Here is a 144,179-nt window from a genome sequence, read left to right on the forward strand (position 1 = left end):
CAGGAGAGTACATCTCACAAACAGCAATCCAAAAACACCGACATTGTCATGGTTGGCAATGTTAGATTTGTTATGCAGGAGGCCATTCAGTCCATTCTGACTTTGCTAGCCTAATGCAAGAGCAATCCAAAACAAATCCCACCACCCTTTTTTCTCTCCATATTTTCCTGTGCTTCAAATGTTTATTTACCATAAAGAGGAGGAGAGATGTAACAGAGGTCGCCAATTCATGATGATCTCTTTTACACTTTGGCAAAGTTAACATCCATCCAATCATTTCTAGTAAGTGCTTATACCCCAAGAAGTTATGTTTAACTAACAATAAAAATACAATATTAAAAGCTTTTAACTTTCCTTAAAGGAACATGTTAGACTGCTATCTGAAGGTTCCAAGGCTAGTTACAGCTACATTTTTAAAATCAGAACATTCTTTGTCATGAATGTATTAACTAGCTTTATTATATGTTCCTGTCACTGTAGAGGGAATTGCCAGGGTTTGAAAATAAAGAGAGGGATGGAAATAATAATGAACTTTACTCATTTTAAATAAATTGCAATGAGAATCCCATATTTGAAATGTTACTATAATGCACTGTGGTGGTGTGTAATACAAACTGATGGCCTGTGAGTTTTAGAGCTGCAGTATCAGGTTACTTCCCCCATTGAAGGTGGGCAAAGGTAATGTCCTCGCCCATTTGGCTGCAAACAATATACATCAAAAACTAATGGGTGGATTTCAGCAAAACTTGGTACACAAGGTACAGCCCAAGGAAGAACTGATTTGTTTTTTGGCGAAGATGCCAACCTGGATCCTGGAATTTTCTAAAGGATCCACTAACATTGGGAGATAGGGCAAATTGATTTTAAAAAATTAATCTTGAATATAGTTTATTTGGAATATTTTTGATTGTTTCAGAAAGTTGTGGATTGTCTCAGCTACTATGGTGCAATTTGTCACAGCTATCAAAACGTGCGCAGAGTTTTCAGAGCAGTTTGTTGGATGTAGATTAGCCTGAAGCCTTCACAGTGAGATGGAAGCTTTTAATAAAAATATTTATTTTTTTTCTAAATTTTGTAGTTACAGACATCAACCATAAAGGGAAGCGCCTTATGGAAGAGCTGTGTAATTGTAACAATTTTGAGTTAACACATCATGGCAGAGGTATGCATTCACTGAGTGCCCAGTTGACTTGTTATGTAACATAACTATTTTCAGTTTACTTACCCACACATAGGTATTATTTAGTATTGCCGAAATAGCTACTAAATTTAGGCATTGAAAATTTCAAAGCCGAGGTAGATAGACTTTTGTTAGGCAAGGGGCATGGAACAAAGGCAGGTAGATGGAGTGAAGATATAAATCAGTCATGATCTTATTGAACAGCGGAAGAGGTTCGAGGGGTTCAATGGTGTAATCCTGTTCTTAAGTAACTAATAGCAAAGACCATGCCGCCTATATTCAGAGCAGATGACATCCATATGTTAAAATCAAATTAAAAAATCCCTAGACTGGAGGCAGTCAGAAAGGAAGGCATTTCTGGGAATATAAAATTCAAGCGCTGATCTATAGTCCTGTTGTGTGCTTTACTTAATTTTGAATTATGCCAGTATATAATTCTTAGTACCAGAAGGAAATAAATCTCAACAGGTTTAAAAGAATTGAGTTAAAATTAATATTTGTAATAATAGTAGCAAAATGTTCAATGTATTGGTTTGATTTTTTTCTATTTTAACTTCTGAAATCCACAATTTGCCATTATTTTCTTGGTTCAAATCTAACCCTTCAAGTAGAAATAGTTTTTGGCTTGAAAGGCAGAATTACGGTAAGCTCTAAGATATCACAAAATGTACAAAAATAAAGTGTCAAAAATCAAAATCTTCTGGGAGTGTCTTTGATCTCCCCAAAAATAAATCACCCTTTCAATACTCATGTCCCACTTCAGTAATTTCTAAATTTACAATTGTTGCAAACTACAAATATTAGAGCTCAACTGGATATAACAGAGGCACTGTGTCAAGTAGACAGGATTTTCTACAATGATATGGAGAATATGGAGCAGTAAAGCTGTCACTGAAAACTCAAAATTTGTACTCGTGCCTTATGACATCTAAATAGCCAGATAAATTTATTATACAGTCAGTCGTCCATAGTATGCAGGTCTGTAGCACCATAAAAACATAGTTCCTTAGTCTTGATATTTAAAATCTCATGACTGTGGAATCTAAACAGCATTGTGGAGTTAATTTCAATTTCTAGGCTTCTTTATAGAGAAATTAAAGTTGGCTGGCATTGATTCAAAAGTTATCAGCTTGGTCAGCTTGTAGATGTTTTGAATGCAGCAATTGTTTGTCTCCACTGAACTTTGCAGCTATCTCTTTCTTTAAACAGAAATACTTTTGTTTCCAACAATGCAGAAGATCTCTAATATCCCGTCTTTTTTGTTCGTTCAGCCTTCCCACATTATATCTAACACTCTACAACATTCCCTCTCTCTTAAATGAGGCTTGGCATGCAATGGGAAACTAGAAAAATCAATGCATCCAAAACCCAATTTGCACTGATCTGGTACATTGACACACTATGCTTTCATGCATCATGTTTTCAGGTAGTAAGAAATGCAAGCATCTGTACACTAAGTTGAAATGTCTCTGCTACTTGCCTAGCCTGTGGTGCCCTTAAGACATGGTCACTGTTCTGACAGTTAGCCAGTGATGAGATCATTAAAAATGAGCCAAATTGTTATATACGATGGAGGGCAATAACAATTGGAAGTGTTTGTTCAGAGAACCAATGAACAAAAGAGTGTCTGTATCTATTGCATGGGTGCCTTTTATAAACAATAGGAATTTACCCCCCCAATTGTCCTTTCCACAGTCACTGAAACTCTTACATTAGCTGACTTTATGTTTTCTTGCAATTACATTTCAAAAAGTGCTCATTCTGGTATTCAGCAACATATTCACAATCCCCTTCCCAGTTTAAGATGAACTTTGCCCTGTCCCTGTGTTGAACCCCACATCAAACCAAGAAGCCCAGGGGTCTTCAAAATAACCTATTACCTTCTATTATCAGCTGCTTGAAATTGGTACAGGTCACTTACCTTCAGATTTTTTGGTCCCTCCGTGTCCTACGATATCCTCAACTTGGGTCAATGCCTCCAAAGACCTCATGAAGGCCATTCACAATTAATAAAACCTACTTGTAATGAAGCAGGTGGATTACAATTCTTGCACAATTTGCTGTCATTTAAAAAAAGACACCCCTCATTTATGACACAAATTCTATCCGTCCAATACATTGTTACAAACATTCTAGCCAATCACAATCCATGGATATATGTACAAGATACACCCCTTGTCAATTTGTTAATATTTCAGTGCTCAATCAAAAAAAATTTAGCCAAGTTGTATCCATAAAATTGCCTCCTGTAACTCTGACCTTGCCTCTTGCAAAGGGAGCTTAATCCATCAGTCGCGGCTTCTGATCATTCTGGACCCAGCAAACACCAATCCCAAACTTGGTAAATCTGTCCCCTAGGTAGAATGATCAGTTTCCCCAGGTCTAGTATTATTTTCTTTTTAAAAAAAGGAGTGGTCATTCTCCTTCTTTTCCCAAGTCCGTTTGTCCACTCATCCATTCAAATTTGTTCCCTTGAAAACTGACCATGGAGAGAGAGAGTTTGTCGGACCATGACCCAGAACTGTGGCCAGGCTCCTTCCCTTCTCTCTTCGTGCTTTTCCTGGGGCCCACATCATTCTTAATTTTTTTGTTTTGCTTTTCTTGTCACCAATGCTACAAGGTTACTGAAGCATAAAGGGTGTGGAGGCAGAAAAAGTAAAGTATTACACAAATAAACAGGAGAGAGATACAAGAAAGATAGGGGTGAATGGAGAAACATTCATAGAAAAATAGACGGAAAAGAGAAAAATGGAAGAGATGTCGAGGAAATAAGAAGACGGTAAGGGGAAAAAGTGGAGGAAAGTTAAAAGTGGTTTGTGTGTCTGTCTCTGGTTTGAACAAGCTCCTGACTATTTTAACAATGCTGTAACCCAGGGCATAGCAAGGGAACGAAGGACACTGCTGGGGAACGAAGGGAAAATGTTCAGTGGCGGCACCCAAGGAGAAAGGTTCTCCTCTGGCCCTGTAGACTCTTTGGGAGGGGGAGTCACAGAGAGAGAGACAAAGAGAGAGAATGGTGGGGAGATTAAGATAGGATTTTGTCCTAAACAGACTATTAAATAGGGATAGGGAGAGCTTGTTGAGAGGGGAGGGTGCAGGAAGGTAATGACACCTTATTTCAGACACTGGTTCTGTGGTTAAGAGTAGGTGGGTTGCTTGCTATTGTAATTGGTTAGTTTACCTTCTAAACCATAAAAGTTGCTGACTTTCTAGGAGCAACAGAAGAGATCGACTAATATGTTTAAAAGCCATTTAAATCAATTTATCAAAGGAAATGTCTGTCAGGAATTTCCTCTTGTGCTGAGAGATTTGATGGAAATCCCCTATGTATGTGTAAACGAGGCTCCTGACAAAATTGCAGTGGCAAAGCAAGAGAAGCCAAAGAAATTCCTGACCTTAGGGTTAAAATTAGAGTTAGAAAATATTATCACTTTAGTTCTTGCTTTCCATATTTTGCTTCATTTCAGGGTTCCCTCCCCCACCTTAATATTTCAGTAAAATTACAGCTTCTCAAATAATAGTTTCACAACATAAATGGAAATAGTAAAATAGTGGTTGACAAACTGAGGCATAATTGCTGAGTTTCTATTTCACACACAGAATTGTCTTTTTACAATAACTTTGTACTTTCAATACAAGCACTTTTGCATCCAATTCACTTGTCCACAGCTCATCTTTTTCATTGTATAACCTTGTTGAAATTACAAAATTTTAAATTCCTGATTACCAAACTTCCATTTGCTAAATTCAGTAGTTATAACAGGGTTGCATCCAGATTTCTTCCCAATGACTGCTGCTAGGCATTAACAATGCCACCATTTCTTTGCTTGAGCTTCATATTTCAATTGCGTTGAGCCCAAGAACGTCAATTATTTAATATCGCACTTTTAACATACAAAAACATCCCATATCGCTTCACAGAATTATCAATCATAATTGGACAAAATCAATATCAGGCCAGAGACAGCTGTTAAGAGGGTGACTAAAGTTTGGTCAGGTGGTCTTTGAAAAGAGAGGAGGTACAGAGACACGGTTGGGGGGGGGGGGGGGGGGAGAATTCCAGAGTTTATGGCCTTAACAACTGAAGGCACGGCCAACAACATTGAGGCAAAGCAATTTTGAGATGCACAAGACCAGAGTTTAAGGCAGGCAAGCTCTTAGAGGAGCTCTTGGTGGAGAAGGTAATAGAAATAGGGCAGGATGCTGCCACAGATGGATTTGAACATGAGGAGGAGGAAAGCCAACTAGGAACATATGTAGGTCAGAGAGCACAGGAGCATGGAAGGCCAAAGACAGCATTGGAATAGTGAGCCTGAAATAGTGAACCTGGAGGTGACAAAGGCATGGATGATGGTTTTGACAGAAGCTGGGCTAAGGCAGAGGCAAAGATGGGCAATGCTATGGAGGTGGACTTCTTGATGAAGAAGAAATGGGTTGGACTTAGCTTAGATTCAAACAGGATCAAGTTGTGAACTGTACATATTTAAATCTACCCATCCTGTGATGTCCGCACAGGATTGGTAACATCTCCCCAAGGAGGATCTGCACCACTGAATATTATTGTTGAGAGAATTTTGATCTTGTCGAAGACCTGTGCAATGACTCGCACATTTGGAACACTAGACATTACTTCGGTTTGTAGAGGAGAAAGCCTTCAATTTTATATTCATTCCATGGAGTAATATCTTCCTTCAAAACTAAATGATGTGATGTGATCCCATTGTGTAGGACAAATACTCGACCTTATGTACACACTCTAATGTTAAATTGCCTTAGGTGATTTCTGGATTAACTAATATGTCTCTCATTTTAGTCCACCGGCTGGCATTATGCAAATTTTGTCGATCTCTGATGATCAATTGAACATGCAGACCAATACAAGCTTTAAGTAAATTTGAGCTCTCATTCCTCATCTGCTCTAGCCCACATCAAAATCTCAATGATTTCATTTATTTTCATGCTGTAAAGAAAATGATAGGATACCATGATCATTTTGACATGTACTTAAACTTTGAGGCTTGGGATTTCTGAACCATTATCTTCAACACTCCAGTCTCTAATTTGTTCACCTGTGTGTGTGTGTGTGGTCAATTCAAAGGAAATAGATCCACAATCAGTGGTTAATTGGCACATTTACTGATAAATAATTAGGCATGGGGAACTAGGGAAGATTTAAAAAATTAAGCTGTTGGCTTCCTGTACAGCCCGAAAACAAAGATTTTGCTCTCTGACCATGGAAGGTTTGCGAAGAAGCAAAATCTAACCAGGGAATAATCTCTCCTTTGAATTTATGGCTGTCCAGATTCAGAGAACTTTTAAGGTCAGAAGAGTACTGTTTGCTGCTAAAAGGGACGCTCTGGCATAATGTTATATTTTGCTATGAAAAGTACTACAGAAGTAAGGTGAGATTTATTCTAAAGGTTACTTTGTTCACTTATCTGTAAAGTATTAATTAGCCCAACACTCAAGTATTGGGATGTATATTTAGCAGCGAGATTACTGTTTTTGATCACATATAAAAGCAGATTTGTTATTTTGGCTCTAGATCACGCTATTGTAGGATGCGATATTGAACAATAAAAGTAAACATGATCATAATGCATAATACACTTGTATATAAAAACTAGTTTCGGTTGAATGGAGACATGATCTGCTTATGGGAAACTGCCTTTTGTCCTGAGCCTAAAAGCCAAGTTTTAAGTGTTGGGACAGTTCAAATGGTAGCATTTATACAGATGAATCTAGCAATTAATAATCATCACTTCTTTAGCTATTTCACTTTCAAGTCATCACGTCTCTATCTCATTTACAACATAACATTACCACTTAGGGTTGCCAGCTGTGATTAAATGCATTCTTGGCGGTTTCATTACATAACTTGCCCTCACTCCAGCATTAATCAGTCAACATATCCATCTTTGTGACACACAGACTTCCTACAACATTTGGAAAGCAAAAAAACTCATTACCCAATTGGATGATGCTCAACTGTCAGACAAACAGGCTCCATCCCACACCACCCCCCACCCCCCCACCCAACCACCAAACATATCTGGTAAAGAGAAATGTTCATAGAAAATGACCAAAAAATCCAATGTCCTGGAGATTCACCTTTAATTCCTGGAGACTCCAGGCCAATCCTGGAGGGTTGGCAACTTAGTACCACCTCTTAATTCTTACTTCCTCCCTCACTCAATTCAATATTCTCAGCCTCGTTCTGACCCCTCCTTAAACATATGCACTCCTTCACATCATTATCTTGTTCCTTCATCAACTGTAGCCTTTCCAACTCTTTGATGTGCTTGCTTCACAGTGCCCCTTAGTGACCTTCAAATAATAGCACTTCCCACTTTTTTCATACTATTGACTCTAGTATCTCCTCAGCCTCCCATCACCATACTACCCTCCCTTGCACCAATTTTCTTGTGTTTTGTGTACTTGAGGGAGTAAAACCATTACAACTTCCCTACCCCCCACAACACATTTTCGACATAGTTCGAGACCTTTACATCAGCCCTCACTTTCAAAACCAGCAATGTAGACAGCAGCATCAGAGCCAGTCCACAATGCAACACTGCTAAAGTTTTGAACAACCACTGAGAACAGAAAACATTAAATTGTTCTTATATTTTATAATGAAACAACCCTCCCAAAATATTCACTTTAAAAAATTATCCATGTAACAGAGATCCTGAGCCTAAAAGGTCTTTTGCCTTTCCCAAGTGCAGAGGAAGGAAGGGGAAGGGAGAGGGGATATATTTAGTTATAATGCTCCAGCCTTCATGAGGTGTGGAACAGGTTTAATGTGTCAACGGGTCTTTTCCCGCCCACTAATTTTGTATGTTCAGAAATAGAAACTTTGAAAATAGCAAGTGCTGTACTCTCTGGATATGTTAATATTTGGGAATTCAGTTTGGAAATTGGGACAGGATTGAAACTATGAGTAAAATTCCAACAGCTGGGGGTTAGCTGGGTCTTTTGGATGGGAGAGCAAGCCATCTGTCCTATTGATGCCTTCATAGTTTGTTCCACATACAGGAGATAGATACACTTCCTTTCTGCTGTAGCTGGAAGGAGTGTAGAAGTAACACAGCAGTGCCAGTACCCTCCCTCCTCCAGAAATTAATCTGCAAAGCTAAAACCTCGCCAAGAGCTGGCACCTTCTGTTCACTGGTGTAACCCCATTTCAAATTGGAAACCAAACTGCAAGAATTTCTAAGCCATTCATTGCATTCAATTAAAAAAGCTTGAATTTCACAAATTTGATCACCGTTAAATTTAAAAAAGCTTGAATTTCATAAGTTTGATCACCTTTAAAAGAAAAAAAACACTTGGCCAATCCAGAAATTACCTATACAAAACAAAATATTGTGCAAAAGTTTTATAATTCAGGTATCACTTTCACTGGCAAACCACATTCAACATTTGAACAATTTGAAACTTGAAATGGGAGAAACATGATTCTCTTGTAAATTAAGTACAGATGTTTCTTAAAAAATAATTAACGATAGAAAACTCGGATGGCCTTAAGTTATAAAAACATTTATGGTACAAATTAAGTTTGCCTGTGTGCAATCCACTGTTTTATTTCAGCAACATTTTAAAGATATATAAATAAAAAAAGTCATCAACAGAAAATCTTTTATTTATTTTTCCTGAATTCTTAAACAGAGGCCGTTAACATCAGAACAGACCATCTCACGAGGCCAAAACATTTACCAAGTTTGGCAAAATACTTGACATAGCTTTGAGGTGATAGTATGTCCTTCAGCAGCACCAACCAAATACATGGACTGTTCTGAGGATCTCATTTTCAAAGTACAAGCCAGTGTCTGATGAGGAAAAGGCACTTAAGTTCAGTGAAAATCTGGAATTATTACATTGATCTTTTGACAACGGCTATGAAGCAAATCAATTTTTTCCTCTTTTTTGCCCTGCCCCTCCTTAAGCTTCTAACAAAGTGAAGGATTAACTGCAAAAAGCATAGTTGTAAAATCAAAAATGGAGAGACAGTTTATATACGTGTATACATGTATCTATATAAAAAAGCTCAAATACATTTGGTAATTTACCACATCATGCGGACAGCCCTTAACCATTGAACACAGCATCAGTCAGAAACCAATATATTTTAAGACTGCAAAATAAAGCAAGCAAGGACTTAGAAACATAAATATTTTCAAGCTTATACCAAACAACCTTCATTTTACAAAAGATGTAATTTACAATGAAAGTGGGTCATTATGATAATTAGGATTTCTACTTTTCTGAACTGGAAAGCCAAGTCAGGCAAGCCTAGAGTGGAGCCACATAAAACTTGAGAAAGTGCTATTCATCAAGTGCTGCACCAAAGAAACTAATGATTTCACACCACTGTGAAAAAAGCAAGTGCAGATTTGGCCAAGAGATAATTTCTTTAACACTCTTTCCATAATTTCTGTACAAGAAAACAAAAAGCAACAAAAAAAAAACCAAAACTGATGCGTTTTCAGTAAGGTAATAAAAATGCTTTCATTCTGATGGCTTTGTGTAGTAGAGCACAGCCCATTAAAAATCAACATCTTTCACGTGCCAAGCTATTTGTATTCAGTACAATGTAAATCAAGTGTAAGACTAACCATACAAAAGACAAAAAATCAAAACCATGCATCCTATTCAGCTGAAAGAGGTTCAAGAGCAATCCCCTACTTTTTATATTCCAGAATAGCTTGTTAATATATGCAAATCATATCTTTTATACTTCCCATCAGGATGAGAGATGGGGAGAGAGTAAATTTAGCAGGTAGTCAGTTACTGATCATTTAGAGGTTTTAAGCATACATGATAAATACTCTTGTAGTAAACACCACCTGAGGCAGAAAATAGCTGGCTTGTTAGATGGATCTTGAAAGGGCTTCACTGTGTTACATATATGTTGTTTAACAGATTAAGAACACTATTATTGACAATGTCGGCACATTCTTTCATTGTAAACCCCAAATTAAATGGGACTACACACATTCATCTTTTTCCACCCCCACCTCCCAAAAAGGCATATGACACAACAGCACAAATAGTAAATACAACAGACACATTTTCCCAACAAGCTAATGCAGTGTTATGAGTAATTATGAAACCTACTGTATGTTTTAGTGAGTTTGCAAACACATGCCTCAACAATTTTCCAATTACACCATTATGGATTTTGAGGTGGTGCTGCCACATTCCCTGGATCCTGCCGAGGTGGTTCTGGTGGAGCATGCCAGCTGGTTTCCTTGTACACGAACCATGCATTTCCACACCACAGGATCAGGTTGAGGAAACCAAACACCTGCAAAGGAGAAACAAAATATATAAAATTTCATCAAATGAAGTGGTGCAGAATGGGCTATAAGTCAGCCTTAAGGATGCTTAAAAGCTTTTTCTTTGAAAGAAAAAGATGCTTTGCAAGCCACCAGGAGTCATGGGAGAAGAATTAATGACTATGTAGTCCTCAGGTGGAGTTCAAAAGAACAAAAGAAAACTCCAGTAGCCTCTAGATCTCAGGATACCAAAGAAGAAAGTCCAAAGTCCTGCCAACACTGAGGAATCTACATGACCCTGCATGCTGGGAATCTCATCTTCCACAAGTTAGGCTTCAAGCATTCTCTTTGTCAGAAGGCCAAGAGCCCCAAACCTTGGATATAGTTGAACAAGATGAAGCACTACTTCCCTCCCCCAGTGCCTGGCGCCTATGGCACCACACCTCTCCCAGGCAGAGAGATGGAGGGCTTGTGACTTCAGGAGAAATACAATTCCTATAGATTGTATCCATGGTTAATTCTGGATGACACAGAGTGGTGTCTCTTCCTCAGCTTGTGCCAACTAGTGTTGACTGACATGAAGTACAAATGGTGAGGGGGTTACAACTTGCTTTCAGCTGGCAACGAACCTCCTGTTCCCAGCGTCAACAGGATTTTTGTTCCATATCGATACATTCATGGAATATGGGTATCACTCGCAAGGCAATCATTTGTTGAAAATCCCTAATTGTGCTTAAGGTGGTGGTGAGCCACCACCTTGAACTGCTGCAGTCCATGTTGTGTAGGTACACCCTGGTGCTGTTAGGAAGGGAGTTCCAGGATTTTGACCCAGAGATGATAAAATCACAATAGTGTGGGGCTTGGTGGGGAATTTACAGGTGGTGGTCCCATGGGTTTCTGCCCTTGTCCTTCTAGGCAGTAGAGGTTGCAGGTTTGGAAGGTACTGGCAAAAGGAACCTGAGCAAGTTTCCACAGTGCATCTTGCAGATGGTACACAATACTGCCACCATGTGTAGGTGGTGGACAGGGTGCACGTTTAAGATGGTGGATGGAATACCAATCAAGCGGGCTGTTTTGTCCTGAATGGTGTCAAACTTAGTGTTGAGGGAAAATAACAGAAATACCTGGAAAAACTCAGCAGGTCTGGCAGCATCAGCAGAGAAGAACAAAGTTGACGTTTTGAGTCCTCATGACCCTTCAACAGAACTAAGTAAAAATAGGAGAGGGGTGAAATATAAGCTGGTTTAAGGTGGGTGGGGTGGTTGTAGGGACAAGCAAGTAGTGATAGGAGCAGGTAACCAAAAGATGTCACAGACAAAAGAACAAAGAGGTGTTGAAGGTGGTGATATTATCTAAAAGAATGTGCTAATTAAGAGTGGATAGCAGGACACACAAGGTACAGATAGCTCTAGTGGGGGTGGAGTGAAATAAGACTAAAAGGGCATAAAAGGTATAGATTTAAAAATAATGGAAATAGGTGGGAAAAGAAAAATCTATATAAATTATTGGAAAAAACAAAAGGGAGGAGGAAGAAGCTGAAAGGGGGTGGGGATGGAGCAGGGAGTTCAAGATCTAAAGTTGTTGAATTCAATATTCAGTCCTGAAGGCTGTAAAGTGCCTAGTCGGAAGAAGAGGTGCTGTTCCTCCAGTTTACGTTGAGCTTCACTGGAACAATGCAGCAAGCCAAGGACAGACATGTGAGCATGAGAGCAGGGTGGAGTGTTAAAATGGCAAGCGACAGGGAGGTCTGGGTCATTCTTGCGGACAGACCGAAGGTGTTCTGCAAAGTGGTTGCCCAGTCTGCGTTTGGTCTCTCCAATGTAGAGGAAACCGCATTGGGAGCAACGAATGCAGTAGACTAAGTTGGGGGAAATGCAAGTGAAATGCTGCTTCACTTGAAAGGAGTGTTTGGGCCCTTGGACGGTGAGGAGAGAGGAAATGAATGGGGTGTTGCATATTTTGCGTATGCATGGGGAGGTGCCGTAGGTGGGGGTTGAGGAGTAGGGGGTGATGGAGGAGTGGACCAGGGTATCCTGGAGGGAACGATCCCTACGGAATGCCGCCAGGGGGGTGAAGGGAAGATGTGTTTGGTGGTGGTATCATGTTGCCGGAAATGGTGGAGGATGATCCTTTGAATGCAGAGGTTGGTGGGGTAATAAGTGAGGACAACGGGGACCCTATCATGTTTCTGAGAGGGAGAAGGCGTGAGGGTGGATGCGCGGGAGATGGGCCGGACATGGTTGAGGGCCCTGTCAACGACCGTGGGTGGAAAACCTTGGTTAAGGAAGGAGGAAGACATGTCAGAGGAACTGTTTTTGAAGGTAACATCATCAGAACAGATGCGACAGAGGCGAAGGAACTGAGAGAATGGGATGGAGTCCTTACTGGAAGGGGGTGTGAGGAGCTGCAGTCGAGGTATCTGTGGGAGTCGGTAGGCTTGTAATGGATATTGGTGGACAGTCTATCACCAGAAATTGAGACAGAGAGGTCAAGGAAGGGAAGGGAAGGGAAGTGTCAGAGATGGACCATGTGAAAATGATGGAGGGGTGGAGATTGGAAGCAAAATTAATAAATTTTTCCAGGTCCCGACGAGAGCATGAAGCAGTACCGAAGTAATCATCGATGTACCAGAGAGAGTTGTGGGAGGGGGCCGGAGTAGGACTGGAACAAGGAATGTTCCACATATCCCATAAAGAGACAGGCATAGCTGGGGCCCATGCAGGTACCCATAGCCACACCTTTTATTTGGAGGAAGTGAGAGGAGTTAAAGGAGAAATTGTTCAGCGTGAGAACAAGTTCAGCCAGACAGAGGAGAGTAGTGATGGATGGGGATTGTTCGGGCCTCTGTTCGAGGAAGAACCTGAGAGCCCTCAGACCATCCTGGTGGGGGATGGAGGTGTATAGGGATTGGATGTCCATGGTGAAGAGGAGGCAGTTGGGGCCAGGGAACTGGAAGTTGTTGATGTGACGTAAGGTGTCAGAGGAATCACGGATGTAGGTGGGAAGGGAATGGACAAGGGAAAGAAAGAAGGGAGTCAAGATAACGAGAAATGAGTTCCGTGGGGCAGGAACAAGCTGACACGAGCGGTCTGCCGGGACAGTCCTGTTTGTGGATTTTGGATAGGAGGTAGAAGCGGGCCATCCCCGTGACACCCTGGTCCACTCCTCCATCACCCCCTACTCCTCAACGCCCACCTACGGCACCTCCCCATGCACACGTAAAATATGCAACACCTGCCCCTTCACTTCCTCTCTCCTCACCGTCCAAGGGCCCAAACACTCCTTTCAAGTGAAGCAGCATTTCATTTGCATTTCCCCCAACTTAGTCTACTGCATTCGTTGCTCCCAATGCGGTTTCCTCTACATTGGAAAGACCAAACGCAGACTGGGCGACCGCTTTGCAGAACACCTTCGGTCTGTCCGCAAGAATGACCCAGACCTCCCTGTCGATTACCACTTTAACACTCCACCCTGCTCTCTTGTCCACATGTCTGTCCTTGGCTTGCTGCATTGTTCCAGTGAAGCTCAACGCAAACTGGAGGAACAGCACCTCATGTTCCGACTAGGCACTTTACAGCCTTCCGGACTGAATATTGAGTTCAACAACTTCAGATCTTGAACTCCCTCCTCCATCCCCACCCCCTTTCCGTTTCTTCCCCCTCCCTTTTGTTTTTTTCCAATAATTTATATAGATTTTTCTTTTCCCACCTATTTCCATTATTTTTAAATCTATACCTTTTATGCCCTGTTAGTCTTATTTCACCCCACCCCCCCCCCCCACTAGAGCTATCTGTACCTTGTGTTTCCTGCTATCCATTCTTAATTAGCACATTCTTTTAGATATCACCACCTTCAACACCTCTTTGTTCTTTTGTCTGTGAAATCTGCTCCTATCACTACTTGCTTGTCCCTACAACCACCCCACCCACCTTAAACCAGCTTATATTTCACCCCTCTCCTATTTTTACTTAGTTCTGTTGAAGGGTCATGAGGAGGCGAAACGTTATCTTTGTTCTTCTCCGCCAATGCTGCCAGACCTGCTGAGCTTTTCCAGGTATTTCTGTTTTTTGTTTTGGATTTCCAGCATCCACAGTTTTTTGTTTTTATCTTAGTGTTGAGGGAGCTGCACTCATCCAGGCAAGAGTATTCCATCACACTCCTGCCTTGTACCATGTAGATGATGGACAGGCTTTGGGAAGTCAGGAGGTGAGTTACTCGCCACAGGACTCTCAGCCTCTGACCTGCTCTTGTAGCTATACTATTTATGTGGCTTCTCCAGTTTAGTTGCTGGTCAGTGGTAAACTCCAGTACATTGATCGTTTGGTGGTAGGGGATTCAACTATGATAATAACATTTAATGTCAAGCAGAGATGGTCATTGCCTGGTACTCATATGACACGAATGTTACTTGCCATTCATCAGCCCAAGCCTGAATGTTGTCGAGCTCTTGTGGCATGCAAACATTGACTGTTTCAGTATCTGAGGAATTAAGTGATACTGAACACTATAATCAATAACACCCCCAGTTGACCTAATGATGGAAGGATGGTCATTGATGCAGTGAAGATGGTTGGGCCTAGGGCACTGCCCTGAGGAACTCTTGTGATGATATCCTGGGGTTGAGATAATTGGCTTCCAACAATCACAATCATCCTACATGCTAGATAGGACTTTAACCCATGGAGATTTTCACCCACTGATTCCCAATAATTTCAATTTTATGACTGAAGCCAGACACAGCCAAATGCTGCTTCGATGTCAAGAGCAGTCACTCTCGTCTTAACTCTAGACTTCAGATTTTTTGTCCATGTTTTAACAAAGGCGGCAATGAGGCCAGGAGCCAAGTGATTCTGGCGGAACCCAACCTCAGCTCAACGAGCAGGTTATTGCTATGTAAGTACCAAGTGATAGCACTGTTGATGTCATCTCCACTTTGCTGATGATCGAGTGTAGACTGATGGATCAGTAATTGGATAGATTGGATTTGACTTTTTTTTTTGTGGACTGCCCAGATGTGCGCTGCCCACAAAAAAAAGACAAATCCAATCTGGCTAACCTTCCTCTATCAGGTAGATGCCAACCACGTTAATTGTACAGGGACAGCTTGTTCGAGGTCACAAGGCTTCAGTAGTTTGGTTAGGTTGTTGTCAGGAATCTCAGCCTTTGCTGTATCCAGTGCCTTCAGCCATTTCTTGATATTATATGAACCAAATTAGCTGAAGACTGGCATGTGTGATGTAGGGGATCTCAGGAGGTTGAGAAGATTCATCCACTCAGCACTCCTGGCTGAAGATGGTTGCAAAATGCTCGATTTTTGCAATCCCCATCATTGAGGGTAGGTATGTTCATGAAAACACCTCCTGCTCCTCAGTTGTTTAATCGTCCATCATTGACAACTGGATGTGGTAAGACTGCAAAGCTTTGATCTGATCTTGGCTCTGCATATCGTAAGCTGCTTCTGTTGTTCATTGTTTGTAATCCTGAGTTGTTGCTTCACCAGGTTGGTATCTCTTTTTTAAAAATTATATATATGACTGCCTCGTGGCACTCCTTGCACACTGTCCTCCACTCCTCATTGAACCAGAGTTGGGGCTTTGGCTTAATGATGAGGGTGTGGGATATGCCGGGCCATGGAGTTATAGTTGAACATAATTTTAATGCTCTTCATGGCTCACAGATCATCATGAACGCCCAGTTTTGAACTACTAGATCTGATCAGAATTTATCCTATTTAACATGGTGGTACAGCCACACAACTCAATCGAGGGTGTCCTTGGTGTGAATACGGGCTTTAACTCCACAAGGACTGTGCAGTGGTCATTCCTACCAATACTGTCATGGACAGATGAATTGACATCAAGTAGGTTTTGCCCTCATGTAGATTCTCTCAGTGTCTATCAAAGGCCAAATGTGGTAGCTATGTCCTTCAGGACTCTGCAAGCTCAGTCAGTAGTGGTGCTACTGAGTCACTCTTGTTGATTAAAATTGAAGTTTCCTACACTGAGTACATTCTGTTCCCTTACTACAACTCAGTGCTTCTTCCAAGTAGTGTGTGTTCAACATGGAGCAACAATGATTCATCAGCTAAGGGAAGCATTAAGTGGTAATCAGCAAGTTTCCTTGTCCATGTTTGACCTGATGCCATGAGATGTCTTCACATAAGTGCCAGGTAATGACAATGCCAAAACAAGGGAGAATCTAATCATCTCCCCTTGACATTCAATGGCATTACCATCGCTGAATCTCAGAATATCAACATCCTGGGGGTTACCGTTGACCAGAAACTGAACTGGACCAGCCATATAAATACTGTGGCTACACGGGCAGGGGTCAGAAGGTGGCAATTCTGCAGTGAATAACTCACCTCCTGACTCCCCAAAGCCTGTCCACCATCTACAAGGCGCAAGCCAGGAGTGTGATGGAATACTCTCCACTTGACTGGCTGAGTTCAGCTCCAGCTACACCTGAAGTTCGACACCATCCAAAACAAAGCAGCCTGCTTGATTAGCACCCCATCTACAAACATTTATTCCCTCCACCAGTGACGCACAGTAGCGGCAGTGTGTACCATTATCAAGATGCACTGCAGGAACTCACTAAGCCTCCTTAAACAGCACCTTCCAAACCCACGACCACTACCATCTAGAAGGACAAAGATAGCAGGTGTACATGAACACCTTTATCTTCAAGTTCCCTCCAAGACACATACCAAGGTGACTTGCAACAATATTACCATTCCTTCACTGTCACTATTTGGTAGCCAAACAGTTACTTTATGGGAGAAGTAACCTAGCGGTTATATTACTGGACTAGGAATCCAATAATGATCCAGCGACGAGGGCTAGGTCACTGGGTCAAAATCCTGGAACTCCCTAACAGCACTGTGGGGGTACCTACACCACACAGACTGCAGTGGCTCAAGGTGGCTCACCAACACCTTCAAGGGCAAGTAGGAATGGCAACTAACGCTGACCTTGCCAGCAATGTTCACATATCATGAAAGGATTAAAAAGAATTTGTGGGTTGGAGACAAAATTAAGGAGATCCAGGCCCACTCTTCCCCTAGCTGTATAGCCCTGCACTCCACATCTGGTGATTTGTCCTGCTGATGGGCCAAGTCATTCTTGGGGATGGAGGAGTTTGGAACATTGGCTGAAAGCTAGGATTCAGTGCGTATAATTATGTGTGGCTGTTTCTGTCCCAACTTTGGCACCTGTCCCTGGATGCTGTTAGAGGACTTGGCAAGGTGGACTGGGCAGAGTGTACCTTTGTTGTGTCTGGTGTCTTGGCTGATGCCAGGTGGTCCATCTGGCTTTATTGTCATTAGACATTTTTGTAGTGGCTTGATAAGCCAGTTTGGAGGGCAGTTAAAAGTGAACCACAATGCTGAGAGTGTTGAGCCAGACCAGATAAAGACAGCAGATTTCCTTTCCTAAAGGACATTAGTGAGCCAGATGGATTTTTACAACAATCCGATAATTTGATGATCACTGTTACTGAGATAAGGTTTTTATTTTTGATGTATTTAATTAATTGAATTTAAACCCCATAGCCGCTATATTGGGACTTAGCCCTCGTCTCCGGATCATTATTGGATTACTAGTCCAGTAATATAACTGCTAGGTTACTTCTCCCATAAATCAACTGTTTGGCTACCAACTAGCAGTAATGCCTCTTATATGAATGTGGTGAAGGTCTGCAGCCCTGTTAGGAGTGGGATCTGCTCTTGCAATGGATCTAGTTCTTCCACAGTGCTTCCAGGCCCTGAAAATGTCATGGTGCAAAACTATATACTAATTTGTCACAAGGCCAAAACACATGATATGCTGGAGGCATCTTCTGTGAGGAATAGTTACAGCAGAATCCCACAGCCCTCAGGGTGCAGAGCCAGACATATCCAATAGGATTTGAAAATAGTATTTTTGAAGTTTTCAGATTGAAAGGCACACCCAAAGATTTTTAAGTGCACAATAGGAGCAACACAACAAACCGGTATTACAAACAAGTGAAGGGACATCACATACAAAGTGCTCCCCGCAAAAAAAATCATCCCAAAATGCTTCTTCTTCCACTACCCCCTCCAACCCCATGCACGCACCGATAATTTTCTTAGCCTACTGCATCATTTAAGCCTTAACACAATGTCGAATTTAAATGCATTGACATTCAACCAATTACTGCGGAGAAATAATTTAACCAGAAGATAGACAGAGATAGAGGACTAAATAAAGCCAAGTGCACATACCACAGAAACATTCAAGCTTCCCATGCCAGACACGCCTGCTGAAGAACATTCAGCCAATCCAATGCAAACTGCAACACTTTTTATGATGGTTTCTGGATTTGTAGAGTATTTGAGATCAGTTAGGCCTTTCCCCCAAGCTGAAGAGGAGACCAACCACAAGAAGGCAAAAATAACCGTCACAACGAAGTCCTGGAAAATAATGAGGAAATAAAAGTACAATTCAAAACACTGAAAAAACATTGACCTCAAACTTTCCACGATGTGGTTTATTCAAAGAAGAGACATGATGAAACAGTGTGTCAGTGTTCTCATCTTAAATAAATGCAGCTTTCACAAAAATAATAAAAGACAAAAGGAGATGAACCCATTGAAGATACCCTGGATCATTTCTGGGACTTAATTTCTGCTCATGAAGGATGGCACCAGAACTGAGAGGTTATACATAATAGGAAAGATTGAAGAGGCTGAGGCTTTTTTCTCCAGATAAAGGCAACTGAGGGGTGACCTGATAGGAGATCTGTAAAATGATGAAAAGATTAGATAGGGGATTATGTTGAGAAAATGTTCTAATTGTGGGAGGCACAAAATCTAAGGACCATAAATATAATATAGTCACTAAGAAATCCATTAGGCACTTGAGGGAAAAAACCCTCTTCACCAAAGGAGTGGTTAGAATATGGAAACCGCTACCACAGGGCATGGTTGAGGCCAACATAGGGGAGGTTTAATGAGAGAGAAAGAAATAAATATTAAACGTTAGGCTGACACATGAAGTAGAGGGGGCTTGGAAGGAGGCTGAGTGGCACAAAGAATTTTCAGCATAGAAACAGGCAATGCAATAATGAACAAATAAAGATTTTAGCCCATTTGATAAACTTAATCTAGGTCAACCAGTAACTAACTGGCAGCTATAGACTGAAATTAAAGACTGAGTTTGCTACAACACTTTCATTACCATAAGAAAACCACAGGAAATCCCAGAACATGTGTATTTGCAAAACAGAGAACCACAATTAAATCAAACAGATGAGACCTTTCTCAGTCTAGCTTTAATTAGTGGTCCAGGGAAAAGTGAGGGATGCAGGAAAGGAAAGTACTGATAAACACAAAACCTTTTCTCACTATCAATCTAGTAGCCAAACGGCACATTATAAACCAGTTTGCAGCCCAAAAGTGATCAATTCTTACTGCCTGAGCCATAGTGACCATACAAACTTATTGAAATATTCTTTTGTGTGCATCATTTAAATCTGTTGGACTTGGTCATTCATAATTAATTCCTGGTTGATCCCATATGTATGCAAGAATAAACAGTTTAAAAAGTCAACAACTGGGGAAGGGAAAGGATACTGTGCCAGTCTAAGCTTTTGGGAAACGATAATGGGGTATTGAATGTTTGGTGGCTGATCAAAAATAAAATCAGACACATTTGTTGCTTGCCTTACACAGTTCAAGCCTCAGTGCAGGCAACTTTTGGGAAAACAAGTCCACAGTAGTTCCACACATGGCTTGAAAACTTTGTTTCATCCCCTTCAGTTCACTTTCTTTTCCCCCTCTCTCTTCACAAAACAGAGTCAACTTTGGTTCAACTTTCGATTGGTCAAAATACCACACCAAGCCATGCGGCCGATTATTCTACTGCCCTACTGTTGAAAGGATTTTATACAGTAAGTGGGAGACGCATTAGGCAAGATAGATCAGCCAACTTGCAAATTGAATTTATATAGTGCCTTTAATGTAGTAAAGTGCTGCTTTCAGTAGCATTAAGGAAAAGTGACCAAAGGTTTGGTTGGAGAGATAAATTTTAAGGAGAGCTTTAAAGGAAAAGTGAGTTAGAGGCGGAATGCTTTACAGAGGGACTTCTAGAGCTTAGCACCTGGGCAGTTGAAGACATGGCTGCCAATGACGGAGCCAAGCAGTGATGGCTTAACTACTAGTAACTTGGGGTCAGGGTGTGGATAAATTCAAGATCCCTCAAGAATTTAGCCATAGCTGCAAATGGGGAAAGAGTTAAGTTTCCAGCCCTCACTACCAAAACCTAGACATCTTGGGGGGAAAAAAGGATAGCGAATTTGTACTATTAATTTCACCCATACCTTTACCAAATAATACATCTGAATTAAGAAATAGTCATATTATAAACCACTTCATACAGGCCAAAATAAGCACTTTTCATCTCTACCCTGCACCATACAGCAATTAAGAGATTTCTGCAACTACTGACATTGTCAATGATCACATACAGACAAATGCAACTTGCTCCAGCAGTGTCATTTCATATTTGAGACCCAGCAATCGAAGCAACATTCTAGTTGAAAACTGCAGCAATCTCCCTCCCAGATGGGATACAGAAGTAACGAGTATCACCAGGGAAATGGAACATCAACACTGCACATAAAAGGTGGTGGAAAAAGACCCCCACATGCTGGAAATCAAACAAACAAAAATAGAAAAAATGCTGCACTCAGCTGGTCAGACAGCAGATGCGGCAAACATATAGGAGTTAACTTTTGGGATGTGGATCCTTAGACAAAGCTTGAGGTCATTACAAACAAACAGTGTTTAAAGAGGGACAAACAAAAGGGAAGAAGGTGAGAAATATAACACACGCCCACAGAACGAAATGTAAACTGTTTAAGTGGACACAGGAGATGGTGAAATGGAATAAAATTATATTATATAGGCACAATATAGGCATATTGAGAGAATTTAAAAAAATATACCAAGACATTTATAAAGTCAGAGTGTGTGAATAATTTGAGGTAGTCAGCAGTTGGAAATGGAAACATGAGAAACTAACATTGTGAAGAGTACTCCAGCAGCCCAGAAAAATACATCAGGGAAAGCAAGTCGAGGGAAGGGAGCAGAACAATGTGCCCCACGCTGACGTCACAGTGTACCACAGGTGTGAGCCATCAATTTCACACAAGATCACAGCTTTTGGTTGTCACATCATTTAAGTCATTTTCGTGAGCAATGTTTCAAATAAAATAACATGCTCCACACAACCAGCCACAAGTTGATTGATACACACTGCCACAGGTAAAAGTTGCTTCATCAGAAAACATGGTGACCACCTTGTTTGCTTTGATAACACTGCAAGCAGAGTTACTGCTTCTTCCTTCTCTCCTCACCCTTAGTATAATTATGATTAAATTCTCCCCTTCACCTCCTCCACTCCAGTTCCTGTTACAAACACTTTTTATGAAAAGGATTCCTGGGACACGAGGCACTGGAGGCTACGTACACTGGTAGTAAATTAAAGCACACTGTTTCACAGCTGTGAGCACCAAATCACACTGACATACAACTGGTACAATGTCTCAGCCTACTGAGCAGCTTCCCTTCTACAACGCTATTTTTGCTGGCTTCCAGAGAGCCACACATATGAACAAGTAATTTAGGAACACCTCATGAGCATAGCCTGGAAAAATACCACATGGAAGCAGATCAACCAACAATGCCTCAGCTACTTGGAAGATTTTAGTAGAACAAATTCAGTAATTACATAATAGATCCCATGAGATAGATTAGCATATCCTGAAAAGACACAACTTACCACAATTCAAATTCATCCTTTTATTTGTGCAGCAGGAAATAAAATGACAAGCCATTTTAAAACTTAAGAACCTTTCTACCCATTTGATTCAATCATGAATGGGAATAGTAATTTAAATCTGTGAAAACGACAGGCATTAAAACAAACAGTTTTTTAAAACTATATAACAATGGAAGATGTTCATCACCAACATATTTGAAATATAAAATATCCCCTGGATAAACACTTGGAAGGAAAATATGTCTCAGGCTATTAGGAAATTTCAGGTAGTGTATAAAAGAGATTAGTAGGGGTGAGGCTCCCCAACAACAAAAATTTAGAAATAATAAGTCAACTTTAACCTTTGAATCTTGTTCACTAAATATCACACTGCACCATGAATACTACATTATGCATTGTAATCAAACTATTCAAATTTTTTAATGGCACTTGCTATATAAGAGACTCATCTTGACAAGCTCTTCAAAGTCAGATTACTTCTTGAAATGGGATTTTTCTTCTTAAATTGAATATATTTTGATCTCATTGAATGGTTGAGCAGACTCAATGGGTTGAATGGCCTACTTCTGCTCCTGCATCTTATGGTCTTATATTTAAATTGAGTGAAACATACAGCAAGCCCACTATACAGAGCTAATTAATGGCTGACAGCACGTAATTGCACCTTACTATTCATGGCAACAGAGAATGACAGAGTCATATTGAATTTCATGTCAATATGACAAGTGGGTAAAGAGAAGACAGCTACAAGTTTCTTTTAATAGAAGGTCCACCCCTTCCAGCCCCAATCACAATATTTTTGTCCCTCCTCAGTTAGCACTGACATCTGTGCTGTAAGGTTCTGGAATATAGCTGCCAAGGCAGAGGTCTGAAACCACTGGAATACTCATTTCAACATCAGCAATTAAATCTCCCTAATGCTGTGAAAATTTAGATCCCTGCTTGATCACAACACGAAGTTTATAGACACCATACTCCCAAGTGCCCACTTACAGGGAGGGGTCAGACCGTTGGCAGGTTATGGTACATCTTGGCTCATTCCACGTATATAATTTGGGGAAAGGCATAATGAATAAGAGTCGAACAAAAAAAGCCACAAATCATCTACAAGTGCGTATAGGTAGTCAAACAGACCACCAAATATACAACACTCTGCTGACATACAGTAAACCGTTTATTTCTGTGTCAAAGCCTATTATGGAATATCGATTGAAATTAGGACTGAGCTCTGACACTAAACAAGCTCTTGATGTGCCATAAGACAGACAAATGCATAATAGAGATTTCTCAACATCACAATATGCTGTGAAGTATTTGCCCCTCCCCCTCTTTATTGATTTGCCTGATGGTTTATAGATGGTAAGGACTAAAAGCATTCTAATCTGTGTCAAAAACTACAACTCGATCACCTTCTAACTGTTATAATGATGTGTACAGTCACCCACTTGCTAGTTTCATGAAAATATTCCCTCAAGTTACTTACAATCATTGGCCCACGGCTGCCGTCACGGTAGACATGGAGGTACCCAATGTACAGAACAAGGGCGGCCATACAGTAGAGAAAGGCTAACACTCCAATTGCAACAAAAAACTCAGCAGAGGATGATAAATCTCCAACTAGGTAGGTATCTTCAGTTTGATTGCAGGTATTCTTGGAGACAATCAAAATATTGTTCAACCTGGAAAATATCAAATCCAGTAATTACTTTTAGACAGGAGTTATGCTAGTTTGTTCCCGCATATCAAAATTTCTCCTCAAAAACACTGAGCTGTGTAGTCATCCTCCACAGTAAATGTGAAAGCTAGGCTTGTCCAACCCATGGCCCAAGAGCTGAAGTCCCCTCTATATGGCCCCTGGACGACTGTTAAAAATTCCTGTAAGAGGGATTAGTGAGTTTGAACATTTCTGCAGGGGACTGCCCCGTCAATCACAGCCTGCTTCTCTCCCACGTTTGCTGTTGATAGGCTCACCCGGCTAGCCACAGAGTTTGTGAAGAAAGAGAGCCTTTAGAGTGTGCGAGGCCTCTGCTCAACACGTGGCTCCAGCCGCTCCCACCGCCCCCCAGGTTGTCCATGGTTCACTCCGTGTGCCCTCAGCCATCCCCTCGGCAGGCACCTGCTTGTGGACACCGCTAGGCCTCAAGCCTTGCTCCAGGTCTCTTCCGCTCTCATCGAGAGAGGGAGGGAGGCTGAGGGTGTGCGCGTGTGCCTGGGTCTGACTTGCTCCCAGTCTCAGGGTTCTTATTCACACTCACCCCCACAGACAAACAGGCATTCTCACAGGGAGTGAGTGACACCCTGAGAATAGGAGTGAGCTGGACACACACACACTCACCCTTTCACACTCTAATGGTTGTCTTTATTTATTACTTATTTCTTTCAATTATCAATTTAGTGTTGTGACTTTTTTTGCTCAGCAAGTTGTTTCTTTTCACACATCAGGCTTTTTTTTGAAATTCACGTAATTAATGTTGTGTCAAACCTCATCTTTCCAAAATTTGGTCATCGCCATCACCCCCCACCCCAAGCGAGAGAAAAATTGAAATATGGCACTGCACGCAAAAAGGTTGGACAAGCCTGGTGAAAGCCATTGTTAATACCATAACTGTTCTGCAACACTCAACAACAAAATGCTGTTACTAATGGGACCAGACTACCATGTTTCTTCCCTGTCTACATAGAAACATAGAAACTAGGAGTAGGCCATTCGGCCCTTTGAGCCTGCTCCGTCATTCATTATGATCATGGCTGATCATCCAACTCAATAGCCCGCTCCCGCTTTCTCCCCATACCTTTTGATCCCTTTCGCCCCATCTCCCGTGATAGGCTGTTCCACTTATTTGCCCAGCCAGCATATAGAGGAAGGGTCTTGTCCTGGGACAGGATTGGTGGTTGTTTTTTTTTTAATGAACAATAAACTCGACTGCAAAGTGCAACAGACTCAAACTTTCTCTTAAAATTTATGGAAGCTTCCATTTAATTGGAGCATTGGGACATAGAATGACAGCTAAAAGACATGGAAAGTTGACAAATTGAACTTGTTCATTAAACAGCAAAACAATGAAGCTAATTTAGGAAATGCAAAGTCATGTTTTGCACCAGTTCAAAGTTACAATACAAAACTAATAGTATTAACAGTGTCAAGTGAAATTTTATTTCTAACAACAAAGCCCAAAATACTAACCTAAATGGGTATTGGAATATTGCAGTAAATCGATGGGTGACATTAGTGTTCTTGCATTTCATATCCAATGCAGTTCTGCCACTGAATCCACCACATGTTGCAAATCCAAAAATTGCAAATATCTGCATTAAAAAAAATCCATTAAATGATGACAGGTTTTGTCTGCAACATTTTTTAAAATAAAGAGTGATTCTTTGTTGGTTGTTCAAATTATAATCCTCTGGTTAGCTTTTAAACGAGAGTATGTGTGTCATTTACAACTTGGAGTGTTGCTGGTAGCCCAAGAAGAACCCATCCACACCCAACACGAGGAACATGCCGAAAAGTGTGCTGAGGGCATAGTCTTAGCTCAGTAAATTTTTTTGTTGAATAGTCAAGATTTCCAATCATCACTGTCTTCAAATATGGGTAATTGGCAAACATTTTGATCATTCCAGCAAACAAAATTCAATTCCTCCTGAATTAATGCAACTCTGTCAGTCAAACCATTAGTAAGCAGAATGACACTTTCACTAACTACAATGAAAATAAGCTTGTTTTACACAAGCTAGTTATTGCAGTTTTTGGCATGCTTTGTCTCTCAAGACCATTGCTACTATGTACACCAGTGCATCGACTCTGAAATCTGAGCATCAGTCAGAATGGAGCTGTAGTACCATTGAACACAGAGAAGGACAGGCATCAAAAATGTTTGTGCACAAGAGTGGCACAAAGGACTAAAAAAAAAATCAGAAAATATGGCAGAATCTTTATGTCAGAATATTTCTCAGAAGGGTCCAATCATCATTTGTTCTATCCTTTGCAAGTCTATCTAGGTCATAGAAATATAGAAAATAGGAGTAGGAGGTCATTCAGTGCTTCGAGCCTGTTTTGCCACTACGATCATGCCTGATCCTCTATCTCAATGCCATACTCCTGCTCTCTCGCCATACCCCTTGCTGCCTTTAGAATCTAGAAATCTAATTCTTTCTTAAATATGGCCTAGCCCGTAGCCCGACACTGACTCCTTGTTTTGGCCCCGACAAGAGGAAACATCATCCCTGCATCCAGTCTGTCCCACCCTGTCAGAATTTTATATGTTTCAATGAAATCCTCTCTCATTCTACTAAACTCCAGTGAATAAAGGTCTTGTTGACCTAATCTCTCTTCATACGACAATCCTGCCATCCCAGTAATCAATCTGGTGAACCTTCGCTGCATTCCCTCTCTGGTAAGTATATCTTTTCTTAGGTAAGGAGGCCAAATCCGCACAGAATAATCCAGGTATGGTCTCACCAAGGCCCTGTACCGCTGCAGTAAGACATCCCTGCTTCTGTACTCAAGTCCTTTCGTAAGAAAGCAAATGGTATGTTGGCATTCATTAACTGCTTGCTGCACTTGCATGCTTGCTTGCTTTCAGTGATGTAAAGCAGTACCTAGCACAATTTTCCCAGCCCAGCCACCTCCCTCTTCACATCCTGATAAATGGTTTTATCCTTATTCAGATGACAGCAATGGAGTGACACTCCAGTGAGATGGGAAGAAATGCCCGATGCACCCCCACAAACACCCCTCCAAAACTCTCCTCCCCCTCCAAGTTATTTTCATTTTCAAATGCCAAATGTTACAAAATATGCTCCAGGAGATAAAACTTTGTATTTTATGAACTATTAACCACACCCCACTCAAAAAAACCCCACACACAATTGATTGGCTGCTAAAATAAAGTTGTGAAAACCTCACCAACGGTCTACGCAAACACTCTCACCAACAATCTCTAAAATACCAGACACTGTTAGTTCCTTGAGGGCAGAAAATACAGTCCTCACCACTTAGGTCAATGTTAACATGGTTTGCCCAACCAAAACATTTTGAAAAACACAAAAACTTACTTTGCACTTTTCTCTCCTAATTGCTCACAGTTACATCAGAATCTCATCACTCTGCTTGCTGCATTTCAAAGAGGTATAATCAGCTGATTGAAAATGTTTGACGATCCAACTTTGCCCAAAGTCAGCGGAACCTTTTAAATGGGCAAGTACCCAAAACATTGGGTGTACTCAAATTGTTATAAGCCTTGCCTTTATTTATTTTTTTATTCATTCATGAGATGTGGGCATCACTGGCTGGGCCAGCATTTATTGACCATTTCTAGTTGCCCTTGAGAAGGTGGTGATGAGCTACCTCTTTGAACCGCTGCGGTCCATGTTGTATAGGTATACCCACATTGCTTTAGGGAGGGAATTCCAGGATTTTGACCCAGCGACAGTGAAGGAACGGCGATATATTTCCAAGGCAGGATGGTGAGTGACTTGGAGGGGAACTTCCAGGTGGTGGTGTTCCCATCTATCTGCTGCTCCTGTCCTTCCAGATTGTAGTGGTGGTGGGTTTGGAAAGTGCTGTTGAAGGAGCCTTGGTGAATACCTGCAGTGCATCTTGTGGATAGTACATACTACTGCTACTGTGCATCGGTAGTGGAGGGAGTGAATGTTTGTGGATGTGGTGCCAATCAAGTGGGCAGCTTTGTCCTGGACAGTGTCAAGCTTCTTGAGTGTTGTTGGAGCTGTGCGCATCCAGGCAAGTGGGGGGTATCCATCACTCTCTTGACTTGTGCCTTGTAGGTGGTGAATAGGCTTTGGGGAGTCAGGTGGAGTGTTACTCATCACACGATTCCTAGCCTCTGGCCTGCTCTTGTAGCCACAGTATTTATATGGCTAGTCCAGTTCAGTTTCTGGTCAATGGTGACCCCAGGACGTTGACAGTGGGGGACTCAGTGATGGTAATGCCATTGAACATCAAGGGGCGATGGTTGGATTCTCTCTTGTTGGAGATGGTCATTGCCTGACACTTGTGTAATGCGAATGTTATTTGCCACTTGTCAGCCCAAGCCTGGATATTGTCCAGGTCTTGCTGCATTTGGACTTGGACTGCTTCAGTGTCTGAAGAGTCGTGAATGGTGCTGAACATGGTGCAATCATCAGTGAACATCCCCACTTCTGACCTTATGATGGAAGGAAGGTCATTGATGAAGCAGCTGAAGATGGTTGGGCCGAGGATACTACCCTGAGGAACTCCTGCAGTGATGTCCTGGAGCTGAGATGACTGACCTCCAACAACCACAACCATCTTCCTTTGTGCTAGGTATGACTCCAACCAGCGGAGAGTTTTCCCCCCGATTTCCATTGACTCCAGTTTTGCTAGGGCTCCTTGATGCCACACGGTCAAATGCGGCCTTGATGTCAAGGGCAGTCACTCTCACCTCACCTCGGGAGTCAGCTCTTTTGTCCATGTTTAAACTAAGGCTGTAATGAGTGGCCCTGGCAGAACCCAAATTGGGCACCAGTGAGCAGGTTATTGCTAAGCAAGTGCTGCTTGATAGCACTGTTGATGACCCCTTTCATTACTTTACTGATAGTGGAGAGTAGACTGATTGGGCTGTAATTGGCGGGTTGGATTTGTCCTGCTTTCTGGGTACAGTACATACCTGGGCAATTTTCCACATAGCTGGGTAGATGCCAGTGTTGTAGCTTGGCTAGGGGCACAGCAAGTTCTGAAGCATGTCTACTGCCAGAATATTGTCAGGGCCCATAGCCTTTGCAGAATCTAGTGCCTTTAGCCATTTCTTGATATTACATGGAGTGAATCGAATTGGCTGAAGACTGTGATGCTGGGGACCTCCGGAGGAGATTGAGATAGATCATCTACTCGGCACTTCTGGCTGAACATTGTTGCAAATGCTTCAGCTTTATCTTTTGCACTGATGTGCTGGGCTCCTCCATCACTGAGGATGGGGATATTTGTGGAACCTCCTCCTCCAGTGAGTTGGTTAATTATCCACCATCATTCACAACTGGATGTGGCAGGACTGCAGAACTTAGATCTGATCCGTTGGTCATGGGATCGCTTAGCCCTGTCTATCATTTGCTGCTTATGCCGTTTGGCATGCGAGTAGTCCTATTTTATAGCTTCACCAGGTTGACACCTCATTTTTAGGTATGCCTGGTGCTGCTCCTGGCATGCTCTCCTGCACTCTTCATTGAACCAGGGTTGATCTCATTTTGATGGTAATGCTAGAGTGGGGGATGCCAGGCTATGAGGTTACAGATTGTGTTCGAGTACAATTCTGCTGATGGACGCTTCATGGACGCCCAGTCTTGAGTTGCTAGATCTGTTCGAAATCTATCCCATTTAGCACAGTGGTAGTGCCACATAGCACGATGGAGTGTACCCTCAATGTGAAGGTGAGACTTCGTCTCCACAATGACTGTGCGGTGGTCACTCCTACCGATACTGAGTGGACAGATGCATCTGCAGCAGGCAGATTGGTGAGGATGAGGTCAAGTATGTATTTTCCTCACCACCTGTTGCAGACCCAGTCTAGCAGCTATGGACTCGGTAAGTAACACTGCTGGATATTGAAGTCCCCCACCCAGAGTACATTCTTTGCCCTTGCCACCATCAGCAGTTTGACCTGATGAGGCTTTGTGGGGTCCGGAGTTGATGTTGAGGACTCCCAGTGCAACTCACTCCTGACTGTATACCACTGTGCCACCACCTCTGCTGGATGGTGATGGTAGAGAGTCTGGGACATTATCTCTAAGGTATGATTCCGTGAGGATGACTATGTCAGGCTTGACTGGTCTGTAAGACAGCTCTCCCAATTTTGGTACTAGCCCCCAGATGTTACAAAGGAGGACTTTGCAGGGTTGACAGGGCTGCGATTGCTGTTTCTGGTGCCTAAGTCAATACCGGGCGGTCCGTTCAGTTTCATTCCTTTTTTGTGGCCTTTGCTTTGTAGCGGTTGTTATAGCTGAGTGGCTTACTCGGCCATTTCAGAGGGCATTTAAGAATCAACCACATTGCTGTGGGTCTGGAGTCACATATAGGCCAGACTAAAGGACATTAGTGAATCAGGTGGGTTTTAACAACAATCGACAATGGTATCATGGACTTTTAATTCCAGGTTTTTAAACTCCACCATCACCCGTGGCGGGATTCGAACCGGAGTCCCCAGAGCATTACCCTGGGTCTCTGGATTACTAGTCCAGCGACAATAGCACTACACTATCACTTCTCCAACTTCTACTGCAATGGCAAAGTGAACTCTCTCCCCCAAAAAGTTGCGGCAAGGTCATTCCAAAACTGAAATTGATGGATTTTTGTTTGGGATGGGTAAAGAGGCTTTACCAAAAAAAGGACTTACATTTATAGAGCACTTTCCATGACCATTGGACCTTACAGCCAATGAACTAATTTTGATGCATTTTCATTGTTGTAATGTAGGAAACACGGCAGCCAATATGCACAAAGCAGAAGGGAGTGCACTACCAACTGAGCCACAGCTGATACTACCACGTGGTGAAAATACTGTACTTAAAACTTGAGGCAAGAAGAAAAGGCCTCTCTTATGGTACAAGAGATTAGAATAATTAAATTGTACAGCCACAATAAAGTTTTTCCTCGAATTTTATTGTCCGACACAGCTAGTGGGTTTTAATCACTAAGGCAGGAGTAAACCTTTCTATAGCCAAGGGTAATGTGTGACATTAGTGTGACAGTTCATGTTAATATTTTAAAGGTAACTTTTAGTTCTGAGAAAATTGATGTTTAGCTGTAAAAAATGGGATAAATGCAACTAAAACAGCTTGAAGTCTTTTACACTTGCAAAGTTTGGGGGCCTTGGTGTCTGAAGGGGTTAACAGCTGGAAAGGCAAGATCCTAAAACAGCAGGTGGGCTTACTTAGCTGGAGACAGGATGTCTACGCTGCTTGCAAAGAAGTGCAGTGTAGAGAGATGTTTTGTTTTGAGAGTTAAGAGTGAAATTAGTTTAAAAGCATCCAGTGAACCCTGAAAGGCTATTTTATCATGCAGACGGGTGGAGCTTAAGAAGGTTCTCTGGTTTCGATCTATCCGAGTGTTCTGCAGCAGGGGCAGACGCTCCATACTGAGAAGATGCTGATGTGAGCAAGCTCCAGACAGTTAGGGCTCAGAAAAGCTCTGGGAGCTGTTCGGTGCAGCAGAGAGTTGCAGTTTGGACCTAGTATGGTTTGCAGCTCACAGAGAACCCTGGAAGTTGTTTGGTTCAGTCAGGGGTCAGGAGAAGTCCTGGGGAGCTGAGAAGATGGCGGATAGTCACTGATTCAGTGCAGGCAGTTAGGGCTCAGAGAAGCCTTGGGAGCCATTTATAGTTCCGTGTAGCAAGGAGATTGGAATTCGGAGAAACCAAGGGGCAGTGCCAGCTTAGTGAAGCTAGCGGTCTGTGAAAGAGTTGGAGGTGTGCCAGTAAGTGGAGGCAGAATTGCAGCTTTGTGAATCCATCAGAGCACAGTCTCAGAAGAAGAGATTGAAACATCAGGTGAGCAGTTCCTTGAGGCAGTCAGAGGTGTATAGCTTTTGAGGAAGTTCAGAGGCTAGATCTTTGAAAGTGAAGAGTTGAAAATCCCTCATGAGGGAGACAGAGTTTTAACAAGATTTTGAGATTCACAGTGATCACTGATGTCTGGGTGGGTTGCTGAGAAATCAGAGGGATCAGTCTTGGTCACTTGCCACTTAATGTGCTGCAAGCAATGGAGGCTATTTTAAAAATATTTTTGGGGAATATTATGTTATTCTGTGAAGAGGGCTGTGTGTGTCTGTGTGTATGATTTAATTAAGCTGGGCAGAGAGTAATGGGAGACAGGGGGGTCTAGAACAAGGGGTCACAGTCTCAGGATACAGGGTAGGCCATTTAGGACTGAGGTGAGGAGAAATCTCTCCAGAGGATGGTGAACCTGTGGAATTCTCTACCATAGGAGGCTGTGGGGAACAAGTCACTGAATATAGTTAAGTGAAGGAAATGGGTAAGATTTCTTGACTCTAAAGGCATCAAGGGGTATGGGGAGAGAGCGGGGGTATGGTGTTGAGATAGAGGGTCAGCCATGATGATACTGAAAGGCAGAGTAGGCTCGATGGACTGACTGATCTACTCTGCTCCTATTTTCAATGTTTCTAGGTTGTCTGGGCAGTTTTAAACATAAAAAGGAGAGGTGTTAGGTCTGAGGTACAAGTGAATAGGTTAGATCTAACATTTGCATTTTTAGATAAGTGGAGAATTTGTTTGAATGTCAAAGGGAAGTCAAAGGTAGCAAGATGTTCACATCTTGTAGGAGTTCCATAGGTAAACAGAAGTGGTGATATTATATCTTATTGACCTGAAAGCAAAAACAAAATAGATTCAAAGATTTTATATTTGGAAGGATTTGAGTTTCAAAGAGAATGAGAACAATGAAACCCAAGATGAAAGGGGATAAAAGATATTTTAAAGTTACTGCAGTTGTGCGCAAGAGCTGGAGCTGAGTTGGGAGCTGTTAGCTTTGGGCTGGGAGAAGATGCTGTTTGAATCAATCATCCAGTCAAGCCAGAGAAGTCTAGGGCTGCAAAAAAGCAGCTTTGTTCTGAAGCTTGGATTTCTACAGCAGAGTAGGAGAGAGTTCAGGGGTCATGTGGCATGTCTGTACTAAAGCTATAGCAGTTTGTTTTGGGTAATATTACTGGATTTTTATAGTTAAACATCTATAAAGGAGTGTTGCCTGGAAGACATTTACTTGTGACTCTGACTAAGGAGAGTGTCTTTTTGAGGGAATGCTTTGTAAGATTAAGTTTAACTCTGCAACTGTAATCTTGAGCGTTTAAATTTTCTCTTATTCTTGTTAGTAAAACTTTTGCTTTTAATTTTTAAAATCCCAGAGATCAGTACACCCTCTTCTTGTTTTCAGAATACAAAAAAAGGGTTATGGCCCATTAAGTCAAGGCTCCCTCTGGGATTTGGTTTGCACAGCAATTAACATCGGCTGTGGTCAGAACAGTGGTGTGGTATGTTTGACCACAGTTCGCCTGTTAATTCATATTTGCCTCATGTTAATTATGAATGTTAGCGCATAAGCTACGTATTGTAAATTACTTTACTTTTCTGACTTTGTATAGTAAAATTTTTTTTTTTAAAACCGTGGATTCTTGTGGCTTTATTCTCTTAATGGGAACTGGGATTACAAATTTTGTCTACTTTAACCTGATTGTAACAAGTGGCAATTCAAAAAATAAAACTTCTGATACCCAAGTTAATACAGTCACATCATGATAATGCAGAAACCTTTCTGCACCAAAAGGAATTGCTCAATTCAAATTATTGGGTAATTTAATGTAAATAATACAGCAATGTGAGAATTCAGTGACAAAAGTGTTAAATTATCATAACTTAAATGGAGGAGGCTGTAATCATAACATACCAGGGTGAGGCGGTGGCGTAGTGGTATTGCCACTGGACTCGTAATCAAGAGACCCAAGGCAATGCTCTGGAGACCTGGGTTTGAATCCCACCATGGCAAATGGTGAAGTCAGAATTCATAGAGTCATAGAGGTCTACAGCACAGAAAAAGGTCCTTAGGCCCACTGAGTCTGCGCCGGTCAAACAAGTACCTAATTATTCTAATCCCATTTTCCAGTACCAGGCCCATAGCCTTGTATGCATCGCAAGTGCGCATCCAAATGCTTCCTAAATGTTGCGAGAGTTTCTGCCTCTATCACCTTTTCAGGCAGTAAGTTCCAGATTCCCACCATCCTCTGGGTGAAAAAAATCTGCCCCTCATCCCCTCTAAACCTCCTGCCCCTTACCTTAAATCTATGCCCCCTGGTTATTGATCCTTCCACCAAGGGGAAAAGTTCCTTCCTGTCTACCCTATCTATGCCCCTCATAATTTTATACACCTCAATCATGTCCCCCCTCAATCTCCCCTGCTCCAGGGAAAATAACCCCAGTCTATCCAATCTCTTCTCATAACTAAAACTTTCCAGCCCTGGCAACATCCTTGTAAATCTCATCTGCAATCTCTCCAGTGCAATCACATCCTTCCTATAATGTGGATTCCAGAACTGCACACAATATTCTAGAGCTGTGGCCTAACCAGCGTTTTACACAGTTCCAGCATAACCTCCCTCAAATTCAAAGTGTGACCAAAGTCAAATTTCAGATCAGAATTAATTCAGTTCAACAGAAATCTGGAATTAAAAGACTAATGAAGACCATGAAACTATTGTTGATTGTTGCAAAATCCCATCTGGTTCACTAATGTCCTTGAGGGAAGGAAATCTGTTGTCCTTACCTGGTCTGGCCTACATGTGACTCTAGACCCAAAGCAATGTGGTTAACTCTTAAATGCCCTCTGAAGCAGCCTAGCAAGCCAATTAGTTATAGCAAACCGCCATGAAGTTTAAAAGGATTGAAACTGGATGGGCCAGCCAGCATCAAAAACAACAATGGCAAACTCAGCCCTGTTGACCTCGCAAAGTCTTTCTTACTAGCATCTGGGGGCCAGTGCCAAAATTGGGAGAGCTGTCTCACAGACTAGTTAACCAACAGCCTGACATTGTCTGTAAGGTATGATTCCCTGAGTGTGACTATGTCCCAGACACCATCTTCACCACCCTTCGGTATGTCCTGTCGCACCAGCAGGACAAGACCAGAAGAGGTGGCGGCACCGTGGAAGGAGAGTTGCCCTGGGAGTCCTTAACTTCGACTCCGGAACCCATGAAATCTCATGGCATCAGGTCAAACATGGACAAGGAAACCTCCTGCTGATTACCATGTACCAGCACCCACCTTCCCCCCATCCTTAGCTGATGAATCAGCTCTCCACCATGTTGAACACCGCTTGGAGGGGAGCACAAAAGGTGGCAAGGGCACAGAATGTGCCCCTGGCACAGTAACAAGGTGGCCGAGTCCTAAAGGACATAGCTGCTAGGCTGGGTCTGGAGAGGGGAAACATACTCTTCCTCACAAACCTGCCTGCCACAGATGCATCTGTCCATGACAGCATTGGTCGGAGTAACCACTGTACAGTCGCTGTGGAGACAAGGTCCCGTCTTCACATTGAGGGTACCTCTCCATCGTGTAGTGTGGCACTACCATCATGCTAACTGGGATATATTTCAAACAGATTTAGCAACTCAAGACTGAGCATTCATGAGGCGTTGTGGGCTATCAGCAGCAGGACTGTACTCAACCACAATCCATAACTTCATGGCCCAGCATATCCCCCACTCTACCATTAGCATTAAGCCAGGGGATCAACCTGGTTGAATGAAGAGTGCACAAGGGCATGCAAGAACAGCACCAGGTATACCTATAAATGTAGTGTCACTCTGGTGACAGGACTACTTGCATACCAAATAGCATAAGCAGCAAGCGATAGAGAGAGCTAAGCGATTCCACAACCAACGGAGCAGATCCAAACTCTGCAGTCCTGCCACATCTAGTCATGAATGGTGGTGGACGATTAAACAACTCACTGGAGGAGGCGGCTCCACACACATCCCCATCCTCAATGATGGGGGAGCCCAACACATCAGTGCAAATGCTTCAGTCTTACCTTTTGCAACTATCTTCAGCCATTGTCGAGTGGCATCTTGGCCTCCTCCTGAGATTCCCAGCATCACAGGTGCCAGTCCCAGTCAAATCGATTCACTCCATGTGATATAAAGAAATGGTTGAAGGCACTGGATCCTGCCAAGGCTATATGCCCTGACAATATTCCAGCAATAGTACTGAAGATTTGTACTCCAGAACTTGCCGCGCCCCTAGCCAAGCTATTCCATGGCAGCTACAACACTGGCATCTACCTGGCAATGTGGAAAACTGCCCAGGATGTCCCGTACACAAAAAGTAGGGTAAATCCAACCCAGCCAATTACTGCCCCATCAGTCTACTCTCGATCATGGTGCTATCGAGTGGCACTTATTCAGCAATAACCTGCTCCGTGACGCTCAGTTTGGGTTCCGCCAGGGCCACTCAGCTCCTGACCTCATTACAGCCTTGGTTCAAACATGGACAAAAGAGCAGTACTCCAGATGTGAGGTGAGAGTGGCTGCCCTTGACATCAAGGTAGCTTTTGACCAACTGTGGCATCAAGGAGCCCTAGCAAAACTGGGATCAAAGGCAATCAGTGGGAAAATTCTCCACTGGTGGAGTCATACCCATCACAAAGGAAGATGGTTGTGGTTGTTGGAGGTCAATCATCGCAGTTCCAGGACATCACTGCAAGAGTTCCTCAGGGTCGTGGGTCATGTCTTAGGCCAAACCATCTTCAGCTGCTTCTTAAAGACCTTCCTTCCATAAGGTCAGAAGTGGGGATGTTCGTTAATGATTGCACAATGTTCAGCACCATTCACGACTCCCTCAGATACTGAAGCAGTCCATGTCCAAATGCAGCAGGAACTGAACAATATCCAAGCTTGGGCTGACAAGGAACATTCACGCCACAAAAGTGCCAGGCAATGACCATCTCCAACAAGAGAGATTCTAACCATCGCCCCTTGATGTTCAATGGCATTACCGTCACTGAATCCCCCACTATCAATACACTGAGCATTACCATTGACCAGAAACTGAACTGGACTAGCCATATAAATACTGTGGCTACAAGAGCAGGTCAGAGGCTAGGAATCCTGCAGTGAGTAACTCACCTCCTGACTCCCCAAAGTCTGTCCACCATCTACAAGGCACAAGTGATGGAATATTTTCCACTTGCCTGGATCAGTATAGCTCCAACAACACTCAAGAAGCTCAACACCTACCAGGACAAAGCAGTCCGCTTGACTAACACCCCATTCACTTCCTCCACCACTGACGCACAGTGGCAGCAGTGTGCGCCATCTACAACATGCACTGGAAGAACTCACCAAGCCTCCTTAGACAGTATCTTCCAAACCCACGAGCACTGCCATCTAGAAGGAACAAAAACAAAAACAGCTGGAAAAACTCAGCAGGTCTAACAGCATCTGCAAAGAGGAAGACAGTTAACGTTTCGAGTCCGTATGACTCTTCATCAGAACTTTCTCGAAACATTAACTGTCTTCCTCTCTGCAGATGCTGTCAGACCTGCTGAGTTTTTCCAGCTATTTTTGTTTTTGTTTTAGATTTCCAGCATCCCCAGTGTTTTGCTTTTATCTTGCCATCTAGAAGGACAAGGGGAGCAGACACATGGGAACACCATCACCTGGAAGTTCCCCTCCAAGCCACTCAACATTCTGACTTGGAAATATAATTGCTGTTCCTTCACTGTCACTGGATCTAAATCCTGGAACTCCCTCCCTAACAGCACTGTGGGTGTACCTACACCACATGGAGTGCAGCAGTTCAAGAAAGCAGCTCACCACCACCTTCTCAAGGGAAATAAATGCTGGCCTAGCCAGCGACACCCATATCCCGTGAAGGAATGAAAGAAGATACTGATAGTGATATCAGTATTTCAATTCCCAGAATCATATATAGCTGAACCGCCAATTAGAAAAGCTGGAAGTGATCAATACTATTACTAGTTTCACAAATTCTTTCACTCATGACAAAAGAAAGATCACCAACCAAGGCAATCTCTGGTGTTCTGCAGGGCTCACTGCTCAGGAGGAACAGGAGCAAGCACCAGCAAGCTCCCACCATGATGTCGAGCACCCTTGAGCATTCCTTCCTGTTTGTTACCACTGCTTCAAACAAGAGGCCATGATGCAATTCAAAGCATTGACTTCTCTCTGGGCTGGTGCATAAAGAGCTAAGAAGCAACGATCACTTCAAGGTGACTTTTACTTGTTAGTGGAAACCTCAGCTCATTAGCTACTGTGTGTTCATTTGCTAACACTCAACTATCAGCTGCACTATATTAATGTTAGATTGAGCTCTCATCCTGGTACAGCAACCACAGAGCAAACTGCCTTTTCAAAACCATAAATTAATCTTTAGTTCACTCATCCGATGGATGCAGGAAGTGCGGAGGTGAGCAGATATAGATTACACAAATATAGTGTGCCATCTGTTCTGAGGGCTCAGACACCATTCTGCAACAGGATACAGAATATAGTTGATCAGAGCATTTCAGAACTATTACTTTACATTCCTGTCACCCTCCCGAATTTAAACCGTAAGGCGGCTTTTTAAAATTTCCGTCATTATTTAAGAAGTGACTTCACAAAAGTACCAATCCTTTAAATGAGCAAGTAGATACTCAAAATGTTGTCTCTATAACCATACTCACAACCAAGAGGACTCTGAAAAAGGACTTCACCTTTGCTGATTGAGGCTGGGAAGAAGGGCTAGAGAGCCAGGTGCAGGGTTTCAACATTACTTTTAAAAGAAACCAATACCAATAATTAAGGAAAAGAAATGGCATTTTATCAAAAAAAGCAACTGAAGAAATGGCCAGCGATTCAAGGTGCTGACCACTGGGCTGATGGTTTATAAAGTCCTTGGTAAAGATTTGAGTGTGTTCATTTCTTTATCAAACTAATTACAAAGCAACTATATAAACTCCAACTAAGTGAACCCCAGGCTGAGAATCTAAGCTGTGTAGCCAGAAGATCAGTTTCAATACTTGTCTTGGTTGTCAGGCCACTTTTCACAATGCTCCAATACATCATGTTGCTGAAATGATGCGACTCCTCATACTGCCACTCCCCAACTTCAATCCAGTCACAACGAGGAAAACTAAAATTGGCCCTGTAGCTTCACCGAGCTTCTTTTCACCTGTGCAGCAGATGGAGATATGGAAACACGGAGGAAAATACACTGAATCCCAGCTGTCAACATTCCATGCACAGGACTCTGATTGGAGACTCAGGTGTGGATTAGCACTCAAGTACCAAAGTGAAGGAGAGCTGCATCTCTGCCCAGAAATACTATGTGCAGCACCAAGAAAGTCAACCAACAACTCTATCACTTGGGATATTTACACATCAAGGAAATGAAAGAACTTTTATTTGTACTGCACTCAGGACGGCACAAAGCTTTACACCAATGAAGTTCTTTTGAATTATAGTCAATGCTGAATGGAGGAAACATGGCAGTCACTTTGCACACAGCAAGCTCCCACAATCAGTAATTTGATGAAGGTAATATATAAATACATGCTATTGTTTTACCTCCTGCCCTCATGATGTAAACAGATTTGACTGAATAAACTGGTGATCCTAACTCAAAAAAATCATCACAAAGATACTAAATTCAGGATGGTAATGTAGAGATACTGTTTAAAATTTAAGACCTCAAAAATACACAACCTAAAATGCAACTGGTGCCATGGTTGCTAACAAACAAAACTGGGGTCCTATGGTTAACTTAGTCCTCAAGTCAACCACTGACAACAACTTGCATTTATACAGTACCTTTAACAAAGAAAAGTATCCCAAGGTACTTTACAGGAGTATTAAAGCAATTAGGCACTGAGCCACATGAGGCAATGTTAGGGCAAATGGTCAAAAGCTTGGTCAAAGAGGTAGATTTTAAGGAGCATCTTAAAAGGAAGAGAGAAGGGGTCTAGGGATGGAATTCCAGAGGTTTGGGCCTAGGCAACTGAAGCACAGCCACCAGCTGGAGCAATTATTTCAAGTTCAAACCAGTTAAAACAACAGCTATACTTAGGGAACAATAGCCCTCAAAAGTGAGAGGTAGTTAAAACTCTATCTGGATTGGACTTGGGCAGTAATATTAAAGCAGCCCAAGGCAAATTATTGATTTCCAATCTTTTCCATCTCTTCCTCAGGCTTCAAGAGTCAGGGACAAAGTTTCCCATCTCTTCTACCCAACAGTGAGAATCATACACATCGAATTTCAACAGAGAGTGGGGTGGAGGAAGGAAAGAGGAGAGACATATCGGAAGTATATATCAGGAATTACATTTGTCTGAACACAGTGGGGGAAAAACAAGGAGGAATATGAAGTTTAAAAAAAATTGAAAAGAGACGACTGAGGGATGGCCTCATAGAGGTCTTTAAAATTAAGAAAGGTTTAGATAGGACAAAGAAAATGTTTCCTCTTGTGGGAAGAACATAACTAGATGCCATCAATATAAAATAATCACCAAGAAATCCAATAGGGAACTTAGAAGAAACTTTTTCATCCAAAGAGAATGTGGAACTCACTATCACAGGGAGTGGTTGAAGCCAATAATATAGATGCATTTGAGGGAAAGCTGGTCAAGCATGAAGGAGAAGGAAATAGAGGATTACAGTGATAGGTTTAAATGAGAGAAGCTGAAAGGAGGCTCGAGTGGAGCATGAACTAATATGAGCTGGTTGGGCCAAATGGCCTGTTTCTGTTGCTATATATCCTATGTAAAAATAAATGTATAACGTTTAAATTTATGAAGTTTTTTTTATAGAGTTAGTAACCTTCCTGTTGGAGGGTCAGTAACCAGAGGACGCTGATTTCAGACGATTGCCGACAAAGCCAGCGGGGAGAAGAGTTTAAATATTTTTACTCAGCAAGCTGTAACGTCCTGGAATTCAAAGCAGATTCAATAGTAATTTTCAAACAGGAATTGGATATATTAAAAAGGAAAAAAAAATGCAGGGCTTTAGAGAGTGTGCAGGGGAGTGCGATTGACTGCTCTTTTAGAGAGCTGGCACACACACACACATGGGCCAAATGGCCTCCTGTGCTCTCATTCAATGAAATACAAATTCAAGATTCAAATTATATCGGATTTGAGCACGTGCTTTGGTCTTGAAGTAATTTTTGAAAATACTAAACCAATTACTAAACAGCTTAGATAGTAAATTTTGGTTTTTAACATACATTGGGATTTTCACCAAATTTAATAATATAAGTCTGATTAATGAGCAATAGATTTTTTTTTCTTTTTTTGAAATGGAAAGAATGTAGAAACTGGCTTTTTGAAAGTCAGGCAGTAGAAAATTTTAAAGAGAAGTACGAAATGTGCAGATAGCTGGCGCAATTCTAAATTCTTGAGGTTCAACAGCTCAGTGATCCTCATGAGATAAAGAATAAAGTAGTATTAAATGGTTGCTTTTGCAGTAAATTAATTAACAAAGTATTTATACCCAAACTAAGATGGAAGGGCATTCATGAGAGTGGTCCAATATTAGTCTACAAGGGGCATTAATGCTCCTTAATGGAGTTTTGTCCGGAAGAATTGAGTTCTAGGGGTGCCAAAAATGACAAAATGGGGGAAAGATGAATTACAATGACATCAGAATCTACAAGTTTATTTTTAAACAATAGCATATTTAATTCTTTCAACTTGAGCAGTTGTAGGCTTGTGGACTGTGGTTATGAAAAGCAAATCTTAAAAGTAAGAAGTCGCCTAACCCACAAAAAGACTACAAAACCAGAAGCTGTGCAAATTGCCACAGAGCTACCCACTTCAATTTTCACTCAAATGCAACACAAACAGGACAAGCAACTTGCTTGCAGCAGTTAGCAGTTATATCCACCAAGACGATCACTAAGTCACCAAATGCGCTTTAGTCCGCAGTTAAACGTGTCCTAACACCCACAACACTGCACACTATGCATCTGATGATTTATGCCAAGTAATCCAGTCTGTGCTTCCGCTGTCATTTAAAAAAAAATTCATTCACGGGAAGTGGGCTTCGCTGGCTGGGCCAGCATTTATTGCCCATCCCTAGTTACCCTTGAGAAGATGTTGGTGAGCTGCCTTCTTGAACTGCAGCAGTCCATATGGTGTGCACAGTCCACGGTGATGTTAGGAAGGGAGTTCCAGGATTTTGACCCAGCGACACTGACGGAACAGTGATATATTTCCAAATCAGGATGGTGAATGGCTTTGAAGGGAGCTTCCATGTGGTGGTTTGCCAATGCATCTACTACCCTTGTCCTTCTAGATGGTAGTGGTTGTGGGGTTGAAAGATGCTGTCTAAGGAACCTTGGTGAATTCCTGCAGTGCATTTTGTTGCTGCTACTATGTAACAGTGGTGGAGTGAATGTTTGTGGATGTGGTGCCAATCAAGCAGGCTGCTTTGTCCTGGATGGTGTCCAGCTTCTTGAGTATTGTGAGAGCTGCACTCATCCAGGCAATTGATGGACAGGCTTTGGGGAGGTGGGTTACTTGTCGCACTATTCCTTGCCTCTGACCTGTTCTTGTAGCCACAGTATTTATATGGCTAGTCCAGTTCAGTTTCTGGTCAATGGTAACCACCAGGATGTTCATAGTAGGGGATTCAGTGATGGTAATGCATCAACATCAAGGGGCGTCGGTTGGATTCTCTCTTGTTGGGGATGGTCATTGCGTGACACTTGTGTGGTGCAAATGTTACTTGCCACTTGTCAGCCCAAGCCTGGGTATTGTCAAAGTCTTGCTACATTTGGACATGGACAGTTTCTGTATCTGAGGAGGCGTGAATGGTGCTGAACAATATGCAATCATCAGTGAACATCCCCACTTCTGACCTTAAGATGGAAGGAAGTTCATTAATGAAGCAGCTGAAGATGATTGGGCCAAGGACACTACTTTGAGGAACTCCTGTAATGATGTTCTGCCGCTGAGCTGACAGACTTCCAACAACCACAACCATCTTCCTTTGTGCTAGGTATAACTCTAACCAGGGGAGAGTTTTCCCCGATTCCCACTGACTTCAGTGTTGCTAGGGCTCCTTGATACCACACTCGGTCAAATGCTGACTTGATGTCAAGGGCAGTCACTCTCACCTCACCTCGGGGGTTCAGCTGTTTTGTCCATGTTTGAATCAAGGCTGTAATGAGGTCAGGAGCTGAGTGGCCCTGGCGCAACCCAAACTGGGTGCCAGTGAGCAGGTTATTTCTAAGCAAGTGCTACTTGGTAGCACTGTTGATGACCCATTCCATTACTTTACTGATGATGGAGAGTAGACTGATGGGGTAGTAATTGGCCGGGTTGGACCTGTCCTGCTTTTTGTATACAGGACATAGCTGGGCAATTTTCTACATTGCTGGGTAGATGCCAATGTTGTAGCTGTACTGGAACAGCTTGGCCAGGGGCACGGTATCATAACCCTCATCCGCAGCTGGAGAATGCCACTTCACATTTACATTGCCAAAACATCTACCAGTCAATCCGTCAGTAGAATGAGACACTCGTTTTCACTTTGATTGGGTTCACAATTCTGCCATCAGGGTCAGGGAACTACACCATGACACCTAAACCCTCAACTCTCAGGAATAAAAGAGCACCAAGGCTCAGGTCACACAGGAATAGCATCCTCACAGAATGACTGTTACCATGAAAGTCGACATGGGTGAGCACCTTCAATAGAGGTTACCAGTGTAACAAACCTCTCCTGACATGTACTTCCCCTCACTCACCACCCTAACTCGGAAATATATCGCCATTCCTTTACCATCATTGGGTTAAAATCCTGGAACTTCCTTCCTAACAGCACTGTGGGTGTACCTACACCACGTGGACTGCAGCAGTTCAAGAAAGCAGCTCACCACCACCTTCTCAAGGCCAATTAGGAATGGGCAATAAATGGGCCTAGCCAGTGCAGCACACATCCAGTGAATGAATAAAAAAAAACTTTAACAAACAAAAAAGGTTAATTTCAATAGTTATCAAACGTTCCACCAAATTAAGGGTTAACTTCACTAGAAAAGATTGGTTACATAAATAATGAAACGCTGAATTCACTAGTAAATGGTTAATTTCACTAGTAATCTAACATTTGACAGTGAAATCAAAGTTTATTTCATTAGTGATTCAGCATTCCACAAGATAGGTTAACTTCACTCATTTCACTAGAAACCTAATATTAATTTCGCTAATAAAGGATTAATTTTTCATTGATAAGCTAGCTTTTGTTTCGCATATATTTGACTCTAAGATTAAACAGAAAAGCTGCTCCCAATTCCCCTCCTTTCCTGCAGTGAGGAGGTTGCTCCAGGAACTGGCATCGAGCCCCGGGGGCTGATCACATGGCAGAGCCGAGCAGGGCGCAGCCCATCCCCGGGTAGCCGCGGCCCCCACCCTGAGCCCCGGGCCACTCAGCCCCGAGCTGGAGTTTGCTGCGACCGCACCTCCTTTTGCCGAGCTGACAGCGCCCGGCCTGGTCCTGCTTTGCCATCAATTCATGAAAAGACGTGAAACTGCAGCTCACCCACTCCAAGATTTTGATGAAGCCGATGGGCTCCTTCAGCGGCCCCAAGTCCAGCTGCCTCCCGGCCATCCCTGCAAAGGCAACGAGAGAGATTTGGAGTAAATGGGTGAATAAATAACTGGCCGAGGTTGAAAGTTGTGCTCCGACTCCTACCTGTCCACCGCCTCCACTTCCTGTGTGCAACTGGGCGTTAAGTTCCTCCTGAGCAGCAGCTGCAACGGAGCAATGAAATGTCAGAGAGGGAACTGAACTTCCTGCTCACAGCTCCACGCACAGGGAGAAACACTGAGCAACAGGTAAACTCTGGAGCTATACACCAACAGGCAGCTGTTAAAAGAGAGTGAGAATTAGAATTTTAAAAAAAACTGGTGACAAACACATTTAAATATTTGAAATAAAAGAATTTGCATTTAATATTTTTCTTGATGTATATTAATGACCTAGACTTGGGTGTGCAGGGCACAGTTTCAGAATTTGTTTATGGCACAAAACTTGGAAGTATTTGAACTGAGGGATAATGATGGACTTCAAGGTAGGCCGTCGGCAGCCTGTTGGTGTGGGCAGACACGTGGCAGGTGAAACAGAAACTGAAAATGCTGGAAAGACTCAGGTCTAGCAGCATCTGTGGAAAGAGAAACAGAGTTAACATTTTGAATCCGTATGACCCTTCTTCAGAGCTGGAGAGAAATGTAATTGTGATGAAATTTATACTGTTGGGTGGTGGTGGGGGGTGGGGGGGCAGGTGGAACTGGATAGAAGGCCAGCAATGGGTGGGGACAAAGGAGGGATTGACAAAGATGTCCCGAACTAAATGACAAAGGGATTGTTAATGGTAGTGGTTAGTGCCAAAAAAACAAGGTAGCATTATGTGAAAGTGGATGAAAAATAAAAATAAATGTAGAAAAAAGGGGGTGAGGATGGAGGAGAGACTTCATGGTCTTAAGTTCTTGAACTCAATGTTAAGTCTGGAAGGCTGTAAAATATCTAATCCGAAGATGAGGTGCTGTTCCTCCAGTTTGCTTTGGGCTTCACTTGTTCTGCTATTATCACGTTCTGCTTCCTTACCTTTATGCCACTATTAGCACCTTTTTTTAGCATTAACCACTAAAATTAACACTCCCTTTGTCCTTTAGTTCATGACATCTTTGTCAATCCCACCTTTGTCCCTGCCTATCGCTGGCCTTCTATCCAGCTCCACCTGCCCCCCCTCCCCCCCTCCCTTAAACAGTATAAATTTCATCACATTTCCACTTCTCTTCAGCTCTGAAGAAGGGTCATATGGACTCCAAATGTTAACTCTGTTTCTCTCTCCACAGATGCTGCTAGACCTCCTGAGTTTTTACAGCATTTTCTGCCTTTGTTTCAGATTTCCAGCATTGCAGTATTTTGCTTTTATCCACGTGGCAGGTGAAATTTGGTGGAGGATTGTGAAGTGGTACATTTTGCAGTTGACTCTTAAATGCCCTCTGAACAAGGGTAATTAGGGATGGGTCATAAATACTGGCCAGTGATGCCAACATCCCATGAACGAATATTAAAAAAATAGCAAGCAAAATGAGGAGAGACAATGTAAAATAAAGGATACAACTCTAAAGGAGATACTTGAGCAGAGGGATCAGGAGGTATTTGTGCATAAATCACTGAAGGTGGCAGGGCAGGTTGAGAAACTGGTTTGAAAAGGTATATGGGATCCTAGACTTTATTATAAGGGCATAGCATACAAGAAGGAAATTATAGAGAACTTTTCTAAAGTTCTAGTTTAGCCTCAACTGGATAATTGTGTCCAATTTGGGTACAATATTTTAGAGAAGGTGCAGAAAAGGTTTACAAGAATTGTTTCCAGTATGAGAAACTTCCATTATGTGGATAGATTGCAGAAGCTGGGGTTATGGTCCTTAGAGAAGGTTGAAAGGAAACTTGAAAGAAATGTTCAAAATCATGAAGGGTCTGGACAGAGTAGACACTGGGAAAAAGATCTCAACAGGAAAGGGGTCAAGAATCAGAGGACACCGATTTAAAGTGATTGGCAAAAGAACCAGTGTTGGTGTGGGAAAAAAAAAACATTTTTATGCAGCATGTGATTAAGATATGGAATGCACTGCCTGAGAGTGTGGTGGAGGCAGATACAATTAGGGTTTTCAAAAGGAAATTGGAAAGTACCTGGAGAAAGAATTGCGGAGCTATGGGGAAAGGGAGGGAAGTGCAACTAGCTGAGCCAGCAGACACAACTAGCTTAATGATCTCCTGCACTGTAAGATTCTAGAAACAAAGAAAAATAGAAGCAGGAGTACATCATTTGATCCCTCCGCCATCCAACATGACCATGGCTGATCCTCTATCTCAGCGCCATTCTCCCGCTCTCTCCCCACACCCCTTGATGCCCTTAGAGTCTAGAATTTATATAACTCCTTTCTGGCCTCATAATGTACCAGAGGATTTACAATCAATAAAGTACTTTTTGAAATGCAGTCACTTGAAACGTAAGAATCACTGTGACTAAATTGCATGTAGCAAAGTCCAACAAACAGCAGTGTGATCTGCTTTAGTGATAATCTGCTTTAGTGATGTTGGTTGAAAGATAAATATTAGCCACCAGACCATGGAGAACTTTCTCGCTCTCCTCCAAATAGTGCTGTGGGAACTTCTACGTCCAATTAAAAATTTAATGCCTCATCAAAAGATGGCATCTCTGACATTGTTTCCTCAGTAGCATACTGAGGAACCTGGCTTTGTGTTCAAGTCTCTAGGGATGGGACTTGAATCCATAACTTCTGACTCAGAGGTGAGAGTGCTGCTACTGAACATAGGGACAGGAGTAGGCCTTTTAGGCCCTCAAGCTTGCCCGCTATACAGGAAGATCACAGCTGACCTATAACCTAACTCCATGTGTCTTTGCTTTTGCCCCATATTCCTGAATAGGATGTATGTCTTGTGGCACGATGAGTAATGTCCCTCCCTCTGAGCCAGAAGCTCCAGGTTTGAGTCCTGCCCCAGGACTTGATAGCCCCAGGTGAATTTGTAATGTGGCCGAACAGGTTGATTATCAACCTGTAGACCCTCCCAATATGCCTCTGGCAGGTGATAGGAACGGGAGAGTTTCCTGGTCAGTCAGAACCATTGGGTGGCTGCAATGCAACAGCCTCCTCATATTAAAAGACTCCAAGTGCAAGCTCTTGCTATGGGCAGTACTCCATAGCAAATATCTTCCTTGCTTCAAGTGGCCGTGAGAGATATCATTGAATAACTTTGATTATTAATAATCTATTAAACACAGATTTAAGATTAATAATTGATCTAGCACTGATCATCATTTGTGGAAGAGAGTTCCAAACTTACCCATCTTTTGCATAGATGTATTTCCTAAATTCATTCCTGAAAGGACTGGCTCTAATTTTTAGCCTATACACCCTCTTCCTAGAATCCCCAGCCAGCATAAATAGTTCTTCTGAACATAGCATTGCAAACGTTGATCAAATCACCCCTTAACCTTCTAAATTCCAGGAATGCAACCCTAGTTTGTGTAATCTCTCCTAATTTAACCCTTAGAGTAAAGGTAACATTCTGGTAAATACATGCTGCACTCACTCCGAAGCCAATATATCCTTCCTAAGGTGTGTTGCCCAGGACTACACTCAGCACCTCAGGTGTGTTCTAATCAGGGCTTTGTATGACCTTGTATCCTAGGTCTGAAAGGTCAGCATTCCATTAGCCTTTTTGATTATTTTCTGCACCTGTTCATGACATTTTAATGGTCTACGTACATAGAGCTCCCAAGTCTCTGAACCTCCACTGTTTCTAGCTTTTCATCATTTAAAAAGTACTTGATCTTTTTAAGTCATTTTTACCTTTTAAGTACAAAGTGGATGACCTCATTTTCCTGTTGAAATCCATTGGCCACAGTTTTACCCATTCGCTTCATCTATTAATAAGTCTTTGTAATTTTATGCTTCCATCAACACTGCTTACAATGCCGCCTGTCTTTGTGTCATCGGCAAACTTGGATATCTGGCTTTCTATCCTAACATTTAAGTTATTATTAAACACAGTGTGAATACTTGAGGTCCCAACACAGATCCTTGTGGGACACCATAAGTCACATCCTGTCAATTAGAGTACCAGCTCATAAACCACTCAGTTAATTTCCTAAACTGGTCGATAATTTGCCTTCAATTCCATGAGCTTCAAGTTTAATCATCAGTCTTCTATGAACATTGTCAAATAACATTCTATGTTACTAGTATATTAGTATTAGAAATCCCTTGTTCCCACTCCATGATTCAGAATTACTTCTGGAATGGACTAGAAGTTCCATTACTTTAGACACCTCCTCAAAAAGTTGAGGTTCATACAAATTCATGCTGGCTCTCACTGATCAGCTGAAAATATTCAAAGTGTTCTTTCATTCAAACCATAATTATAGACCATGATAATTTCCCAACAACAAATGTTAGGCTAATTTGTCGAAATTACCTGGTTTCTTTCAGTCTTGAGTGACAACTTCAATTTTTCAGTTTAAAGCAGTGGTTTCCAAAATGAGAACACTTCATGAGTTTATAGTTAGGGGATTGAAGGTCTTGTGCATTGGGTATCACTGTACTTCTAAGCCAGAAGCTCTGGGTTCGAGTCCCTCTCCTGGACTTGGCATGGCCAAGTAGGTTGATTGTCAACCTGTAAATCCTTCTGATAGACCTATGACAGTTGAGAAGAGTGGGAGAGTTTCCTTGTCAGCAGAAGTGTGATAGCTGCAGCGCAATAGCATCCACACGTTAAGACTCCACGTGCAAGTTCTGGCCTTGCTTCGAGGGACTGCCAAAGAGAGTTAAGGCATCTGCAACATTTTCACCTTTAGATCCTGCAATGGAAATCATCTGCTTCTGGGAATCTGTCACACTGAGGCATGTCAGATTGACAGATTAGCAGTGTGTCGGAATAGAAAGCAGCTGAGGAATGTATGTCAGGCAAGTCCAACATTTTGTGGGGTTAGGTGAAATTAGATATCACTGGGGGAGAAAAAAATCAGACATGGGTGGAATTTGGACATGCAGGAAAATCTCATTGGGTCCTGAACCAGAGTTTACTCTTGTAGATCTGGGCAATTTTATTCAGCAACAATTTTTGTGATTCAGAAAATACTGCTCTGCATCACTTTAAAGTGGGAAATGCCGCACATCTGCCCAGGTCAAGTACTGATATACAAAGTAAGCCAAGGCATTTTGATGCTCGATTGTGTGTCAGGCTTAAGGAAATATTCTGTTTTAAATCTAATGAGGTGCTGTCACTATTTAAAATATTCAATATAGAGCACTCAAATGATTTTAGTTCATTTCTATGCTAATGCCTTAGTTGCTTTATTGGTGAAAAAGAATCTAATTTTCTACACAACAAACACTAACTTTAAAATTATAGTACCAAGATCCAGCTTCCTTTGTTTATTTTACATTAGAAGCCCTCAATCCAATGACCAATTCATATGCCCATAGTTAGGTGATTCTATAATACCGGTGGTTCTTTGTACAGATAGTAATAGCTCTTTGCCAATCATTGGAACCTGCAAGCTTTGCATTCCAGCTTTCAAAATGAGGGCCATTGCATGGAGCAAAATTGGTTATGCAGGCATAAAGACCTAGCCCTTTGCATCACTGTGCAAAGTATTTGTGTATTTCCCTTCATTTTATTCTATGAATTTTTTCAGGTGTCCCCCAAAAAGCCAACATTTTCTGTGTTACCAAAAGTACAGTAGCACTCAACACAAACATCTTGAGTTAGTGGATCAAAACCTCATTTAACACTGGCATTCAGACAATAAGTCATTGGTACAAGTTCACTCTGGAGTAACCACTCATGTTGCAGAACAAGCAACTAGCAAGTTAAGAGATGGTAACTGTTCTTCTGACAAATCTTAGTTGATAAACCATGTCAGATAGTTTCCAACTTCAAAGTAGATACATCCCAACAATGAAAAGGAGGAAAGAAGCATCTATTAGTTTACTTCACAACACTAAAAAGAGATGGAAAGAAGAAATTGTTCATAAGATTTGATAATCCTTAGCTTTCCCCAGAATTAAAAAAACTGGACTTGAGTTAGAGTATCCTTGTGGAATCCACTGGATCAAATGAAGTTCAAATTGTAGCTAGAGGTTGAGGCCTAAATATGTTTGGCAAATATCACCAAATGACATAGTACAATTCAACAGCTACAGACAACAATCACTACATCCCTTTATATGCTGTAAGTTTCTTGCCTCCAATTGAGGCTGGTGTAATGTTGTGCAGATTGTGCGACCTCCTGAAATGAATCTCCAGAAAATATAATGGCCAAGAAATTTGAAGGTTTTGTTCAGTTTATAACAACACACTTTTGTGACAAAAAATTATTGAGAAAACTGTTGTAACTGAGGTATGAAACTAATTCCTAGCCAGTTCCTTGACGGGGAGACCTAAGGAGATGTATACTTAGCTCACTATCTTCATTGCAAAATATCCTTAAGTTTTAGCAATCTCAAGTTGGGACACACATCTATGAGGAAGTACTTTAAGAAACCCAAGTTAACCTGATGGCTAGAGCATGATACTTAATGTCAGCATTTAGGTGAGGTGGTGGCATAGTGGTTTTGTTACTGGACTGGTATTCCAGAGACCTAGGGTAATGCTCTAGGGACCCAGATTCAGATCCACCACAGCAGATGATGAAATTTGAATTCAATAAAAATCTGGAATTAAAAATCTGATGACGACAATAATATCCTTTAAGGGAGGACTCCAATGTGGTTGACTCTTAAAATGTCCTCTGAGCAAGGGGCAATTAGGGATGGGGCAATAAATGTTGTCCTAGCCAGCGATGCCCACATCCTGTGAATGACTGAGTAGGTTTCTTACGTGTAAGCACGGAGGGAGCGAGAGGTTAATCTTTTGTTAACCTCTGCTTGAAAACTAACAGCAAGAGGAAATAAATCAACGTTACCAAACTAGTGCAAAAGGATGACCAAAAAGTTATTCCATCAGGATTAAAACTTGTTTGACGGCTTTATAAGACATAGAATCTACAGGACTTCCTGATTATTGCTTAGGTTTACACCTATGAAGTGATTGCTCCTCCTCCAATTGGTTGACTAGCACCATTTTGTTCAGCACACAGCCAAGGTTCCTCTAATGGGGCATATGCAAAAGCCAACAAATAACACCTGGATGAACTGTGTCCACCCAATATTCATGAGGCAGTAGTGAAGCAAAGTAATTCACCCATCACTGAACTGGCACTGGCATGTGAGACAGGCTACTTCCAGTGAGCATTAAATCAAGATTTAAAGGGTCAAGAGGGTGCCCAACTACCAGAATTCCATACAGTTGTATCAAAAAACACATGATCTGTCATACCCACTTTCCAATGTTTGAGCAACAGTGACCTATTCCTCCAAACAACTGCAAAACATGAAGCTTCCACTGCTCATGCACTACATTGTCATAAAGACTTGACAGTGGTAAACAGTCAAAAGCTTTGAAAAAAAAGAATGTTATTGGGAAAGAGATGTAGGGCAGAGATCTTTCAGAGAGCCAGCAAGTACATTGGGTTAAATGATGGCCTCTTGCGCTTTCAATGCTATGCTGTGAAACCAATTTAAACAGGGAGAACTATTTTTCAAGCAGGCACTTTAAAAAAAATGTGCATCACCATTTTTTGGAATACTAAAGCATAGAATTTTGCAGTACACCAGGCCATTTAGCCCATCGTACATGTGCTAGTTCTGAAAGAGGTATTCAATTAGGCCCACTCTCTTGCTGTTTCTCCATGGCCCATTTTTCACCTTCAAGCATATTCCCTTTTGAAACTTACGATTTAATCTTTCAACCACTCTTTCAAATAGTGGAACCTAGATCATAATTCATCACATTAAAAAAAAATACTCATCTCGCTCTCTTTCCTCACCCCCCTCCACCTCAGTACTTTTGGCATCTATCTTAAATGTGTCCTCTGGTTATCAATTTTCCTGCCAATGGAAATGGTTTCTCCCAATGTACAGGAATCACATTTGAATGTTTGAATCCAGCAACCCTCACTTAAAAGCTCGCATTTGCAGTCAGCAATGAAGTGAAGTGAAGATATTCCTCTGACCTCATAGAAAGCTGCTCAGAAAGATCTAGCACTCTGTGGTCTGGCCTTCAGCTTTCCAGATGTTGAATTTAATCTGGTGCCAAGTGAAACGGATCTCCAGTTGTCCAACAAGCGATGAAATCAAGCAGGGTAAACAGCCAATCACATTTAAGAGTTCTCAGACAAAAAAACTAGAAGTAAAATGCACTGATTATCCTTCATTTTAATTTATTTTTAACGAGAGCTAAATCAAGAGGCATACACATCCAGCGGAAATATCATTTTAAATGGAGTAAAAACAGATTACACAAAATGTAATATTAGTTTTCTAAGCCAGGGGAGATGTTCAGAAGTAATTATGGCTTGGTATGCCATTAAAAACCCATTCCAAAGGGAATGACACTGCTGGTAGTGTGATAGGGTTTGGGGTGGGCGGGTGTTAAACAGTGATACTACAGCATAAAAAGGACAAGTTCTCGGTAGCTCAGTGATTTCTAAAAGATTGTCATCTGCGAAACATTAACAGCAGACACTGTGGAGGAGCAGGGAATTACTGACAGCAGCTTTCTGGATTTCTATGCTTAATTGAACGTGTGCAGACACCACATGTTACTGTCAGTTTCAGTTACGATGGCAAATGCAGAGTTTCACTATTATTTCAGTCATAAAATTTAGGTGTTTTAACTTTTTAATTTGGCACCCAACCTCCAACTGTTCTTGCACATTATACAAATAAAGCTCTCACGGCTAGCGTTAATGTTGATTGTCCTATTGGTTTAGAAACTGAGTTTTTTTCCTTCATCGTATGCCTCATTAGTATTTTATGTAATTTTAAACTGTTGATTTTTAGATTTATAGCTCTTCCCAGTTTTATATGGGCCACATGTCATGAATTTGAAAAAAAAAAAGTTTTTAATTCAGCTAAGGTTTATTTCCCATTTTGACTGGGCTCTTAGAAGCCCCAATTCTTATCCAGCTCCATTCTACGGCACTGTACCCCTTAATCTTGTAATCCCACTAGTTTTAATTCTGGAGAAGTATAATTTGATTAAATTAAAACATAAAATACTGGAAACATTCATCAGGTCTGGCAGTATCTGCAGAGAGAAACATTTCAAGGTAATGGAGCTGAAATGTTAGAATTTGGGGGGAGGGGGTGGAGTTCCCCTGGAAAACTTTTCCCATTTCTGATGGAAGGTTCTCAACCTACAATGCTAACTCACTCCAGTTTTTTTTTTTGATTTTACTTGTTTCCCAACACCTGCAATGTTTTACTTTTGTAAAAATATGACTATTAAATTGTTGATTTATAAACAGATGTTATTTTTGAACGAAATGCAAATCCATTCGCTAATAGGAGACTGGCCTGGGTCTTGCACTTGCCACTGACCTCCAAGAAAGCGGCCAAAGATCCAATGTTTTTCTCCCCACCCCAATCCCAAAGGGAGTTGAAATCTGGCACCAAGTCAAGGCAATATCTTGGGCCAGAATTTTCTGGTCCTGCCATGGCAGGACCCCCCACAGGGGATGCAGTGAGCCAGCCAAAAGTCCATTGACTTTCAGCAGGACTGGAAGATCCCAGTGGCAGCTGGGGCCGGAAAATCTTAGCCTTGGTGTGCAGCAGCAGGAATGTCAATAAGCAGATAAAGTACCAAAACACATCAATTTGTGCGCACACAGCAGACCATGAAATTCAAATCACCTAATACCTTCACCTTTAAATTTTCAAATAGTGAAATAAATGGATAAATGAGGTTCTTTTAAACATATGGATTATGGAGATATTTGACAATCTGCAAATATATTAGCTTTTCATGGACAGGGATTGAGTGTTTAGCAGTAACTCTGAAGTTAATACGCCATTAAAAACCTCGTTACACCTCAACTAGGTGCAACTTTTTCAAGGACTTTTACAGCGAGATCAACAGTGTAAAAATGCAAGTTTTTTGTTAAATCACAATTGCAATGAAACTTGCAGTCTGCAGGAATCTCTACAGCACAACTCATGGAGCAGCATAGACTCAGATAGAAACTTCTGGATTTCCATGTTATTCTGCTCGTCTGTGGACTTCCAAAGTAGTTATCAGTTTCAATGACAGTGATCACTGACAGTTTCACCGTCATTACCACAGCAAAATCCAGGCTGTTTTTTTTTTAGAGCGGAGAAATGGGCAATGCATAAAACTGATTTACATCTATATAATTTTATTTATGATCATTAATGAACAGTCAATTAAGTCCAGTGACCAAGCAGCATACGTACTATTGCTTTTGTAACTAACCAGGCAGTAATTGTTCATAGCTGAACCCAATTTTAAGGACAGTGCAGTCCATGATAACCTATAACTCATTAACTGAGGATAATAGTGCTCACTGTTATTAAGGGGTAAATCAGTCAACAACTTCTGGAGTCCCCAAGCTCACAGTTAAACACAGAAGTCCTATTTGCCCTGCTCCTCCACAAGTTTTGCTACACTGGTATCTTGTCAGAGTTTCAGCTTTGAAATGGACTCGAGGACATGAAGTTACTATTACTTAAGTTACACACTAGAAAAGGTTAGAATTGGTATATTTGTTTGAAAGTTATTTTTTAAATTGCATGTTAAGTCTTACTGCCAACCATTTCTCTTTCTTTACATGAGTTTACAACCAAGTTAGATATTTTGATGAGGCATGCAGTTGCTTGCCTGTTCACATGCAACATCCCCTGTAGAGGGAGCCACACTAAATCAGACGCCTGATGACAATTGTCGCTCAAAAGCCTGCAAGTGCAGTGAACGGCAAGTGCCGATCACTTGCCGCTGATTGCACAAAATGGACTATTAATATATGTACTTTGACTGAGTTTAATTCTTCTGCTAATGAAGATGACATGATGTTTTTGTTTTATGGGACTTCACCTGAATTGGATTTCATTATGAAGACAGAAAACTGAATATTTCACTTGTGCTTTTAGAGAACATATGGCTCATAGTAAATCCAAACGTAACAGTTGAGTTGTATCAACAGCAAGAAGAATTAAAAGTAGCGTTTTTACTAATATTGTCCAGAAGAGACCGATAGAATTTATAGAAGTCAAAAAACTTAAAAGTTCTTCAGCGATACATAACTGTCCATGAATTATAGATGCGGTAACATTAGTTTGCTGATCTAAAAGCAGTAAGCATACATTGTGTAAAAACAAAATTGTAGAAATTTATTCAAAACTCCTCAGACATAATATACACCATGGAATACTCAGGAAATCAAAGGATTATATTTTTAAAAAATTTAAAAGGAGCTATGCAGGACAACTAAGCTTCAAATGTAGGTGTGGAGTAAAACACTAAGGAATTGCAGATAAGTTTATACACATTAGTGGAAGGGCAGATGCTTAGAATTATACTGATGCAACCAATATCTCGACTAACCATGATATAAAACTATATAGGAAACGGGTTGTCACGGAAATCCACAATAATTCTTCAAGGATAGGCAAGAAGGTATTCAGTAATATTCCAGTTGAGAGCTTTAAACGGTTCATTCAACCGATACCAATTTTAACTACCAACACTGAAAATAGGGATGACAAAACCCACTTGGAAACCATCCCCAGTAAGAGATGTTTCTTGATCAGATGAAGGTATGTTATTTTGTTAATTAACTCATTTAAAAGGTGAGCAGCATCATCAGGTAGCTAACACAATTCAAAATAAAATGGCTTGCATCAATAATGCTACAACTCTTCAGGCCTGTTGGGTCTGTGGAAGAGTCCAAAATGAAACATAAAATATTTTGTTGGTATGCTGGAAGTTTTACTCACTTGATTATTATTACCACTGACATATACTTTTTTGTCTCTCAGGCATTTTCTCCCTATGGTTATTCAACTCTCAGATCAAGTTGGATTGTGAAGATTTACATCACTTATCCAACTCCATGACTTAACTTTGAAATTAATTAATCAAAACCTGAAACCAAAATTGTTGGCAAAGTCTTGAACTCATTCTTCAAGATTACCTGATGCCAATAACGGATCTTCAAGGAGCATTAACTCCAAAGTTTTCATTTAATACAATTACTTACACATTAAATTCTTTAAATCTGAAGGGCAAAGATCATAACATTCTTCAATTTGGAATAATCCAAACTGAACGACTTCATGTAAAGCAGTCCAGTTTGGAAACAGAAACTGGGCATTTAAAAGTCTTTTTTTAAAAAAACATTTTAAATGGTGGGTTTTTGTGTAAAACAAACTTAAAACAGTGTATGATCATTTTGAATGTTCCAGTGACAACCCATCATTTCACTTCCCCTACCATTTGATGTCAGAGTTGCTTTTGAACAGCTGGATAATATTCTTCACTTTTCTTTCTATCTGTAATCACTGTGCAACACCAGCAGCAAAATAGATCAAAAAGCAAATGATATTATTCATGTCTTCAAATTTGATAAACCATTTAAAATTAAATCATCTTGCCTGTAGCTTGAACCATAGCAAATGTACTTCTATGATGGACAAAAACAAAATTTCAGGATCTAGTCCTCAAAAAGTTCTGCTCCAGTTATTTCACAGAAGAATGGATTCAATTTGTTCACTTGATATGTTAAAAAAGAATCCTATTGCGTAATAAAACAGAATTACCTGGAAAAACTCAGCAGGTCTGGCAGCATCAGAGGAGAAGAAGAGTTGACGTTTCGAGTCCTCATGACCCTTCGACAGAACTGGGCGAATCCCAGGAAGGGGTGAAATATAAGCTGGTTTAAGGAGGTGGTGGTGGTGGTGGTGGTGGTGGGGGTGGGAAAGAAATGGAGGGGGGTGGTGTGGTTGTAGGCAAAAGCAGTGATAGAAGCAGATCATCAAAAGATGTCACAGACAGTAGAACAAAAGAACACACAGGTGTCAAAGTTGGTGATATTATCTAAACAAATGTGCTAATTAAGAATGGATGGTAGGGCACTCAAGGTATAGCTCTAGTGGGGGTGGGCATGTCTGTCCTTGGCTTGCTGCATTGTTCCAGTGAAGCCCAAGGCAAACTGGAGGAACAACACCTCATCTTCCAACTAGGCACTTTACAGCCTTCCGGACTGAATACTGAATTCAACAACTTTAGGTCTTGACCTCCCCCCTCCATCCCCACCCCCTTTCTGTTTCTTCCCCCTTCCTTTTGTTTTTTTCTAATAAATTATATAGATTTTTCTTTTTCCCCACCTATTTCCATTATTTTAAAATATTTTTAAATCTTTCATGCTCCCCCCACCCCCACTAGAGCTATACCTTGAGTGCCCTACCATCCATTCTTAATTAGCACATTCGTTTAGATAATATCACCAACTTCGACACCTATGTGTTCTTTTGTTCTGCTGTCTGTGACATCTTTTGATGATCTGCTTCTATCACTGCTTTTGCCTACAACCACACCACCCCCTCCACTTCTCTCCCCCCCACCCAACCCCACCCCCCCACCACCTTAAACCAGCTTATATTTCACCCCTTCCTGGGATTCGCCTAGTTCTGTCGAAGGGTCATGAGGACTCGAAACGTCAGCTCTTTTCTTCTCCGCTGATGCTGTCAGACCTGCTGAGTTTTTCCAGGTAATTCTGTTTTTGTTTTGGATTTCCAGCATCCGCAGTTTTGTTTTTTGTTTTTATCCTATTGCATAGTCTAGCAATCCGTTTTACTGTTCAGGTATATTGCTACATAAGGAATATCAAGAAACAGTAAAAGCAACACCCAGATCTGGGGACATGAAACAGTGGTATAGAATACAGGTAACATACAACATACCGCTGGTGGATACAACAATCACAGGATTTGAATTTTCTATGGAAAACTACAACACGATGGAAGGTTTTAAAGGGTGATTCTGCACTTGAATTATAAAATTTATATTTTTGTCTCCTCCCCTCATTGTAAGAGAAGTTAGGTTTACCTCAATGTTCTACTGGGATGCTAATTGACTTATCTAATTTCCCCTTCCATTTCACTGTTACCTTAATCTAGAGACTTTTTTTTTAGGTGACTAGCTGAATTTAAAATGTACTAAGGAAAAAGGCAAAACAAACTTGGCATCTCAAAGAAAGTGTCCTTCCCCATATTGGAAGCATGAAGAAATAGAAGGCTGGACCTCAACAAGTGCATCGCAAGTCTAATCAAAATTAATGAATATACTTGACAAACTCCAAAGTCCTTCAACAATAAATTTATTTTTGATTCTTCCATCAAACCGCAAATTTAGTTGTGGTTAGATACTTTTCTTTCCTCAGCGTTTATGTTCCTGAAAAGCCTACATTTTTCAGCACACAAATAGGTCTATAAAAAGTGCACTATTAACTACCCATCCCCTCAAAATTTAAACACATTTGTGTGCAAAAAGATTTTGTTCACTATAATACTAAATGGTTGTACCATCACAACTGTATTCTTTCCTATTCAGCAAACTGTCTTAAGTCACAAACCAGAACAGAGTCTGTAATTATAAAATAGATTAAGAGAAAAAAAATCATAAAATAGGAAGATTGAAAAGGAGTTTGGTATATATGTACACAAAATATATATTTAAATTACTTCCAATATTGGCCAACATTTTTCACTGTGAAGTAGGTTATCCAGTTCAAACACATGACCAACATTTGCACATCTTCATAATTCCTAGTTACCACTATTATACCCCACAATTTACATATTACAGCACAAGCAGCAGCTGTTCAAAGCAACACATTTTTAAAATTTGTGTACAGCAAGCGTTAGTTAAAAATGCAAACTGCACTAGATGATCAGGGTATGGTGGCTGTCTTTTGCTGTTTTATGTGGTACAGCATTTTTATAAATTTTTTCAACTTTATAGGTAAATTTTAAAACAGCTATGATACATACATCTGTGCATTGAACCCGCAGCAGACATGCCATCATTGTGTACATATATATATTTGACATGAACTTGAATTTATGGAAGGTCTCCCCATTCACTCATCTTCAGCTGAGCATTTTCCCTCACTTCATCAAAGGTGTAGCTCTTTATAACTTTGCCATTCTTGAAAACTGTATGCAGCAGATCCTGTAAAAAAAAGGTCAGATACAACATTAGCAGATTCCAAGTTAAGAAAAAAAACAACGCTGCCTTTCGAACTGTGGATCAAACAATTATCAAAGGCAGATAGTCACAAGCTGGTAATGTACAAATTGCTATGTGTCTGAATCTTAAGGAATGAGAGACTCACTTCAATCAACTGTTCCTGACAGTGAAATTCAGTTGGTAGCATTCTCACCCCTTCTCGCACAAGGTTCTGATTGTGGCTTCAAGTTCCACTTCAGGACTTGTATTGACCAAATGCTGCACTATTGGAAATGCTGTCTTTTGGATGAGACATTAAACTGAGGGCCCATCTGCCCTCTCATGTGGGCATAAAAGATCCTATTTCAAACAGCAGGGAGTTATCCCTGCCAGTATTTATCCCTCAATCAACATCACAAAAACAGATTATCTAGTCATTGTCACATTGCTGTTTGTGGCAGCTCACTGTGTGCAACTGGCTGCCACATTTCCTTCATCGTAACTGTCACTCCACTGCAAAATGATTTCATTGGCTAAAAATTGCTGAGAAATCGAGTAGTTATGAAGGGCATTATATAAATGCAAGTCTTTCTTCTCACTAATGCTCCATCTAAACTCAGTTCTTATACACTTTATTTGCACATTCTCTAACATGCAACACAAAGTTACATCATTCTTGCAATACCTTCCTGTTCGTTAGATTTTTAAAAATTTGCTCTTGGGACCTGAATATTGCTGTCAAGGCCCCATTAATCAATCAGTGAGTCGCCGAAATGGTGGTAGAGGACAGTTTGCTTGAACTGTTGCAATTCTTCATTTCACTCCTACAATTGTGCAAGGAATTACAGGACATTGACAAAGGAATAACGTGTTCAAGTCAGATGTGAAACTTGGCGAGAGCTTGGGAGATTATGTTTCCCTGAAATTACTGCTCTCATTTTTCCTTCTCATTCCGCATCTTTTCTAAGTTAACTGAGCATTAAGAATTCACCATGCCCCTTCTTTGCAAGCTACTAGCTTGCCATAGCCACTTCCTTATGGACATTTACCCTTTACTCTTGGTAGTGCATTAGCAGTACCTCACAGAAGGAATCTGTAATAACTTTACCACAGTCACAGAGGTCTTTGAAAGGAAGCGTACAGATAACTACTCTGTACTCTAACAGGTAAGCAGAACAGCAAAATGTTCAAGGGGACTTATTTATCCAGAATGAGCAATTTTGCAATAGTGATCACTAATTCTACTTGAAGGGGAAAACCAGATAGAGGCCTTCATAAGCACATTATCTGTTTAAAACCTTTTTTGCAAATTTAGAAAGTTGTTTCTGAATAGGAGGAAGGAGGACACATTGGTGGTTAGGTGTAGCCTGTGCTTGAAATGATGAGACCCCATCACTGGACACATCTACTAAAACAATCCACAGCCATGGAAGGGTCAATCCATTCAAAAACTACAATGTTTGTCAAGAGTAAAAGAGAAACTGCATCTGTGGAAATGCTAATTTTTTTAATGGCCCCTCCAAGGGACTAAAAAGTACTTCTCAGCAAACTCTACATTGTTGTTGTGTAAACAAATAAGCCATAAACTTGCATCCAAACTTTTGATAATGCAATGATGTGATCCATATGAATAGTCCAATTATAGTCCTGCATTATAACATTTGTAATAAAACTTCACTGTGGATTTCACTGTGTCTACCAAGCATTACTTAGGAGGGGGGTGTTCTATGGCACTTTGAATGCAATTAAATCAAATGCTTGTTCTTTTATAACAGGTTTATAATTTTGTTAGATGCAGTGCAAAGAAGCTCGATCACGTGTTTTCATTTTAAATGATCTCACAAAATACATTAGTAAGGAGCAGGACACAAAGTACATTTTAGAAAAGCTGACTTGTACGAAAGGAGGCTGGAATTTAAATCTGGGAAACATTTGAAAAATCTCAGTTAACAATATGTATATTCAAAGCAGAGTTAGATCGATTTTTGATAGACAAGGAAGTCAAGGGTTACAAGGGAGATGACAGGAAAGTGAAGTTGGGGGGTCACAACTGGATCAGCCATGATGCGGGACAGGTTTCAAGAGGCTGAATGGCTTACTCCTGCTCCTAGCTCTTGTAAGGAAAAACAGAAGATTGTCAAAGCCAGGTTGGCTTTAAGATAAATATTAAGCTATCCAAGCAATCTTCAAGAGAGATGGAAAATAAACATCTAAAAGATCTGCCTTTGAAGACTTTATAAAAGCAGGGTTTTTCTTGACAGTGATCAAGATGTCAACCATACACACATCTACATATTGTAAGTTTGACACAAGCTTTCTTACACATTATTTTGTTGTGCCAATACTTAGAGTGAAAATTCCCATTGTGAAGATTAATAATTGTGAAAACCTTAGCTATTCATAGGTCTGGGCACCTGATGCTATTCCCAAATTATATGTTAAGTAAGTAAAGTGCTTTGCTTGAGATCAATAGATTCAGAGTGTCCATTCAGATAGCAACCATGTTCTATTTTTGAAAATAGCCTCTGTTCATCTTTTGTGCCACTCACCAGGTTCTAAATAAACCAACAACGTCTTGCTCTCTGGGTACTACTCTACGTGCACAGAGCTTTGTCAGACTTCCCAGCAACTGGATGAGGCAACACTTCCTGAAGAGGATCTCAGTTTGTTTTGAAAGACAGACATTTCAAAGTTCATCAACAGGGCAACTCCAAAATAACAGGAAAGCCTCCCACACTTAAAAAGCCACTAGAAACATCTTTTAAGTTGCAGCAATGGGTTACCTTGAAAGTTCAGCCATAACTAAAATAAAACCTGTTAGTTAAACAGCAAAGGCTTTAAACAGGAGATTCTCCAAAATCAGAAGCAGCAACGACAATGACGAATTCCTGCTCTAAACATGCATCCCGAACCACCATTCTTCTGTTGATGTGAAACATATGTCTTTTCCCACTCATCATCCTAACCCTCTAACTACTGAACATTCCTAACTTCTCTCTCCTCAATTCCCACTCCTGTTGCTCCCTCACCTGCAAAACGTTGTGTTGTTCAAGCTTGCCACCAATGTACAGGCAAACAGGAAATTGCCTAAGGGCCATGACAATTCTTAATTGGATACAATACTGCCCCAACATTCTTGCGATTCGTCCAGTTCTGCTCCTATTGATGTTCCTCCCTCAGTCCATCCCATTTTTGCTGGAAAGCTGGGGTCTCAGCTTTTCAACAGATATAATAATGATTTGAATGAAGAGGTTATAGATACAAGTATGCAGATGACACTATATTAGGAGGCACAAGAAATTAAGATGGGAGTAGGATGTTATGAAGAGACACAGAGACTAAGTTAGTGAACCAAACTATGCCAAGTGTGGGAGGGAAGTGTGAGGGCATCCAAATTAGAATATTCTCTTAATGGTGAAAGATCGGGGGGATTGGAGGAGTAAAAAGGTATCCATTTGTACCGATTACTCAAAAAGTAATCAAAATAGAATGTTGACCTTCACCTTATGAAAAGCGAGCAAGAGATGCTTCAGTTATATAGCACCTAGTTAAACTCCATTTGAAATAGTGCGTGCAGTTTTGGACATTAAACTTAGCAAAAACATGTTGAGTCTTGGTGAAGGTACTGCACAGATTCATCTAGAAGCGTGGTTTGTATTTTTGTGAATTTAGATTGTTGAGTTGATCTAATCAACAGAGAATTGAGAACAAGTGAGTAAAACCTGAAAATTAAATGCAACAAAAACAGAAAATGCTGGAAAAACTCAGCAGGTCGAGCAGCATTTGTGGAGAGAGAAACAGAGTTAACGTTTCGAGTCCGTATGACCCTTTTTCAGGGTCTTCAAAATTAAGTGGCTTGGTTCTAAGAGTGAAATTGGAGGAAAATGTAACTGGGCTACTTAGTGTCATCTGCAAACTTACTAAGGTTGGAGGAGTTGCAGATAGTGAAGAGGATTGTCAAAGGATACAACGGGATATAGATCGGTTGGAGACTTGGGCGGAGAAATGGCAGATGGAGTTTAATCCGGACAAATGTGAGGTAATGCATTTTGGAAGGTCTAATACAGGCAGGAATAATGGCAGAACCTTTAAGTGCATTGACAGGCAGAGGGATCTGGGTGTACAGGTCCATAGGTCACTGAAAGTGGCAATGCAGGTGAATAAGGTGGTCAGGAAGGCATATGGCATGTTTGCCTTCATTGGCAGGGGTATTGAGTATAAAAGCTGGGAAGTCATGCTGCAGCTGTATAGAACCTTGGTTAGGCTACACTTGGAATATTGCGTGCAATTCTGGTCGCCACATTACCAAAAGGATATGGAGGTGTTGGAGAGGGTCCAGAGGAGGTTTACCAGGATGCTGCCTGGTCTGGAGGTTATTAGCTATGAGAAGAGGTTGGAGAAACTCAGATTGTTCTCACTAGAGCAATGGAGATTATGGGGCGACTTGATAGAAGTTTACAAAATTATAAGTGGCATGGACAGAATAAATAATCAGAAGCTTTTTCCCAGGGTGGAAAAGTCAATTACTAGGGGTCATAGATTTAAGGTGAGAGGAGAAAACTATAAAGGAGATGTGCGGGGCAAGTTTTTATACGCAGAGGGTAGTGAGTGTCTGGAACTTGCTGCCAGAGGAGGTGGTGGAAGCAGGTACGATAGAGGTGTTTAAGAGGCAGCTTGACAAATACATGAATAGGATAGGAATAGAGGGATACGGACCCTGGAAGTCCAAAATGTTTTAGTAAACGGGCAATATAATTGGCGCAGGCTTGGAGGGCCGAAGGGCCTGTTCCTGTGCTGTACTTTTCTTTGTTCTTTGAAATCAAAAAGCATCTTCACACACATTCCCACCAGCAACTGTTAGGTCAATTGAAATTCCAAGACAAAGAAAGAAGGATATGGAGCAAAGATGGGTAAACGAAGTGGAGGTACAAATCAGCTATAATCCAATTGAACGACAGATTAGGCTTGAGGGACCCATGTTGCTAATTTATTTTTAAAGCACTTCAGTGCCATAATCTGCTTATGCTGATATATGTGGTTTAAAACCCATTGCCAGTTTAGCAAACTGGAGCAGGACTGAAAACAGATCAATAATGGAGCAAGGGCATAAGTCGATGATAAGAGCAAGATTCTCATTTTAGGATTCTGTGCAGAAGAGGGTGAATTTGACAGGGGTAAATAAGGCACTCACATTTAGAGAGGCAAGGGTACCATAGGGCAGAGGAAGGTGGATACAGAAGTAAAGACAGCAGATACAGGGGTGAAGAGGGAAGGTGAGGGGTTGGAGGTATTTTGCATGCAATGGGAATGCTGTATTGTGGTGCGGGCGTTTGGTTTGTGGTCCATCTTAGGAAGGGAACTATGCAAGTGGTGAAACGGGCTGGGGTTTTCAGGCCCCATCGCGGGCATGACTTGAGGCGGCGGAAGATCCCAGCGGCGGGTTGGTGCAGAAAATCCCGCTCAGGGAATGGGGGTGGAGGAATGAAGTTTATGTCCACCATCTCTCCCCACACATTACTAACTCACCTACCAGTGGAGATATTCACAGTTTATACTTTAAAAAAATTTAGAATGGTTGATCTCCCCTTATTTATTCATCAAAAGAGAGAAAGTTAAGAAAAGTAAATTTGCTTTTCATTCTTGGAATGCAAGCAGAAAAGATATTGCAGCCATGGAATCAGGTGCCCAAAGCTCCTGATATTTTAAGTCTCAAATTCAGTATCACTTGTTTGCTTTTGTATTTAATACCATCATATATAAAAATGCAGAATCCAATTGGTTCCCCCCTGCCCCAACTCCATCCTGTCCCTCACCTTTCTGCTTGCACTCTCACCTTTAAAGATCCATGCATCTGCCTCCTGATTCTCTGTTCCATTTTGTTAATAGAAATTTCCATTAATTCTATCCCACCTCCCAAATTACTATTTCACATTTCTCTGCATTAAACTGCCTCTATAACCCGTTTTCCTGTCTACTAACCTAGGTGCTCCTGTGTTTTTCCTCACACTTTGTTTAATACCAGCTTCAACCATCTTGAACCTATACTCAAGTAATTTAACAGGAGCACACCACGACTTGTGTCAGCCAACTTGAATATTCCTTGTTCATTTACCCCTGCTTTTTGCATTCCCATCCCTAAATTACTTGTCTACATTCTGTGTTATATCATTCGCAACAAGTCTTTGTTCCCTCAACACCTACGCAAAATTCACACTTGAATACGCTGCATAACCTTTATGCATACACTTTAAGAGAAACGCTGCCTGAACATTTACTGCCATTTGGTTTGTACATAAATTTTCCACAAAATAATTAAGTTCACGTTGTCATACAGTTCAAGGTTCAGAATGATTTTTGGCAAAGCTCCTCAAATTAATCATTTCCTTAAATCAACAGGAATTGCGGTTACAATACTGGACTGGTTTTCTTGATTTTTTTTTAAACTGACATCGTTACTTAACAGTGGTAGAATACTGGAATGGGGAAGAAGTGTAGAATTCCACAAACGTCAACACTTTCTTCCAATCTACTGAATTAACCTTTGTATTCAGGTCATGTTAAGTTTTCCTTGTTTTCGTGGCAGTAGAAAAAGGTACAAATTTACTTACAGGACTATTTTCTTCCAGCTCTCCTTTACCCTCTTCAAGCGTAACATAATCCCCTGAAGGAGTACAGTGCAAAGACAGACGCCCTTTCTTAGATCGCTTGTTTGGATCCATAACTGGATCTTTGAAAACATTTACCTAAAAATGAGTAAAGTCAATTTATAGACATGAAGTAGTACCATTTATAAACTGTAACTCTTTTCTAATTCAAGTAATGAAAACATCCACACAAAAACCATTACTCATAGATACGTTTATGATATTACATCACAAGGATCAGCAAAGCTTGCAGGTTTATAAATGCTGTCCAATAACCAACATTAAAAAATACATCTGTGAATCGGTCTGCCAACACTCACTGTCTGCTGTCATATTGAAGAAAGGTAATATAGGGATGCTTTTTAAAAATCACACTTTAGGTGAGCATTAGCAATAGGAGAAAACTGTTGTAGCACAACAGTGAATTAGATAGCTGCTTCAAATAGGCCGATTAAAAGGGCATCAAAAATGAGGAGAGTGGCTTAGATTAGGTGCCACATGGAGGGGCAAAAACTGGCATAGATGTTTCTGTGATTACATTCTATGAAGTACCTAGTTATACTGTTATAGCTTGTTCAGCAGAATTGTGCAAAGTCCAAAGTTTTACGCTGCAATATTGAAGAGAAATGACATTTAGTGAACTGAGAACCCAAAGGTTACGCACAGTGCAATCAGCCGGAGTGAGCACTAAAGATATTAGCTTACTTATAGTATTCAGTAGAGCTGTCCAAAGCATGTTTATATTTGATTGGATAGGGATTTGATTCATACACCGGATATATTGGCAAGTGTATGGATATCAAACCCAGAGTAACTTCTCTACCCAAACCTATAATTGTTTAAAATACAGTCCAACAACTCAATACAGCATGACATACCCCAAGTCCATTGGTTACCACATAACTGCATTTGAAGGAACAATTCAGAAGATCTCTTGTCATCTTCTGCAGCAAAGCACCACCAGATCCAAAGGTAATGTTCTCAATACTCCATCTATGTTCTTTCATGCCTTGTACAATCTGAAAAACAATGCATACAACTTTTAGCCATTTACAGATAGCATGGTGCAAAATACCTCCTGATGAAGACAAGCATTCTGCCCATAGCAGCATCTAGTTGTTTCTTAAAGGCAAGAAGGTTTTTACTTCCATCATCCTAAACAGAAGTCCTTTCTAAGTTAATTGTTCAATATAAAGAAACTTCTGATGTCACTTTCAAGTTACTTTTATTGTTTAAAAACATTCTATTGCCTCTTTCCATGGTTTAATTTAAAATCATATTCTGGATCAACTTTTTCCATACCATTTACGATCCACACCCTGAAAGAAGCCATTTTACCAGTACTTTAATGTCACCCTTATTTCCCCAACAACCAGAACAGGACGGAATATTCAACATATATCCTGACCAGGTTATAGTTTGACCAATATTTCCTTTGATCTGAAGTCTCCTGTTTTAGCTACGTAGTTCAATTGGTTTGTTCCCATTTCATTCTGCAAAAATAAAAAAGCCTAAGAAATCATTGATTTTAAATAGTAAAAAGGTACACAAAATCCACACTGCTGCCAAAGAATATGTTAAACTAAACATGGGCATGTAAGTACAATAAAATGTACAGGAGCTGGTTTAAAACATGGACAAAGTTCCACTCAACCGCTACCACTGCCCTTGCTTGCTTACTTTGGCTCCTATCCCAATGATACAAGTTCAAAAATCAGTGTTTAAATCCCTCAATCTCACTAGTCTCCTCTCCACTCTCCTCCCTTAAGGTCCTTCTTAAAACCAATCAAGCCTTTTCGCCATCAACATCTGCTTTGGTGTGAAATAGACGTTGCAGTATACTTAGCTTTGAGTGGTCATCTTTCAATCATGCAAATAGTTTCCATAAAAACTCAGCCATTAGTATCTCTTGAAAAAAATAACTGAATAGCAAAATCTGGTGCAAGCTGGGCTGTGCACTCTTACCTCTTGCAGAGTGTATATATCCACACCATCTCCCTGAATAATTCTCAAGTAAGGAGGAAGCACTTTAAAACCTTTACAGTTCTCAGTTGGTGGAAATTTCTTTCCAAGGATCTCAAGAACCTGTTGGCCAGAAAATTGACAATTTGATAATTCAGCAACACAATACCAAAGATCAGTTATTTGACAGATCAGTTATTTGACTAGTTACTTCAAGATCAATCACAGCATCAAAATATCTCTTGCAAAACAATGAATTACGTATTATATTCAACAGTCTAATTCTTCTCTCCAATCTAAATTGAACAAGACCTGCCATTGCTGTGGGTCCGGAACAGACCATCAATACAATTTGTAGGGGTGGAGCTGGGAACTGGGTTCCATAAATTCACAACTCTGGGGTCAAATCCAGCAAGTAATGAGATTCAAAACTTTCATAATCTGTTGGCACTATTTGAAAAATCTTAATCCAGATCAAAGTTGACAAAATGACTTTCTCATCATGAGTGGCAACACTTAACAGTTTTCATCCTTTGTATCAGCATGAAACAAGAGACATCATTGACATTTTAGGTTGATCCCAATGCCATTTTTTTTTAGATCTTTTGGTAAATGAACCCCTGTAGGAAATCCTTGCAAATAATACCAGTAATTTAGTTTCACTTTTTTGGCAAGATATGTACAAACCCACAAAGTAATGCTAATCTGAATTTCTGCTTAAAAATTTTAGGGGGAGGTATTTGGTTTAGAATAGTCCCATCTCATTCTGAAGAAAATATGGTAACATTCATATTGTTATATGCCAGAAAAAGTCTCAGCAGTTTCACGTGTGCATAGTTTTGGTTTGCTTTCCTACAGTCCTAGGTCAATTCCAACACTCAAAGAAACCCCTAACTTTAGTGTCTAACTTCAGGTGCAATTGGAACTAATCAACTGGAGGAATTAGGTCAGCCTGAGCCACTGAAGAGTTGGAATTCTGTTAAAATAAAATAAATAAGTGAGAAGTCATATTTCTAAATATTTATAACTTTATTTCACCATTTCAATTCCCATACAAGTATATTAAACTTTCACTTTTTAAAAAATATATACATCAACACTTGTCATATTTTAACAGAGGGAATTATAAACAAGGAACTATACTCTAAACAGGAGATAACCATATTACCTGTAAAACTGTATCAAGTGGATTTCCTGAATCTGGCCGAATAATGAGTGGGGCTCCAGGGCTTCTTGCTTCTATTGAACTTCTCAAGTGCTCACCCCAGATTTTTTCACAAGCATTATAAATGTCATAACTATCACTGACAATTGATACAGGCACAGTGGAAAACTTCTTCATTATGTGTTCAAAGGCATCTTTTTCACAGTCTTTTCCCCATGCTGTAATTGTACTGCTCAAAGAAACAAAATACAGAAACCATTCAAGAAGCATCCAAATGACAGACTAACATGTGATTGTTATGGCACAGCTGATGGTAAATGCTGAATGCTCAAATCCCAAAGGGAAGCCTGAAACAGCTACCACAACTCAGAATCAGAGTGCAGAAGAGGCCCTTCGGCACTTCGAATCTGTACCGACATGAGAGAAATACCTGACCTACCTACCTAATCCCATTTACCAGCACTTGGCCCATAGCCTTGAATGTTATGACATGCCAAGCACTCATCCAGGTACTATTTAAAGGATGTGAGGCAACCCGCCTCCACCACCCTCCCAGGCAGTGCATTCCAGATAGTCACCACCCTCTGGGTAAAAAAGTTTTTCTTCACATACCCCCTCAACCTCCTGCCTCTCACCTTGAACTTGTGTCTCCTCGTGACTGATCCTTCAACTAAGGGGAACAGCTGCTCCCTATCCACTCTGTCCATGCCCCTCATAATCTTGTACACCTCAGTCAGGTCGCCCCCTCAGTCTTCTCTGCTCCAACAAAAACCCAAGTCTATCCGACCTCTCTACAGAACTTAAATATTTCAGCCCAGGCAATATCCTGGTGAATCTCCTCTGCACCCCCTCCAGTGCAATCACATCCTTCCAAAAATGTGGCGAACACAACTGCACACAGTACTCCAGCTGTGGCCTCACCAAGGTTCTATACAACTCCAACATGATCTCTCTACTTTTGTAATCTATGCCTCGATTGATAAAGGCAAGTGTCCCATTTGCCTTTTTCACCACCCTACCAACATGCCCCTCCGCCTTCAGAGACCTATGGACACACACGCTTTGTTCCTCAGAACTTCCCAGTGTCATGCCGTTCATTGAATACTTCCTTGTCAAATTACTCCTTCCAAAGTGTATCACCTCACACTTTTCAGGGTTAAATTCCATCTGCCACTTATCTGCCCATTTGACCATCTCGTCTATATCTTCCTGTAGCCCAAGACACTCAACCTCACTGTTAACCACACGGCCAATCTTTGTGTCATCTGCAAACTTACTAATCATACCCCCCCAGAATCAAATATGTCGTTTATATAAATGATGAATAATAGGGGACCCAGCACAGATCCCTGTGGTATGCCACTGGACACTGGCTTCCAGTCTCTAAAGCATTCTTCTGTCATCACCCTCTGTCTCCTACAACTAAGCCAATTTTGAATCCACCTTATCAAATTACCCTGTATCCCAAGTGCATTTGCCTTCTTTATAAGTCTCCCATGTGGGACATTGTCAAAGGCTTTGCTGAAATCCATATAAACTACATCAGCTTCACTACCCTCATCTACACACCTGGTCACCTACTCAAAAAATTCAATCAAATTTTACCTCCCTCTAACAAAGCCATGCTGACTATCCCTGATCAAACCTTGCCTCTCCAAGTGGAGATAGATTCTCTCCTTCAGAATTTTCTCCAATAGTTTCCCTACCACCGACGTGAGACTCAACTGTTTTGCAGCTTCTACATATTTCGAGATGCGAGCTTTGAATTCAGTAAAAAGGCAACCAAGTCTTATAGGTTTCTTACAAAACTAAATTAAACCTTTATTAAATAAATAAAGATCTTTAAGCTCATACAGGTTTACAAATTAGTACCATAATAACTTCTAGTTCTGCTGATTAATCTAACTCCCAATTACACTTCTGTTAAGGCAATTGTAAAACAGATTTAAACAGACCCAGGCAAAGTGCACACCCTGGACAGTCGAATTCAAAGTGAGTGTTCTCAGCTTCAGTTCCTTGTAGACAGCAGCTTGAGGCTTTTCACACTTGTGTTAGATCTTAAAATGCCTTCCCTTACACACAACATAGATAACTTTATACATATTTTCCTCATTGAATGCAAATTCCCATTGTTTCACTATGTCTTTGGACTTTACCTCTCTAATAATAAAAATCTATCACAGTACCAATTTTACCAGTAATCTTTGGGAAAAATAAGCACACGGTTTCTTAACTTCTCCTGGCTAGGTGAAACATTTCACCCCCTCTTTTGAATTCAAGCTAGTCTGGTTTATTTAAAAGTTGCAAATGTTCCCTTTACACCTCACATTCTAAAACTTTCCCCATGTTTACCTACTTAATGTTTCAAACGTAGCTGATACAAAGCCTTCAGACCAGCTGCCTTTAATTCAATTAAGTCACACACACAGACCCCACTATTACTCTGCAATAAATTCTAATAACATTATGAAGATTATTATATCTTCCTGACAATGATTGCAAGCTGGTATAGTTGTAAAAAAGACAAGTTCAAGATTTAATAAATCATCAGAATTAAGTCAACAAAGCTCCTCAAAACAATAATGTGGAGAACAAGTATTTTAAAGCAATCTCAATGACTCATTGCTCTCATCAGCTCTTCAGTACTGATGAGTACTGAAACAAGTAAAATCACAAGAAACTTTGCAAGATGAAGTTTACAGTAAGTTAGAGAATGAAACAATAGTACAGCAAGGTGATATGAAGATTGAAACTTCTGTAGGATGAATTAAGGGCAGGTAGCAGTTGGAGAACCCTGAGGATTTATATATTTAAAATGTAAAAAGTTTCAGTCAGTCTGTCCTGCAAAGAGTAAACGATAGATGTGCAAAGGGGTTCAGATGACAGACCTTTATTCAGACTATCATCGTGATTAGTATCATATCTGGCTTGTATTTAAAAATATAAAACGGGGGATATAAACAAATTCTTGCATTCTCACAATGAAGAAATATGCAGAGTTAAGAACTTCTCTTCTACTCCCAGATAAGTAAAATAAACTTTTTCAATCAGAATATAAATGAGAATTCAAAATAGGAGACTTACAAACCGTTCTTCGAGATAAAGATAAAGCTTAAATAGAATGAGGTTTTGTTAAAAAGCAAGGGGTGTTTACAGATTCAATCGTCTCCACAAGTGATCACAACATTCATTAATTCATATAAGATGCAAATTAGGTTTAAGGGAATCGTAGTAACATTCCCATGTGGAAATGCGATTTTCCAACTTAGAAGTCCTACTCACGACTGCTTCGTAAAATGTTTCTCATAGCATTGTGTGTGAAATTTACTACCTTAAAATTCGAATGCAGCTTCCCAATTCTAAGTTAAATTATGGAAATGCTCACCTGTGTTCTGCTGCTGGAACTGAAAAGCCTGGCACCGGGTCCTTTGTTCCATAATACTTCTTGATGACCGTGATCCCTGCAACAGTGTCTGTTCCTTTGAAGTTTACTAGATGAGAAGATGCTCCAATTCCTGCCGTCTAAAAGAAATATTAAATTATGACATGCAGGCGATTAAATTGAGCTGTACGAAATTTAATCATGGTTTTGGAATAAATGCCTATTCAAAACTACATTATCTCAGCACAGCTCAATTAATTAATTAATTTAAAAAAAAAAACAGGCACCATTAGTTTTAATTCAGTTAATTTAGCTTTTCACCAAGCCCCATGTGTCCTGATCATGCAATCTTTCCGATAGTAGCAAGGTGGGTGATCATAATTTTCCACAAGATTCAGATCCCAACCATTCATCTCATTATGCAAACATACTGTGTATAACTCCAGAGCAGTGTTAACACAGGACTGCAACTAAGTCACCAATCATTCTGCTAGACAGAGAATCACAAGTAAAAAGACAGAGGTTTTGTGAAATTAAGACCTCTGCTTTCTTAATCTAGCTCTTAGCCAAGCCATCATGTATATTCAGTTAAAGTTCTACTGATAAAACACATGGGTCGTTGCACAAAGTCTTTACCTCTTGTGATGAAACCCCTCTGTAACCAAAGTCATGAAGCTTGTACTCCAGTCCATCTAAATTACCAGCAGTCTGCATCAAGTACTTGGCTAAAATTTTCTTCTGTTCTCTGGAATTCGTGGCCACAGAGATTGGATACCAAGTTTGAACAAGAATTGTCTGAAAGCAAAAAAGGAACTGCAATGTCACAGTTGGCAGGACTGATTCTGCCCACATCCAAATCATGGAGATTAAGGGCAAAACTGCATAAAATTAGATGAGACTGAATATCCTGCAAATATTTTACTTACTTTCCATAGAAACAGAAGGGCATACATACCTCAACCCAGTTAGTCAGCCAATAGCATTCTGGATCTGTATTTTCAACCGTAAAAAGGACATTTCCCCGAGGGATGACACTTCCTTCAGGAACTGCCTTTACTTCTATTGGAAGGTGACCATCATGTTTCTAAAATACAGAATCAAAATCCAAAACAACACATTTTCAACATTTTTGTATAATTTTGAAAAAGAGTTATAATTTTCATATACTTTGAAAAATTGGTGATCATAGGAAAACTATCCAAATGCTCCCATAATTCATGTACATTTTACTCCATGAAGAACACCACCCTATTTACTAAGCTAAGGAAGGCAATTAATTTGAATGTTTTAAATTGCTCACTCAAAAGGGTGAAGGAAAAATACTGGTTCAAAACCTTACAGCCTTGCTCATAAGAAATGTAATTTTAATAGCCCCAACAGCTCAAAATATTCAACTGACCGATATATTTAAAACATCTGCATTTTTCTTTGGGGAATTGGGGGGGGCGGGGGGGTGGTGGGTGGAGGGGAGAAACAGGGAAAAGCATAATTTATTGCATTACATACTTAAAATCTTGTTGTGAAATATCCTACCAAGTGAAAGGCAAAGGTCATAAAGGCAATAGGAAAATCACATCAAACATGTGATTAGTAAAGCAATGAAAGGTCTTTTGGCTAACATGGATACTTTAAATGTGTCATTGTTGTTGTAGAAGCCAAGGTTTACTAAACTGGCTTTTGGCTGGATTATACAATTGCCATTTTGGCCAGTGTCTCATAAAAAGCTGGCCCAATCTAAGCAGCTTATTAAATTGAACAATTGGAACGTCAGAATACGGTACATCCAAGTTTTAAATATTACAACTTAGCTGTTTATAAAGCAAATCTGTGACCTTCAGCATCTCTTTGGAAAGGAAGGTAACAATGTCCAAGGAAAGTGGTTATTGAAACAATTGCTCCCCATTTCAATTTCCAGTACATGTCTGTCTGTGGGACTTGTCCTTTTTTTTGAGGGCTTTTAGTCCAATGATAGAAAGGTTTATGCATGTTAAGCCTGGTTTACCTAATTTTTTAACCAAATCTCTATCTTATTCCTAACTTGGTATTAATACAGAAAAAGAAAATTCACAGCACAATCTACATATGCCAAGAGTCTACTCTCTTTATTGAGGAAAATTTTTAATCCATCTAATGAGAAAAATGGCTTCCAGTTCGGGGAAAGAACTTTTCTGTGGCTTTCATTGTGAACGTAAAATAGGAGTAGACCAAACAGCCCATTAAGCCCTGTCTGCCATTCAATACGATCATGACTGATGATCTAAAATAATAAGATAAAAACAAAAAAACTGCGGATGCTGGAAATCCAAAACAAAAACAGAATTACCTGGAAAAACTCAGCAGGTCTGGCAGCATCGGCGGAGAAGAAAAGAGTTGATGTTTCGAGTCCTCATGACCCTTCGACAGAACTTGAGTCCATGACTGATGATCTGCTTCATTGCATAATCTGCATCCACTTTCCCTCCCACTTACTATAGCCCCAGATTCCGAGACACCAAAAATCTGTCTATCTCAGCCTCCAATGCAATCAATGACAGAGCACCCACAACACTCTGGGAAGAGAATTCCAAAGTTTCACAACCCTCCAAGTGAAGAAGTTTTTCCTAGTCTCAGTCCTAAACGATTGACTCTTTACCCTGCCCCAGTGTTCCCGATTCGCCACCAAGGGAAACGATGTTGCAGTATCTACCCAGTGCAGCCCCTTCAGAATGTTGTATGTTTCAATGAGATCACCTCATTCTTTTAAAGTCCAGACAACATAGGGCCAATTTACTCAGGCTCTTATCATAGGACAACACCCTCATTCCAAAAACCAATCTAGTGAACCTTTGTTGCACCACCTTCAATGTGGGTATATCCTTCCTTAAATAGGGAGGCCAAAACTGAGTACAGTACTCCAAATGTGGTCTCACCAAAGCCCCATATAATTTTAGCAAGACTTTACTCTTGTGCGCCAATCTCCTTGCAATAAAGGCCAACATGCCATTTACCTCTCTAATAGCTTGCTGTACTTGCATGCTATTTTTTGCGTTCCTTGTCTTTCAACATCAACTTTACAAGTTTCACATCTTTTAAAAATATTCTGCATTTTTGTTCTTACTACCAAAGTGAATATCCTTACATTTCCCCAATATATACTCCATTCATTTATTCTATCTATATCTCTTTGTAGCTTGTGTCCTCCTCATAGACAAAAAGACAGTCATGTATCTAAGTTTGTTTATGATACAGACCTAGGTAAGAATCTATAAGCTATGAGGAAACATAAACAAACTTAGATACATGACTGTCTCTTTGTCTAAGTTGGCCCCAGCACTGACACTTGCGGCACTCCACTCGCCTGCCAAATTAAAAGTACTTCTTTTATCCCTGTTTCCTGTCAGTTAACCAATCCTCTATCAATGCTAATAGATTGCCCTCAACTCCATGCATCCTTATTTTGTATATTAGCCTTTTGGAAATCCAAGCATACTGCATCTGGGTACACCTTTATCTACCCTACTAGTTATGTCCTCAAAGAACTCTTAATAAGTTTGTCAAACATGATTTTCCTTTCGTATAACCACCTTGACTTTGTCTGATTATAACTATGTACTTAGAAAATCATAGTATGTCTTTTTTAATAATGGATTCCAGCATTTTTCTGATGACTGATGTCAAGTTAACATGCCTGTAGTTCTGTTTTCTCTCTGTTCCTTCTTGAATAGCTGTGTTACATTCGCTAACAACAAATCTGCTAACCTAGGGAACTTTAGAAAATAATAACATCCATTATCTGTGCAGCTACTTCTTTCAGAATCCTAGGGTGTACGTCAACAGGTCCTAGGGATTTGCTGGATTTTAGTCCTGATCCCTCAAGCTTCTATAATACCTTTTCTCTGCTGTTATTATCTTAAGTTTCTCACTCTTGGCTGCCCTCTATTTATCCCATGTAATGTTTGTCTTCCACCGTGAAGACGAACAAAATATTTGCTCAATGTCTGCCATTTCATCATTCTTTATCAATTTCATCCCAATTATGCTGGTCCACAATTGGGAGCAACATTTACTTTTAATTATGCTCTTTCTTTGTAAGAGCTTTCACAATATTTTTTATATTCCTGGCTACTTTCCTCCCATATTCTATTTTCCCCGTCATCTTCAACTTTTTGGTCACCCTTTGTTGAATTCTAAAATACTCGCAACCCTCAGGCTTCTTTGCATTATTATAAGCCTCTTCTTTCAAACTAATACTATCGATAACATCCTTAATAAGGTACTGATGGTTCTTTCGCGCTGAGTTTTTGCTTCTCAATGGAATGTATTTTTGTTGAACATTTTGAATTGCTTCTTTAAATGTTTCCCAATGTTTATTTACCACCATACCTTTTAGTCATTTACCCAATCAATCTTAGCCAGCTTTCCCCTCATACCTATCTAATTGGCTTTAAGTTTAAGATTCTTGTTTGTGATTGGAGTATGTTTTAGTAAAACTTAATATGGAATTCATTTGTATTATGATCCGTTTTTCCCAGAGGATCTTTTTACTATGAGATTACGAACTAACCCTGCTTCATTGCACAACACTGGGGTTAAAATAGTTTTATCGATGGTTGGTTTCACTATTGCAAGAGCATTCTACAATCTTATTCTCCAGACTATCTTTGCCAATTCTTTTGTCCAGTCTATAAGAAGATTAATGTCCCCTACAATTATCACTATGCCTGTTACAAGCTCCAATTATTTCTTGCTAAATATTCTGTCAAATGATATAACTGCTGTTCAGTAGTCTATAGACTACTCAAACCAGTGGTTCCTGATCTTTTTATTTCTAATCGCCACTGATATGTATTCTACTTCTTGATCTTCTGGGCCAAGATTCTTTCTCACTACTGTGCTTTTGTTGTCTTTTGGTATGAGGGCTGACGCTCCTCCTCTTCTATTCTGCCTGTCTTTTCATAATGTTTTGTACTCTAGAATATTCATTTCCCAGATTTGGCAATTAGATCTAAACTATTTATCTGGATTTGTGCCGCTAGTTCATCTCCCTTATTGTGAATGCCTTGGGCAATCAGCTCAATGGCCTTTAATTTTTTTTAATACCATCCCTTATATAGATCTTAGTCACTGATGCACTATTATTGTTAAACTCTTGTCTTTCAGAACATAACTTGTATCCTTTCCAGTATATTGCACATAATAGACATAGCCATCCATCGCGGATTGTTTTCAAATCAAGCTCCATTGGACCTCTCTTCTGTCAAAATTGTCAACTTATCTAATATCATCCTGGAGAGCAAAGCTAACCCAGCTTCTTTTTTCAATAAACACCCATATCTTTAAACCCCTTTCCACTGCTCTATGTTGCCAACAAGTGTAAAGAGCTCATGGATCTATCACCAAGATAGGACGGAGGCAGTAGAATGGATGGTCTCTATCTCTTACCCAAGCTAAACCTAACAACAGTCTGCTTTGAACTCCCATCTCTAGTTTTGTTCCCATCTTATGTCCTTTCAGTCTTACCTAGTGCAGGAGATCCACTTCTCAACCCCATTCCAAATACTTGCCTTCTTGGCCCCAAAGTAACTAACATGATAAGTGATTTGTGGTAAACAACTACTGTTTCCCTCTTTCAAAATCACTGTCATTCGGCTCCCTCCAAAAAACAAAAACCCTTTTGAACCCTTCAGTTCTTGTGAACTACTGCACCATCTCGAACCTCCCTTTCTAAAAGGTCTTAAAAAATTGTTGCTTCCTTTAAGATTTTCCTTAAGGAAGTCTTAAAACCATCCCTCCTATGTCTCCTTTGGTTCAGCATTTTTTTTTAAACAACTGACAGCTTAGAACATTTTTACACGTTAAAAGACATTCTATAATTGCAAGTTGGTTATACTGTTTATTAAAAAGACTATCGTTTTCAAATTCTCTTCACAAGGTCTGTGCTAGAGTTTTAATGCTATACTGGTAAACTCTCAGGAATTCAATTATAGCAATTGAATTTAACTAATTGCCTGCACCAATTCTACTCAAGTCCAAATAAGTTGGCTATAAGCAGAGAAACACCACATGTGCTCCTACTTGCTAGCAGAAGCTAACAATGTCCCCGAATTCATTACACTCATTCAGCCTTTACTCTGCACTTAACTATCACAAGCTGGATACATAATGGTCAAGCTGATTTAATGCCAGCATAGAAATGTTGAATGAGGTACTATTATTCAACATGTCTCACCCAAGCCAGGTAACCATTCACTTCTTCCCTCTCAAATGCAAGATTATCTTTTTGAAGATGCAATACTCACCATTGCATATAACATTCTAAATAAGCACAAAAGCTAAAAATGTTCCATTTAAATCCAGGCCTTTATTTGTATTCTAATTTTAGCCTCTCACTAACTTAGTGACTGGTGAATCACTCCAAGATCTTAACCGTCCTCCACTTTTACTGATGCCGACCGACTCGTTGCGTGTGCATTCAAATGTTTCATGTTCAATGTTGATTACTTGACACTTAGCCCGTTAAAGAATTAACCATAATCCAGAAGATTTGCCCCTCGACAATACATTTATGAAAAAGCAAGCCTCTAAACTTTATCACTATAAGAGTGGAACAAATGGCTTCAGCACCCTGGAGTGGAGAGATGGTTATCAATTAAAGTAATATCAGGAAATCTAACTGCTATCCAGAAACCATATTCAGAAATGCATGCATAACAGGAGATAGTATTGATTGGACTGTGAAGTCTCTTGTGGTCAAAGAGCCCACAATCTTTACCAAGGCTCTGGCATAATTAGTCACAAGGGTAAGAGACCAATGTAGGACTCAAACCATGGCCTAGCAATAGGTAAATGCTTTGGCAAGGGTGTGAGAGGGAAAACCAAAACCATCTGGTTCATGGGAATAAAATCAATAGTTCCTGACATTTACAATTTCCGCAGCAGACAAAATCTTAAATCTCCTACCTCAAGAATATAATTCCAACCACTCTCATTAAATACATCATGTTGAAAATGTTCTCTGTAGACCTCTTTGGCCTCTTGAATTTTCTCCTTTGTTACAACTCTGCCTGTTTAAAATTTAGAGGAAGCAATTTTCATTTAGAGGTTAAACAATTAATCCATGTTTGAGCTACTCAGACCCAACCTTTCTAAATATTGTTATTTATAAAAAGGTAAGTCGTAACGGCACTTATTTCCTGAAAATGTTCTTTTGGAAAAGCTTGTTCATACACCAATTTACTACTGCTAATTGTCCAAGGAATTTTATCATACCAATTTTGTATCATTGAAGCATGTCATGATAAATCAGACACTCAACGTTTTGTAATGAATAGGTAACCAAACAATTTCTTTCACCCAAATAAAGACAGTGATCTCTGTACAGCTGAGAGCAAAGCATCATATAGGTTCAAACTAATGTTAGTGAATGGGTAATTAGATTAAAGTTTCCAGCTGATACAAAGCTAGAAGACCTGTAGATTCAGAGGTGGCAGCTAAGATATGAAGAGGTAAACAGGCTTTATCTGGGAATGAACATTTGTCAATGATCAGCTAAGTTGCTTTATTCCAAACTAACAGGAGGCACTAGTATTCTATGGGCAAGAAAGCATTTATGATAATAAAAGTTGATTCAAACATGCAAGTTCACACTCCCAGAAATCATGTTGAAGCCATGCAGTGATCTGATCAGGCTGTATCTGGAGTACTATACATAATTCTGGTCACCGTAATATGCATGGAACATCCAGTGTCAAAGGCAACAGCTATGAACACTACTAGATAAGCTGAATGTCTTCAGCCTCAAAAGATGTGTCTGCATTAAGCCTTTGAGGATACACAAAATTCTTAATGGGATAGAAAATGCAAACCGGAAACAAAACTTCCATATGCCCAGGAGGGTACTGGTTCAGGGTTTGAAATGTAAAATTTAAGATAGATGTCAGTAAAAGGGTGGCAAGAACAAACAGTGGCTCAGATTTTACATTGAGCATAGGGGGAGGCTATTATTGTTCACTGTTATAACATAAATCAGATAGCAACTTCCAGCATCTGCACATTTTAAAAGCATAAATCCCGAACTGCCGTCAAGAATACCCTGCTCTTCTACAGGGTGCACTGCAACAGTTCTTGCTAATAGACCTGGCATTTAAGCTAATGCAATGGTGACAAGTTTGCGGTACTTAATTGCCAAGTTGCCTGATACCAAAAAAACAAGTTGTTACTTGTCCAGCTCTCAGAAACCCTGAAGGTGATGCAGGGCTGGGTGAGATACCTGACTGGAGCTCTAAAGCTGCTGCGGAAAGCTGCCAGCAGGTTAACAGCAACCACAGTTCCTTTGGCCCAGATTTTGCTGTCAGTGTCAAGTTTGTAAAGAGTTAACTGCATAAAACAGTACCAATACAAACAGCTGTATAAACACACACACACACCTGCCCTATTGTCTAGGAAAAATCCTAGAACACTGGATTATAGCTGAAGTTTGCATTGAGGCTTTTATATTCTTTAATGTCTGAATGACCCCACATTATCACTACATACATCTACACCTCAAACTGAGTGATTCCATTTTTCATCAACAGAGTACAACTGAGAACGAGCATCAAGAAATATTGATAGCAATTATGTTGCAGTAGAGATAACAATACTAAAAGTGATCTATATACCAACTTTTAAAATGTTTGATTCACATGCAAGACAGTAAGTAGTTAAAAAAATCACCTGCTAAATATTTCTTGAGAATGTACTGTAAACCATAGAACACAGTTTCATTATATTGCACCCTCTTGGATTTGATATCTTCCTTCCTCTTCTCACGACATTCGAAATAAGAATATACCTTGCTTGTATTAGGTGGATACAGCAGATAGTGAGTCACCTTTGTAAATGGACGAAGTGTAAGACAGTAAATACAGTAAAAAGTTTAATCGAAGGCTTATTTTAAAATATACCAAGTGGCACTAAAGGAAGTGAGGTACACAAAAAATTAAATTCAGCCAGGATAGTTTACAACTGTCGACAGAATGTAATAAATTGCTGGTAGAAAATCATTCAAAACAATATTAAGTTTACATTTCCTAGCTTAACGACAAAGGATTCAAAGCTAGCAATCCATGCAACTTCCCACTACACAAAGTCTGTAAGCATCACACAGAATTTCCAACAGAAATTGAAGTCCAAAAGCACCAACAGTTCATCTAATCTCAAATCAATGATTCATCAGATCAAAATAATATGCTAATAACGTGCCAATTAACGAGATCAAGAAATTATTTTACAAAGTAACACCTCTATTTGGCAACACATGGATGGTGCAATAGTGATTCAAAACCTGGGCAGAGAAAGCAAATGAAAAGTGAGTAACAGCAGTTACAGTTGGAATGCAACTTTCCATTATAACCGAAAGTACAAAGGACAAAGAAAAGTACAGCACAGGAACAGGCCCTTCGGCCTTCCAAGACTGCACCGATCATATTGTCCGTCAACTAAAACCTTTTGCACTTCCGGGGTCCGTATCCCTCTATTCCCATCCTATTCATGTATTTGTCAAGCTGCCTCTTAAACACCACTATCGTACCTGCTTCCACCACCTCCTCTGGCAGCGAATTCCAAACACTCGGTACCCTCTGCGTAAAAAACTTGCCCCGCACATCTCCTCTATAGTTTTCTCCTCTCACCTTAAATCTTTGTCCCCTAGTAATTGACTCTTCCACCCTGGGAAAAAGCTTCTATCTACTCAGTCCGTGCCATTCATAATATTGTAAACTTCTATCAAGTCGCCCCTCAATCTCTGTCGCTCTAGTGAGAACAATTTGAGTTTCTCCAACCTCTCCTCATAGATAATAACCCCCAGACCAGGCAGCACCCTGGTAAACCTCCTCTGCACCCTCTCCAACGCCTCCATATCATTTTGGTAATGTGGCGACCAGAATTGCACGCAATATTCCAAGTGTGGCCTAACCAAGGTTCTATACAGCTGCAGCATGACTTCCCAGCTTTTATAGTCAATACCCCTGCCAATGAAGGCAAGCATGCCATATGCCTTCCTGACTACCTTATCCACTTGCATTGCCACTTTCAGTGACCTGTACATCTGTACACCCAGATCCCTCTGCCCTTCAGTGCACTTAAGGGTTCTGCCATTTACTGTATAATTCCTGCCTGTATTAGACCTTCCAAAATGCATTGCCTCGCATTTGTCTGGGTTAAACTCCATCTGCCATTTCTCCACCCAAGTCTCCAACCGATCTATATCCCGTTGTATCCTTTGACAATCCTCTTCACTATCTGCAACTCCTCCAACCTTAGTGTTGTCTGCAAACTTACTAATTAGCCCAGTTACATTTTCCTCTAAATCACTTATGTATACTACAAACAGCAAAGGTCCCAGCACTGATCCCTGCAGAACTCCACTAGTAACAGCTCTCCATTCAGAAAAGCACCCTTCCACTGCTACCCTCTGTGTTCTATGACCAAACCAATTCTGTATCCATCTTGCCAGCTCACCTCTGATCCCACGAGACTTCACCTTCTTTACCAATCTGCCATGAGGGACCTTGTCAAAGGCCTTACTGAAATCCATGTATATAACAGCCACTGCCCTTCCATCATCGATCATCTTTGTCACTTCCTCGAAAAACTCATGTCGACCTCCCCTTCACAAAACCATGCTGCCTCTCACTAATACGCCCATTTGCTTCCAAATGATAGTAAATCCTGTCATGAAGAATCTTCTCCAATAATTTCCCTACCACTGACGTAAGGCTCACCGGCTTGTAATTTCCTGGATTATCCCTGCCACCCTTCTTAAACAATGGAACAACATTGGCCATTCTCCAGTCCTCTGGGACCTCACCCATAGCCAGTGAGGATACAAAGATTTCTGTCAAGGCCCTAGCAATCTCCTCCCTTGCCTCCCTCAGTACTCTGGGGTAGATCCCATCTGGCCCTGGGGACTTATCCACCTTAATATTCTTCAAGACGCCTAACACCTCTTTTTTGATCTCAACATGATCCAGGCTATCTACACATTCTTCCCTGGACAAATCGACCGCTAAGTCCTTTTCTTTGGTGAATACTGATGAGAAGTATTCATTCAGTATCTCTCCCATTTTTTCTGGCTCCACACACTGATTCCCACCTCTGTCCCTGAGTGGGCCTACCCTTTCCCTGGTTACCCTCTTGCTAGTAGTTGTCTATAATGGGGCCATAAACTCTGCTGAACTTCCCTTACTATAATACCCATCTCAGGGTGAAATATGTTAAACATTAGTTTGTATGCCTTGATAACAATGCCTATTTGGGCATGTTAGAAGATTTGCTTTTCATCATTTTTTTTTGAGACATCAAGAATCCTTCAGTCCTTGGCATTACTACTATTTGCTGCATTGATAAAAGTATCCATTAGCTAACATACAGAATTTTAAAAACCACTAAATATAAGCCAAGTGCACTTCTTTGGTATCACCTTTTCTTGACTATGAATCAATTTTCCTTTGGTCAATTTATCAAGCATGATAGAAAGGATCCTTTTGGGCTAATGCCCATGATCGACAGGACCTGTCTTCACATTGTTGTGATTTGGATAAAAATTATATAAAGTTACCAGATGATCCAACAGACAGTATGCATGTAGGGCAAGCTGGCTGCATGTTTCACAGATCCAAAAATTAATGAAGCAGTTTGCCAGAGTGTTAACTGATGCCACAACCTTCCATGGCAACAGGCATGAATGGGATTCACAACGAATTCCTAAAAGCTGAGCGAGGCCTCAGACTGGGGAAGAGAATAGTGACGACCTTGGGAGAACCAATGAATGGGATTCTGCTTATACAAGCCAGTCTCTTCTAATGAGCCCCAAAACAACTAATAAAATCAGTCATTCTTGACACAGTGCCAGAAACTTGAGGTACAAGTAATTAAAAAGGAGCAGGCAGTATTTTACTCCTAAGGAACAGGTTTTGAATTTTATGCAAGATTGCAGAGAATTGCAAACTTCAGAGGAAGCCTGTTTATATTGCTTTCACTAATTGTTACAGACTTTTGACCTTATGGCTCATTAAGAAGCTGGACTCTATGGGGCAGCAGAACCAAATCTTTGACTTCACTGCTATATAGCATCACAACCCACGTAGTGGTAGTTTCACCAAATCCATCTTTCTTCAGATGGAAAAGTCACACAAAATTGTCCAGTCATCTATCTATTGTCTTCACTATATGCGATCGGCATTTCTAAAAGGATTGCAATGTAGCTTTTTGAAGGTGAAATTTGCTTCTCGGCAAACTCACCTGGGGATCAGATGCACCCTACTCTATTTAATTCTTTCACAGGTTGCAGGCGTCACTAAATAGGCCAGCATTTATTGCCCATCTGTAATTGCCCTTGAGGTGGTGGTGATCAGCCACCTTTGTGAACCGCTACAGTCCATGTGGTGTAGCGACCCTCAGAGTGCTGTTAGGAAGGGAGTTCCAGGATTTTGACCCAGCAATAGTGAAGGAACAGCAACCCAGTTCCAAGTCAGGATAATGTGTGGCTTAGAGAGGAACCAGGTGATGCTCCCATGCATCTGTTGCCCTTGTCTCTCCTTGAGGTCGAGGGTTTGGAAGGCGATGTCAAAGAAATCTTGGTGAGTTGCGCCATCTTGCAAAGGGTACACAATGCTGTCACTGTGTGTTGGTGGAGGGAGGGATTATTTAAGGTGGTGGAGTGCCAACCAAGCAGCCTGCTTTATTCTACTCATCTTCTTGAATCAATGGAAGACAGTGCTAGTACTACAATGGCTGCACCTTCGATTAGAGGCCCAGAATCCGGTAATTCCCTCGCGAAACCACTCAGACTCACCATCCTCCTTTAAAACACTGCTTAAAATCGATCTCTGATCATCTGCCTTAATATCCCCTTATGTGGCAAACGTTATAACTGTCAGGAAGATAATGTCATTTCATAATGTTACTGGAATTTATTGTAGAGTAATAGTGGTGTGTGTGTGCGTATGCCTTAATTGAATTAAAGGCAGATAGTCTGAAGGCTTTGATATATAAGATAAGCTAGGTTTGAAATGTTAAGTAGGTAGACACAGGTGTAAAGGGAGCAGCTTGCGGTGGAGCCCACCAGGGAACAGGCAATTCTAGATTTAGTGATGTGTAATGAGGCAGATTTGATAAGGGAGCTTAAGGTGAAGGAACCCTTAGGAGGAAGTGACCATAATATGATAGAATTTACTCTGCAATTTGAGAAGAAAAAGCTGGAGTCAGATGTTATGGTATTACAGTTGAATAAAGGCAACTACAAAGGCATGAGGGAGGAGCTGGCCAAAATTGACTGGGAGATGAGCCTAGCAGAAAAGGCAGTGGAACAGCAATGGCAGGAGTTTCTGCAAGTAATTTGGGAGACACAGCAAAAATTCATCCCTAGAAAGAAGAAGCATACTAAAGGGAGCACGAGGCAACCATGGCTGACAAGGGAAGTCAGGGACAGCATAAAAGCTAAAGAGAAAGCATACAATGCGGCGAAAAGCAGTGGGATTGGGAAACCTACAAAGACCAACAGATGACAACTAAGAAAGAAATAAGGAGGGAGAAGATTAAATATGAGGGTAAACTAGCCAGTAATATAAAAGAAGATTGCAAGAGTTTTTTTTTTAAGATATGTAAAGAAAGAGGCAAAAGTGGACATTGGGCCGCTGGAAAATTACGCTGGAGAAGTAGTAGTGGGGAACAAAGAAATGGCGGAGGAACTGAATAGGTATATTGCGTCAGTCTTCACAATGGAAGACACGAGTGACATACCCAAAGTTTGAGTCGGGGGGGCAGAGGTGAGTATGGTGGCCATTACCAAGGAGAAGGTGCTAGGAAAACTGAAAGGTCTGAAGGTGGATAGATTACATGCCAGAGTTCTGAAGGAGATAGCTGAAGAGATAGTGGAGGCGTTAGTGGTGATCTTTCAGGAACCACTGGAGTCAGGGAGGGTCCCAGAGGACTGGAAAATCGCTAATGTAACCCCCTTGTTTAAGAAGGGCGTGAGGCAAAAGACGGGAAATTACAGGCCGATTAGCCTGACCTTGGTCGTTGGTAAGATTTTAGAGTCCATTATTAAGGATGAGATTTCAGAATATTTGGAAGTGCATGGTAAAATCAGGCAAAGTCAGCATGGTTTCATCAAGGGGAGGTCATGCCTGACAAATTGGTTAGAATTCTTTGAGGAGGTAACGAGTAGGTTAGACAAAGGAGAGCCAATGGATGTTATCTACTTGGACTTCCAGAAGGCCTTTGACAAGCTGCCGCACAGGAGGCTGCTCAGTAAGATAAGAGCCCATGGTGTTAAAGGCAAGGTACTAGCATGGATAGAAGATTGGCTGTCTGGCAGGAAGCAGAGTGTGGGGATAAGGGGGTCCTTCTCAGGATAGTGGCCGGTGACTAGTGGAGTTCCAGTAGTCAGTTTTGGGACCACAACTTTTCACTTTATACATTAATGATCTAGATGAAGGAATTGAGGGCATCCTAGCTAAGTTTGCAGATGATACAAAGATAGGTGGAGGGACAGGTAGTATTGAGGAGGCGGGGAGGCTGCAAAAGGATTTGGATAGGTTAGGAGAATGGGCAAAGAAGTGGCAGATGGAATACAACGTGGGAAGTGTGAGGTCATGCACTTTGGTAGGAAGAATAGAGACAGACTATTTTTTAAATGGGGAGGGAATTCAGAAGTCTGGAGTGCAAAGGGACTTGGGAGTCCTAGTCCAGGATTCTCTTAAGGTTAACTTGCAGGTTGAGTCGGTAGTTAGGAAGGCAAATGCAATGTTGGCATTTATTTCGAGAGGACTAAAATATAAAAGCAGGGATGTGCTGCTGAAGCTTTATAAGGCTCTGGTCAGACCACATTTAGAATATTGTGAGCAATTTTGGGCCCTGTTATCTCAGGAAGGATGTGCTGGCCCTGGAAAGGGTCCAGAGGAGGTTCACGAGAGTGATCCCAGGAATGAAAGGCTTAACATATGAGGAACGTTTGAGGACTCTGGGTCTATACTCGATGGAGTTTAGAAGGATGAGGGGGGATCTGATTGAAACTTACAGAATACTGAAAGGCCTGGATAGAGTGGACGTGGGGAAGTTGTTTCCATTAGTAGGAGAGACTAGGACTGGAGGGCTCAGCCTCAGAGTAAAGGGAAGACCTTTTAGAACAGAAATGAGGAGAAACTTCTTTAGCCAGAGTTGTGAATCTATGGAATTCATTGCCACAGAAGGCTGTGGAGGCCAGATCATTGAGTGTATTTAATACTGAGATAGATAGGTTCTTGATTGGTAAGGGGATCAAAGGTTACGGGGAGAAGGCAGGAGAACGGGGTTGAGAAACTTATCAGCATGACTGAATGGCGGAGCAGACTCAATGGGCCGAATGGCCTAATTTCTGCTCCAATGTCTTATGGTCGAAGTGAAGGCAGACAGGAAGGCTATAGCTCATAGTTTTGTTGCTAGGGAGAAAGTGCTAGCTCTGTTACCAGTACTGGGTGATTCATTAAATGGCAAGGTTTAGTGGGCCTTACAGGACTGAAAAGAAATCGAATGAAGTAAGTTATTTAGTAAATATTCCAGATAGAAGAAGAGAGTGTGTCATGTAAATATGCTTAAAAAGTACACTGACAGGGAAGAAGAACAAAAGGAGGTATTAGTGGTGGTGGATAACGAGAAAGAGGTAGGGTTCTGAAATTGATTTTCCTCTAATCAAATTGGATAATGAGGGGATGCTTGAAAATTTAAGTGTAATATTGAGTTACCTACCAGATGAGTGTCAAAGTGATTTAGAGAAGCTACTGCGGTCACACAAAGATATTTGTGGGAATAAGTTGGGGAGGACGGATTCAGCTATATACGATAAGTGTCAAAGTTTCATTGTTGACAAGGCAATATCCTTATAGATTAAATCCGGCAAAGATATCATACGTACAGAAAGAAATTGAATTTTTGCTTCAAAATAATATCATTGAGTTTAGTTGCAGTTATTGGAGCTCGCCTACTGTGCTGGTACCGAAGCTGGATGGAACACAAAGGTTGTGTGTGGACTATTGAAAGGTGAATGCGGTGACAAGAGTGGATTCATATCCGATACCGAGATTGTATTGAGAAAGTGGGATATTCAAAATTTATCACAAAGATTGACTTGCTAAGAGGATATTGGCAAGTACCATTATCGGAGCGAGCAAAGGAGATATCGGCTTTTGTGACGCCAGATAGTCTATATCAGTTTAAAGTCATGCCATTTGTTATGAAAAATGCACCTGCAACATTTCTAAGACAAAGTAATTGCAGATCTGAGCAATTGTGCTGTGTATATTGATGACTTGATAGTTTTTAGTCAGACATGGGAGCATTTACAACATCTGGAAGAATTATTTACTCAATTACAGGAAGCTAATTTTGAGATGAACTTGGCTAAAAGCGAATTTGCAAAAGCACAAGTCACATATCTAAGCCTTGGACATGGTAGGGTGGCTCCGAGAGTTGTGAAAGTCAAGACTTTCGTGGATTTCCCCGTGCCTACAACTAAACGAGATATTTTGAGATTTCTGGGCTTGAATGGGTTTTATCAGAAATTTGTACCAAATTTTAGTAGTCTGACTGCTCCACTGACTGAACTATTGAAAAAAGAACAAGAAGTTTCAATGGAGTTTTAATGAAACAATGAAGTTTCAATGGACACATTTTGGCCGAACCCAAGTACGCCAATCAATTTAAGTTGGCCGCTGACGCAAGCAATATAGGCATTGGGGCCGTAATGTTACAAGATGACGACATCGGAATTGAAAAACCAACAGGGTATTTTTCATGGAAGATGAATGTACAACAGAGAAGATGTTCAACAGCTGAAAAGAAGACTTTGGGGTTGGTGTTAGCATTGCAGCATTTTGAAATTTATATTGCAACCAATTCATCAGAAACAATTAGGCCATAATCCTTTAAAGTTCCTGGAAAAATTTCGAGACAGAAATGCAAGTCTGTTCAGGTGGAGTTTATTACTGCAACCATTTAATCTGCAGATTAGGCATGTGACGGGCCGAGAAAATCTGACTGCAGATGCGTTGTCAAGAGTTTGAAGCTTAAGGGAAAATTGGACATTTAAAAACCTGTATACTGGACTGGAATGATTTCTGTTGATAATATATACACAAATCCTTGATATGTTAATGCATGCATCTGGTAATGTAACTGTGAGATTATGTAAGATGGGTTAAGAAAATGAAACCATCTTTTTAAATTATGACAGTTCATTTTTTAATGGGGGGGATGTCAGGAAGATATAACGATTTTAATAATGTTATTGAAATTTATTGTAGAGTAACAGTGGGGTGTCTATGGGTCTTTGTCTGTGGGTGTATGTATGTGTGGCTTAATTGAATTAAAGGTAGCTGTTCTGAAGGCTTTGATGTGTTAGAAGAAAAGCTAGGTTTGAAATGTTAAGTAGGTAGACTGTCAAGGGAACATTTGCAATTTTAAATAAACCGGACTAGCTTGAATTCAAAAGAATGTGAAATGTTTCACCTAGCCAGAAGTTAAAAAACAGTGCATTTGTTTTTCCCAAAAGATTGGTAAAACTTAGTACTATGAGAGATTTTTATTATTAGAGAGGTAAAGTCCAACGACATAGTGAAACAATGGGAATTTGCATTCAAAGGGAGAAAAAATGTATAGAGGAGTGAAGGTTGTGTGTAAGGGGAGGCATACTAAGATCTTACAAGTGTGAAAAGCCTCCAGCAACTAAGCCTCAAGCTGCTGTCAACAAAGAACTGAGGTTAAGAAAACTCACATTGAATTGGATTGCTCAGGATATCGTGTTTCTTTGCCTGGGTCTTTTAAAATCCATGTGTCTTACTATTGCCTTAATGTTGAAGTGTAACTGGGAGTTAGATTAACTAGGGGATTTAGAAGTTATCATTGTAGTAATTTGTAGATCTATGTATGTACTTAATCATTTCTTGTTTTAAAAATGGTTTAATTTAGTTTTGTAAGAAACCTATAAGACTCTGTGATCTTATTATTACTGAATTCCAGGCACGCATCCGAAATTTATTCAAATTGCAAAAGTTGTAACAATTTCAAATTTCCCTTTGAGATTTGAGCAGTTCAGCATTTATCATCAGCTGTGCCATAACATAACACTCCTGTAAAGCACCTGGGATATTTTAGTACATCAAAAGCACTATATAAATTGTTGTATTATAGTTTTGTACAGCAAGGGGAGTTCCTGAAAGTTATTGATTAGAAGGTAAAATGAAAACTTCTCCAATTGTTGATTCATATGGGAATGAACTGGGAATCCTGGCAAATACCAACTTCAGCCTGGACAATCTTTGAGCATCCAAAGAAGAGAAGCAGGCAACATCTATCAATAGCAGAAAAGTCCCAATGAATATTAAAATTGCAACATGAAATTTGTCAAAACAGTTTTCCTTCTTGAATCCATGCTCAAGGTTACAATGACTGGGCTTTCTCTAGCCCACGTGCATCATCAGGGGTGTGAGTTATGCACTGTGAGGTGCACAAGTGTGAAGAGAGAGTAAGACCGAGAAGAGACTTTAGCATCAGATACCCAGAACACCAAGCTGGCTATCAAAAGATTCTCAGTGTTGGCCTGTGACACCAAATGCTCTGTTCTGAGGCTGGTAGGGAAACTTAACTTAGGAAAACTGGTGGAAAGCATTACTGCGAGACCAGTTATAAGTCTATGTGCTTGCATAAGCCGAGTTCAGACAATATCATCTGCTCAAGTTCCACCCCAACTCTGGGATCACCACATGGAGTATGCCGAGAGTCCATGGACAGAAGGACAATGACAATGGTCTCCCATAGTTCTCATGTTGTTATGACACAGCCAATGGTAAAGGCTCAGTTGTTCAAACCCCAAAGGGAAACTTGAAACAATTGCAAAACAAGCTTGTATAAATTTTGAGATGCATGCCTTGAATTCAGTAGTAATAAGACCACCAAGTCTTATAGATTTTACAAAACTAGATTAACATTTATTAAGAGAAATGGTTTTTAAATACATACATAGATCTACAAATTACTACTATGATAACTTCTAAATCCCCTAACCAATCCAACGTCCAGTACACTTTCATTAGGGCAACAGTAAGACACAGATTTTATAAGAAACATGGTATTCTGAACAAGTTGAATTCCAAGTGAGTTTTCTGAACTTCAGTCCTTTGAAGACAGCAGCTTCATACACAAATGCTGAAGGCTCTTTCACACTTGTAAGATCTAAAAATGCCTTCCCTTACAGTCTTCTCTCCTTTATACATATTTTCCTCTTTAATGCAAATACCCATTGTTTCAATATGTCTTTGGACTTTATTATCAGTGAGATAAAACCCTCTCCATAGCACTGAGTTTTACTAGTAACCTTTGGGAAAAATAAACACTTTGTAAACTTCACCTGGCGAGGTGAAGTTTTGAAAAGAATCTAGTCTGGTTTATCTCAAAATGCAAATATTCCCTTGACACCTATGTTTCTAAACTTCCAATTAACATTTCAAACCTAACTTTTCTTTTAGATCAAAGCACCCAGGTTAGCTGCCTTGAAGTCAATTAAGTCTTACACACACACACAGACATATCCCAATATTACTCTATTTTACAATAAATTACAATAACATTATGAGAATTATATCTTCTTGACAGATGTGCTTACCACACCACTCGTGGGGTGTCCTGGTACCTATTGTATGCCAGGAAGAGTTTGAACCCACATCCACCTGTTAGATCAACTTCCTAAGGGTTGGAGATGAAACAGAGACAGGTAGAACCAGTGTCTCTTTGGAATCTAATCACCTCCAGATGACACACCTGACAAAAGTTTCAAACAAGCAGAGTAATAAAAACAGAAAATGTTGGAAATACTCATCAGGTTTGGTGGCATCTGTGGAGAGAGAAGCAGAGGTAACATTTCAAGTCGATGATCTTTTGTCTGACAGTTCTGAAAAAAATAATCAACATGAAATGTGACCTCTTCTCTCTTCAGAGGCTGCCAGGTCTGATTTGTATTTCCAACATTTCCTCTTTTAAATTTAAACTTTTAGAGTCTGCAGTGTTTTGCTTGTGTCTCATAATTAACAATTTCTGGGAAACTTAGATCTAATACCTCAGCCAGATGTTAGAGCATTCACAGATACCACTGATCTGTAGAAGGCTATTCACGAGTAAAGCCTCTTCAGAGTAAATCTGGAAAATGTCCCGCTCCCCTGATGAGTAGGGTAGTTTTGGACACATTTTCTAATGTTCTCTACTCATCAAACTCCAGTGGGACGTCATGAGAATCCTAATTCTTTGACTCCAGCAACAGGCACTTAAGCTTTCTGTAAATATTTGTGCATCCTCCCACTGTATACGAGGGACTACTTGTACACATTTCAAAGTAGCTTAATTTGGAGAACATGGTGATGAGGTGTTTGATATGACACTTTTCATATTGTTTTTAAAAAAGTGGGCAAAAATTAGAAACAAGTCTTACTGGCTGAGAGTTAAGTCAATATTGCCAGGATGTGATTACAGATGGACATCAAAAGGCTGGCTAGCAAAGAATGCATTTCAAGCATTTAACAGCTGGTGAGCAATCTCTTGTTTTAGCTTTCGGAACTTGTAAAAGGTACTTTCAACAGCAAAGCAGTGAATCTCATCATAATCATCAACATAATAAGACTATACACCCCTCGATAAACTTAACGCGCGTTTTTTTGTCTGAACGCATTCCTTCCTGGAGATGAATGTGTCAATCGCATCTCTATAACGATTAACTATAGAGCAGTTTCACGGTGAAACGCTGCCTCCTTTCGGTTGAAACGGCCGGAATTTTAATGGAAAAAATTGGTACAGGAAGAATTAAACCTAACCAATTTTAGTACGCAGATAACACAAGAAAACCCAGCCAGAAAAAAAAATAACGGTAGAAAAGCTAGAGGAGTTGTTACATTGCACACAATTCAATTTCGCCTAAATCACAAATACGGTCTAAGGTAGCTGAAGGGCCAAGCCCTACATGAGCAATGACAGGTACAAAATGCTGAGTGGAAAGTTACCAAATTATCATTCAGCGCAACTCACGGGAATGACTTTTGTTTTCTCTCATTAGAAGTTCGGAGCATTAAGTGTTGATCAATTCAAACAATTCATAACGCATATAAAATCGCATTCCTTTTTAAAATTATGCAACCTTGACATCTATAACAGACAGCGGAAAGAATGGCAGGCAGGGTATACATCTTTTTAAATAAATGTTAAATTAGTGAGTGTGCAACTTGAGTCACATCATCAAAAAATCCCCACAAGTAACTCTGAGCTTTCAGTTTCATTTCCCAGTTTCAGGGTCGATGTTGAAACGAATCGAAAAAATGCTCCGTCTGTAGTAAGGGGTTACATCTTTTCTCCCTCAGGTTTGCAATTGTCAGGGATTATGAAATAGTTGGCTGGAGGGTGGGGAGGGAAAGAGAAAGACTCTTCTCTGTATTTACAGGTGGAAAGCCGTTTTATAACATATTTGAAAAGAAATAAGAAGCCTCCACTCTTACGTAGGACATTATAGCAAACACTAAGCGGCAGGGTAGAGTTTTTCCAGGTATTTTTATTTCTGTTTTGGGTAGAGAAATTAACGGGTGAGCAGGCGGTCAGTTTAACTGATCGGAGGAGCCAAATGGCAAATTACAGAGCTGAGCTTCAGGAAGCGGATCCACCCAGGCAGCAGCAGCTCCTCCCACTCTGTCCCCTCCATCAATGAAAGCCCAGGCTGAGCAGCAAATCTGGACCAGCACGCTTGCCCATTTGGACTGTAGGCTGCGGCGGGAAGGGTTTGAGCCCACATCTACCTGTTAGATCAACTTCCTAAGGGTTGGAGATGAAATGGAGAAAGGTAGAACCAGTAAGATAGAAGCAAAATATTGCAGATGCTGGAAATCTGAAATAAAAACAAAAATAGCTGAAAAAACTCAGCAGGTCTGACAGCATCTGTGGAGAGGAAGACAGAGTTAACGTTTCAAGTCCGTATGACTTTTCATTAGAACTAAAGAGAAATAGAAATGTGGTGAAATATAAGCTGGTTGAGGGGGTGGAACAGTTGGAACTGGATAGAGAACTAGTGATAGGTGGAGGCAAAGGAGAGATTGTCAAAGATGTCATTGACAAAAAGGTCAAAGGGGTGTCGACGGTGGTGATATTAGCTAAAGGATGTGCTAATGGTGACATTAAGGGTAGAAAGCAGGATGAGCAAGTGACAAATGGCCCTAGTCGGGGTGAGAGGTGAGAGGGCGGGGGGGGTGGGGGGGGGAGGATCTAAATAGGCTAAAAGGTGGAGATAAAACAATGGATGGAACCAAATTTAAAAATAATAGAAATAGGTGGGAAAAGAAAAATATATAATAATTATTAGAAAAAAGGGATCAAAAAGGGGGTGAGGATGGAGGAGAGAGTTCATGCTCTGAAGTTGTTGAACTCAATATTCAATCTGGAAGGCTGTAAAGTGCCTAGTCGGAAAATGAGGTGCTGTTCATCCAGCTTCACTGGAATAATGCAGCAGGCCAAGGACGGACATGTGGGCATGAGAGCAGGGTGGAGTGATGAAATGGCAAGCGACAGGGAGGTCTGGTTCATGCTTGCGGACAGACTGAAGGTGTTCTGTAAAGCGGTCACCCAGTCTGCGATCCTCCATGTAGAGGAAACCACATTGGGAGCATCAAATGCAGTAGATAAAATTGAGGGAAGTGCAAGTGAAATGCAGCTTGACTTGAAAGGAGTGTTTGGGCCCTTGGACGGTGAGGAGTGGGGAAGTAAGGGGCAGGTGTTGCACCTTCTGCGGTTGCATGGGAAGGTGCCATGGGAGAGGGTTGAGGTGTAGGGGATGATGGAGGAGTGGACCAGGGTGTCCCGGAGGGAATGGTCCCTACAGAATGCCGACAGGGGGGGGGCTGAAGGGAAGATGTGTTTGGCGGTGGCATCATACTCGAGTTGGCGGAAATGGCAGAGGATGATTGTTTGAATGCGGAGGCTGGTGGGGTGATAAGTGAGGACAAGGGGGACCCTATCATGGTTCTGGGAAGGAGAGGAAGGTGTGAAGGCAGATGCCCGGGAGATGGGCTGGACACGGTTGAGGGTCCTGTCAACCACCGTGGGTGGAAAACCTTGGTTAAGGAAGAAGGAAGACATGTCAGAAGAACTATTTTGGAAAGTGGTATCTTCGGAACAGATGTGACGGGGGCAAACAACTGAGAGAATGGGATGGAGTCCTTACAGGAAGCAGGGTGTTTGGAGCTGTAGGTGAGGTAGCTGTGGGAGTTGGTGGGCTTGTAATAAATATTGGTGGACAGTCTATCACCAGAAATTGAGACAGAGAGGTCAAGGAAGGGAAGGGAAGTGTCAGTGATGGACTATGTGAAAATGATGGAGGGGTGCAAATTGGAAGCAAAGTTAATAAATTTTTACAGGTCCAGATGAGTGCATGAAGTGGCACCGAAGTAGTCATCAATGTACCGGAGAAAGAGTTGTGGGAGGGGGCTGGAGTAGGACTGGAACAAGCAATGTTCCACATACCTCAAAGAGACAGGCATAACTGGGGCCCATTCAGGTACCCATAGCCACACCTTTTATCTGGAGGAAGTGAGACGAGTTTAAGGAGAAATTGTTCAGTGAGAACACAAGTTTGGCCAGATGAAGGAGAATAGTGGTGGATGGGGATTGTTCGGGCCTCTGTTCGAGGAAGAAGCGGAGAGCCCTCAGACCATTCCGGTGGGGGATGGAGGTGTAGAGGGATTGGACATCCATTGTGAAGAGGCGGCGGTTGGGGCCAGGGAACTGGAAATTGTTGATATGATGTAGGGCGTCAGAGGAATCGTGGATGTAGGTGGGAAGAGGCTGGACAAGGGGGGAGAGAATCGAGTCAAGATAGGAAGAAATGAATTCCGTGGGGCAGGAACAGACTGACATGAATCTGCCTCTTTGGCATCTAATCACCTCCAGATGACACGCCTGACAAAAGTTTCAGACAAGCAGAGTAATAAAAACAGAAAATGTTGGAAATACTCATCAGGTTTGGTGGCATCTGTGGAGAGAGAAACAGAAGTAACATTTCAAGTCGATGACCTTTTGTCTGACAGTTCTGAAAAAAAAATCAATATGAAATGTGACCTCTTCTCTCTTCAGAGGCTACCAGGCCTGATTAGTATTTCCAACATTTTCTCTTTTAGATTTAAACTTTTAGAGTTCGCAGTGTTTTGTTTGTGTCTCAGAGTTAACAATTTCTGGGAAACTTAGATCTAATACCTCAGCCAGATGTCACAGCATTCACAGACATAACTGATGTATTTTAGAAGGCTATTCAAGAGTAAAGCCTCTTCAGAGTAAATCTGGAAATCGTCCCGCTCCCCTGATGAGTAGGGTAGTTTTGGACACATTTTCTAATGTTCTCTACTCACCAAACTCCAGTGGGACGCCATGAGAATCCTAATTCTTTGACTCCAGCAACAGGCACTTAAGCTTTCTGTAAATATTTGTGCATCCTCCCACTGTATACGAGGGACTACTTGTACACATTTCAAAGTAGCTTAATTTGGAGAACATGGTGATGAGATTCTACCCATATCAGGTGTTTGATATGATACTTTTCATATTGTTTTTAAAAAAAGTGGGCAAAAATTAGAAACAAGTCTAATTGGCTGAGAGTTAAGTCAATATTGCCAGGATGTGATTACAGATGGACATCAAAAGGCTGGCTAGCAAAGAATGCATTTCAAGCATTTAACAGCTGGTGAGCAATCTCTTTTTTTAGCTTTCGGAACTTGTAAAAGGTACTTTCAACAGCAAAGCAGTGAATCTCATCATAATCATCAACATAATAAGACTATACACCCCTCGATAAACTTAACGCGCGTTTTTTTGTCTGAACGCATTCCTTCCTGGAGATGAATGTGTCAATCGCATCTCTATAACGATTAACTATAGAGCAGTTTCACGGTGAAACGCTGCCTCCTTTCGGTTGAAACGGCCGGAATTTTAATGGAAAAAATTGGTACAGGAAGAATTAAACCTAACCAATTTTAGTACGCAGATAACACAAGAAAACCCAGCCAGAAAAAAAAAATAACGGTAGAAAAGCTAGAGGAGTTGTTACATTGCACACAATTCAATTTCGCCTAAATCACAAATACGGTCTAAGGTAGCTAAAGGGCCAAGCCCTACATGAGCAATGACAGGTACAAAATGCTGAGTGGAAAGTTCCCAAATTATCATTCAGCGCAACTCACGGGAATGACTTTTGTTTTCTCTCATTAGAAGTTCGGAGCATTAAGTGTTGATCGATTCAAACAATTCATAACGCATATAAAATCGCATTCCTTTTTAAAATTATGCAACCTTGACATCTATAACAGACAGCGGAAAGAATGGCAGGCAGGGTATACATCTTTTTAAATAAATTTCCCACTTTCAGGATCGATGTTGAAACGAATCGAAAAAATGCTCTGTCTGTAGTAAGGGATTACATTATTTTCTCCCAACTGAATTGTTATTTAACCTCAGATTTGCAATTGTCAGGGATTATGAAATAGATGGCTGGAGGGTAGGGAGGAAAGACTCTTTGTATTTACAGGTGGAAAGCCGTTTTATAACATATTTGAAAAGAAATAAGAAGCCTCCACTGTTACGTAGGACATTATAGCAAACACTAAGCGGCAGGGTAGAGTTTTTCTAGGTATTTTTATTTTTGTTTTGGGTCGAGAACGTAACGGGTGAGCAGGCGGTCAGTTTAACTGATCGGAGGAGTCAAATAGCAAATTACAGAGTTTGGACTACAGGGAGCGGATCCACCCAGGCAGCAGCAGCTCCTCACACTCTGTCCCCTCCATCAATGAAAGCCTAGGCTGAGCAGCAAATCTGGACCAGCACGCTTGCCCATTTGGACTGTAGGTGGCGGCGGGAAGTGGGGGTTGGGGGGGAAGAGAGAACAGTTTCACATCCAGTCCCCCTCGGCCGCCATCTGAGCTACAGAGCAGACAGGCCGGCAGAGGCCTGGGCTCCCTCTTGGGAACAGCAGAGCGGGTATATAAATAGAGAGGTGAGCGCATGATGGCTGTTTAACCTTTTCCAGCTAAAGCTACCGCGGCCTACGGTGAGAGTTTAGCGACAGCAGCAGCCCTGCTGTGATGTAGTATTCGGGGTAAGAGGTGTGGTGAAAGTGGGGGGGGGGGATTACCTTGTAGGAGTCGGTGGCCAACAGGATGTTGAAATCACCGTTGCGACTGTCCATCTCAAGCCGCAAAAGTATCTCCGGAGCAGGTGATAAACGGTTACGAGGAGTGGAGCGGCGCAATAATACGTACGAACTGTTCCAACTCGCACCCTCCCACCACAGCCGAATGGCCCAGCAGCAGCGCGCGTGCCCCTTTTCCCCAGCCGCCAGGAAGCGCAGCGGCGCATGTCACTCTCGCGAGGCTGGGTGGAGAGGGAGATCCTTCCCCGCCCCTTTTCCTAAGCCTCACCGGCTCTGGCTCCGGTCCCACCCCCTTCCCTAAGCCTCACCGGCTCTGGCCTCACCGGCTCTGGCTCTGGTCCCGCCCCCTTCCCTGAGCCTCACCGGCTCCGGCCCCGCCCCCTTCCGCTGGCTTCACCGGCCCCGACCTCGCTTACTTCCGCTGGCCTCACCGACCCTTCCCATTCCCCAGGATGAAGTAAGAGAAGGCCCGATCACATGATCAGGTAGGCCTGTGAGTGGACGGTGGAGGGATGTGGGGAGGACTTATATTAATGTAGCGACATTGAGGACGTCTGAAAGCGCTTTTCAGCTATTGAGGTACTTTTGAAGTGTCGTGTAGGAAAGCTAGCGGTTAAAATGCGTAAAGCAAACTCTCACTGTGATAATAAGCAGATAATCTATTTTTGTGATGTTGACCGAGGATTAAAGCCACGGTAAAAGCAAAAATCTGCGGATGCTTGAAATCCAAAACAAAAATAAAAATACCCGGAAAAACTCAGCAGGTCTGACAGCATCTGAGGAGAGGAACACAGTTAACGTTTCGAGTCCGTATGACTCTTCAACAGAATTAAGTAAAAATAGAAATGAGGTGAAACATCAGCTGGTTTAAGGGGGGGGGGGGGGGGAGGAGGTGGGACAGAGCTGGATAGAGGGCCAGTGATAGGTGGAGATAACCAAAAGATATCATAGACAAAACGACAAAGAGGTGTTGAAGCTATTGATATTATCTAAGGAATGTACTGGTTAAGGGTAGAAAGCAAGACAAGAAAGGTACAGATAGCCCTGGGGGGGGGGGGGGGGGGGGGGGGGGGAATCAAAAAAGGCTAAAAGGTAGAGATAAAACAATGGATGGAAATACATTTAAAAATAATGGAAATAGGTGGGAAAAGAAAAATCTATATAAATTATTGGGGAAAAAAACAGGGGGATCGGAAAGGGGGTGGGGATGTTGGAGAGAGTTCATGACCTAAAATTGTTGAAGGCTGTAAAGTGCCTAGTCGGAAGATGAGATGCTGTTCCTCCAGTTTGCATTGAGCTTCACTGGAACAATGCAGCAGGCCAAGGACGGACATGTGGGCATGAGAGCAGGGTGGAGTGATGATATGGCAAGCGACAGGGAGGTCTAGGTCATGCTTGCAGACAGACTGAAGGTGTTCTGCAAAGCGGTCACCGAGTCTGCGTTTGGTCTGTCCAATGTAGGGGAAACCACATTGGGAGCAATGAATGCAGTAGACTAAATTGAGAGAAGTGCAAGTGAAATGCTGCTTCACTTGAAAGGAGTGTTTGGGCCCTTGGACGGCGAGGAGAAGGGAAGTAAAGGGGCAGGTGTTGCACCTTCTGCGGTTGCATGGGAAGGTGCCGTGGGAGGGGGTTGAGGTGTAGGGGTTAATGGAGGAGTGGACCAGGGTGTCCCAGAGGGAACGATCCCTGCGGAATGCTGCCGGGGGTGGTGAAGGGAAGATGTGTTTGGTGGTGGCATCATGCTGGAGTTGGCAGAAATAGCAGAGGATGATCCTTTGGATGCGGAGGCTGGTGCGGTGATAAGTGAGGACAAGGGGGACCCTATCATGGTTTTGGGAGGGAGAGGAAGGTGTGAGGGCAGATGCGCGGGAGATGGGCTGGACGTGGTTGAGGGCCCTGTCAACCACCGTGGGTGGAAAACTTCAGTTAAGGAAGAAGGAAGACATGTCAGAGCAACTGTTTTTGAAAGTGGCATCATCAGAACAGATGCAACGGTGGCAAAGGAACTGAGAGAATGGGATGGAGTCCTGACAGAAGCGGGGTGTGAGGAGCTATATTCGAGGTAGCTGTGGGAGTCGGTTGGCTTGTAATGAATATTGGTGGATAGTCTATCACCAGAAATTGAGACAGAGAGGTCAAGGAAGGAAAGGGAAGTGTCAGAGATGGACCATGTGAAAATGATGGACGGGTGGAAATTGGAAGCAAAATTAATAAATTTTTCCAGGTCCAGACGAGAGCATGAAGCAGCACCGAAGCAATCATCAATGTGCCAGAGGAAGAGTTGTAGGAGGGGGCCAGAGTAGGACTGGAACAAGCAATGTTCCACATACCCTATAAAGAGACAGACATAACTGGGGCCCATGCGAGTACCCATAGCCACACCTTTTATTTGGAGGAGGTAAGAGGAGTTTAAGGAGAAATTGTTTAGTGTGAGAACAAGTTCAGCCAGACGGAGGAGAGTAGTGGTGGATGGGGATTGTTCGGGCCTCTTTTCGAGGAAGAAGTGGAGAGCCATTAGACCATCCCGGTGGGGGATGGAGGTGTAGAGGAATTGGACGTCCATGGTGAAGAGGAGGCAGTTAGGGCTAGGGAACTGGAAATTGTTGATATGATGTAGGATGTCTGTGGAATCACGGATGTAGGTGGGAAGGGACTGGACAAGGGGAGAGAGAATGAAGTCAAGATAGCAAGAAATGAGTTCCATGGGGCAGGAACAGGCTAACACGGCCAGGGCACGGGGGCGGGCCGACAACTCCCCTTTTGGAGATAGTGGTATGGGATCTTTTAAGTTCACTTGGGAAGGCAGATGGATGGATTGATAGATTTTTCTTAGCCCACGCTGTTAAGGGATATGGGGTAAAGATGAGTATTTGAAGTTAGGTCACAGATCAGCCATAATCCCATTGAATGGTAAAACAGACTTTAGTGGCTAAATGGCTTACTCCTGTTCCTAGATCCCTAAAACAAACAATAATAAAAAATATTTTTAAAACAAACAATAATAACTATGTTGCATTAATAAATGATTGAATCATAATATCATTTTGAATATCAACTATTGCCTCTTCACTCTTCATTGTCTCAAATTGTTTAAGACCTTTCATTTTGACTGAATCAAATAAAGATAACTCTGAAATAAAATAAGAAGTCATAATGGACTTGAAACGTTAACTTTGTTTCTTTTTATACAACTGAGTTTTTCCAACACTTTTTTTGTTTTTATTTTAGATTTTCAGCATCCACAGTATTTTGCTTTAATTTAAGGGTGATCCTGGTTTGCTCTAGTGTCATTATCAGGAAAACAAACTTAATCTTATAAGGTGGCATAGCTAAAAGAAGAATTTAAACGTAAAGCCTAATTTGAACAAAGCCCAAGGGACACATAATCTATATCCTAATCTCATTACCCGTGTCCAGCAGACACTTCCTTGTGATGCTCATCACCTGTGGAACCCATTCAGGCACTGTCTCTGGGTTCTTGTGTGAAGAGGTCATATTCATGGTCCATTAACCCATATCTTGAAGGCGAGAAAACCATTTTGATACATACTTCCAAATTCAAGAGCCAAAGAGAAAAGGTAAAGTTTAAAATAACAAAAAAGAAACACAAACTCATCTATAAATGAAAACAAAAGGAAATCTGAAATATAAAGTTGATCAGCTCCACAGGCGCATATACAGGAAAGCAATCACCACAAAAAGTAACTGTACTGTCTTTGTCAGTATAGCAGAAAGCTACGGATGATTTTTTTAAAGCTCATTTGCCAAGTATCCTGAAAGGGGATCAGCAATTAACAATAACATTTTTTAGTTACTATCCTTTAAAGTAATGTTCCTACATCTATACATGTACAATTTTTATTCCTTTATTTTCTGAAGGTAGTGATTCCTGCTGGGGCACAGATCCACAGACACAGAGCAGTCATCCAGGATTTCACCCACTGGTTCTTCATGTGTGAATCTAGGCACTGAGTTAGTAAATCAAAGGGATCAACATAATAACGTCCAGTCCTTTTGTGACCCAGTTACTGTACATGTGCATTTCTAAATGCACTTGCGCTTAGGAACATGGTACCTGGCCAGTTCTCTGCTCCCTTTTTTTGCGACTGAAGCCAGTTGTAGTAACTCTGCTGCCACTTCGACTAAGGTTGGCAATTGTGGCATCACCCACTCTGGCCAGCCAAAGTACAGTCCCATGATAGCTTAGCAATGCCATGCTCAATCGCCAACAGTTCATGTGTGACTGCTGACAGTGAGTGGCTGCAGAGTGTTCAATTGTGGAAGATGTTACAGCTAAAACTAATGCAACATCCACATATACACACACTACCAGCTAGATAATGACTAGTTGTTGCAGCTGAGATCAGTTAATTCAGACCAGGGATTTATTTCTGATCCCTGGTCTGTATGCCTTGGTGCATAATTAGTAGAGCAACAATAAAATATTTAATAAACTATACACAATTTTCATTTTTAAAACATATGGTCTTAAACTTTCAGTAAAATATGTTTAATTTCAATTGTTACACTGCACATTATTGTTGACAAACTGTATAAAATATTGAAAGTAGCTTGTTGTGTATAAAGAACCAATCTTCTTTCTTTTACACAGTCCCTTTTATATGATTTGACAGCATTGTTGCACAGGGATAGCTGTTGGAATTAAAGATATTTCACTAAAAATAGGAGAGCGGATTTTGGTAAAATAAGGCAGGATCTGGCCAAGGTAGACTGGGAACAGCTACTTGTGGGGAAATCTACAGAAGAGCAGAGTTCAAAAAGGAAATGGGGAGCGTACAGGCTCAACATGTTCTCTCCAGGGTGATAGGAAGGACTAACAAGCCCAGTGAACCATGGATGACCAGCGATATTCAAGATATGATGAGAAGGAAAAGAGAGGCAGTTAGCAGGTACAAGCGGAGCAAATCAGCGGAGGCATTAGTGGAGTACAGAAAGTGCAGGTTGGAGCTTAAGAAAGCAATTAGGACAGCAAAGAGAGGATAAGAGAAAGCTCTGGCTGGTAAAAGTGGGGAAAATCCCAAGATATTCTATATCAATGGGAAGATGATAACCAGGGAAAGAGTTGGGCCCATTAGGGACTAAGGGGGCAATCGATGGGTGAAGCCAGAGGACATTGGTAGAGTGTTGAAAGAATACTTCACATCCATTTTCACCCAAGGGAATGAGGATGGAGGTATGGAACTCGGGGAGGGAGACTGCGAGGTTCTTGAGCAAATTGATATAGGGAGTTACAAAGTATTGGATGTGTTGGCAGGCTTAAAAATGGACAAATCTCCAGGTCCGGATGATTTGTGTCCCATACTGCTGAGGGAGACAAGGGAGGAGATTGCAGGAGTCCTAACCCAAATTTTTAATTCCTCTTTGGCCACAGGGTAGGTGCCAGAGGACTGGAGAACAGCTACTGTGGTTCCGCTATTTAAGAAGGGTTGTAGAGAGAAGCCAGGGAACTACAGGCCAGTGAGTCTCATGTCAGTGGTAGGGAAACTATTGGAGAAAATTCTGAAGGAGAGAATCTGTCTCCACTTGGAGAGGCAAGGTTTGATCAGGGATAGTCAGCATGGTTTTGCCCAACAAATTTGATTGAATTTTTTGAGGAGGAGACCAGTTGTGTAGATGAGGGTAGTGTAGTTGATGTAGTTTATATGGATTTCAGCAAAGTCTTTGACAAGGTCCCACATGGGAGACTTATAAAGAAGGCAAATGCACATGGGATACAGGGTAACTTGATAAGGTGGATTCAAAATTGGCTTAGTTGTAGGAGACAGAGGGTGATGAGAGAAGGATTCTTCAGTGACTGGAAGCCAGTGTCCAGTGGCGTATCACAGAGATCTTTGCTGGGTCCCCTATTCTTTGTCATTTATATAAACAAAATATTTGACTATGAGGGGGGTATGATTATTAAATTTGCGGATGACACAAAGATTGGCCGTATGGTTAACAGAGAGGTTGAGTGTCTTAGGCTACAGGAAGATATAGACGAGATGGTCAAATGGGCAGATAAGTGGCAGATGGAATTTAACCCTGAAAAGTGTGAGATGATACACTTTGGAAGGAGTAATTTGACAAGGAAGTATTCAATGAATGGCATGGCACTAGGAAGTTCTGGGGAACAAAGGAACCTTGGCGTGTGTGTCCATAGGTCTCTGAAGGTGGAGGGGCATGTTAGTGGGGTGGTGAAAAAGGCATATGGGACACTTGCCTTTATCAATCGAGGCATAGATTACAAAAGTAGGGAGATCATGTTGGAGTTGTATAGAACCTTGGTGAGGCCACAGCTGGAGTACTGTGTGCAGTTACGTTCGCCACATTATAGGAAGGATGTGATTGCACTGGAGGGGGTGCAGAGAAGATTCACCAGGATGTTGCCTGGGATGAAACATTTAAGTTATGTAAAGAGGTTGGATAGACTTGGGTTGTTTTTGTTGGAGCAGAGAAGACTGGGGGGGGCGACCTGATCGAGGTGTACAAGATTATGAGGGGCATGGACAGGTTGGATAGGGAGCAGCTGTTTCCCTTAGTTGAAGGGTCAGTCACGAGGGGACATAAGTTCAAGGTGAGGGGCAGGAGATTTGGGGGGGATGTGAGGAAGAATCTTTTTACCCAGAAGGTGGTGACGGCCTGGAATGCGCTACCTGGGAGGGTGGTGGAGGCGGTTGCCTCACATCATTTTAAAAATACCTGGATGAGCACTTGGCAGGTCATAACATTCAAGGCTATGGGCCAAGTGCTGGTAAATGGAAGTAGGTAGGTCAGGTGTTTCTCATGTGTCGGTGTAGACTCGATGGGCCGAAGTGCCTCTTCTGCACTCTGATTCTGAAAAGTTCAAAGCTAACTATATTCTGTATATGGTTTAATAACTTAATTAATAAGTAATATTATTAATGGAGAACATTCACAGAAAAATGGATATTGCTTATGACTATGTGAGGAACAATAGATTCTTAAGTGAGTCAAGAATTTCAAATAACATCATAAACTGTGGGAGTGAACTTTCAATGATTTAGCACTGTCATCATGAGTGTTGAAGTAGTTAGTAACACTTTCAGTTTTGATTTCTTAGTTAAACAGAAGTGAAACTCTGCCAACATTTGGAATGTTCTGACTCAGTGTTACATATAATTTTGTTTATTCTTTCATGTGGGCATCGTGGCAAGGATAGCATTTGTTGCCCATCCCTAATTGCCCTGCAACTGAGTGGTTAGCTAGGCCATTTCAGAGGGCAGTTAATAGTCAACCACATTGCTGTGGACCTAGTCACGTGTAGGCCAGAACAGATAAGGATAACAGATTTCCTTCCCTAAATGGAACCAGATGGGTTTTTTTATCAATGATAATTGTGATGGTCACCATCACTGAGACTCACTTTCAATCCAGATTTATTAATTGAATTTAAATTCCACCAGCTGCCATGGTGGGATTTGAACCTGTGTCCCCAAACTGGGATTCTGGATTACTAGCCTAGTGACAATACCAATACACCATCATCCACCCCATCTTTTCCTCCTTGTTTTTTTTTCTTGGCCCTGTGTCAATGTAATTGGCTCCCAGTCAGACACTTGCAATTGAGCCACAACTAATTTCTTCACTGCCTAAGTTTTGTGGCAAGGACTGACAAGGTAATGACTTGTCCCTTGGTTGTGCAATGGATGTTTGTGCTATGATTTAGGAAAGCACATGTAATGTCCTGTGTGTGCATTCATTTCCTTGTTGTCTTGGGCAGCAGCAAGAGGGGTTTTGGAGCGTTGCTTATTGTCACTATGATATATGGCATGTGCGTTGGTGTCTGCAGAGCTGGTATGTGGTTGAGTCCAAAGCTAGACCACTGAGAGTTTTATTATCGATGAGAATTACTGTTTGAACCCACTGGCAATTATTGTTACCCATCCTATATCTTTTACTCTCCTTTTCAAGTTATTTAATATTTACATGTTGCAGAATCAAAAGTGGTTACAATCTCATTTTTCAAAGCATTGTAGAATAGCAATGATAAAATAGAAAACTATATTTAAGAAAAAGCAATAATTTGAGGAAACTGAAATATGGAATGAAGGGGCAGCAACAGTAACAGTGAGGAGACTAACAAATGGGGGAATCCAAGCTGCTAGTCCTTACTTGAGTTCAGGAAGTCAGTGGTTTCAGGATAGTCAGCATTTGGGAGTCCAGCAAATCAAATAAAATGTGAACATACGAATTGGGAGCAGGATTAGGCCACTCGGCCCCTCAAGCCTTTTCCGTCATTCAGTAAGATCATGGCTGATCTGATTGTAACCTCAGCCCCACAATCCTGCCTGTCCCCGATAACCTTTCACCCCCTTGTTAATCAAGAATCTATCTAGCTTTGCCCTAGAAATATTGAAAGACTCTGCTTCCACCGCCTTTTGAGGAGGAGAGATCCAAAGACTTACAACCCTTTGAGAGAAAAAATTTCTCCTCATCTGTCTTAAATGAGCGACCATTTATTTTTAAACAGCGACCCCACAAGAAGAAATATCCTCTCTACATCCAACCTGTCAAGCCCCCTCAGGATCTTAAAGGTTTCAATGAAGTTGCCTATTACTCTTCTAAACTCAAGTGGATACAAGCCTAACCTGTCCAACCTTTCCTCATAAGACAACCGGTCCATTCCTGGTATTAGTCTAGTAAACCTTCTCTAAATTGCTTCTAACACATTTACATCTTTCCTTAAATAAGGAGACCAGTACTGTACATAATACTCCAAATGTCGTCTCACCAGTGCCTTGTACAACTGAAGCATAACCTCCCAACTATTGTAATCAATTCCCTCACAATAAGTGATAACATTCTATTAGCTTTCCTAATTACTTGCTGTACCAGCACATTAATCTTTTGTGATTCATGCACTGGGATACCCAGATCCCTCTGAATCTCAGAGCCCTGTAATCTCTCACCATTTAGATAATGAGCTTCTTCCTGCCAAAATGGACAATTTCACATTTGCCCACAGTGTGGCTGTGATTTGCCAGATCTTTGCCCACTTACTTAACCTATCTATGTTGAAAAAAGAGACATGACTAAGCTTTTCGTCTTGCACTCATCAGGGCACTCGCAAGAATACCAAAATAAGCGGAAGACAACAGTTTATACTGTGTGTGAAGAGAAAGCTGATTGTTGGCATGTGGCATTGCCATGGAGAATGCATTGATGGTGACTGACAGTTAACTGCCAAGCATTGTTTGAAATTTAAACCAGGCAGCTTGATCCTGGTTGCTCAAGGCATTATGTTGAGAAATGAATCAGCGAATGGCCGTCACTTATTTTGTTTAGCTGAAACAGACGCAATGTATGTGCATGTTCTTTCTATCTGCAAAGAACAGGGCCCTGTCTATTAATATATGAAGTTTCCAGCATTAATTTGCAGACAGAAAGAATATATACATATTTCACCTGTCCTCTTCCCAACTTACTTTCCTACCTATCTTTGTGTCATCAGCAAACTTAGCAACCAGAACTTCAGTCCCTTCATCCAAGCATAAAATGTAAAAAGCTGAGGACCCAGCACTGATCCCTGTGGCACACCACTTGTCGCATCTTGCCAACCAGAAAAGGACCCATTTATGCCAACTCTCTGTTTCCTGTTAGCTGACTCATTTTCTATCCATGCCAGTATGTTACCCCTACATCAAGAGCTTTTATTTTCTGCAATAACCTTTGACGTGGCATTTTATCAAATGCTTTCTGGGAATCCAAGTACAGTACACCAAGTTCCCCCTTATCCACAGCACATGTGACTTCTTCAAAGAACTCCAATAAATTGGTTAAACATGATTTCCCATTCACAAGACCATGTTGACTCTGCCTGATTACCTTGAATTTTCCTAAGTGTTCTGCTATAACATCTTTAATAATCGCTTCCAACATTTTCCCTATGACAGATGTTGGGCTAACTGGCCTGTAGTTTCCTGCTCCCTGTCCCTCCTTTTTTGAATAAAGTAGTTACATTTGCTATTTTCCAATCTGATAGAACCTTCCCTGAATCTAGGGAATTTTGGAAAATTAAAAATGATGCATCAACTTTCTCACTAGCCACTTCTTTCAAGATCTTAGGATGAAGTCCATCCGGAACTGGGGATTTGTCAGCCCGTAGCCCCAACAATTTGCTCAATACCACTCCCTTGGTAATTGTAATTTTGCTGAGTTCCTCCCTGCCTTCCGTTTCCTGATTTACAGCTATTTCTGGGACATTACATTTTATAGCTTTTTACATTTTATATAAATGACTTGGATGAAGGGACCAATCTTACATGTATCCTCTATAGTGAAGAGCGATGCAAAATACCTGTTCAATTCAACCGCCATCTCCCTACTTTCCATTATTAATTCCCCAGATGCACTTTCTATAGGACCAACTTTGTTATCTCTTATTTAAATATTGATAGAAACTCCTACTACCCATCTTTTTATTACTAGCTAGCTTTCTCTCATTTTCTTATTTTTCTCTCCTTATTAATTTTTTTATCGTTCTTTGCTGTTCTTAATATTCTTTCCAATCTTCTGACTTGCCACCTGTCTTTGTGTCTCACCCCTGATGTTCCACAGAAGTGTATTTTCAGCTGGGTTTCAGGATGGCAATTTAAAAATTGATCTCACTGATGAATTCTCCCCAATACTTGGGGTTGCTGAAGCCAAATATTTTCCCCACTGATGCTCAATAAAGATCAGCTAACTGAGTGAAAATCCACAAGTGACTGTGGATCCTCCTCATCTGCATAGCTTATGATCATTGAACCATGTGGCTGACCTGAAACTGATTTCTAATGTGCATGCTGCCAACTTTGTCCGTTACAAATGCTAACAATTCCATTTTCTTAAGTCTATGTAAATGGAAAACCTGTTTCAGTCATGTGTAAAGTGTAATAAAGTTGAAATTTTTTTTATATGTTTGTTTCAGAGATGCAGTCCGTTCAAGAACCAGAGCCGAAAGGAGTGTTTGAATGCCGTTTGTGTGGACTCAGAGCTCCGTACAGCTACCATGGACAGAAACCACCAAATACATGCTCTGTTGTGTTAGTGACTTTTGACATTTATAATAACATGTCATACACTGGCATGTAGTACAGACTCCCTAGTACCTATTTCATAGACTCTTAGAAACTTACAGCACAGCAGGAGGTCATTTGGGTCATTTTGCCTGCGCTGATTCTTTAAAGGAGCAAGCATGCTTAACCTCTGATGTTTATATTTAAAGTATACAATGACTATTTAAAAACTATGGTCTGAAATTCGCTCCACATTTCCACCCAGATATACTCATAATTTGGGTGCAAACCCAGTTATATGGCTTAAGAGATCATGGAATTTTGGGCATATGTAAGTTACCCACGTATCTACAATAAGCCCAACTCTCCTTGACCTTCATCCATCAAACTCTCCATTAAAACACAATTACCGCCCACATAACTGGCCACATCCTAAACTCTCAAACTGGTGGATCTGAACTGTGCCTGTTCAGTAGGGTCTCTCAACATTTTCAGGTGCAGCAAGAAGCAAAATTAATTTTCTGATTGTTTAATTGCAACATCTTGAGGGTGTTCTTCACCAATTTGTTTACCTTAATTTATACTTATTCTAATGAGTATAATCTTACTCTTAATGAGATTGGGCAGGATACTTGGATGTACCTTGACATCGGCAAAATGAGGGCAAAATTGTGCATATTTTCGGATCTAAATTACGGGTTGCACCCAAGGCTTCAGGCCTACACGTTCATTCTTAAACCAGAATGATACTTGGACACCAAGGGTTAAATTATGAGGCGAGATTACACAAACTAGGGCTGTGTTCCCTGGAATTTAGAAATTAGAAATGATTTAATCAAAGCTTTGAAGATATTAAAGGGAATTGATAGGGAACATGGGATAAAGCTATTTATGATGTTTGGATAGTCTTGAACGAGCAGACATAGCTTAAGGATCAGAGCCAGACTTTTCAGGAGTGAATTGAGCAAACACTCATACTCTCAAAGGGTGGTAGAAGTTTGGAACACTCTTCCAGAAATGGCAGTTGATGCTAGACCAATCTGTTAATTTTAAATCTGAGATTGATAGATTTTTGTTATCCAAAGGTATTAAGAGCAAAGGCAGACACTGGAGTTACATCACAGAGCCACTATGAACTCATTGAATGATGAAAGAAACTTGCAGGGCTAAATGGCCTACTCTTGTTCCGATATTGAATCATAAATGTAGAGATAAAGACCGACTGCTCGTGATCCAAAGTTATTCCTTCAGACTGTAAGGAAAAGTCCAGACCGTCTTTAGAAATCTCCCAATAGTTCGTTGGTTATGTAATATAATTGACAGAAGTCCAGGAGTATGTCATGTGTCTGCTCTCTTGGTGTGTGACATTGGCAGAAAAGCAAGAAATTTGCCCAAAAAAAGCAATGAAATCTTGATGGAAAAGATGAGACAGACCTGGCAGACCATGCATCTTTCTATTATATTTAGAAGAATTCCTTTACTGAATCATGCTATCTTTGTAAATAAAGTGTGGGAGCTACATGACCATGCTGATTTGACAGAAGAATTGTCAAGATCTTGCAGTTGATTGTAACAGTGATATATCCCTTCAGTATTGAGGGCTCCTTGTCTTTCCTCAGTTTTATAATCAATGCTTTATTTTAAGTTAGAAATGTAAAACTTCAAGTAACATTTGACCAAAAGCTGTTTTAGTTCAGGGCTACTTTCAGTGATAGTTTGTGCATTTCCTGTGGTCCTGAGTCTTCCCACTTTCATTAAATTAATTTGCAATCATTCTATAGAAACTTAATTAAATAGGCGTTTTTTTTCATAGACTGTTAGAGGAGTGCTACACCATGAATGATCCATTCACCCCTCAAAAGGACACGTTTCTCATCCTTGGTTCTCACTGTCGTCTGTGCAACAGTGCTGTGTGCGTTGGGCAGGTACGTTTGTCAAATAATTGCTTATATATCAGTAATTTAGGAGCAAAACCACTTGGTTCACAAACAAAGTAGACAACAGTATGCAATGTATCTTACTCCCTCTTGGTACTAATGCCAGGGCAAGTCAGATTGCAGTCATCCCCTTCCATTTCCTACTTAGCCTTTTTTTGTACTGCCTTGCCCTGGTGTGGCAAAGAGCCTTCCCCATCCTTAGTTTGCCATGCTGCCACCCCATCATTTTGTTTTAGAATTCCTAAATTGTCTTTGCTGTGCCTTACTCTCACAGGCCTTACTGGACTATGTTCTCTTTCAGACTATTGCACTGCTTCATCTTACACTATTTTCCAGTGGCTTCTCCTATTGAATCATTGCTTACCTCTCTCTTTTTCTTCCTTGTTTCATATCCTATTCTGTATTTACATGTGCTCCCTACTGCTCACTGACCTGATCATACATTCTTTATTTGCTTGCTGTTTCCAATTGACTTCCCCTCCCTCATCTTGCCTTGACTTGTTTGGATTCACAAGTCCTTTGTCCATTTCTCCTCAAGACCAGACATGTGATCAAGATACTACAGCACCTTTTGAGATACAGGTACAATACCTCAAATTTGGCTAATCAAAAACTGGCGGTGTCCGAAACTGGACATTTTCTTAAGTGGGCCATGCATGGAGGAGTGCCAAGTAGTTATCCACTTCGTCTGTCTGACATTTTGAGTGGCTTAGCGACCCATGACCCCACCCAACCCAGCTTGAAAAGTTTGGGGAGTTGTTGCACCGGTGCGGCTTCACACACCTTTCGTTTCCCATGCTCCTCGCGGTCAGAGATATGGCAGAGATGGTTAAACTCACCCAGGACGAACAAAAGACTCTTGCAGAATACAGTGAGGTAGAATATTTAGCTATCAGGAGAATCAGGACACATGCCTATTCTTGCAACAGTATTGAGTTTTAATGCCATTAAGGCCACCCAAATATAACACCACAGGCTTAAATTCAAATTTTGCACCTGATTCACAAAAGCCTTTAAGTTCCATGGGTTGCTTTTGCAGCTGGCCGAAGTCAGTTCAAAGATAGCTATTAAAGAGTACTGTTAAATCTTGCACAAACATAAAAAAATTCAGTTACAACAGTATTTAACATCATTTCAGTTTGATTGTTGTAGGGAAGTGGGGAGGCATGAGACAGTTGTTAAATCCAGTGCATGAGAAGTGAATTAATATAAGCAGAGAACTGGCTTTAACCTAAAATGCTTTGCAATCCTATCAGTTGGTTGTCATGAGTCCCCTATTCACGAATTAAGACTGATATTTTTTTCCAAAAACCAGCAAGTTTTGAAATCTGGCACAGATTTGGTCCTTAGGTTGCCAATTTTGAGACATCTTACCTCTACCTTTAGTTCTCAAAATCTTAACTTTAACTATGATGCATTAACTTCTGATGCATTGTAAAGTATGAGTTGCAATTTGAAGCGCTCAGAAGAATGCACATGGTTGGCATATGGTATTGCAGCAAGGAACAAGAAGAGTTTTTCAGTAAAATATTGAAAAAACTAAATGCCATGAAGGGAGATGGAGACAGTAGTGATAGAGAGTACGTGGGGGAGGGACATGAGATCACAAACATACCCATGCATTAGCAAGATATATTTTTTCTTAACTTAATACTTTTCTCCCTTCCCTTTTTAAAAAATAATCCTTTTAGGATTGTAGTCTTTTCTATACAAAGCGATTCTGCATTCCCTGTGTGAAGGAGCACATAGATAAATTCCCTGAAGAGATTCAGTTGGACCTGCAGAAGAAAAAGCAGCAACAAAGCCCCCCCAGGTGAACACAGCACAAAGTCAGCTTGAAGGAGAAAATGTGGGGGTCAAACATTCACAATGACCTGGACACTCGAAAGAGGATTTTTTTCCCCCAGAAGTGAAGTAAAAGTTTATTTACAATTGCATTCTCTGCCATTTCATTTGGAAACACTTGCTGTAAAACAAGAAGTTCAGTAAATTTACCCCATTTAAGAAGCAAAATATTGGCTTCGTCTGCAGACATCCTGTTTTAAATGGTTTGTAGGAAAGCACATTGAAAAAATGACGCAGTCTTAAGAACAAAAATAAACATTTTTAATTGGTTGTAAGATTGTTGCGAAGACATTTATTCTGTTGTGAATGTAAGAAGCTTTGAAAATCATAGATCAATTTGAATTGGTGGGCTATTAGAAACTGCAGTGCTAACCGACAGAAGTATTGGCCTACAAGAGGAAAAAGATGGTCCCATTGTTCAGTCACCTTTTTAATCCTCAACACATGTTTCACAACATTGAAGCACTCTTTCTGCTCATAGTCCTTTCCTCGTACCACTCCTGACCAGAACTGTATGAGAAAGATCTTCACTGATTTAGATGTTTATTCTGACAGAACACCCATCGTTTCTGATGTACACAACCCAATGACATAACTGCTGTTATCAGGGACTCGCTGCATAGTAAGCTGGTGGTGAAGTCCATTACTACTGCTGTGAAGAAAAGCATGTTGGAGCATAGACATTGCCAAAACCACTTTAGATGAGTGCATCGCTCACTTACAACATTTTGACCTTTGGCAAAATTGATAAATCTTGCAGCACTGAAAATTTTGTATTCCTTTGATAATAATACTTTTGTATCTGAAAACATGTTGGCTAGGGCTGTAATGCTAGGGGAAGGGAAAAATCAGAGCATCATACATGTTTTTTTCAGCAGCTTCATATTTTAACAGCTTACGGTACTGTAGTGATTCTTTACTAACAATAATTGTAAGCATACTTCTAGTTGCTAAGTATTGTAACATTATTTATGAAGAATGGTCACTATTTGTAGCAAAACTTTACTCACAGCAAAGCTCTTTTGTCTATCTAATACATCTGTCCACATTATTCCCTTGCTATTCTAATGAGAGAGGCAGTGGAGGTAGATGGGATCATCCATATTTTCAAATGCTACATGGATCAACTGGAACAAGGAGAAATAACAGTCACAGAGTGGGTCACTTAAGAGCCGCATAAATGCAGGATGAAGGGACTGAAACACATGATTTGAAAGACAGTGCAAGGTGGGTTTGAGTTGGCTAAATCACAATCAAGAGGAAAGGCAGGTTGTGGATTGTTGGTATTATAACCCCTCCATCTGCAAGGGAGTAAACTCCAGCTTGTGATGAAAGCAAAATAATTTTCATAATATTTTTCTGGTTATTGTGAAGTAGGTTTATAGGGGTAAGTATAGGTGGTTCTGTCTGTGTGATTATAGAGGAGAATGAGAGAGGAGGACCCTGGGACAGGCAGTCAGCAGCACCTAGAGGATCTAGCCTATCTAGAGGATCTAGCATCTAGTCTATACTCAAGTAGGAGTAAGGATAAAATAAAAACAAGAGTTCAGATATGTCTGGGGAGCTCAGTCCAGCGATTTGCTCATCCTGCGCCATGTGAGAAACCCTAGATGCTCCTGGCGGTCTGGGTGACCATGTGTGTAGGAGGTGCCTCCAACTGGAGCAACTCGTGCCCTGGGTTTTGGAGCTTGAGTGGCAGCTGGAGGCACTACGGTGCATTCAAGAGGCTGAGAGGTTCATGGAAAGCATGTTTCAGGATTTGGTCACCCCGCAGCTTAACAAAGTGCAAGCAGAGAGGCTGACCGCCAGACAGAAGGGGACCAGGCAAGTAGTGAGGGAAACCCCCCAGTGCATCTCACTCGCGAACCATTTTTCGACCTTGGAAAATGGTGAGAGTGAAGGTTCCTCTGTGGAGCCCAACCAGAGCCAAGGCCATGGCACTGTGGGTGGTCCAGCTGCTCGGGGTGGTGGGGGTTGGGGGGCAGGAAGAAGTTTGGAAGGGCAATAGTGCTAGCGGATTTGTCTGTGAGGTGCTTTTGCAGCCGTAGAGGTGACTCCAGGATGGTATGTTGCCTCCTGGGTACCGGGGTCATGGTGTCACGAACGGCTGCAGGGCATTCTGAAGGGGGAGGGTGAACAGCCAGAGGTCGAGGTCCATTTTGGGACCAATAGGAAGAAAGAGAAATTAGGTCCTGCAAGCTGACTTTGGGGATTGAGGTAGGAAATTGAAAAGCAGGACTTTCAATCTCCAGATTACTCCTGTCGCCATGCAGTAGTGAGTATAGAAACAGAAGGATAGAGCAGATGAATGCGTGGCTGGAGAGATGGTGCAGGAGAGAGGGCTTTAGATTCCTGGGGCATCGGGACCGTTTTTGTTGGAGGTGGGACCTGTATAAGTTGGACAGGTTACATCTAAACTGGAACGGGATCAACATCCTCGCGGGGAGGTTTGCTAATGTTGTTGGGGCGGATTTAAACTAAATTGGCAGGGGGATGGGAGTTCAGAGGGGAGAGAAGCTGAGATGGAATTAGAAGTTAAAATGCTAGTAAGTGAGTCTGGAAGACAGAGGAAACATAGGCTAGATAAGAAAGAAGTGAGTTTAGCAAGGCAAAGTGGAATATATTTTAAAACAAGGTGCCTGAGGGATAAGCCAGACGAGCTGAGGACAAGATAGGCATGTGGGAGTATGATATCATGATATGCGACCGAGACTTGGCTAAAAGGGCAGAATTGGCAACATTCCTGGTTATAGGATATTCAGACAAGATAGAGAAGAGGATGGGGGGTTGCCATATGCATCAAGGAATCAATTATAGCAATGAGGAGGGATGATATCTTGGAAGGATCATCAAATGAAGTGATATGGGTAGAAGTAAAAAAACACAAAAGGGGCAAACACGCTGTTGGGTGTGTACTATAGGCCCCCAAACAGCCAGGAGAGATAGAGGATCAAATATGCTATCAAATCTCAGAGAAGTGTAAGAATAATAAGGCAGTAATAGTAGAGGAATTTAACTACCCAAATATTAACTGGGATAGTTTTAGTGTGCAAGGTAGGGAGGGAGCAAAATTCTTAAGTTGCATCCAGGAGAACTTTGTTAGCCAGTATGTAGAAAGCCCAACAAGGGAGATGGCAGTTCTGGTCCTAATATTTGGAAATGAACCCAGGCAGGTGGAAGTCATATCAGAAGGGGAGCATTTTGGAGATAGTGACCATAACTCAGTTAGATTTAGGATAATTATGGAAAAGGATAAGGTTGGATCGGAAATAAAAGTTCTAAACTGGGGAAAGGCTAATTTAACTAGGATGTGATACGATTCGGCTTAAGTGGACTGGGAGCAGGTACTTGCAGATAAAACTGTGTCAGAGCAGTGGGAGGCATTCAAGGAGGAAATAGTGAGAGTACAGGGTAAATATGTTTCTATAAGGACAAAGGTGGGGACCAAGTCCGGAGAACCCTGGATGTCAAGGGACCTAAAGGTTAGGACTAAGAAAAACAGAGAAACTTATGCAGATACTGGGGGCTCAATACAGTAAAGTCCCTAGAGCAGTATAAGAAGTGCAGAAGGGAACTTAAAAAGGAAATTAGGAAAGCTGAGAGAGCGTGTGAGAAAGCATTGGTGGGTAGAATAAAGGAAAACCCAAAGGGTTTTTTCAAATATATAAAGAGAATAACTAGGGAAAAAGCAGGGCCAGTTAGGGACCATAAAGGACCATAATCTGTGTGTGGACCCAGAAGACGTGGGTACAGTCCTCAAAGAATACTTTGCGTTGGTCTTCATAATAGAAAAGGACAACACAGGTATAGACATCAGGGTAGAGAGCTGTGAAATACTAGAGGAAATTAACATAGAGAGGAGATACCAGCGGATTTAGCAGCCTTAAAAGTGGATAAATCCGCAGGCCCAGGTGAAATATATCAAAGGCTGTTGAGGGAGAAAAGGGAAGAGATATGAGGGCCCTGGCAATAATTTTCAAATCCTCTGTGGCCTCAGGTGAGGTGTCAGAGGACTGCTAACATTGTCCTATTATTAGAAAAGGGAGGAAGGGATAGATCAGGAAATTACAGGCTAGTCAGTCTAACTTTGGTGGTGGGGAAGTTACTAGAAAGAATTCCGAGGGACAGAACATATCTGGACTTGGAGAGACAGATTAATCAGGGATAGACAGCATGAATTTGTTAAGGAAAAGTTATGTTTGACAAATTTGAATTTTTTGAGGAGGTAACCAGGAGTGTTGATGAGGGTAATGCATTTGATGTGGTCTACATGGACTTTAGCAAGGCTTTTGATAAGGTTCCTCATGGCAGACTAGTCAAGAAAGTAAGAGCCCATGAGATCCAAGGCAAAGTGGCACATTGGATCCAAAATTAGCTGAGAGGCAAGAAACAGAGGGCGATGGCAGAGGGATGTTTCTGTTACTGAAAGTCTGTTTCCACTGGGGTTCCGCAGGGCTCAGTGATGGAGCCCTTGCTGTTTGTGGTGTATGTAAATAATTTGGACCTAAATGTAGTGGGTATGATCAAGAAGTTCGTGGATGACACGAAAATTGATAGGGTGGTAAATAGTGAGGAGGATAACCGTAAACTGCAGGAGGATATCAATGGATTAGTCAGGTGGGCAGAGCAGTGGCAAATGGAATTCAACCTGGAAAAGTGTGAGGTAATGCACTCGGGGAGGGCTAACAAGTCAAGGGATTAAACTATGAATGGAAAGTACTGAAGATCAGGGGATCCTTGGTGTGCAGGTAGCAGGGCAGGTAAATAAGGTGGTTAAGAAGGCATATGGGCTATTTGCCTTTATTAGCCAAGGCATAGAATACAAGAGCAGGCAGCTTACATTGGAACTGTATGAAATGCTGGTTAAGCCACAACTGGAATACTGTGTTCAGTTCTGGTCACCGCGTAATAGGAAGGATGTGATTGCACTGGAGGGTGCAGAGGCGAATTACCAGGATGCTTCCTGGGCTGGAGGATCTAAGCTATGAGGAAAGATTGGATAGGCTTGGGTTGTTTTCCTTCGAGCAGTGAAGGTTGAGAGAGGACCTGATAGGGTGGAAAGGAAAACACTTAGTCCATTAATGGAGGGGTCAATAGCCAGGGGGAATTGATTTAAGTTAAGAGGTAGAAGGCTAAGGGGAGTTGAGAAATTTTTTCGCCGAGAGTATGATGGGAGTCTGGAACTCACTGCCTGAATGGGTGGTTGAGTCAGAAACTCTGGTAACATTTAGGAAGTATTTGGATATTCACTTGCGTTGCCATAGCCTCCAGGGCTATGGGTCAAGTGCTGGAAAATGGGATTAGTGTAGTTAGATCTTTGTTGACCAGTGCGGACATGATGGGCTGAATGATTTCCTTCCCTGTTGTAAATGTCTATGATTTAATTACATTTGGAGTCAAGTAGACTGCAAGCTTGAAATCATCAAAATAAGCTAGGTAAAGAAATGTGCTTGACGTACTAATGAATAAACGTGGACGCTGGGCTTAGCATGTAAGGTATGAAAGGGGTTTGCATTTTTAGATAAATGAAGGGATTCTTTGGATTTCAAATAGATGTTGGTCTGTTTACAACCAGCTAGCTAAGTAAGGCTAAGGAATGTGTTTATTTTTCCCGAAGGTTACTGGCAATATTGACAACATGAAAGTTTTAACATTATGAGGAAGATACAGTTCAAAGACATGTGGAACAATAGACTTTACATATTAAAAAGAGACAAATATATATAAAGGAGAATGAAAGGCTATGTGAGAGAAGGCCATGTAAGATCTAACAGGAGTGCGTGAAACAGCCTTCAAGAAACCTTCAGCCATTTGTATAAAAGTCTGCTATGTAAAGTAACTGAAGTTGGAGAAGAACTATTTGGATTCCACTGTCAAGTGGGTCTTGTGTTGACTTTCTGGTTTGTTTTTAAATCTAAAATCTATTTTGGACTGATGCCTTAAAGGGAGTGCATAAGTGGGAGTCAGGTCAATTAGGAATTTTTGGTAAGTAATTGTAGTCTTATGTATGTGCTTGAAATATTTTATTTTGTTAATAAACATTTTAATAAAATTTTTAAAAATCTCTAAAGTTCTGGGTGGACTCATTACTTCTGAATTCAGTGTACACATCTCATCATAAATGCAAATTGCACAACCATTGTGATATGCGACCAAGTTTCCCTCGTGGATTTGGTCTGCCTGGCACACATCATCGGCTCCGTCATAACAGATTTCGCTTGGTTATAATACTGGAGGAGCCAATATCCGCCAAGGGGAAGGTTTGCATTGGACTGTACTACTAATAATTTTCCCCAGACTTGGGCTTAAATTGCAACAGTCTTCCTCCATCAGTGTCTGGTTCTCTTTGTACTATCCCAAATTAACACCCTCTTTTCTCCTACCCTCAGTCAAAATGTTCCAGGCAGTTTCAGTTGATGCGTTTAGTTGAGCATTTTCAATCTCTAGCTCTTTATTTTTCTGTTCCATTGCAAGCCATGGTGGATAGTCTACTGTCCCTTTACAAGCGTCTCTGATAACATCCAAGGTATTACACTATTCTCTGCTCTGCATCCAAGTATGGCCCAGTTAACCAACAGCTGTTTAGGATAACATTTTTACAAAACCATGATTTATTTAATCAGAACCTATAAGATGATTAAGCTCCTTAATTTCATTTTGGGCTTGGTTATATCCGATCTCTGATTCCTGCTGCTTTTAACGGTCATCTAAATCTCCTGAGCCTTGTTCCTTCACCCTGCTGATAAAAACTGAAGCCCTATGCCACTGCCTGATGCTGCTTTCATTGGACTGTAGTATTTTTGACTTTTGATTGTAACAACTCAAACTCCCCTTATCCTATTAGCACATCTTTATATTAGCACTGCTCGACTTTGTGTGATTTGCTGGTCTCAATATTGAGAAATTGTTCCCACTTAAGGGAGCATCAATAACTAGAGGGCATTGATGAAAAATAATTGGCAAATGGATGTGAAGAAAAATTTTTTTCACTGAGAGTGCGATTGGAGTCTGGAACGAACTTCCTCAGTTCAATCGAGGTATTCAAAAGGGAATTAAATTGCTATCTGAAAAGAAAAAATGTACAAAGTTATGGAGATAAAGGAGGGGAGTGGGACTAGATAGAATGTTCTTTCAGAGAGCCAGTGCAGATTTGATGGGCCGAATGGCCTCCTTTTGCCTGTAAAGATCCTGTGATGCTTTTCCCCTCCCTTCCACTCCCTTGTGTGTGAGCTCTTTCTGGACACTTAAAAAAAATTGACACTACAACAGCAACAAGAAAACTTGCATTTTTATAGCACATTTAGAAGTCCCAAGATGCTTCACAGGACTGTTCTTTGACATAGCAAATAAAGTAACCAACAGCTTGGACAAAGAGGTATGTTTTAAGGAACATTGGAAAGGTGAAAGAAAAGCAGGGGTTCAGGGAGGGTATTCCTGAGCTAAGGGCCTAGACTATTGAAGCCACAGTTCCTCTCTCCAGCTTTAAGATGTTCCAATATGACAGGGGCGGAAGCGGGCAGTATGATGATGGAGCGATTAAATGACTAAATCAGACACTGAGGTTGTGAATATTCTAAGTTTCGCTTTCTTCTGCTGACTAGTTAACATCCTCTTGCCCTGCTTTTTGAGTTCAATTCCTTTTTCACTGACAAATCTTCAAGCAGTTTATCTTATTAAGCATTTGCTTTAGCATGACTTTCATTCTCAGCTTGGCTTAGCTCGAACACTTCTGTTCCTGATTTTCAGCAAGCGTTCAAATTTTCACTCAATTGCAAAATCTTTCATTTAAATCACTGAGGGGATCATAAAATGCAAGTGAAGCTAATTACAATGGGGCTCAGGTAATAAGAGCAAAATACAGCAGATGCTGGAAATCTGAAATAAAAACAAAGTGCTGGAAAATCTCAATAGATCTGGCAACATCTGTGGAGAGAGAAACAGTTAACATTTCGAGTCCAATATTACTCTTCTTCGAAACTGGGCTCAGGTATTATTTGATTGCCCATCAAGTATACTAATCAGCAAGTTTCCACATATGTACTATTTCTAACCATTGTAGGAGATGGTACTACATCAAAGCAATTGATTGCTGCTTGATGGCAGAGCACAGACAGAAGGCAGGAAGTGAGGCAAATTCTGAGTATCTCATCACTGAAGTCAGGACAGTTGCAGAGTCCAAGAAAAAATGATCAGCAGCTCAAGGGAGCAGCAACGACACCAGAAACAACTCAAGGAAAGGCCACTGAACAGTTGAGAGAAGCCTGCTAAGGGCGACCATGAGAACATAAGACGTAGGAGCAGAAGTAGGATATTCGGTCCATCGAGTCTGCTCCGCCATTCAATGAGATCATGGCTGATCTGATAATCCTCAACTTCACTTTCCTGCCTTTTTCCTATAACCCTTGATTCCCTTACTGATTAAAAATCTGTCTATCTCAGCCTTGAATATACTTAATAATCCAGCCTCTACAGCCCTCTGTGGTAAGGAATTCCACAGATTCACTACCATCCGAGAGAAGAAATTCCTCCTCATCTCTGTCTTAAACAGGCGACTCCTTACTCTGAGATTATGCCCTATAGTCCTTGACTCTCCCACAAGGGGAAACAACCTCTCAGCATCTACCCTGTCAAGCCCCCAAAAAATCTTATGTTTCAATAAAGCTACCTCTCATTCTTCTAAACTTCAGTGAATACAGGCCCATCCTACTCAACCTCTCCTCATAAGAAAATCCTTCCATACCCAGGATTAACCTAGTGAACTTTCTCTGGACTGCCTCCAATGCCAGTCTATCTTTCATAAGGGGACCAAAATTGTTCACAAGATTCTAGGTAATTGTACGTTAGCTTTTTGGGATTCATGCACGAGGACGCCCAAATCCCTCTGTGCTGCAGCTTTCTGCAGTCTTTCTCCACTTAAATAATATTCAGCTCCTCTATTCTTCCTGCCAAAGTGCATAACCTCACATTTTCCCACATTATATTACATCTGCCAAGTTTTTGCCCACTCACTTAACCTGTCTATATCCCTCTGTAGAATCTTTGTGTTATCCTCCCTGGCCTTCACACCTATTTTTGTGTCATCCACAAACTTGGCAACTTCCTTCATCCAAGCCATTAATACATATTGTTAATGATTGTGGCCACAGCACTGACCCCTGTGGCACTCCACTAGTTACAGGTTGCCAACCTGAAACCCCCCCTTATCCCAACTGTCTGCCTTCTATTAGTTAGCCAATCCTCTATCTATGCTAATATCCTACCCCCAACACCATGGGCTTTTATCTTATTAAGTAGTATTATGTGCAGTACCTTAGTGAGCATCTTTTGGAAATCCAAATATATTACATCTACTGGTTCCCCTTTATCTATCCTGCTTGTTACCTCCTCAAAGAATTCTCATAAATTTGTCAGGCATGATTTCCCCTTCATGAAGCCACGCTGATTCCGCTTGATTATGTTATGTATTTCTAAATGCTCTGCTATTACATCCTTTATAATAGACTCTAACATTTTCCAATGATGGATGTTAAGCTAACTTGCCTATGGTTACCTGTTTTTTATCCCCCTCGCTTTTTGAATAAGGGTGTTATATTGGCAGTTTTCCAATCCTCTAGGACTTTTCCAGAGTCTAAGGATTCTTGGAAGATTACTACCATTGCATCAACTATCTCTGTAGCTACTTCCTTTAATATCCATCATGTCCAGGGAACTTATCAGACTTTAACCCCATTAGTTCCCCTAGTACATTTTCTCTAGTGATAGTTATTGTATTTATTCCACCCCCCCCCACTGTCTTTTTCCCCTTAATTATTTAGTGTTTTTGGAATATAATTAGTGTCTTCTACCATGAAGACTGATGCAGTGTTTATTCAACTCCTCTGTCATTTCCTGGCTCCCCATTATCACTTCCCCAGCTTCATTCTCTAAGGGGCCTATGTTCACTTTGGCCTCTCTCTTCCTTTTTATATATTTAAAGAAGCTCTTACTGTCTGTTTTATATTACTTACTAGTTTATCCTCAAAGTTTATTTTCTCCCTTTTTTTTCTTTTGGTCACCTGTTGTTGGTTTTTAAAACTTTCTCAATCCTTTAGCTTACCACTAATCTTTGCCATATTGTGTGTTTTTTCTTTCAATTTGATACTATCCTTAACATCCTTGGTTAACCATGGTTGGTTTATCCCCTTCCTAGAATCCTTCTTCCTCACTTAAGTATATCTTTGTTGTGTCATGAACTATTTTCTTAAATATCTGCCATTGTTCATCAACCGTCTTTTCTGCTAAACCCCTTTCCCAATCTGCTCCAGCCAACTCTACCCTCATTCCTTTGTAACTACCCTTATTTAAGTTTAGCACAGTTGTTTCTGGTCCAAGTTTCTCATTCTCAAACTGAATGCTAAATTCTATCATGTTTTGGTCACTGTTTCCTAGGGGATCCTTTACTCTGTGATCATTTATTAAACCTGCCTCGTTACACATCCATTAAACCTCCCAAACACAAAATAGCCTGATCCCTGGTTGGATCCATAACGTATTGCTCTAGGAAACTATCCTGAATACATTCTATGACTTCTTGCTCATGGCTATCTCTGCCAATCTGATTTTCCCAATCTACATGAAGATTAAAGTCACCCTGTTTAATGTACTGCCTTTTTTACATGCCCTCATTATCTCCTGATTTATTCTCTGTCCTACAGAGTAGCTACTGTCTATATAGCCTATATACTCCCACCAGTGTCTCCCTCCCCTTGTTATTTCTTACCTCCAGCCATATGGATTCTACATCTTCTGATCCAAGACCATTTCTTGCTATCATACTTATTCCATCTCATACTAACAAAGCTACCCCACCACCTTTTCTTTCCTGCCTGCCCTTTCGAAAAGTCACATATTTTTAGTTCCCAGCTTTGATCTCCTTGTAACCATGTTACCATAATGGCTATAAGATCATACCCATTAACGTCTATTTATGCCGTTAATTCATTTATTTTATTCCAAGTACCACGTGCATTTAAGTAAAGAGCCATTACTTTTGCCTTTTTACCATTTTTTTCCCCCTTTGACCTTATTTGCTGATTTTTTAAATGTTTGTACACTCTGCCTCTTTCTGTCACACTCTGGGTATCATTACCTAAATAGCTGCCCTGCAAGGCTGCCATATCTTTTTGCTTTGTAAGCCTACGTATCCCCTCTCCAGAATCCCCCACCCCTCCCTCCAATCCTCCAATTTACTTTTAAGTCCTCTCTCCAGCCCTAGCCTTTAGATTCTCTAGGACACTGGTCCCAGCATGGTTCAAGTGAAGCCCATCCCACCAGAACAGCTCCCGCCAGAACAGCACAAAGGCCTGTGCAAATGCAATCCCAGAGTTAAAAAACCAGGATAGTCAATATGAAACCTCAAAATACCTAAAGGAGTTAATGTAGCTCATTGATTTTTCTCCTCCCTGCTCTCTTCTTTCCTATCTCTCTCCTCACTCACTCGCCCCCCAGCTCTGCTAAGGTACAATGGCATTGAAAGCCATACATATTAAAGGCTGATTGTAGCTTAAGAATGGCCTCCATATCTTGGGCATCAGCGTCTTCAATATATAAAACTGATCAAATAATAAGTCCATAACTTGCTAAAATTTTGTGTACAAAATGCCAATTGGCAGTTGCTGAAATGGCATCAGACAAATCTTTTTCTCCATTTTCTAACATGCACACATCAGAGAATTTCATTGTAATTTTCCATTAGATGCCTTAACTTAGATGGCTTTGGACCATCTTGCATTACCCAGTCCAAATTAATAGCTATCAAACCAAGCCAATCAGCCCAAGGATGCAGTATAAGAATAAACAAATTGTGGTTAGCTCCTCATTGCTAGAATTCAAAGATGAAGTCAGATGCATCAATTAACAGTAGTTCATTTAAAATCTTTGATAAGACAATTCATAACATTACAAGGTTAAACTTTAAAGAGTACGTAAACAAGTATTAAGTAATAGAGTATAAATCATCATAGACAAAAACATAGTTTTCATGTTCTGCAGTATTTCACCATTAGCTGGGTTTTGCTTAATGGCGATGTAACAGTTACGTCCATTGTCAGATTGCAGCGCAATTTAGCAAGGTTACGTTTATGCTTTCAATGTGTGATTGATGTATTTTCAGTATTTACATAATCCCTCAGTAACGTGAGACAAAGAACCTTGTCCTCACCATTTGTCCTTTGCACCATTGAGTAGTTTTGCTGCCTTCTAGAATGTTCTGCTTCCCACATAGATCACCTGTAGTGTTTTGAGTCGGGGATTTTTATCTTCCTCATCAACCATTCTCTCACTTTTGCTTAACTAATCCAGCATCTAGAAGTTTCTCTGTATTATTAGAATGCTATTTTACCAGTGATAGTGTGTTCTGCCATTTGAGCTGACAACTAATAGAAGTTTTCAAGTTCTGTTTGATTAAACATTCAATCTTTCAATTTTCACTCTCGACTCCCTGCTTAGGGGACATAGCTGCAAAGTTCTTCAAAATTTTCCTTAGGCTTCTAACATTCTTAAATGTAGTCCTAAAGTAAAGTTCTGCTTTCAAGTAGATAAAGTATTTTTCACCTTATAAATAACGAAGCAAATCCCATTTAAGGATATATCATTGTTGGTGACCAAACAAGGTGATTAATCATATGGATTCTTTGTAAGCTGCCATTCAGCTAAATAAACACAGTCAGAGCTTATAATGGCCAGATTTAAGTGATCTAGAGAAATCCAAGTCTGCATTAGATACTAAACTTGTTACCTTTTCCTGGTATGTCAATCAAAATTAACATTTCTCTTCTTATTAGCAGTTTCCAAAAGTTTGAGGTAGATCATGACTCGGTGCGAAAGTGTAAAAGGAGTGATAACGAGTCAAAGCCCGTGTTATATCTCCCAATTTTGACTTCAATGGAAATATAAATCAGGGGAGATATAAAACAAGCTGCTGGCTCATTATCACCCATTTTACATTATTGCAAAAAAATACAATATCTACAACTTTATGTTTACTCAAAGGAGGCCAAATACAGACTGGACGACCACTTTGCGGATCAGCACCGTTCAGTCTGTAAGCCTGATGCTTAGCTCCCAATCGCTTGTCATTTCAGTTGTCCACCTTGTTCCTACTCTGACCTTTCTATCCTTGGCCTGCTAAGGTGTTCCAGCTTGAGGAACAAACCTCATCTTCCAATTTGGCACTTTACAGTTTTCTGGACTCAACATTGTTCAACAATTTTGGATCATAACACTGCTTTCATTTTGTTTAGTGTTTTTTTTTGCTGGTTCATTCTTTTCCTTTCACTCTGCATTCAGATGGCTCCTATCCAGTCATTCACACATCATTTTTTCTTTACCCATTGCCACTTCCTTTGGCTTTCGTACTATGAAACCTTTTGTCATTTAATCTCTGCTGTCTTCCACCCTATCACAGACCTTTCCATTTGTTCTTCTCCCCTCCCCACAACACCGTGGCCCCCTCCCCACCACTACCCACCCCCCCAACACCGTGTCCCCCTCCCTACCACCACACCCCACCACCCCCTTCCCCCAACTATCCGTTTTTACTTGCTCAAAACCTTTTACATTTCTAAAATAAAAACAGAAAATGCTGGAAAAACTCAGCAGGTCTGGCAGCATCTGTTTCAGAGCTCTGACCAAAATGTTAACTCTGTTTCTCTTGCCACAGTTGCTGCCAGATCTGCTGAGTTTTTTCCAGCGCTTTCTGGTTTTATTTCAGATTTCCAGGATCCGCAGTATTTTGCTGTTTCATTTCTATCTCTCCTCAGTTCCGATGAAGGATCACAGACCTGAAACTTTAACTCTGTTTCTCTTTACACAGATGCTGTCTAACCTGCTGGGTGTTTACAGCATTTTCTGTTTTTATATGATGTATTACTATAGCCTCCCATCACCCCCTCCCACCCAGACAGACACACACCCCCCCACCCTCCATTCCCCCCACCCCCCCCCCACCACCACCACACAGCTGGTCAAATGATCATACCTCCAGTATACAACTCCAAACTCAGAGCAAAATTCAAGCTTCCTCTTTTGAGAATCTCCTGATTGAGTTGTGAGTAGTTTGATAATGCATGCAACAAGACTGCACATGTTAAAGTAGAGACGTTTCCACAAAAAGAGAAACAATCCCTTCTTTTGAATATCTCGTGATTGGCTATAGAGCAGAACTGTCAGTCATTTGGGACCATGTTACAGGACAATGTAAAAGTGCAGGGGCCAGAGGAATGGCGAAAAAATAATTTTAGAAACCTTCAAAAATAACATTGAAACATCTTCAGGGTGTCTGATGATTCAATGCATGTGGGTGCGACAGAGCAGACGAACATGAGTTTGCGCCCATCATAACCTGCATGGGGAGTTGCTTCCCGTCAAATGCCATCAAAGGAGACCAAGTACTTTCTCATTAAAAATGAGGGAAATTTCAGCTGTTCGTCCACGGAGCCTGCTTTGTCTTGTGAACCATGAAGAGGCTTGAAAGGAAAATAAGTTTTAAAATTAAATCCCTATCCATTAATAAACTGATTGATAGATATGCTCCAAACTGGACAATGTGTGATGGTTTCCCACAAACAATACCTGGGTTGAATTTTCAGGGTCCCCAAAGGCAGGAATGGAGACAGAGGGCCCCCAAAAATAATGGTATGGGCGGAGTGTCACTTTCAAGGCATCAGCCCCGCTGCCAGGGACTGTAATCACCAGGGACCTGCAAAGGACAAGAATCCCACTCTCCCCTTTGAGGCCAAATAAACGTGTTGTTTCAAAGCTAATTTAAAACTTGTTGAAGAGGGGTGGGGGGAGTTAAGTAAAGCTAAAATAAACATTTATTAATACAAGAAAGATAAAATAAGGGTGCATGGTTTTCAGAAGCTGCTTTTGAACAGCTAGGGGGAGATGGCTACATAATGGGGAGCCAGTTATGGCTGCCCCAGGGCATCACCTGACACATCACCCACAGATGTGTCAGGGGACTCGGCACTTAGGAAGGAGGTTCCCTTGGTGCTGTACAGGTGGCAGGCAAGGTGGAAGTTCAGGACCTGGGTTTCGAACGGGGTTGGAATCCATCCCCCATTTCCCCCCCTCCCGCCTCCAGCATCACAGGAAAGGCAGACCCCAGGCATCAGGAGGGCATGGGGGAGGAAAGATGGAAAGCAACAGAGGCTAAAACCTCAACGTTCAATCAGCTGCCAAAGACCTGTGGATGATCAAGAACCAGTGCAGCAAGATTTGCAATTCTCCAGGCAGACATCACCAAAGACCTCGCACCTTGCAGCGCAGGTCACCATACCTTGTCTGCGACCATCAAAGTCACTGTGGCCCTGAACTTCTTTGCTTCTGACTCATCCCAAAGATCAGCTGAGGACCTCGGTGGCATCCCTGAAATGGCTGCACACCATTGCTTCTTGCTGGTCACTACTGCCTTCTTTGCTAGAGCTGGACAGTACATTCATTTCACGACAGACACAGCCTTGCAGGAAAAGAGGACATGGGGTTTTGCCTCCATCGCTGGATTCCCCCAGGTGAAATGCATCATCAATTGTACCCATGTGGCCATCAAAGCACCCAGCGACCAGCCAGTGAGGTCCATCAACAGGAAGGGTTACAATCCCTCAACATGCAACTGGTTTGTGACCACAAGAGCTTCCTCAGATATTTGCTCTAACCCCCAAAGAGTGTGGATAGACCCCAAGGGATAAGGGACATCCCCTGAAGTAGTGCTATTATGACTTAGCAGTTGGTAAAGGCTGATTTGTTCAAATCCCAGAGGGAAACTTGAATCAACTTTTATATTCCGTTTTTGCAATTTGTATGTTTCGAGATGCAGACTTTGAATTCAGCAGTAATAAGACCACCGAGTCTCACGAGGTCTTTTCATAAAGCTAAAATAAACATTTATTAATACAAGATTGTACATATGTCTACAAAATTAGTACTATAATAGCTACAAAAATCCACTAATTAATCCGATTCTCAGTTACAACCCCATTAAGGCAACAGTAAAACTCATAGGTTTAAAAATAGACACCAGGCTAAGCACATTTGACTTTACAAATTCAAAATAAGGTTCTTTGTAATTTGGTTCCTTTGCAGACATAATTATAGGCTTATAGGCTGGTTAGATCTTAAATGCCTCTTACGTGCACACACAAAATTCCTTCCTGTTTATTTGCTTGCATGTATGTAAATTTTCCATTGTATCATTTAACAACAATATTTTCATCCCACTAATTTTATTAGGATATAAGCACATTGCTTGGTGTCTCCCAGCTAGGTGCAAAATTTTACTCCCACTCTTGAATGCTTTATTCAACAAATGCAAATTTGCACTTCACCTTCTATCCTCCTTATCTCAAAGCTACTACACATCAAAGCATCCAGGCTAGCTGGCTTTAATCCAATTAAGACACACACAGACACCACTACAATTCCAATTTAAAAATAATTCCCAACAACTTATAGACATTAATATCTCTTCTCATGTGCCTTCTGAGCCCTTTGTGGGAGACCAAGACAGAGGCACAGAGGCAATAAAACCAATGTCACCTGCTCAACAGGACAACCATTGAGCTTCTGAAGATGTAATTCTGGTTCCTGAACTGGTCATATGGTGCCCTCCAATACCATCCTACAGGGTCTCGGTCATTGTGGTGGTCTGCTGTGTTCTCCTTAACATGGACCTTCAGACAGGTATGGACCTCGAGGACGGTGAGGCCTTGGAAGGAGACAGCTCATCAGGGGAGGAGCAGCAGGTAAGAGAGGGGGAGGAATTGGAGGCAGAGTTGGATGTTGCTGAAGAGAGAGGTGCCCCTGCTGTACGACAAAGCAGCCTCTTCCTGCCACCCTCCAGGAGGGGTCCTGACATTCTATGGAGGTCCTGATGTTCTCCAGCATTAGATCCAGGTCAGCATCAATTAAACAAGGAGCAGCCCTACCCCGGTGCCAGGTGTCTGGCTCCCCTGTAAAATATTGCTTCCCGCTGATGCTATGGAAGGCTTTATAGCACAACCCACAGATTTCTCCTTCAGAATGACCAACAGCTTCAGTGGTGGCTGCTGTGGGTGTCCAAATAAGTCCCCACATTTCATCTGACCAACCGCCATCCCTGGCCCCATTGGCTGCAAGTGGAGAGGAAAATCTATATCAGTGGTTTGTTTCATCTGTGTTTTATTATGCTAGTCTGGTAAGTGATCCTTGTAAATACTTGCTTGATTGCTTAAGCCTGTATGTGGAGCTGGTGTGTTAAGTACTGACACTGCACAGGAAATGTTCTAGAAAGGATCTGGGCTTTGACATGTGAATGTGTGTATGTTGGAAATCCAAGTTCTGAGATATGTTGAAGTTCTGTGAATGAACTGTTTTGATTTAGAACTAAAGTCATCTCTGCATTGCTCTGAAATAAATAAGGTTTACAACAACCCAGCAAAACATAACAGCCCAGTGAAAATTTTAGCTTTAATTGTTTCATTCAGAGGTGGGTTTCTGACCCAAAAACAACCACATATTCTGTTTTCCACCTACATGGCGAAAATTCAAGCCTTAGTTTTAAATATATTACTCAGTAAATTAAAAAAATTTAAAAAGTGTCATTGCAATGCATACCATTAGGTGGCAGCAAAGCTACTCCACATTTTTGTTGTTTCATTTCCCCCAAAACACTCAACAGGTAATTCCTCCAAAACTACATCTAGAGCTGTAAATAGTTATACCATTGTGCCAGAAAATAGATTACCTGTTAGCATATGAGATTTTAAAAACTTATATTCACCCTTGGGATTTTATTGTCAATCCCAATTGATTGCCTAGAGTAGTTGCCTGGTCAAACACTTAAAAGACAGTAAACAGTCAATCATGTTATTGGGGCGGTGGGTGGGGGGGTGGTGGCGTTGGGCTGACATATATGCCAGGCTGGGTAATGTTTCCTTCCCCCAAAAAAATTACTGAAATATTTTTCTTAAACGACAATCTAACAGCTTCATGGTCATTTTTACTGATACCAGGGAATGGATGCACACTTTGAAAATAGAACTAAAGTCATCTCTGCATTGCTCTGAAATAAATAAGGTTTACAACAATACTGACACTCCCTGATGGAGTGTCAGTATTCCAACACCTCTAGAGCGCACTGCAATTTTCAAAGCAAGGTAGGGAGGGGGAAGCTGCCAACCCACGTAACTGCCAAATAACTGCCTGTCAAGCTCCTTGTAGCGCTAGATAATGGGCTGCAGAGGATCAGAATGAATTTTTCAAAGCTGAGAACAGGAAGAGCAAATGGTCAGCAGTGTGTATTATTGCTGTTGATTTCTAGTTTTAAAAAGGGATCTAACAACAGATGCTGCAAGCAGTGGCACAAAGTTTCCATTACTTGAGCAGATTGGATCAAGAATCTGACAGACCATTTGGACGCTTGTCTCGTCCAATGAGCCCGTCGACCCTCTGCCCTACTACCTGCTTCAATTTGCAAGTCAACAGCAAGCTCAATCATGTCATTTGTCTTTCAAATTCACTCTCCAGAGCCAATTCCTGCTTCCAGGCAGTGCCCCACCACCAATATACTCAAATATAAAATAGCATCGCATGAGGTTGGGACCTGGAAATTATCCAAGCACTGGTTTTCCACCCCTAGACTGAAAATCCAGGATTTCAGGGCTTTTAAAAATCAAGTACAAATTCTCAAACTGCCATGGTGGAATCTGAACTCATATTCCTTGGATTACTCACCCACTAATTTAAGCAGTACATTACTGTATCCAATCTCCACAATTTCTCAAAGATTTAAAACTAACTTACACTAATATATGAAAATCAGCTTGAATCTGAATTCACCCCTGAGAAAAGGGATGGGTTTAACCACTTGGAGGAACAAATAATAAGTGACAGTTGCCATGGTCCACGTGGGAACCAACAACATACGTAGAAACAGCAATGATGTTCTACAAAGAGAATTTGAAGAGTTATGGACCAAATTAAAACCTAGGACACCAAAGGTAGTCATCCCTGGAGTTTACATGAGCCATTGGCATAGGGTCAAGCAGGTTAGAGAATTAAATGTGTGGCTCAAAGTGTGTTGTGGGGAAAAAGGGTTTCAATTCATGGGGCACTGGCATCAGTACTCGGGGAAGAATGAGCTATTACATTGGGCTGGGCTCCACTTACACCAGTGTCCTGGTCAATTGTATAACTAGAGCTGTGGACAGGTCTTTAAACAAACAGAAGTGGGGGAAGGTTTGGGTGAAGGGAGATTTAGAAATCCAAAGAGAAAGGTCAAGGTATCAGAAGAGTATAATGATATGGCTAAAGACAAGCAGAGTGGGACAGGAAGGGACAGAGAGTTTAATAAAAACTGTACATTGGCAAATGAGGATATTGCAGAAAAGAGAAGTTAAAAAATGAAATTAAGGACCTATATTTGAATGCATGAAGCACCTGCAATAAGATAGACGAACTAGTGGCATAAATAGAGATAAATGATTTAGATTTAATCACCATTACAGAAACATGGTTACAAGGTGATCAACAATGGGAAATAATTTTCTTTTTTATTCATTCAAGGGGTGTGGTCTGTGCTGGCTAGGCCAGCATTTATTGCCCATCCCTAATTGCCCTTGAGTAGGTGGTGGTGACCTGCCTTCTTGAACCGCTGCAGTCCCTGTGCTGTTAGGGAGGGAGTTCCAGGATTTAGATCCAGTGACAGTGAAGGAACAGCAATTATATCTCCAAGTTAGGATGGTGAGTGGCTTGGAGGGGAACTTCCAGGTGGTGGTGTTCCCATGTGTCTGCTGCCCTTGTCCTCCTAGATGATAGTGGTCGTGGGTTTGGAAGGTGCTGCCTAAGGAGCCTTGGTGAGTTTCTGAAGTGCATCTTGTAGATGGTACACACTGCTGCTACTATGCGCTGGTGGTGGAGGGGGTGAATGTTTGTGGACAGGGTGCCAATCAAGCGGGCTGCTTCTTCCTGGATGGTGTCAAGCTGCTTGAGTGTTGGAGCTGCACTCATCCAGGCAAGGGAAGAGTATTCCATCACACTCCTGACTTGTGCCTTGTAGTTGGTGGACAGGCTTTGGGGAGTCAGGAGGTGAGTTACTCACTACTGGATTCTTAACCTCTGACCTATTCTTGTAGCCACAGTATTTATAGCCCAGTTTAGTTTCTGGTCAATAGTAAGCTCCCAGGATGTTGATAGTGGGAAATTCAATGATGGTAATACCATTGAATGCCAGGAGATTCTCTCTTGTTAGAGATGATCATTGCCTGGCACTTGTGTGGTGTGAATGTTGTTTGCCACTTGTCAGCCCAAGCCTAGATATTGTCCAGGTCTTGCTGCATTTGGACATGGACTGCTCCAGTATCTGAGGAGTCATGAATGATGCTGAACATTGTGCAATCATCAGCGAACATCCCCACTTCTGACCTTATGATGGAAGGAAGGTCATTGATGAAGCAGCTGAAGATGGTTGTGCTGAGGACACTATCCTGAGGAACTCCTGCAGTGATGTCCTGGAGCTGAAATGGCCAAGCTCCAACAACCACATTGACTCCAGTTTTGCTAGGGCTCCTTGGTGCCACATTCAGTCAAATGTGGCCTTGATGTCTTCATCTCTGGAATTCAGCTGTTTTGTCCATGTTTGAATCAAGGCTGTAATAAGGTCAGGAGTTGAGTGGCCCTGGAGGATCCCGAACTGAGCATCAGTAAGCAGGTTATTACTAAGCAAGTGCCGCTTGATAGCACTGTTGATGACCCCTTCCATTACTTTACTGATGATTGAGAGCAGACTGATGAGGCAGTAATTGTCCAGTTAAATTTGTCCTGCTTTTTGTGTACAGGATATAGCTTGGCAATTTTTCACATTGCTGGGTAGATGCCAGTGTTGTAGCTATACTGGAACAGCTTGGCTAGGGGCACGGCAAATTCTGGAACATAAATTTCAGTACTATTGCTGGAATATTGTCAGGCCCCATAGCCTTTGCGATATCCAGTGCCTTCGGTCATTTCTTGATATCAAGTGGAGTGAATCGGACTGGCTGAAGACATCTGTGATGCTGGGGATCTCTGAAGGAGGCCGAGATGGATCATCCACTCGGCACTTCTGGCTAAAGGTTGTAGCAAATGCTTCAGCCTTGCCTTTTGCACTGGTATGGTGGGGCTTCCCCAAAATTGAGGATGGAGATATTTGTGGGGCCTCCTCCTCCAGTGTGTTGTTTAATTATCCACCACCATTCATGACTGGATGTGGCAGGACTGCAGAGCTGACCCATTGGTTGTGGAATCACTTAGCTCTGTTTATCTCATGCTGCTTTCACTGTTGGGCATGCAAATAGTTTTGTGTTGTAACTTCACCAGTTTGATACCTCAGTTCTAGGTATGCCTGGTGCTGCTCCTGGCATGCCCTCCTACACTCTTCATTGAACCAGGGTTGATTCCCTGGTGTGATGGTAATGATAGAGTGGGGGAAATGTGAGCCATGAGGGTTACAGATTGCGTTCAAGTAAAATTCTGCTGCTGTGATGGCACCCAGTGCCTCATGGTTGCCCAGTCTTGAGTTGCTAGATCTTTTTGAAATCTATCCCACTTAGCCTGGTGGTAGTGCCACACAACACGATAGAGGGTATCCTCAATGTGAAGATGGGACTTTTTCAACAGAAGAACTGTGCCGTGGTCACTCCTACCAACACTGTCATGGACAGATGCATCTGCGGCAGGCAGGTTGATGAGGATAAGGTCAAGTAAGTTCAAGTATATTTCCGGGTACACAATATTTCAGAAAGACAGACAGAAAAGCAAAGGAGAAGGGGTAGCCCTGATATTAAAAGATGACACGAGGACATTATTGAGAAAGAATCTAGCCTCAGAAGATCATGAAGTAGAATCAATATGGGTGGAAAGTAGGAACAGCAAGAGTTGGAAAACATTCGTGGGAGTAGCTTACAACAGTAACAATAGTTATACTCTTAGACAAATCATTGAACAAGAAGTTATTGAAGCTCGTAAAAAGGAAATGTAATAATTGTGGTGGACTTTTATCTCCATAAAGACTGGGTCAATCAAATTCACAAGAGTGGTCTAGAAGATGAGTTTGTAGAATGTTTGCATGACAGTTTCTTGCTGCAATACAATGTGGAACTAACTAGGGATAAAGCTATCTTAGGTCTACTATTGTGTAATGAAGCAGTGTTAATTAGTAATGTCATAGTAAAAGATCCACTAGGAAATAGTGATCATAATACCATTAAATTCTATGTTAATTTTGAAAGTGACACACTTCATTTGCAAACAAGAATCTTAAACTTAAACAAAGCCAAAAGGTATGACGCAAAACTAGCTAAGGTTAATTGGATAAATAGACAAAAAGGTATGCAGGTAAATAAACAGTGGGAAACATTTAAAGAAACAATTCAAAATCTTCAGCAAAAATATATTCCATTGAAAAACAAAAACTCGGTAAGAAAGACCCATCCGTGGCTCACTCAGGAAGTTAAGTATAACATTAAAATGAAAGAAAAGACTTACAATGTTGAAAAAAACAGGAACAAATTTGAGCACTGAGAATATTTTAGAAACCAGCAGAGGGCCACCAAAAAGTTGATTTTAAGGGAAAAAAATAGAATGAACCAGCCAGAAATATAAAAACAGATTATAAGAGCTTTTATAAGTATATAAAGAGAGAGTAGCTAAAGTAAACATTGGTCCCTTAGAAGCAGAGACAGGAGAAATTACCTTGGGGAAAGAGGAAATGGTAGAGGCATTAACAAATATTTTGTCTCTCTTCACAATAAAACACATAAGTTTCATACCAGAAATAGACAGTAACCTAGGAGCTAAAAGAATGAAGAAATTAAAGAAATCAATATCAGCAGGTGAAGGAACTAAAATTCAACAAATCCCCAGGACCTGATGGCCTAGGGTTCTAAAAGAGATAGCTGCATAGATAGTGAATATGCTGGCTATAATTTTCCAAAATTCCTTACATTTAGGAACATTAGATTGGAAGTTGGCAAATGTTACAATGCTTTTCAAGAAAAAGGGAGAGAGAAAATAGTGAATTACAGGCCAGTTAGTCTAACATCAGTTGTTGGGAAAAACACCGGAATCTATTATTAAGGAAGTCTTAACAATGCCCTTAGAAAAACATATTGTGATTAGAACAAGTCAACATGGTTTTTCTAAAGGAAAATCCTGTTTGACAAATTTCTTAGAGATTTTTGATGATGTAACTGGTAAGGTAGATAAAGGAGAACCAGCAGATGTACCACACAAAAGGTTAATAGGCAAGATAAGGGCTCATTGAATTAGGAGTAATATTTTAGCATGGATAGGGGATTGGTTAATGGATAGAAAGCAGAGATTGGGCATAAATGGGGCTTTTTCAAGTTGGTAGCAGTGAATAGTGGAGTGCAGCAAGGGTCAGTGTTAGGGCCTCAGCTATTTACGATCTCTATTAATGACGGATGAAGAGACAGAGAGTAATGTATCAAAGATTGCTGATGATACCAAGCTAGGTAGGAAAGTAAGCTATGGGATGGAGCCAGAGAGGCTGCAAAGAGATATAGACAGGTTAAGTAAGTGGGAAACAAGATGCCGGATTGAGTCTATTGTAGGAAACTGTGCTTTGTTCGTAAGAAAAGGAGAATAGTTTTTAAAAAGTGTTAAACTTGTAAGTGTTGATATTCAAAGAGACATGGTGTGCTTGTACAAGGAATGCAGAAAGTTAGCATGCAGGTGCAGCAAGCAATTACGAATGCAAATGGATGTTGGTTTTTATTGCAAGGGAAATGGAGCACAAAAATAAAGAAGTCTTGCTGCTGTTGCACAGGGTTTTGGTGAGACCACAACTGGAATACTGTGCAGTTTTGGTCTCCACAGTTAAGAAAGGATATATTTCCGTTGGAGGATGTACAGCAAAGGTTCACTAAATTGGTCCCTGGGACCACCCCCCCAACTCCCAAGAGGGTTGTCCTATGATGAAAGGCTAAGTAAATCAGGACCTGGACTGCGGCTCCCCCTTATTCTACTCACTGGAAAAAAGGCACAGAGTCTGTCAGCAGCTCCTTATGCTGCTGGCCAATGACGGATCCCTTGTCTCGGATCCGGAGGGCATCAGGGCCATTGCCCGAGACTATTACACTGCCTTGTTCTCTCCGGATCCATCCAGCGAGGATGCTCACAGTTTTGTGGGAGGACCTGCTGCAGGTTGGCCCAGAGGGCGCCGGAAAGCTTGATTCCCCTATAAGTCCCCTCAACAGTCTCTCAAGGGGCAAGTCCCCGGGACTGTACGGGCTGACCGTGGAGTTCTTCAGGGCATTCTGGGACGTTCTGGGGAGCGACTACGCTGGGGTCCTGGGGGAGAGTATTGCTACTGGGGAGATGCCCCTCTCGTGGTGCAGGGCTGTGATTGCCCTGCTGCTAAAGAAGGGGGTTCTCCGCCAACTTAAGACCTGGTGCCCGGTCTCCCTCCTCAGCACGGATTACAAGATCTTTGCCAGGGCCATAGCTTCTCGCGTTGGCACCATGCTGGACCACATGATCCACCCTGACCAGTTCTACACCATCTCGGACCACACAATTTTTGATAATATCCATCTGGTCCGGGATACCATCCATTATTCCCAGAGGGCTGGTCTGTCTAGCGCCTTCCTGTCTCTTGATCAGGAGAAGGCGTTCGACAGGGTGGATCACAAATATTTATTCAGAATTCTGTGAGCATTTGAGTTTGGGACGCATTTTGTTGCCTGGATCCGATTTCTGTACACTGCCGCAGAGTGTCTTAGTAAGGTTAACGAGTCCCTCACGGTGGCCCTTCACTTTGGGAGGGGAGTGCGTCAAGGTTGCCCCCTATCTGGCCAATTATATTCTATCTGTGTGACCAGGATTGGGGATGTGCTGGGTGGTGGAGGAGTGGGCTGGATGCTTCCGCAGGAGTTGGCGCGTTGCGTATCCGTGGATGTCTGGCTCACGGCCAATGTCATTTGGCTCAGGATGGTCGTCATCCCAAAGACCCAAAGTCAGACTGGGCCTCGAGGTGGTGCAGGTGCGCGGTGGTTCCCTTGTTTAGATGGAATTCCACATTGGCCCCAAGCCCTGAACCCTCCCTCAGGAGCCAGTGCCCAGCAACCTGAATTGCCTCATGGAAATGTGCTCCCTGCCCTTTAGCACGGTGCAGAGGGGTTTCCTGTATGGGCTGCTGCTACACACCCTTGACTTCCTTGCCCTTGCCCGCCGCCCGGACACGCCCTGGCGTGCCTTGTTGCAGTCTGGGGCTGAGGTCCCCATTGGGGGCCCTCTATGGAGGGGTCCTCCCGCTTTGCATCGGGGACCTGGGGTGGAGGGTGTTGCACGCAGCAGCCCCATACAACCAGCGAATGTGTCGGTTCATGGACTCCCAAGATACCTGCTCTTTTTATGGTCTTGTGGAGTCTGTGGACCACATTTGTATAGGGTGTTGTAGGCTGCACTCCCTTTTCAGTTATTTAAAGAACCTTTTATTGATATTTTGTTTGCACTTCAGCCCCACGCCCCTGATCTGCAGGCACCCAGTGCAGACGGGGGCTGGGAGGGAGGAAGACCTCCTCGTGACCCTGCTCCTGGGCCTGGCCAAGTTGGCCATTAACAGGTCCAGGCAACGGGTGATCGAGGGGGTTGTCCAACCTGACTGTCTGCCCCTCTACTGTGGCTACGTTCAAGGCCAGGTGTCCCTGGAGAAGGAGCATGTAGTGTCTGCCGGCACTGTCGAGTCCTTCCGTGCCCGGTGGGCACCGCAGGGACTGGGGTGCTTTATCGATCCTCTTAATCACATTTTGATTTGTTGTTTGTAAGTTTCCTTTAAAATTTATCTTTGGTTTTACAGTATCCTAATTTTGGGGCTGTGTTTATTTTGTCCCTGATTTTGCTAATTTAGTTTAATTGGTTGACTCCAAAACAGTTAACTTGCCTAACCCTGCCACTACACCTTGGTGCTCCCCATACATCCACAGTGGAGATGGAGGCAGCCTGCTGACTGTGATGACCTTGGCAGGCATCCTCTGGAGGGCCAAGCCTTGGAGGGGCCCCGGCGTGTTTTTGAGGTCCCGCTGTGTGGCAGTGGCACCCTCCTTGGCCTGTGGTGCTGGAGCTGCTGAGGTCACAGGAGGAGGAGATTCAGATGAGCTGGTCACTCCCAGTCGCCCAGGTGGATGGCCCGGGGGTGTGCACCTGCTGATCCTTCTCCCTATCAGTGCCTGAGAGCCCAGGCTTACCCATTGAGGAGAAGGGGTAGCTGAAGTGAGATCAAGCTGCCCGCATCCCTCATGCGTACACACTGTTGGAGGCCAACTATGGCATCAGTGATGGAGTTGAGCCCATGCAGCAGTGCAGAAGTGACATCCTGGACCAAGGTCTCCATGCGAGCTGCAATCCTACCAGTGTTGACATGCTGGCACCATCACCTCAGCCTGAGGACGGACTGACTCCTCCATTGTGCCTTGTAATCTGAGGAGTGCAGCGGACATCCCTTCCTGATGTTCCCGAGCTTGCCTTTGCAGCTCCAGCAACTGTGACATGACCAAGTCCAGAGGCTCATCATTTGACTCGCACTCAGCAAATTTCTGGCCTCCAGCAATCCTCCGAGTGCCGGGGACCTGAGAAGCCCCTGCATCGCCTGCAGTGGGCCAGGCAGTGTGATGTGCTCACCAGATTGTGATCCCAAGGCTACTATAAAGCTCGGCCCACCGAGGTGTGTGCGCTGGCAGAGGGTGTGGGTGAGTGCTGTGATGTCAACTTCAAGGTGGGTGCCTCCAGATTCCACTTCAGAGGTTTCTTTGGGGCTTGACTGGAGGCCCTGGGTCATGGACTCAGTTGGCTGTTTGGCAGGTGTCTCTGTGGAAGCAAGGGAGAGGTAATTAGTGCATGGCAGTGGCCTGTGAAACAGGACACATCACTCACAGCATGGTTGTCTGATGGATCCTCAATTGGTAGAGCAGCACCGACTTTACCGTTAGCACAGGACCGGTCCAGATCGTCACCGGCCAGCTGGATGGCTGTTTTCAAATTACGTGAGGACCTTGATTTCAGGCATCCCTCCACCGGTCTGTGACCTCTCCCTCTTGTTGTGTGCCAGCTTGTCCTGCATAAATAGAGGTGGAGAGAGTGTTAGCAGGATGCCTGCCAGGCCAGATGATAAATATGCCTGGCCTGTGTGGGTGGTGAGTGGTCCCATGGATGGGATGAGGTGAGAGACTGAATGGTGATGACAGTGAAAGGGCAGTTGAGAGTGATGAGAAGAATGACTACACCGGCAGAACGGAGGAGGTCATTCATCCTCTTGTGGCACTGGGTGGCTGTCCTCTTTTGAAGGGCATTGCTGCTTACTACCCCTGCTACCAACTCCCAAGCCTAGCTAGTCAGGCTGCTACCCATCTTTCAGCCAGAGCGAGGGTTGAGGACAATACGGCGGGACTGCACGGCATCCAAAAGGCATTCCAGTGACGTATCGCTGAAACTGGGGGCTGCAGTCTATTTGCCTTTCAGGGCCATGTCTTCCCTGCAGCAGTGGCAGTCTGGAAGCACTGAGATATGTATGTGCAGCTGGACTTTAAATATGGCGCCCAGCATGATGAAGTGGTGAGGTGATGGTGGGCAGGTGAATGAGAGCCCACCTGCCATGGAAATGGCATGTTTCCCAGGAATGCACAAATAACGTGGCGAGAAAATGTCATTTTAGCTGCCCACTACCGCACTTAGTGCAGATCTGGGACAATTCCAACCAGTGTTATCAGAGGCTCATATCACAACAAACGAGAAGTTACTAATACTGGAATCATGTCAATTCTTGACCACAGAAAGACCTTTCCAGCATTATACAAATCAGCTGCTGGCCTAACAAGCAGGCCTTAACCTGTCCAGTTTGTAGGTGAACACAGAACCTCAGAATTGAATAGAAAACCCTTGTCAATGTACTCTATTATACTTGTTATTGGTTCCTTCAAGTTGCTTTCCCATTTCAGAAGGTAAATATAATTATACCGGCCCATAACTTAACTGTTGAAACTATTTCAGAGATGTATTGCACACTAAATAAAAATGTAACAAGATTAATGGCGGATGGATAGAGATTTTATTATTCTCCTTTTGAATATCAGGGTGTTTCTCCCATGCTGAAATTCAAAATGAAACTGGCCTTTCACCCATCTATCTTATATGGTAGAGCCTTTGGCCCACTCCCAGTTTCTCTTTGCTTCAGGCTGACTGCTTCCTTGGTAAAAGTCAGTTCCAAGCTGTACTTCCAAATTGCTTCAAGATGTCACAGAGAAAGGGCATGAAAGTTGTTTTCCCTTCAAATCAGACAGAGCTGCTAATCAAGTATATATATAAGGATATCAAATACAAAAGAAAGTTAATTCTGAATCTGAGAATGATAGATTTTTGTTAACCAAGGTTATTAAGGGATATGGGGCAATGCTGGCATGTGGGGTTAGGTCACAGATGATCTCATTGAATGGTGGAAAAGGTTTGAGGGGCTAAATGGCCCACTTCTGTCCCTATACCTGCGGATCAGCGGAATCGCTATCACTCTGCAAAGCTCAGGAATCATCATTGCCGAAAACTTGCACTTACCCAGACTTCAATTAGGGAAGTTGTGGGTCACAATGGCCATAAAGACTCTGTACTCAGTCATAGAAAAATAAAATACCATTTGTTCAATAACAGCAATAAATGGATGCCTTGTCTCTGTTCCGGCAGAAATGTGCAGTCAGATTGACGTAATTTTTATATTTTATATTTTAAAAGAGAAATTGTGTGCAGAAAAAAAGTAAAATGTAACAAACTACAATGATAAAAGCTTCAATTATGTCATGTTATGCTGACTGATTTTTGACCCTGAAAACAGGAATTTGATTTTTAGCTATCACCAAGACCTTCAAACAACTGGGTACTCAACCATTAATATTCCATGGAGATGGGCAAACTCCGAGTACGTCGTTCCATGTCACTGGACAGCGTAATGTTTGCACAAACACAGATAAGGAATAATTCAAATAAATTGACCTCAGAATGTGGGGAGGAACAATATCAAAAGAAACAGTTGGTTTCTATGTTCATAATTACAGTTCAAAAATCATTTAATATCTTATCAAAAGGGCGACGCCTCGGATGACAGACGGAAGGGAGTTATCTATTCTAATCTCATGGTGTAAAACCTCACCCAACGACGCCGGAGTACAATCTCGAAATGAAATTCTTAGTGACCTTTTAAACTCATTCTCCTACAGCTGGAAATTTACATGCTGAGAATCATGTTACAGAGCTCAAGTTCATGATGGGTACCAGAATGATTTGGTACACAAAACCTTTCATGTGGATTGTGGTAATATGAGTTTACAGTGTCGCCTGTCCCTTTATCTCTCATTGTAGAAGAAAATAACTGGTGGCGGTGTTAACAACTCAATACATAGATTGCTTCTACTTGATTTATTGCTCTGAACAGATGCAGAAATCCTATTCAAAGCATTGTTATGAAGGTTTTGTCTGTACCTTTTATTCTGTGTTGGTGGTGAGTCATAGAACACTACAGCACAGAAAGCAGACCATTCGGCCCTTATAAAAACAAAAAAACTGGGGATGCTGGAAATCTAAAACAAAAGCAGAATTACATGGAAAAACTCAGCAGGTCTGGCAGCATCGGCGGAGAAGAAAAGATTTGACGTTTCAAGTCCTCATGACCCTTCAACAGAACTGATTTTTCTTTACAAGGAGAGGGGTGAAATATTAGCTGGTTTAAGGAGGGGGTGGGGTGGAGAAGTGGAGGGGGGGTGTTGTTGTAGGGACAAGCAAGCAGTGATAGGAGCAGATCATCAAAAGATGTCACAGACAAAAGAACATAGAGGTGTTGAAGTTGGTAATATTATCTAAATGAATGTGCTAATTAAGAATGGATGGTAGGGCACTCAAGGTATAGCTCTAGTGAGGGTGGGGGGGCATAAAAGATTTAAAAATAATGGAAATAGGTGGGAAAAGAAAAATCTATATAAATTATTGGACAGACCGCAAGAATGACCCAAACCTCCCTGTCGCTTGCCATTTTAACACTCCACCATGCTCTCTTGCCCACATGTCTGTCCTTGGCCTGCTGCATTGTTCCAGTGAAGCCCAACGCAAACTGGAGGAACAGCACCTCATCTTGCGACTAGGCACTTTACAGCCTTCCGGACTGAATATTGAATTCAACAACTTTAGGTCTTGAGCTCCCTCCTCCATCCCCAACCCTTTCTGTTTCTTCTCACTTCCTTTTGTTTTTTTCCAATAATTTATATAGATTTTTCTTTTCCCACCTATTTCCATTATTTTTAAATCTTTTATGCTCTCCCACCCTCACTAGAGCTATACCTTGAGTGCCCTACCATCCATTCTTAATTAGCACATTTGTTTAGATAATATCACCAACTTCAACACCTCTGTGTTCTTTTGTCTGTGACATATTTTGATGATCTGCTCCTATCACTGCTTGCTTGTCCCTACAACAACCCCCCCCTCCACTTCTCCCCGCA

General features: G+C 41.4%; 3 protein-coding genes across 9 annotated transcripts; 1 reads left to right on the plus strand and 2 right to left on the minus strand.

The window, feature by feature from the left end:
- Positions 1-8,809: 8,809 nt before the first annotated feature.
- On the minus strand, positions 8,810-44,635 carry sypl1 (synaptophysin-like 1). 3 transcript variants are annotated; one of them, XR_005946444.1, is made up of 7 exons: positions 44,494-44,635; positions 44,341-44,411; positions 25,450-25,571; positions 23,749-23,944; positions 18,707-18,895; positions 10,301-10,490; positions 8,810-9,012 (listed from the first exon to the last, which is right to left on the minus strand). XR_005946444.1 is itself a non-coding variant. In XM_041215872.1 (6 exons), exons 2-6 carry the CDS (start codon positions 44,407-44,409, stop codon positions 10,356-10,358), a joined length of 711 nt encoding a protein of 236 aa, XP_041071806.1. In that variant the 5' UTR covers positions 44,410-44,411; positions 44,494-44,635; the 3' UTR covers positions 8,810-10,355. The 3 variants fall into 3 exon arrangements, 2 of the variants coding, with proteins under 2 accessions (XP_041071806.1, XP_041071805.1); XM_041215872.1 differs by having other exon boundaries at positions 8,810-10,490; XM_041215871.1 differs by lacking the exon at positions 44,494-44,635 and having other exon boundaries at positions 8,810-10,490; positions 44,341-44,473.
- On the plus strand, positions 44,509-113,909 carry cdpf1 (cysteine rich DPF motif domain containing 1). 4 transcript variants are annotated; one of them, XM_041215876.1, is made up of 4 exons: positions 44,509-44,636; positions 109,765-109,879; positions 111,666-111,777; positions 113,481-113,909. In XM_041215876.1, the coding sequence occupies exons 2-4, from the start codon at positions 109,767-109,769 to the stop codon at positions 113,604-113,606; spliced, it is 351 nt and encodes a 116-aa protein (XP_041071810.1). In that variant the 5' UTR covers positions 44,509-44,636; positions 109,765-109,766; the 3' UTR covers positions 113,607-113,909. The 4 variants fall into 4 exon arrangements, with proteins under 4 accessions (XP_041071810.1, XP_041071811.1, XP_041071809.1 ...); XM_041215877.1 differs by lacking the exon at positions 44,509-44,636 and adding an exon at positions 98,652-98,675; XM_041215875.1 differs by lacking the exon at positions 44,509-44,636 and adding an exon at positions 99,103-99,410.
- Positions 58,597-99,131, minus strand: nampt1 (nicotinamide phosphoribosyltransferase 1). Of its 2 annotated transcripts, XM_041215869.1 has the most exons (11): positions 98,814-99,131; positions 81,311-81,467; positions 79,556-79,659; positions 73,572-73,700; positions 73,253-73,411; positions 72,620-72,756; positions 69,238-69,463; positions 68,073-68,192; positions 66,986-67,126; positions 66,072-66,206; positions 58,597-59,466 (listed from the first exon to the last, which is right to left on the minus strand). In XM_041215869.1, the coding sequence occupies exons 1-11, from the start codon at positions 98,865-98,867 to the stop codon at positions 59,356-59,358; spliced, it is 1,473 nt and encodes a 490-aa protein (XP_041071803.1). In that variant the 5' UTR covers positions 98,868-99,131; the 3' UTR covers positions 58,597-59,355. The 2 variants fall into 2 exon arrangements, with proteins under 2 accessions (XP_041071803.1, XP_041071804.1); XM_041215870.1 differs by lacking the exons at positions 79,556-79,659; positions 81,311-81,467.
- Positions 113,910-144,179: the final 30,270 nt, after the last annotated feature.

Source organism: Carcharodon carcharias, chromosome 21 (assembly GCF_017639515.1).
Source record: "Carcharodon carcharias isolate sCarCar2 chromosome 21, sCarCar2.pri, whole genome shotgun sequence".
Lineage (NCBI taxonomy): Eukaryota > Metazoa > Chordata > Chondrichthyes > Lamniformes > Lamnidae > Carcharodon > Carcharodon carcharias.

Excerpts from the sequence above, each read along its gene's own strand:
- cdpf1 (XM_041215876.1), top strand. The coding sequence starts at position 109,767 with ATGCAGTCCGTTCAAGAACCAGAGCCGAAAGGAGTGTTTGAATGCCGT. Across the intron at positions 109,880-111,665 it reads CCAAATACATGCTCTGTTGT|ACTGTTAGAGGAGTGCTACA; the intron begins GTTAGTGACTTT and ends TTTTTTTCATAG. Across the intron at positions 111,778-113,480 it reads GTGCTGTGTGCGTTGGGCAG|GATTGTAGTCTTTTCTATAC; the intron begins GTACGTTTGTCA and ends TAATCCTTTTAG.
- nampt1 (XM_041215869.1), bottom strand. The coding sequence starts at position 98,867 with ATGGACAGTCGCAACGGTGATTTCAACATCCTGTTGGCCACCGACTCC. Across the intron at positions 73,412-73,571 it reads GGCTGACTAACTGGGTTGAG|ACAATTCTTGTTCAAACTTG; the intron begins GTATGTATGCCC and ends TTTTGCTTTCAG. Across the intron at positions 66,207-66,985 it reads TGGTAACCAATGGACTTGGG|GTAAATGTTTTCAAAGATCC; the intron begins GTATGTCATGCT and ends ACTCATTTTTAG.
- sypl1 (XM_041215872.1), bottom strand. The coding sequence starts at position 44,409 with ATGGCCGGGAGGCAGCTGGACTTGGGGCCGCTGAAGGAGCCCATCGGC. Across the intron at positions 25,572-44,340 it reads TCATCAAAATCTTGGAGTGG|ATATTTGCAATTTTTGGATT; the intron begins GTGAGCTGCAGT and ends TTTTTAATGCAG. Across the intron at positions 23,945-25,449 it reads ATATTCCAATACCCATTTAG|GTTGAACAATATTTTGATTG; the intron begins GTTAGTATTTTG and ends GATATTTTCCAG.